This window comes from Pristis pectinata, chromosome 29 (genome assembly GCF_009764475.1).
Source record: "Pristis pectinata isolate sPriPec2 chromosome 29, sPriPec2.1.pri, whole genome shotgun sequence".
Classification (NCBI taxonomy): domain Eukaryota; kingdom Metazoa; phylum Chordata; class Chondrichthyes; order Rhinopristiformes; family Pristidae; genus Pristis; species Pristis pectinata.
The window spans coordinates 356,968-501,146 of NC_067433.1; the positions used below are offsets into that span (position 1 = coordinate 356,968).

The following is a 144,179-nucleotide window of genomic DNA, read 5'->3' on the forward strand; positions in this document are numbered from 1 at the left end:
GTGCTGTAATGTTCTATTTTTCCTGCATCTTGCAATTAGTATGCCTTGATTTCCACTAAGTGGTTCTTGTTCTGTCTACAGCTGTACTAATTGTTTAACAGACTATCTGTTCTCAATAAATGTTTACATAGTCAGTGTTATTGATTAGAATGCCCAATCCACTGGAACACCTGGCCTGTGTGTTTATTAAAAGGCTCCGCAGAACACACAGAAGTACCTTCTTGGTGACCAAATACCCAGTTAAATCTTTATTGACTGTCTGGCATCACTGGTCACCACTAACCTTTCTGTAATATCCTGCAAACTGATGCATCGCCATCATTTAATTATGGGAGCACATTGTAATAGCTGCTTGTCAGATCCTGATCTAGGGATGGTTCCCTGAATGGCCATTTTGAAGTTCTTGGAAATGTGAGTTGCTCCAAGCTGTCAACCAATACTCTACTTCAGCCAAGCTGCTTGAAATTCTACTTGTGGTATAAGCAGGGTTTGTGATATAGAAGATGACACTATTCTAGGGGTGAGGTGTTACCATTTGTGAACCGTACATTAAATAGTAAGCCCATTTTGAAGTGAGGTTAATTGTCAAGCTGTCTGTACAGGTCAGACTTTCCCTAGTTTCCTCAGAAGGATGAAACAGAATTTTTCTTAAACCCTTTCATAATTAAACATTTCCACATTTGATGGGGGCTGGTGGACAATACCAGATCAATGTAAATGATGGAATCGAGGAATTAAGGGATTTAGTCAAGAGTGGTTAGAATGTAGAAGTTCCTCAGTGAAGAAGAATAATAATAGAGGAAATAAGAGCAGGAGTAGGCCACCATTCCCTCCTTTCAGTGGTGATCACTGCTTATATATGCTGGCCTCAGCTCTTCTATGCCAGTTCTCCACAACTCAATTCCTTAATCTTTCAAATATTTATCCATTTTCACTCTACAACTCAGCTAATTACAAGAAAAAGAGTTCTGTGGTATAAGTGATAGTATGATGAATGTAGGTAGTATGTCATGGAACACAATCCTTGATATAACCCTGGAGGTGGAAGTGATGGTAATGTGCTCTTTTGGCACTCATTGCATGATTTAGTCTGCATACAAATCTAGTAAACTCTAGAACAGCTGTTTGCTGCTCCCACCCCACAAAAACAAAAGGAGTTGTAACACCTTGCAGGACCAAAACTAGACACTCAGGCTGGCATAAGAATTTTCTTCAAGTGTTTATATTGGAATAGGATTGTAATGTATCAGTACAATTAAAATGGAATGTACTATTTGAATAGAACAGCCTTGAATTACAACAGGTAGATTACTGCAATGGCTCACTGCTTCCAGTTTTCAAAGTGGTACTCATGCAAAATTTAACTATTTACAGGTGGCATCTGACAAATTACACAGCCAGAGATGTTCATCCAAGACAATACAATTGATTTGTGTACAATCTATTTGAATTTGTAAAATGTTGTTACAGGCATCCTGTACACTTTCATTACTCAATTGTAGATTCTCAGTAATTTACACCCCCTGCTCCCAGCTAAGATTTATATAGCTGAGGGGATTCCTCACTGCACCATAGTTAAGGAGAAAACACAACCCAGAGAACAACTCTGTTTGACCTATGAAACTATTTTGAGAGATTTCAGACTGGGGTCCAAAACACGGCAGGGCCGTCTTTGCATCCCCTTCAGTATTTTCTAACATTAAGTTTAAGATGCAAGATGTTACTTCATTGGACCAGGAGCCAGGATTCAATAGCGCTGAATATTAGCTTTAAATTTAGTGTTTCAAATCACATCCTCTAAGCTATTGCTCTTTATTTCACACTGTAGTAGATTGTATGCATTGCTTGATCCATCCCTTTTCATCCAAGAGTGGAAGGCCATTTAAAAGCTAGAAATGGCATGCCCCAGCTATCAAAGTTCAGATCAGCACTGGAGCTTTGAAGAATAGCAATTTACTAATGACTTGAGTGTATGTCCAGTTTTGCAATAAGGTCTCGGAGTTGATTTGTACATAGTGCAGCTGCTTAGCATTTCATATTAGCTTTCCATATTTAAATGCATTGATTAGAATAGCATATTTCAAGATCATAATTAAGGCAAAAGAGTTAAGGCCCAATAAGCATATAATTAAAGCAAGTCACTAAATGAGGGGCATAGCCACTCTGTTTTGCAGGGTCTTCAATCCATTCCACCTTGAAATGACACAGGAAGCTGCTTAAATTATTCACCGCCACACAGTTGGAGGAGGATCTTCTTGTAATCTCCAGAACAATCACCCTTGAAGCAAAAAAGTTTCATTACAACTTGAATTATACAAGGTTTAAAAGAGAATGTCACACCATGTATAACTATAATTTAAGCATCTATGACCCTATTACTACAATTTCTTTCGAAAACCAACTTGTTTAGCAGTCTACCCATAAGCAGATAATGAAACATTAACTTGGAAGATCCTGAATTTCTTTTAGTATCCTTTACCCTTAAAACACTCAAGCATGTTGAGATATCTTTGGTTAAGTACAACCATTGCTGTAAAATAAAATGTAGCTTCTGTGAACAGATACATGATTAAGAACACCTGCTTCAGTACTGTTGATTTTGGGTTGAATATTAGCCAGAAAACTGCGATATTGTCCTATCTTCTTCAAAATAGACCTTAAAATTGAATTAACTGCTCTTTGATTAAATAACAAATTTTATATAGCATGTGAATTAAAGGTCTTAAAAAGGGACTGTGACAACAGTTAATATCACTAAGGCCAAAGTTATAGGAAAATTCAGTGATAACTTACTGAAAATCTCATCTTGAACTTGGCCCTGGACTGTGCGGTCCAGTTTCTGGCACTTGGTGGCACAAGCATACTGCAGACCAGCCATGCTGTACCAGGCCATATTACAATTGTACTCGACCAACTGTGGTGAGTGTGGGGTTTGGTGGGGATATAATAGTTTAAAAAATAAATCTGCAGTTGAAGACATAATTTTGCCATTTTCTCAAACAGGCCAGACAGAGCACTGCAAAGTTATTGTTAGTCTGATTTCAACACCTTGGTTTGGCATAACATGGAATTACTGGTGAATGATCAGGCAAAAAATGTGAAAGCTAATAGTTTCTCCTCCGCCTTCTTGGGCAAAGCTTGCCAGATGAGATTTTATACCAGAGCTTCATTAGAATTACCCAGATTGGATTCTTGGCCTGTGCTGAATTTTAATTAGAACAAAAAAGGGGAAAAAAAAGAATAGTTGCTAGGATTGGTAGAGTTCCTCAAATACCCATGCTCCTAGTTGCAATCTTCTGAAGCCCTATTGCAGGGATCAATAATAAACAGATCAGTACTTGGAAGAAAATATACAGTGACCACAGAGATGAGCAGCATGGAGTGGCTTTGCTGATCAGGGACAGTAATAACAGCTAAGGAAAGGGATGATGTCCTGGAGAGATCGTCTACTGACTCTGTGGGTGAAAGTCAGAAATGGGAAGGGAGCGATCACTCTATTGGGAGCATTCTACAGACCTCCCAATAGCAGCAGAGATAGAGGAACAGATCAGGAGGCAGATTTTGGAGAAGTGCAAAAACAACATGGGTTGTCATGGGTGATTTCAATTTCCCTAATATTGATAGGCACATCCTCAGTGTAAAGGGGATGAGGGGGCAGAGTTTGTTTGGTATGTCCAGGAAGGATTCCTGACAGTATGTGGACAGGCTGATTAGAGGAGAGGCCATACTGGACCTGGTACAAGGCAATGAGCTTGAACAGGCTTCAGATCTCTCAATGGGAGAGCATTTTGGAGACAGTGGCCATAACTCCTTGACCTTTACCATAACATCTGCTCCTATTCCTCTCCAAGGCTATGGTAAAGTATTTAATTGGGGAAGGGGACTATGATGCTATTAGGCAGGAACTTGGGAGTGTAATTTGGGAACAGACGTTCTTGGGGAAGTGCACAACAGAAATGTGGAGGTTGTTTGGGGAGTACTTGCATGGGGTTCTGGATAGGTTTGTCCCATTGAGGCAGGGTAAGGATAGTAGAGTGAAGGAACCATGGTTGACAAGAGATGTAGAACATCTCGTCAAAAGGAAGAAACAAGTTTACCTAAGGTTTAGAAAGCAAGGATCAGATAGGGTCCTGGAGAGTTACAAGGTAGCCAGGAAGGAGCTTAAGAATGGACTCAGGAGAGCTAGAAGGGGGCATGAGAAGGCCTTGGTGAGTAGGATTAAGGAAAACCCCAAGGCATTCTACACCTATGTGAAGAATAGGAGGACGACTAGAGTGAGGGTAGGACTGATCAGGGATAAAAGAGGGAACAAGTGCCTGGAGTTTGAAGAGGTAGGAGAGGCCCTTAATGAATACTTTGCTTCAGTATTCACCAGAGAGAGAGAGACCTTGACATTTGTGAAGATGGCATACAACAGGCTGATATACTAGGGCATGTCAACATGAGGAAAGAGGATGTGTTTGAACTTTTGAAAAACATTGGGATAAATAAGTCACTGGGGCCAGACAGGATATATCCAAGGTTATTACGGGAAGTGAGGGAAGAGAGGGAAGAGATTGCTGCGCCTTTGGCAATGATCTTTGCATCCTCACAGCCACAGGAGTAGTGCCAGATGATTGGAGGGTGACAAATGTTCCTTTGTTCGAGAAAGGGAATAGGGATAACCCTCAGAAGTACAGGCCAGTGAGTCTTACTTCAGTGGTGGAAAATTACTGGAGAAGATTCTTAGAGACAGGACTTATGGGCATTTGGAAAGCATAGGCAGATTAGGGACAGTCAGCATGGCTTTATGAGGGGCAGGTCGTGCCTCATGAACCTGATTGAATTCTTTGAGGATGTGACAAAGCACATTGATGAAGGTAGAGCAGTAGATGTGGTGCACGTGGATTTTAGTAAGGCATATGATAAAGTTCCTCATGGAAGGCTCATTCAGAAAATCAGGAGGTTTGGGATCCAGGAAAACTTGGCTGTGTGGATTCAGAATTGCCTCACCCATAGAAGACAGAGGGTGTTGGTAGATGGAGCGTATTCTGCCTGGAGGTCAGTGACCAGTGGTGTTCTGCAGAGATCTGTTCTGGGACCCCTGCTCTTGGTGATTTTTATAAATGACTTGGATGAGGTTGTCGAAGGGTGAGTTAGTAAGTTTGCAGATGACACGAAGGTTGGTGGTGTTGTGGAGAGTGTAGAATGTGGCTGTAGGTTACAACAGAACATTGATTGGATGCAGAGCGGGGTTGAAAAGTGGCAGATGGAGTACAACCTGGAAAAATGTGAAGTGATACACTTTGGAAGATCTAATTTGAAGGCAGAATACCAAGGATAATGGCAGAACAGGGGAATCTTGGGGTCCATGTCCATAGATCCCTCAAGGTTGCCGCTCAGGTTGAGAGGGTTGTTAAGAAGGCGTATGGTATGTTGGTCTTCATTAGTCTGGGCATTGAGTTCAAGAGCCACCAGGTAATGTTGCAGCTCTATAAAACTCTGGTTTGACCACATGGAGTATTATGTTCCGTTCTGGTCACCTCATTATAGGAAGGATGTGGAAGCTTTAGAGAGGGTGCAGAGGAGATTTGCCAGGATGTTGCCTGGATTGGAGAGCATGTCTTATGAGGATAGGTTGAGTGAGCTAGGGCTTTTCTCTCTGGAACGAGAGAGAATGAGAGATGATTTGATGCCTCTATCTATGCCTCTTATTATGTTGTACACCTTTAACATGATAAGAGGCATACAACACGATAAGAGGCATAGATAGAGTTCAGAGACTTTTTCCCCAGGGTGACAATGGCTAACATGAGGAGGCATAATTTTAATGTGATTGGAGGAAGATACAAGGGGGACATCAGGGGTAAGTTTTTTTTTTGTACGTAGAGAGTGGTGGGTGCATGGAATGCACTGCCAGCAGAGGTGGTGAAGGCAGATACATTAAGGACACTTAAGAGACTCTTAGCTAGTCACATGAATGATAGAAAAATGGAGGTCTATGTGGGAGGGAAGGGTCAGATAGATCTTAGAGCAGGATAAAATGTCGGCACAACATCTTCAGCCACAGGGCCTGTACTGTGCTGTAGTGTTCTATGTTCTACGAAACAGATCTTTCAGCCCATTGTGTCCCTTTTGGCCATTAGTCCAGCCCAGAGCCTTTATGCCATGGGTTTCAAGTGTTTACCTAAATACGTAATACGAGAAACCTTGGCTCAACACCCTTGGTATAAAAAAAGTCCCCCAATCTCCTTTAAATCTTCTATCCTGCACCTTAACCTTATGCCCTCTGGTTACAGACAGCTCAAGGGGAAAACTTCATCCATGCTGCTCAACTTTGTATACCTCAAGGCCACCTTAACTCCATGAGAAACAAATGTAGTCCATCTCGTCTCAGGCATCCTGACGAACCTTCTCTTCATCCTTTCCAGTGCAACACATTCTTCCTATATTGTGGCAGTCAGAACTACAAGGAAATCGATGCCCAGCACCTATCCCTATGGTATTGACCTGCCCATAGGCTTCAGATTGCAAAATTCTGCCAATTTAGATTCAATTTGCCATAATGCCCTCAATCCCATGGCCTATCTTCTGGACCAATCCCTCATGTGGAACCTTGAAAGCTCACCAAGTCACACCCTAGCACTGGGTGCCTTTGTACTCTATTAAAGCAGGTACATGGAATGAGCTGCCAGAGGAAATAGTAGAATTCTATGGAATGAGCTGCCAGAGGAAATGGTAGAATTACAATGTTTCAAAGACATTTGGACATGTTTAAAAGACATTTTCCTATCCTAAACCTTGGATAGGAAAGGCTTAGAGGGATTATAGGCCAAATGCAGACAAATGGGATTAGCTCAGGAGGGCAGCTTGATTGGCATGGACAAGATGGGCCGAAGGGCCTATTTTCCATTTTGTACAACTCTATAACTCTTAAGAGGAAACTGACAAAGGTAGCAAATGACACTTCATCCAAGTCATAGTAAAGGTACTCCAGCATTGATAGCACCATGATTTCAGATCATCATAAAGCAGTTATTTTATTACAATTTTGTCGATGGTCAAGGAATAAATATTGGCCAGGATATTAATGAGGATGTCTCTGTGCTTGATTGAAACATAATATCCTTCACATCCACCCAAAGATGATACGAGTTAGAGTTTAATATGGATAAGTGTCAGGTGTTGTACTTTGGAGGTCATATGCAAGAGGAAAGTATACAATAAACAGCAGGATCAATAAGAGCACTAATGTACAGACAGATCTTGGGGTGCAAATCCATAGCACCCTGAAATTGGCAACACTGCAGACAGCAAAGACACATACATCAGACTACTATTTATTAACTACAGCTCTGCCTTCAATACCATAGTTCCAAGCAAACTCATCCCCAAACTTCTAGACCTGGGACTCAACACCTCCCTTAGCAACTGGATCCTTGACTTCCTGACCAACAGAATGCAATTAGTAAAGATAGACAACAACACCTCTGCGATGATTATCCTCAACACTGGTGCCCCACAAACCTACATCCTCAGCCCTCTGTTTTACTCCCTATACACTCACGACTGTGTGGCCAGATTCTGCTCTAACTCCATCTACAAGCTCTAATTCCATGACTCTACCGTAGTGGGCTGAATCTCAAATAATGAGTCTGAGTACAGGAAGGAGATAGAGCTTAACGCTATAGTGGCATGACAACCTTTTCCTCAACGTCAGTAAAACAAAAGAGCTGGTCATTAACTTCACTTTAGGGAGCAGTGCACGTGCTCCTGTTTACATCAACAGTGCTGAGGTTGAGAGAGTTGAGAGCTTCAGTGTCCCAGGAGTGAACATCACAATAGCCATCCTGGTCCAACCATGTAGATGCCATGGCCAAGAAAGTGCACCAGCACCTTTTTCTCAGGAGGTCAAGGAAATTTGGTACATCCTCATTGATCCTCACCAATTTTTTTTTTACATATACATGCATCATAGAAGGCATTGTATCTGGATGTATCACAGCTTGGTATGGCAACTGCTCTGCCTGAGACCACAAGAAACTGCAGAGGGTTGTGGACACCACTCAGCACATCATGAAAACCAGCCTCCCCTCCATGGATATTGCCTACATGTCACTGCTTCAGTAAAGCAGCCAACATAATCAAAGACCTCACCCACCCCAGACATTCTTCTCTCCCCTCCTATCAGGCAGACGATACAAAAGCCTGAAAGCATGCACCACCATGCTCAAGGACAGCTTCTATCCCACTGTTATAAGACTGTTGAACAGTTCTCTTACACAATAAGATGGACTCTTGACCTCACAATCAACCTTGCATCTTACTGACTGCCTGTATTGCACTCTAACTGTAACACTTTATTCTGCATCTTGTTATTGCTTTTCCCTTGTACAACCTCAGTATACTGATGTGATCTGTATGGATGGCATGCAGAACAGTTTTCCACTGTACCTTGGTAATGTATAAATTGGTTTATTTTTGTTACAAGTAGATAAGATGGTAAAGAAGGCTTACAGCATACTTACCTTCATTGGTTGGAGCAATGAGTATAAGGTCAGTAAGCCATGTTACAACTGTTAAGCTACATTTGGAGTATTGTGTGCAGTTCTAGTCACTGCATTACAGGAAGGATGTGGAGGTTTTGGGGAGGGTGAAGAGGTTCACCAGAATGTTGCCTGGATTAGAGAGTATTAGCTACAAGGAGAGTCTGGACAAACTTAGATTGTTTTCTCTGGAGCATCAGAGGCTGAGGGTCAACTTGCTAGAAGTATATAAAATTATGGAGTCTTTCCCCCCCCCCCCCCCCCCCCAGGATACAAATGTCAAGTACTAAACGAGATAGCTTTAAGTTGAGGAGGATAGTTTAAAGCAGATTTTTGAGGGAAGTTTTTTGAAAAATATATAGAATGGTGTTCGACTGGTACATGTTGCTGGGGAGGTGGGAGCAGGTATGATTACAACACTTAAGATGCATTTAGACAGGCACATGAACAGGGAATGGAAGGATATAGATCACGTGCAGGCAAATGGGATTAGTTCAATTTGGCATCATGGTCAGCACAGATTGTTGGCTGATGGGCCTGTTCCTGTGCTGTACTGTGTTAAGTTTAGTTGAAAATCTCATTTGAATTAACACCTCCAACACAGTAGTACTTACTCAGTACTGCACCGGGAATATCGGCGTAGGTTTTGTGCTCTGGAATGGGACTTAAGGTACAGCCTCTTCTGACCGGAATATAATTGCAACAGCTTTTTTTGTTTTACATGTTATACTGTTAACATGGCAGAACATGTAATAATTAGAAAATGAAAGTCTATAAAAGCCAGCATGATTATAAAGGTTGTTGCTTACCTGGAACCTACTGCTTTATTTTCCTGACTGCACTTTGGCTGAAATGGCAATAGCTCCAAGTTTGTGTCATAAATGGAATAAACACCAGGCCAATTTAAATAGTACATCTCAGGAGCCCAGGCACGTGCAGTGGACTAAACCAGTATTATGTATTTACTTTAGACCAAGAAGACACTCAAACCCTTACAAGATCTTCACAACTTGCATTTGATATCGTGCCTCTTTAAAAGTGAACCATCCCTAGTCTTGTAAAATTTTACTTGACATGGTCAAGCAAAGATATTGGAAAAGGTGATTCAAGCTTGGTTGAAAGCTATCATGGGTTATCTTTAAAAGGTAAATGAAATTTGGGCCTTTGTTGCAAGATGGATGGGGTACATAGCTAATTCTCATCATAGCTGGACAGGGCCTTGGCTGAATTATACCTGGAGTACTCCAGCTTTGGTCACCTTATTAGAGCTTATATGCACCTTGTTAGACAGTCTGAAATCAAGAGTCATGGATTATACAGCATGGAAAAAAAAGGCCCTTTGGCCCAATTCATCCATACCTGAGCTAGTCCCATTTGCCTGCATTGACCCATATTCCACTAAACCTTTCCTTTCCACATACCTGTCCAAATGTCTTTTAAACTTTATAATTGTTCCTATCTCAACCACTTCCTCTGACAGCTCATTCCATATACCCACCACCATCTATGTGGAAAAACTTGACCCACAGGTACCATTTAAATCTTTCCCCTCTCACAAATCTACGCCCTTTAATTTTAGACTCCCCTATCCTGGGAAAAAGACTGATCATGCATCCACCTCCTTCGCTTCAGGAAAACAGTCCCAACTTATTTAGGATCTCCTTCCAGTTCTGGCAACATCCATGTGAATCTATGCTGCATCCTCTAACTTGATTGCATCCCTCCTATAGTATGGCAACCAGAACTATATGGAATATTCCAAGTGCTGTCTCACTAACGTCCTTTACAATCTTTCATATCCCTACTCTTGAGATATATGCATCATCATTAGTGATGGGTGACATGCCAGACAACTGGAGTGTGGCTAATGTTGTGCCTTTAATTAAGAAGGGCTGCAAAGAAAAACCTAGGAACGATAGGTCAATAAGCCCAACATCTGCGGTAGTTAAGTTATTAGAGGAGATTATGAGGGATAAGATATACAAGCATTTGAAAAGACAGGTTGATTAGGGATAGTCAGCATGGCTTTGTGCATGGGAGATCATATCTCAAATTTGATTTGAGGTTTTTTTTTGAGCAAGTAACCAAGAAGGTTGAGGAGGGCAGGGTGGTAGGTGTTGTCTATATGAACTTAAGTACAAGAGGGCATGGCTTTAAGGTAATGGGTGGTAAGTTCAAGGGAGATGTCAGAGGGAGGTTTTTCACCCCGAGTGGTTGGTGCATGGAATGCGCTGCCTGGGGTGGTGGTGGAGGCTGATACGTTGGTCAAGTTCAAGAGATTGCTAGATAGGCACATGGAGGAATTTAAAATAGAGGGAAATGTGGGAGGAAGGAGTTAGATAGTCTTGTGTGGTTGGCACAACATGGTGGGCCGAAGGGCCTGTATTGTGCTGTATTTTTTTTATGGTTCTATGGTCAAGGCCTTTGATAAGATTCCGCACGGTAGGCTGCAATGGATCCAGGGAGCTAGCTACTAATTAGATACAGAATTGGCTTGATGGTAGGAAGCAGATAATGATGGTAGGTTGTCTTTTGGTCTGGAGGCCTGCGACTAGTGATATTCCTCAGGGATCAGTTCTAGGCCCATTGCCATCTATATCAAAGATTTGGATGATAATGTACAAAGTATGGTTAGTAAGTTTGCAGATGATACCAAAATAGATGGTGTCATTGACACTGAAGATGGTTATAAAGATTTACAGAGGGATCTTGTTCAGCTGGGTAAGTGAACTAAGGAACGGCAAATAGAATTTAATTCGGATGAGAGGTGTTACATTTTGGGAAGACAAATCAGGGTAGGACTTTCATAGTGAACGGTAGGGCCCTGGGGATTGTCGTAGAACAAAGTGACCTAGGAGTACAAGTACATGGTTCCCTGAAAGTGGCGTTGCAAGTACACAGGGTGGTGAAGGTGGCTTTTGGCACTCTGGCCTTCATAAGTCAGGGCATTGAGTATAGAAGTTGGGATGTTATGTTGCAGTTGTACAAGATGTTGGGGAAGCCATATTTGGAGTATTGTGTTTAGCTTTGGTCACCCTGCTATAGGGAAGATGCCATTAAGCTGGAAAGAGTGCAGAGGAGATTTGAGGATCTGCCAGAACTCAAGGGACTGAGTTTTGGAGGGAGGTTGACATGGCTTTCTTTGGAGCATAGGAGAATGAGGGGTGATCTTACAGAAGTGTATAAAATTGTGAGGGACATAGACAGGGTGAATGCACAGGGTCTGTTTCCCAGGATAGGGGAATCAGGAAGTAGGGGGCACAGGTTTAAGGTGGAAGGGGAGAGATTTGACAGGAACCTTTTCATCCAGAGAATGGTCAATATATAGAATGGGCTGCCAGAGGAAGTGGTGGAGTTAGGCACATGGATAGGAAACATTGAGGGATGTGGGCCAAACAGTTGGACTGAAGGGCCTGTTTCCATGCTATACAACTCTTGTGCTCAGTGCCCCAAGCAATGAAGGCAAGCATGCCATACCCCTTCTTCACCACCTGGTGTCACTACTTTCAGGAAACTATGTACCTATAACCCTTAGGTGTCCATTCCAACACTCCAAGGCCCCACCATTTATTGTGCATGTCCTACCCTGGTTAAAGCTTCCCAAAATGCACAACTTCACAATAGTCTTCGTTAAATTCCATCTGCCATTCCTTTGCCCATTTCCCAGTTGATCTAGATCCTGTTGTAATCTCAGATGACCTTCTTCACCGTCCATTACACCTACATTCTCATCAAAATAATGTATGAGAAACAGGGGACTCAGCACTGAACCCTGTGGCACAGCACCAGTCACAGACCTCCAATCTGAAAAACAAACCTCTAATACAAATTGGAGACACTATTTTCCATGCACAAAGACATGCTGACTGGAGGCTTCATTAATAAAGAAAAAAATGGTGGCCCAAGGACATTTTTCTCTCAAAAGGTCTTAAATCTTAGAAATTCTCTTCCCTGGTAATGTGGCATCCATGGTTCTGAGATATTCAAGAATAGGAGAGATTTTTGGACTACAGGTGGTTAGAAGAATTGAACAGGGAAGTAGAACTGAGGTCACAATTTTGTTTTCACCATTTATTGCCCATTCTCAGCTGAAGCAGCAGTTAAGGATCAACTACGTTGGTGGGTTTACATCCCCATTTGGCCAGACTGAGCAAGGATATTAGATATCGTTCCCTGAAGAACATGAACCAGATGTTTTTTTGTTGATAATCTAGTAGTTTTGTGTTTTTTTTAAATTGAGTCTAGCTTTAAATTAAATTTCCCAATCTACTATAGTGAGATTAAAATTTACCTTGGGGTTAATAATCCTGAATTCTGCCTGATAGTGGTTAGCTACTCAACCATAAGTCAAGATCTCTGAATGGCTGAGCAGGCATGAAGCACTGCAAGTAGGAGTATGACTTGCATTCTTTTGTAGCAGAGGGGAGGTCGAGATAATAGGGTGGGAACTCCAGAACTTAGGACACAGACATTGATGGCATAGAAAAATGTAGATTAATATGCCCGGGATATCATATTGAACTACTTTAGAACTGAAGGTTCAGGAGATCAGGAAAAAAAGTGGTTTAATATTTGATTAAGAAAGAAAATCTTTAGGTCCGTTTAATGTGGTAAGCACATTGCTGATGGGTTATTGCATAGGACCAAATGGCCAACAAGTCCCATAAATCCACAAGATACAGATGGCAGTGAAAAATATTTTACAGGCTCCAGTGTCTTGTGCCTGTGTTAATACTTCAGCTTCTATTCAAATCACATTCAGCACTGATTCCTGGAGAGAGAGAGAGAGTCAAACTTACACAATGCATTTGAAGCCTTTCATTTGGACACACTGGTAGGAATTGAATTTTAAAATCAATAAGTCCCAATTTGCTAAACATTTCAAAATTGATTTACACACTGACAAATTTAATGTAAGCTGTGGTAAATACTGCATATCAATAGCACACATCTCAATAGAGACTTTATTATGAACTCTGCACCATAATGCAGAATTCTAACTTTGAATGTTTTCCTTAAGAAAGTGGCCTTAATATTCAGAATTCATCATTTTAGTAAGTTTTTAAGCAAATCCAGTTCATTTATTGTCGGTCAGTAATTATCAACCATTATGATTGCTTTATATTCTATTTCCAAATAAGTTTATTCCTCTTCAACCATCTGTCTTTGCATACTTAACCTCTGTGCAGAAGTAATGCAATCATGATTTCACTCCAAGGCCAAAATCAGATTGCCCTATTGAATCATTATTTCCTAGACCACAATGCCACTACATTGCCCTTTGAAATAGATGTAGCCAGGAATTCAAAGCCCACTGCTCTGTGTAACCTGGTCTTGAACTCCATACTTTTTAAAAAAAAAAATTCTTCTTTAAGCAGTGAAGCGTGTGGAAAATTACAAGTACAGTTCTCTGCAGTAATGGTTACACAAGTCCTGATGGGTGACTAGGCATTGGGATCTAAGAATGCCATCTATTTGGAAGACGAACTTGCTATCCATCTCTTCTGATCCAACCTGCTTCCTAAATATCCCCTGACAAAACATCACAAACAAATACAACTTATAATATAACTGCTGATCTGGGATTAGTATTGGAAGAATTAGGTGAAGCTGAGGTCTTGTTGACATTTGGAGGCAGAAGCCAAAGTTTTAATCTAATGAAGTCTGCTGCATTATGTTTTCTGAGCTACTTAATCTTTTTAATAAATTCAAGGTTCATTGTCTCTGTGGTCTTGATTAGTCACAGTGTTTGATTCATCCTCCATCTGAAGGGAAGAACACAAGAATTTATGTCCACTGGGTGAATGAATTACAGTCATATGTCTTTGTTCAGCCAATACTATATTTCAAGATGCAAAATATCAACCAGTTTATGGGGAAGGCTCATGAATGAAATATCTGGTTACGTCATCAAAAACAAGGTGCATTTCATTCAGAAATCCATTAAAAGTTAGCACCAATCTCTTATTATTGTTGGGCACTTACCTTGATAAAGGAATACAATGACTTTCCATACATCCTTTGAAACGCCTCTCTAATGTCCAGCATGTCAACTTCACACCGGGACACCATCACCCTGATCAAGGTGCTGTCTTCTGTACCAGCTCCCTATTATCGAGGGAACATGTGGTTAGCCAATCATTTTCACTCCATGGGAAAAAGGGCTAGTTTTAGACTAGTTAATCTTAGATACCACTTTGGATCTCAGCCCTCAACGTAGTTAGCCATGGTTCAGCGTGACACACCAGTCGATTAATGGTTCAAGTCCCACTCTGGGATTTTGGCAAAACACTATTGACTGGCATTCCAATGCAGTAATGAGGAATGCCATACTTGGAGGTGCAATCTTTCGTATGAGCCATTAAACTGAGGCACCTCACCCTCATATGTGGGTAGCCACGATAAGGAGAAAGCCATTTCTCTTTCATTTCCTGGTTAATATCTATCCCTCAGCTATCACCACTAAAATATTATTTGGTAATTATCTCGCCACTGTCTGAATCCAACAGCAGTCTTGGTGTGCAAATTTCTGATGATACAACAACGACTATACTTAATCCTGAGGGGATGCCCAAGTGGACTGAGCACGACTTGCTTCTACTCTAATTTTGTGGATTCTGAAGTGGCTGATGAGACCAATGTAGGAACTTCAGAATCTTCCGGAGATGGAGCAGGTGGTGTCCAATGGGGCTGGCGGATGGATAGTTTGTGAACTGGTGCATTCCTTCTACCATTTACACAGAGCTTCAATGCGCTGGTGATACCTGAACTTGGATTTCTCAATACCACCCCCAATGTATCTTTACCACTGAGTAGCCGTGGGTCAGGAGATTCTTAGACAGTACTTAGTTGGTTGTAAAGCACTTTGGGACATACTGAGATTATGAACTGCACTATTGAAATAGCAAGACTTACTCTCCTTATTTCACTTTGTTGATAATCAAATTGTTGCAAAGCACAGTATCCTCTACTTCACAGATCTCACCCAAAAGACAGCACTCTGACAATGCAGCAAATTCAGGACAGCACTTTGTACTAAAGTTTCAAGTGGAAGTTGAGCCCATCATCTTCTAAATCTCCCACTGTGCAGAAGGTTGCAAATGCAATACAGGAAATGGCCGTTAAAGCAAGATTTATACTATTTTGAGCTTTCCATGTCATCTTTACAGTTAATTGAATACCATCTGAAATGAAAACATTGTAATGTGGGAAGCCTGCCTGTAAAATTACACACAGCAAGATCCCACAAAAACAATACAACAGCGACCATTCTGTTTTGCTGATGTTGATAGAGGGATAAATATCAGACAGTATACGGCAAGAATTACCCTGCTCTTCAAAACTGTGCCATGAGGTTGTTTGCATCAACTTGAGAGAACGTAGTACATCAGTTTGACTTGTTCAATATGGTGCAGCAGTCTGGATCTGTGTGACACTTGTGCATGTACACATTTACTCTTGGAGGTATGCAAGATCTATACCATTGTTTGCATGCTCTGTGGTTTCTTGTCCCTCTACTGTGAGAACAATTTGGTCATTCACTAACTATTACTTGCAATGTGCAAATTTCTGATACGACAGTGACAAAAAGTCAAATGAACCTAAATGGCTGTAAAGTACTTAGTGAAAATGCTAAATGTACCAATCATTGTCTGTTCAGATTTTATAAGGACACCGAGAAACCTTTGCAACAGGGGTATCATGATGCCTCAACACTTAGTGCCATTGATTTAAGATCAAATGGACAGTTCAGGTCAAGTCATGTGAAAATTATTTCTCAAGGAAGCAGCAGCTGCTAATTATCTTCGAACAGCACTGGCTCTTGATTATCTGGGTGGAGACAAAACATCAGTAGAATGTCTGCAAGTAGTGCTCTTTACTGTGAAAAAGCACTTCATGCTGTCAACTGTATCAGACAAAACTTTGGAACTGCCACGGAGTAGATTGCCTTTCCATTCATATCTCATTACACAGAATTCCTGATCTGGAGGCATACATGATCCTGACACCAGAAAATTTATTCAGCCTTTAAAGTTTTATTGCTCAGTTCACAGAATACACACAAGAAATACCGAGAAAAAAATGACAGTGCTGCACTGACAACTCAGGAAGAAGTGTTTACTTGATTTTATCTAAATTGCAACTGAATGCAGATCATTTATGTTCTGTAAATTGAACAAACCAAAGCAAAATTAATAGCTTGTGCATATACTTGAAGTTGATTACAAAAAGGGTAGAAAATCCTAAAGATGTTGGGAATCTAGGAAAAAAAAGATAGCTTCAAATATTCAACAGGTCCAGCAGCATCAGTGGAGGGAAATAAGACATTTGCCATTTCAGGTTGAGACCCTTCATCTGGACTGAAAGGTAGAAGGGAGAGATGGCCAGTATAAAAAGGTGGAAGGAAGGAGCGGGGTAGGTTAGTGTCAGGGAAGGTGGCACTGAGATAGAAGATCAGCCATAATCTGGTTGAATGACAGAGCTGCCAAATTACCTACCCTTGCTTTATTTCTACTATTATGTTCTTAAACACAAGGATTAGGAAAAGATGGGTGAGGTGGTGGGGGGGGGGTGGAGAGACGGGGGGTGGTGGTGGTGGGAGGAGGTGTGGAACTTTAAGAAAATAATTAGCTCTGGGTCTTACTGGGAATGGAACAAGAAAAATAGCAGCTGGAAATGAAAATGGGAAAATATGATCTGAAATTCTTGATGTCAACATTGAGCCATAATTTGATTCCAATTTGAGCTCATGTTGATTAACTACTTTTAGTCTCAAAACTGAACAGAGGTCAAGAGATGAAATCCAAAACCCACAATGAGTCTTCTCGCTCAACCAGCTGTACCCACCACTAAGACTGCATCACAAAACCTCCACAGGAGTGATTAGCACAGGCAGTGTAAAATGGACTTTGCATTTTCAGTTAATTTACCTTCATGGACTTGTACAGCCTCTCAGCAAAGTAAGCAGGTTGGTTCTTCATGTTCTTAACTGGAAGAGGATCAGAAGTTGGTTATTCAGGAGGAAAGTGCATGTTGGAAAGGGAATGCAAAAAGGACTGAACTCACCAATTGCCAATAAAGCATTTTCAAGGCTGCCAGACATCTCTCCCTTAATGCTGGCCTCAATGTCCTTGTTAGCAATCTTCTTATACTCTTCAAATACTGTTTGGGGGAATAGAAAGAGCATTCACACTTCGATGATAACTTGAGCAAAATTAATAGAAGTTCAATAAATCCCAAGCTTGTACGACACCAAAGACCATACTCTTATGCCATTGCTCTGGTAAAGTGCACAATTGGTTCTACCCTTACCTCTTATATCAAATTTCCCTTAATAGTCTACTGTTACCAGCTCCCTAATTCTATATTACTCGGTCGTCTGCCTTGACCTGGCCAATACTCATCCGTCAACCAATATTACCAGAACTGATGAGCTGGTAACTATCACGTTGCTTTTAGTGGAGGTGCTGTCTGTAAATTAACTTGATGGTTCTTACTTTACAACAGTGACAGCACTTCAAAATTATGTCACTAGCTACAAGTGCAGATGAAGATAAATGTTATACAAATACAGCCATCCTTCCACTCACCCACACCATCCCAGTGGCAAAATTTATAAAATCAGTTAAAAACTGACCGGGCAATCGCAATACAAATCCAACAGGCCAGAAACAGTTAGAGATTTTTCCAGATTTTATGGGAATTAAGATATTATTTGGGGTAGGGGTGAAGGTTAGTGTCAGGAAGGTGGCATAGAGGTAGAAGACCAGCCATAATCTGATTGAATGGCAGAGCAGTAGAAAGCTGCCAAATGACCTACCCTTGATTTATTTCAAATATGTTCATGTTCTTAAACACAGGGAGCCAATTTGAAGATGACATCTCCCAGGATCTTGACAAAATGCACCAGTTACACACACTAAAGCAGTCACATTTTACAGTAATACATCATAGATCATTTAATACTCTTCTCCCCATGACACAGACCCAGTTCAAGGGATCAACAAGTGCAAGGTTTGCACGGTAGATCACAGATGAGCAAGTAGGGTCATCTCAACAACCTGGGATTTGGAAAGGAAATGATGGGGTGGGGGAACTGAAGGAAAATAAATTAGTTCTGTGTCTTGCTCCTGACTGCTTGGAAAACAGCCACAAATTATGGATGAGAACAAATATATTAACTTAATCCCATTTTCTGTACACTGAATTTATAGTATGATGACTCATTGGTCAGTTCCACTTGCTCCAACGGATATCCTCTGCTGCATACCCTTTTAATTCTGGCAACATTTATTGAGAGTGCTTTTTCCCCCAAAAGCATGGAGATGACTGGATAAATTGCCTGGCATCTGCATTGCTATAAATGATTGAAATTTTGATGCACAGATATTTGTGTTCAGCTTCTGATCTCACACAGCATTCTGTGCCTCCCCACCACCTCCAAAGAGAAATTAGCCTGCTTTTACTGGGATAGTTTGCTATAGTTTGTTTCCTGTGTGATTTAAGTAGCTTCGATTGACTGTGTTTGTGGTATAATAATCTATTTGCTGTTAGCCCAGGTACATACCTCATCTGCTTTCAGATCATCAACTTGTACAGTTATAGACAATTTAACTTTTGTTACTCATTTATACACTTCCTTTTCAAAGATTCTTCTGCCATCATTTCATCTTGCAAAATCTCAAGTCTCCAAAACAAATTCTTCAAGATTTTCACTGAGGAAATTGAATGTATACAAATCTGATAGGATAAGATGAATTAGTGTGAGAGGATACTTGTGTGGATCACAAATGCAAGCATGGACCAGTTGGCCTGTGTTGCTGTGTTACTGCTTCAGCATTGAGTGAAAGTAATTTTAGTTTTAATCATTGTTTTGGAAGTGCTGAACAGCCACTTAAAAGATGTGCAAGTCAGTCTTTCAGCAGAAGGCAACAGAATGGATCAATTTCCTTCTGCCATCAAACATGTTCTCCAAACAAAAGATTTCAGTTGGTACTGCAGGAGCTGCTAACTACCAAAAGTTAACTCACAGCAAATGAGTGTTAATTTCACACCAGCTTAACTGATTGTTCCATTGGGTAATAAGGGCTATGCACTCCAAGGAACATCTATTCAATTAGTTATTTTAAAAAGTACTGTGGAGTAAACTCTTCCTTCCCCAAGCACCACCTGTGCATTTGATTTTGTACAAATCACCACAGCACTGCATGAAGAATGATTTACTGGCCAGACTGTAGCTGACGAATGCCAAAGTTCTGTCACAGAAGGAAATAATCTTAAGTAGGTAGAACGCCTTACCTTGTGATTTGTCTTGCAATTTCTCTGCTGGACCTTGCTCACCATTTCCTTGCGATTTAGGCCAGAGTTTGGCACTTCATCTTAAAATGGCAGATCTCAAATGCACAAGTGCTTTTCCACACCAAATGAATAATATGGGATGTAATATCTGATCATGTTTAGGGAGTCTTCAGTTCAATGTTTAATGAGTTAGGAGAGAAAATGATGTCTGAAGAGAAAGGGAAGTTGCAAAGTTGCAGGTGTATGATAATATGACAAAGGATAGCTCTGTGGGTCACACTTGTCCAAGTCTGAAAGGAAGGAATTTGAAAATACCTAGAGGGGACAAGAATGGGATGCAGCAGGCTGGATGTCCTCCCTCTATGTTCTATCAGATCTGTGATTATGATTTCTCAGGGATTTGGGAGTGGGAGGAATATCCCATGGTTACTACCCTCAAGGAGATCAGAAATCCTTCCCATTGTCCTGGTTAATAAATATATTCCTCAGACACTTCAATAAGACTATGATCATTGTTGGAGGCTGCTGTGCACAGATTGGTTGCCATGTTTACCATTTTATAACAATGACGACTTGAAAGTACTTCATTGGCTATAAAGCATTAGGAGCCATCTTTTGGCCAAAAAAGGCACTGCAAAAATGCAGGCCTTGAGACCGACAGAGCCAAACAGGCAGATATACAGTGTCTACACACACACACTGCATCTACCTGTGCTCATTGAGAATGCATAATTGTAATGTAGAATGTAGTATTCTCTAGTTTTTCTTTCCAATCACTCTGATTTACAATGAGAAAAATGCAGCTTAAGGAAATATACAAATATTTCAATCACAAAGTGTCACCTTCTCCAAATGAGCATTTTAGATTTGTTAATTGGGCTATGGAGGAGAGTAAATACTAATAATGTTAAATCTAGGGTTTGGCTGGAGCATAGTGGTGGGGTGGAATAGTATTTTGGGAAAGGGTACTCAAAACCAAAGGCATATTTCTAATACAGATGCTACTAACATCCTCAGAATATTCCAACTGCAAGCCATTATGTAGCAGTTATCTTCCCAAGGAATTGACTAGGTCAATATTTCCTCATTCCTAACACCTTTCCAATGTCTGCCTGAATCCAAAGGACCAGGGACCTAATGTTGGGTCAGAATCTAGATCCTGGTGCATATCAGCAAGAAATCTGAGACCTCTGCTTTTTGTGATTTTTATTAATGACTTGGATGAGGGGGTAGAAGGGTAGGTTGGCAAGTTTGCAGACGACACAAAGGTTGGTGTTGTGGATAGTGTAGAGAATTGTCGAAGATTGCAGAGGGACATTGGTAGGATGCAGAGCTGGGCTGAGAAGTGGCAGATGGGAGTTCAATCCAGAAGTGTGAGGTGGTACGTTATGGAAGGACAAACTCCAAGGTGGAGTACAAAGTTAATGGCAGGATTCTGGGTCGTGTGACGGAGCAGAGGGATCTGGGGGTCCGTATTCACAGATCCCTGAAAGTTGCCTCACAGGTGGATAGGGTAGTTAAGAAAGCTTATGAGGTGTTAGCTTTCATAAGTCAAGGAATTGAGTTTAAGAGCCGCGAGGTAACGTTCAGCTCTATAAAACTCTGGTTAGACCATACTTGGAGTACTGTCCAGTTCTGGCTGCCTCATTATAGGAAGGATGTGGAAGCATTGGAAACGGTACAGAGGAGATTTACCAGGATGCTGCCTGGTTTAGAAAGTATGCATTATGAGGAGAGACTAAGGGAGCTAGGGCTTCACTCTTTGGAGAGGAGGACGACGAGAGGAGACATGATAGAGGTGCACAAAATATTAAGAGGAATAGATAGAGTGGACAGCCAGCACCTCTTTCCCAGGGCACCAATGCTCAATACAAGAGGGCATGGCTTTAAAGTAACAGGTGGGAAGTTCAAGGGAGATATCAGAGGAAGGTTTTTTTTTTTACCCAGAGTGTGGTTGGGGCATGGAATGTGCTGCCTGGGGTGGTGGTGGAGGCAGGTACATTGGTCAAATTCAAGAGATTGCTAGATAAGCATATGGAGGAATTTAAAATAGAAGGATATGTGGAAGGGGTTAGATAGTCTTAGGCGAGGTTTAATGGTCGGCACAACATTGTGGGCTGAAGGGCCTGTATTGCGCTGTACTGTTCTATAAATGAGTCTGAGGACAAAAGAGATCGCAAGTGGTAGAATCTGGAACAAAAACAGAATGCTGGAAGTACTCAGTAGGTGAAGCAACGACTGTGGAGCAAAAAGCTATGTCAACATTTTGGGTTGAGACCTACATCAAGACTGAGGGCAGAAGAGGAATGATTGCCAACATGAGGGAGGAGTGGAACAGAGGGTGGTAGGTGATAGGTGGAACCAGATGGAGGAAGAGATGGTCAGATGGAATCAAGTGGTAGGGGAGGGAGGAAGGAAGGGGATGGGAAAGGTAAACAAAGGAAGAGGAGAACCAGTGGACAGGAGAGTGCCTGTGGGAGAAGGACATGGGGGACATGGGTTACATCAAATTGGAAAATTCAATGTTCATACCATGTTTTGTAAGCTACCCAAGTGGAATACAAGATGTTGTTCAGACTGTTCTTCCAGTTAAGACATGGTGCATCACTGCAAGAGAATGGAATATGGTGCTGGTGGGCACAGATTTTACATTCCCACCAACTGTAATTTCAATGACCTGGAACAGGCATAATTGATTGTAAAGATTTTTGAATTTTCAAACCTGGCATGGTACTCCCAGATTCTACATACGGACTCGGAGTTGAAAGACATTTGTAATTGAGGGTGAACAGGGAGTTAATGCATCCAGCTTCCTGACATCCAGAGCAACTTCTGGAGCAGGAAAGGTTTGACCTCGGAAAGTGCAAACAGCCAAGTCTTTTTTTTAAAAAGAAAGGCTTAGACAAAATTGCATTTCTCATGGGTGGTCATGATTGCAAATCTGATGCACCCTGCAAACAAAACAATGTGGGCCAATGCAACTGTACATGGAACTGTGATGTTGTGGCCGTTACATGGGTTGAGGGAAGGACAGGAATGGGTGATCGATGTACCAGGGTTTCAAAATTTTAGGAAGAATAGAGAGGGGGGTAAAAGAGGGGGAGAGTTGCAATACTAATTAGAGATAACATATCAGTTGCACTCCAGGGAGTCATAATGGAGGGCTCAGACACAGAGTTTGTATAGGTAGAACTCAGGAATAAGAAGGGTGCAATCATTCTTGGGGGTGTACTATAGACCTCCCAAAAGCCACCAGGACATTGAGGAACGGATATGCAAACAGATTAGGGAAGTTAGTAAAAATTACAGGGTTGTGGTCATGGGAGACTTCAACTTCCCTAATATAAATTGGGACCCTTTTAGTGCAAGGGGGTTGGATGGGGCAGAGTTTGTTAGGTGTATCCTGGAAGGGTTCTTAAATATGTTGACAGTTCAACAAGGGGAGAGGCTATTCTGGATCTGGTGCTGGGTAATGAGCCTGACCAGGTGACTCACCTATCAGTGGGTGAGCAATTGGGGAACAGTGACCACAGCTCATCAACTTTCAGGATAGCTATAGATAAGGATAGGTATGGGGCTAGCGGGAGGGTTTTAAATTGGAGCAGGGCTAATTATGAAGGCACAAGGCAGGAACTAGGTAGAGTAAATTGGAAACACCTTTTTGCTGGCAAGTTCACATCGAACACATGGGAAGTGTTTAAAGATCAAACACATAGGGTAAAAGATAGGTATGTCCAGATTAGAAGGACATGAATAACAAAATAAGGGAACCTGGAATGTCCAGAGAAGTGATGAACTTAAGTCAAGAAGAAAAGGGACAAGTATGTAGAGCTTCGGAAGTTAGGATCAGATGGAGCACGTGAGAACTATAGAGAAGCTTGAAATGAACACAAGAAAGTATTTAGGAAAGCCAGGAGGGGCCATGAAAAGTCCTTAGCAAGTAGAATTAAGAAGAATATGAAGGCATTCTATAACTATGCAAGGAATAAGGGGGTAAAAGGGAAAGGGTAGGACCACTTAAGAATAAAGAAGTGAATCTATGTTTGGACGCAAGGGATAGGTCGAGGTTCTGAATGAGTATTTCTTCTCAGTATTTACCCAGGAAAGGGACATGCAGGACATAAAATTTAGAACTGAGGGTGTAAACATGGTAGGGCATTTAGAGGTCAAGAAGGAGGTAGTGTTAGGTCTCCTAAGCAGTATTAAGGTGGATAAGTCCCTGGGGCCCAATGGGATATACCCCAGGTTACTGAGGGAGATGAGAGGAAATGGCTGGGGCCTTGACCAATATCTTTGTGTCCTCTTTGACCACGGGTGAGGTCCCGGAGGACTGACGAGTGGCTAATGTTGTTCCTCTCTTTAAGAGGAACAAGGGAAAATCTGGGAATCTATAGACCAGTGAGTCTCATGTCAGTTGTAGGGAAATTGTTGGAGAAAATTCTTAGAGGATATACGAGCATCTGGAATCCAATGGCTTCATTCGGGAAAGCCAGCATGGCTTTGTGCTGGGCAAGTCATGTCTTACTAACCTGGTTGAGTTTTTTGACAAGGTGATGAGAAAAATTGATGAAGGTAGAACTGTGGATGTCATCTATATGGACTTTACTAAGGCATTTGACAAGGTCCCACATAATAGGTTAATCAAGAAATTTTGGATACATGGGGTCAGTGGAGAATTGGCTCTGTGGATCCAGAACTGGCTTGCCCATAGAAGACAGAGGATGGTGGTTGAAGTGACTTATTCAGGCTGGAGGCCTGAGAGTAGTGGTGTTCTGCAGGGATCTGTGCTGGGACCTCTGTTGTATGTGATGTACATAAATGACCTGGATGAGCATGCTGATGGGTGGGTTAGTAAGTTTGCAGACGATACCAAGATTGGTGGAGTTGTGAATAGTGTAGAACACTGGCGACAGATACACCGTGATATAGATCAGCTGCAGATGTGGGCAGCGAAATGGTAGATGGAGTTTAACCTGGATAAATGTGAGGTGCTGCACCTTTGTAGGACTAATGTCAAGTGGCAGTATATCCTTAAGGCAAGACCCTTAACAGTGTTGAAGAGCAGAGAGACCTTGGGGTGCAAGTTCATGGCTCATTGAAAGTGGCTACACAGGTAGATAGGGTGGTTAAGGCAGCTTACGAAATGCTTGCTTTCATTAATCAAGGTATTGAGTATAGGAGTCAAGAAGTTAGGAGGCATCTCTATAGAACTCTGGTTAGGCTGCATCTAGAGTATTGTGTGCAATTCTGGTCACCTCACTATAGGAAGGATGTCAAGGCTTTAGAGAGAGTGCAGAGGAGGTTTACCAGGATGATGCCTGGATTAGAGGGCACATGCTATCAGGAGAGGCTGGAATGAGGGGTACATTTTTCCAGAGAGTGATGGATGCCTGGAATGCATTGCCTGATAGGGTGGTGGAGGCAAATTCATTGGGGGCTTTTAAGAGGGGCTTGGATAGGCACATGAATGAGGGGAAAATGAAGGGATATGGGCATTCTGTAGGTAGGAGGGAATAGCTATGTCAGCACACCATTGTGGGCCAAAGGGCCTGTTCTGTGCTGTACTGTTCTATGTTCGATGGCTGATATCAAGGCAGTATGACAAGGACATAGTGGCTAAACAGAAACAATTGGAACCTACTTCCGTTGAAAGAAAGGTGTCAAGTCTTCCCTTCTGAAAGTCTCTCAAGTCTTTCCAATTGAAAAAACTGACAACAGAATGGCAATTGGGAAAGATAGAAAACTCAATTTAATAATGTATTTCGTGTCTCAGGATACGCAAAGCACATTATGGCTAATTAAGTACTTTTGAAGTATAGTTACTGGTGTTGAAATGTTCCAGTCAGCTTTTGCAAACGCCAGCTGCCACAAACAGCATTGTAGGAAGTGATCAAATCATATATTTGTTGGGGGTAAACATTGGCCAGGACACAATGCTTTTTGAACAGAAAATGTGATTGGATTCTTTAAATACCACCTGAAAGGGCAGAAGGATCCATGTTTAACATTTAATTTGAAAGGCATAAGTTCCAACCTCATTGTACTTCCTCAGCGTTGCCATGTCATATAATCATTTGTCTGGAGTGGGATTGGAACCCATGACTTTCTGAAGCACAGGGCAAGTATCTGGCTTTCAGTGTTGCAGAATTGACTGCACAATTTTAAAAAAAGAAAATTAGTGAAATCCTCTTGTTGAAATAGCTAAACATGTCTCGACCCAGAATGTTAAACTTGCAGTGTTCAGTGGTTGAACCAGATGGACCTTACCTCTTTTCAAATGAAATGGGTTCCTAATACAGAGAATGCTCAAGAATGCAACTTCATCCGTTCCCCATTGTTTCTCACCAGCATCATACAGTATCTAGAATACAAGGGGAAGACACAACTAGTTCTAGTTAGATATATTTGGAAACAGATTTCAGCAGATACACCACTCTGATTACAAACATGAGAAGACAGGAAGCAACAGAATTAGATACTTGTGAATCAGAGTTCAGAACCCACACATGAAAATCACATTGTAGACCCTGAATTCAGATGTCTGAATCGATTACGATATGGCCCATGACCTCAGCCTGTAGCTGGCAAGGTATTTTGCAAATTTGAATTTTTGGGAATTAAATTTAGAATTCCTTGGTGAAACCTCCACAATGCAAGGAACATGGCTGAATGAGAGTGTTAATTGCCAGGGTTGGAAAAATGTATCCTAGGCTCTAAAGGAGCAAGAGGAAATAATGAAGGCCCTGACCAGGATTTTCCCAATCCCCTTTGGCAAGGTATCACAATTGAAAGACTGCTGATACATTATTGTTGTTTAAAAAGAGAAAAAGTGATAGTTCAGATAATTATAGGACAGTCAGCCCAACATCGGTGGTAGGAAAATATTAAAAACATTCAAAGTGTATAAAATTCAAACTGTATAAAATGATTCAAAAGGCACAGTTTAATCAAGGACAGTCAACATTCATTTGCTATGAGATGGTTAGATGCAACAACTTGATTGAATTCAAGATATAATATTGAGGGTTAATGAGGGTAATATATTTGATGCATTCTGCATGAATTTTGCCAAAGTATTTAACAAAATGTTCAATGTGGCAAGAAGAGATATAGAGCAAAGCAAGATAGGGGGAGAAGTTGCACTACTTCTGACAAGGTCCCACATAATAGGTTAATTAAGAAAGTTCAGATCCATGGGGTCAGTGGAGAATTAGCTATGTGGATCCAGAAGTGGCTTGCCTACAGCAGACAAAGGGTGGTAGTTGAAGGGACTTATTTGGGCTGGAGGCCTGTGAGTAGTGGTATCCCTCAGGGATCTGTGCTAGGACCTCTGCCATGTGATGTACATAAATGACTTGGATGACTATGTTGATGGGTGGGTTAGTAAGTTTGCAGATAATACCAAGATTGGTAGAGTTGTGAATAGTGTAGAAGAGTGGAGACAGATACAGCGTGATATAGATCAGCTGCAGACGTGGGCAGAGAAATGGTAGATGGAGTTTAACCCGGGTAAAATGTGAGGTGTTGCACCTTGGTGGGACTAATGTCAAGAGGCAGTACACTTTTAAGGGCAAGACCCTTAACAGTGTTGAAGAGCAGCGACACCTTGGGGTGCAAGTCCATGGCTCATTGAAAGAGGCTACACAGGTAGATAGGGTGGTTAAGGCGGCTTATGAAATGCTTTCTTTCATTAATCGAGATACTGACTATAGGAGTCATGATGCATCTCTATAGAACTCTGGTTAGGCCGCATTTGGAGTATTGCGTGCAATTCTGGTCACCTCACTATAGGAAGGATGACAAGTTTTTAAGAGAGAGTCCATAGGAGATTTAATAGGATGCTGCAGGATTAGAGGGCATGTGCTATCAGGAGAGGCTGGACAAACTTGGGCTCTTATCTCTGGAGTGGCAGAGACTGAGGGGTGATCAGTTGGAAGTGTATAAAATTATGAGGGGCAGAGATAGGATGGACAAGCAATATCTTTTTTCCATTATTGAGTGATACAATACCAGAGAGCATGCATTTAAGGCGAGGGGGGTAGGTTCTGAACAGACGTGAGGGGTACGTTTTTCACTGAGAGAGTGGTGGATGCCTGGAATGTGTTGCCTGATAGGGTGGTGGAGGCAACTTCATTGGGGGCTTTTAAGAGGGGCTTGGATGGGCACATGAATGAGAGGAAAATGGAGGGATACGGGCATTCGGTAGGTAGGAGGGATTAGCTATGTTAGCACAATATTGTGGGCCAAAGGGCCTGTTGTGTGCTGTACTGTTCTACGTTTGAAGAATCAGGGAGAATATCACAGCGGCATACTAACCCTAACACAGAAAGGACAGAATGGAGGGCTCATCCACTGAGTCTATATGGGTAGAACTCAAAAATAAGAAAAGGTGCAATCACTCTGATGGGATTAATATTAATCGACCCCCCCCCAGTAGTCTCTGGAACATTGAGGAACAGATATGCAGACAGATTATGGAAATGTGCAACAACAACAGGGCAGGGATGTTGTAGTGGATGAACTCAACTTCCCCAACAGACTGGGACCTCCTTAGTGCAAGAGGGTTTGACAGGGTGCAATTTGTAAGGTGCATCCAAGAGAGTTTCTTAAAACAGTATATGAATAATTTGACTAGAGGAGGGGCCATACTGGACTTTGTATTGGGAAATGAGCCTGGCCAGGTGACTGACCTTTCAATGGGGGTACATTTCGGAAACAGTGATCATAACTCCTTAATTTTTAAGATAGTCATGAATAAGAAGTATGGACCTTGCAGGAAAATATTCAACAGGGGGAGGGCAAATTACAAGAGTCTTAGGCTGCAGTGAGGGAGAGTTAATTGGGAACAACTGCTTTTGGGCAAGTCCACATCTGACATGTGGAGGGTGTTTGAAGACCAACTGCACATAGTACAGGACAGGGATGTTCTTGTAAGGAGGAAGGATAAGGATGGCAATGGAAGGGAATATTAGATGATGAGAGAGGTAGTGAACTTAGTCAAGAAAAAGGAAGCCTATGTAAGGTTTAGGAAGCTAAAATTGAACAGGGCCCTTGAGGATTATAAAGAATCCAGAAAACAACAATGAGGGGGATCAGGAGAGCCAGGAGGGTCCTTGGCAAGTAGGATTAAAGAGAATGTCAAGGCATTCTACACATACATCAAGCACAAGAGGATAACTAGGAAGAGGATAGGACCATTCAAGGATAAAGGAGGGAACATGTGCTTGGAGGCCGAGGATGTGGGGCAAGTCCAAAATGAGTACTTTGCATCGGTATTCACAGAGGACAAGGACATGGAGGATAATGAGATCAGTGTGCCGCATTCTAATATGCTAGGGCATTTTAAGATAAAGTGATGGTGTTGGGCCTCTTGAAGAACATTAATCTGGACAAGTCCCCAGGGCCTGATGGAATATACCCAGGTTATTGAGAAAGGCAAGAGATGATATTGCTGGGGTCTTGACCAAGATCTGTGTCCTCTCTAGCTACAGGTGAAGTCCCAGAGGATTGGCGAGTAGCTAATATTGTTCTATTGTTCTAAGCGAGTAGCTAATAGTCAAGGAAGGAAATAGGGATAATCCTGGAAATTATAGACCAGGAAGTCTTAAGTCAGTGGTAGGGAAGCTATTGGAGAGGACTCTTAGGGAAAGGATTTATGAACATTTGGAAAATCATGGTCTAATTAGGGACACTCAGCATGGCTCTGTGCAGGGGCAGTCATGTCTTACTCATCTGATTGAGTTTAAGAGGTAACAAAGTGATAGATGAGGGTAGAGCTGTGAATGTTGTCTACATGGATTTTAGTAAAGCATTGGACAAGATCCCTCATGGTGTGCTCATCCAGAATACTAAGATGCATGGGTATAAATAAGTATATGAGACTTGGATGAAAATGTGGATGAGTGGGTTAGTAAGTTTGCAGATGATACAAAGATTGGTGGTGTGTGGATAGTGTAGATGATTGCCAAAGGATATAGATCAGTTGCAGATATGGGTGGAGAAATGGCAGATGGCATTTCATCCAGCCAAGATGTGAGGTATTGCACTTTGGTAGATTAAATGTAAAGACAAAGTACACAGTTAATAGCAGAGTTGATATACAGAGGGATCGTGGGGTCCAAGTCCATTGTTCCCCGAAAGTGGCCATGCAAGTAGATAGGGTGGTGAGGGTCGTGTATGGCACACTTGCCTTTATTAGTCAAGGCATTGAGTTCAGGAGTCAGGAAGTTATGTTGCAGCTTTATAAATACTCTGGTTAGGTTACATCTTCAATATTGCATTCAGTTCTGGTCACCCCATTACAGGAAGGATGTGGAAGCTTTGGAGAGGGTGCAGAAGAGGTTTACTAGGATGCTGCCTGGATTAGAGGGCAGGTGCCATAAGGAGAGGTTAAACTAGGGTTGTTTCCTCTGGAGTGGCAGAGGCCAAGGGGAGATATGATAGAAATGTATAAGATTATGAGAGGCATAGATAGAGTAGACAGCCAATATCTTTCTCCCCCCCACCCCCAGATCGAAATGTCTAATACAAGAGGGCATGCACTTGAAAATTCAAAATGGCAAAGTTCAAAGGAGATGTGCGGGGCAAGTTTTTTTTTATTATTATCCACCCAGAATGGTTGGTGCCTGGAATGAACTGCCAGGGCTGGTGGTGGAGACAGATACAATAGAGGCATTTAAGAGGCTCTTAGACACATGAATATGCAGAGAATGGAGGGATATGGACCATGTGCAGGCAGAAGGAATTAGTGTAATTAGCCATCATTAGTTTAGTTAGTTCAGCACAACATTATATGTTCTATGGCAAACTTCTCAGTGAAATGAAAGTCCATGGGGTCCAAAGGAAAGTGGCAAGTAGGAAATAAGCAAAACTAAGAGTTGACAGTAGTTTTATTGATTGGAAGGCTAAGTTAATCAGTGTTCCTCGAGGCTTGATACTAGGTTCCTTACTTTTTTTTGTGGCATTTGTCAAATGATTTAGACTTGCATTTAGGGGTCCATGACTTTGTAGATTATAGTAAAGTTGTGTGTGGTTTTAAGGTGAAGGAGAGAATTCAGGAGTACAATATCAAAGGACCAGTCAGGCGAGCATAAAAGCACCTTCACCCAGACTCCCAGGTTTGATGTACCATCACCTTTGAATTATGAAATCCAGAGTTACAGATAAAGTGCTGTATAATAGGAATAGACCTAATTGCTCTTTTTTGGATTTAGACTGTTACACCATTGACAGCCTTGCCTTCAACTGACAAGACCCCAAGTTCTAGAATTTACTCTAAGCTTCTCAGCCTCTTTACTCAATTTTAAATGTCTTCAGTTATCTGTGCTAATATCTTGTGTGGCTCAGAATCTAATTTTGTTTACTAACTCTGAAGTACTTTGTGATGTTCTGGATTAAAGTACAAATTATAGTTTTGCTTGCTAAAACCAGCATGACATGAAGGGATCTTCATATCCTGCAGTTATAGCTATCCTCCCATGCCCAGTTTTACTCAGTCTCCATTTATCTGCCTAATCTTGCACTGTAGCCAATACCACAGTGAATAGTTGTTCCTCACAACCCAAGGAATACGGAATAGGAATTGAAACTTCTCATTTCAAATGTAGTGATTAAATATGGTGCAGGAAGGGATCATACTAAGTGGAAAGGAGAAGTTGGAGATCTGTGTGGGATATGAATCTTCGAGAGAGTCCAGACATGACTCCAGTAACAGAAATGAGGGTCAGATGAAGTGGACAATCATGAAGAAATAACAATGCTCGGTCAACTTTTGCTAAAATTAGTGAAACAGGGGTAGAGTCACATCTGTTGGGCTCAAAAATAACAGGGTTTAAAACAGTGAGTGATATCAATCTGGTACAAGCAGAGTTGAAATCTTTTACTTTTAGAGCCCTAGGCTGTTCACAAGAGTCATACAAAATGGAAACCTCAACCATTCAGCTCAACCAGTGGGGCCACATACATCTTCCAGCATGTGGCACGTAGCCTTCCATGCCGAGGTGAAAAAGTTCCTCCTCAGCCTTAGACTGTTGACCAAATACATGGCCAGGAACTGCATTGGGATGAATACTCCATGCCTTCTTTGAAGCCATGGTTGTAGCTAACTCTTGTAGGAGTTCTGGCTCTGTACAAAGTGTTACAATGACTAAATGCTTCTCCATTTCTCTAATGCCACTACTGACCTGTGCATCCTTCTTGGCTTGCTGCTCATCTACATGATCTCCTTCATCTCTGTTTCCCTGTTTAAAAAAAGCAAACATAGTAAATTTTAAGCACCGATTTTATTAAAATGAAGAAGACATTTGAGGAAATGGAAACTTTTGGGTAACACACAGCTCAGTTAAAGGTGGCAGTTGCTCCCAGTTGTATCAATGTGCTAAGCACAAACTGGGCACAGCAAAGCCTGAATACAACTCAACACCAGTTCATTATTCTGCTGTGGTAACAAAGGTCTTGACAAGTGAGCTGCCACCACAGCGTGCTGTGGCCAATCTGAAGAAACTACCTAACACAACAAACAAATCAGCAGATCGAGCAGCGTCTGTGGGGGAAGAAGAATTGCTGATGTTTCGGGTTGAGACGTCAATTCCTCTTCCCTCCAGATGCTCAACAATTCTCCAACAGATTGTTTGTTGCTCCAGGTTCCAGTCTTTTCTCTCTCTTTGAATAAATTACCTAGTTCCAATCAGGTCAGCAATGTACAAAGGGGAGATGTTTGAATGTTAAAGGCAGTGCAAGAATCACCAAACTGACCCTCAAACCATTGCAGCTAGAATTAATAAGCAGAGGCTAATAAAGCTGTAGCTCAACTTGCCCTGATATGGAAGGGAAGCATATTTAACTAAGGAAATTTGGAAGATCTGGCATTACGGCCAATGGATAGGTTGTAACTCTGGCCCTCATGCACCCTCACAATTTCCATCTATAATTGAAAAATATATAAAAAGATACTGGAACTTTGAAATTTGAACCAAAAAATACCAGAAATGTGCAGGTCAAGCAGGTTTTGTGGAAAGGGAAAAAGAGTTAATATTGTCCTGAAATGTTAACTCTTTCCACAGATGCTGCCCAACTTGCCAAGTGTTTCCAGCATCTTCTGTTTTTAATCCCATCTTTAGTCACCAGGTAGATTTTTAAAGTAGTCCAAGGAGATTATCAGATAGGTAGAATCATAAAAAAAGACACAAATCGTGAATTTGGAAAAATAAGTAAATTCTTTGAGAAACAAAGGACTACAGATGCTGGAATCTGTAGATGAAAAAAACAAGGTGCTGAAGGAACTGAGAAGGTCAGGCAGCATCAGTGGAGAAAAGCAGATGGTCAACGTTCTGGGTCAGGACCCTTCTTCAGAACTGAAGATGGGAAAAGGGGAAACCCAATATATTTGGGGGGGGGGGGGGGGTGGGGAACAGAGTAGTGACAGGTGGACAAAAGAGGGGAGGTGGGGTGGGCACAAGGTTGTGATAGGCAGATGCAGGTAAGAGATAGTGACAGGCAGATGCAGGGGAGGAGGGGAGAGCAGATCCACTAGGGGGTGGGTTCTTTGATTGGGACAAAACAGCAAATTCCAAAAGTGAAAAAGGGCAATTTTCAATCCAGATCAGAGACAGCAAATGTAGATAAGGAAAAATACAACAGCAATCTCTCGTATTTGGAATCGAACCTTCATTCATGCCTTCTAACATGTCAAAGTTAGAAGTCAATCACAAGGTGACAGATATAAACTTTTACTGGATACAGAAGACATTCTTTATCACCTTATCAACATTTTAGTAAGTGTTTTAAAAGTTTTTTTCTAACTAGTCGAGTGGGGGCTGGACTACGCAGGCGCGGTGCGGGCAGCTTGAGAAAAGATGGGAAGAAACTTTGGAGGACTCGAGGGCTTCGGTTCGGAGAACTTCGGAGCAGCTAAGTTTTTTCTGTTTATCACTTTTATTAGGGTTTTAAGTGTAAGGGTTAGTTTTTGTTAGGGTTTTTAAATGTAAGGGTTAGATTTTTATAACTCTCTTTAGTAAGTGTTTTAAAAGTTTTTTTCTAACTAGTCGAGTGGGGGCTGGACTGCGCAGGTGCGGCGTGGGCAGCTTAAAGCAAGCAGCCTATAGAGCAGGCAGTGTCGTAGCGGGCAGCAGAGTGAGTGGGAGCAGAGTGGTCGGGCTTTGGCTCAAGGGGCTTCGGTGTAAAGGGGCAAGGAGGGTAAATAGCTGGTAAGTAAGTAAAGGTGAGGTTTACCTGTTGTCTATTATAGATTTGTAGGTGGGATTAACTAGGGAAAAAAGAAAGGCAGTCAGATGGAGAACATGGTCATATACTGCAGCTGTTTGATGTGGGAACTTGTGGACCTTGCTGCGGTCCATGATGGCCACATCTGCAGTAAGTGCTTGAGGCTGGACGAACTTCGGCTCAGAGTTGATGAGCTGGAGTCGCAGCTACAAACACTGCAGCATAAGGGAGGGAAAGAGTTATGTAGACACGGTCCATCAGGTGACAGTCACCCCCCTAGAGCAGGTACATCTGAGGTGCAGGATGCAGATAGAATGGTGACTGTCAGGGGAGGGAAGAGGAAGAAGTCAGACAAGCAGGCAGAGCAGGGAACCCCCAGAGGCTGCTCCCCTCAGTAACAGGTTTTCCATCTTGGAGGCTGTTAAGGGGGATGACCTGCAGGGGTCTAGCTGCAGTTATCAGGTCTCTGGTACTGGAACTGGGACTGCTGCTCAGAAGGGAAGGGTGGGAAAGAGACATGTGGTAGTGATAGGGGACTCGATAGTCAGGGAAACAGATAGGAGGTTCTGTGGCAGTGAGCATGAATCCCAGATGGTATGTTGCCTCCCAGGTGCCAGGGTCTGGGATGTCACTGATCGGGTACACAGGATTCTTGAGTGGGAGGCAGAGCAGCCAGAAGTTGTGGTCCATGTTGGCACCAATGACATAGGTATGAAGGGGGATGAGGTCCCGAAGAGTGAGTTCAGGGAGCTAGGCAGAAGATTGAGGAACAGGACCTCAAGGGTAGCAATCTCGGGATTGCTGCCGGTGCCATGCGACAGTGAAGGCAGGACCAGGAGGAGGTGGCAGATAAGTGCGTGGCTGAGAAGTTGGTGCAGGAGGGAGGGTTTTAGATTTCTGGATCATTGGGATCTCTTCTCGGGAAGGTGGGACCTGTACAGAGAGGACGGATTACACCCAAACCAGAAGGGGACCAATATCCTTGCGGCTAGGTTTGCTAGGGTGGTTCGGGAGGGTTTAAACTAGTTTGTGAGGGGGAAGGGAACCGGAGTAGGTCAGAGGAAGAAAGGGATGGGGAAAAGTTAGATCAAACAGGTAGAGAGGCTTTGGGGAAGGAGAAGCAGAATACAGGCTATAAAAGTAGTAAGGTAGATGGACTGAAGTATGTTTACTTAAATGCAAGAAGCGTCAGGAATAAGGGAGATGAACTGAGGGCTTGGATAAGTATGGGGGACTATGATATTGTGGCTATTACTGAGACGTGGCTGACGTTAGGGCAGGAGGAGTGGATATTGAATATTCCTGGTTTTCGGTGTTTTAAGAGGGATAGGGAAGAGGGGAGAAGAGGAGGAGGGATGGCGATACTGGTCAGGGACACTGTTACGGCTGTGGAAAAGATGGATGTTGTAGAAGGATCATCTCTAGAGTCCGTATGGGTGGAATTAAGGAACAAGAAAGGAGCAGTTACTCTACTAGGAGTATTCTATAGGCCCCCCGGTAGCAGTAGAGATATAGAGGAGCAGATTGGCAGACAGTGTTTGGAGAGAAGCGAAAATAACAGGGTTGTTATAATGGGAGACTTCAACTTCCCAAATATAGACTGGAACCTGCTTAGTGCCAAAGGTTTAGATGGGACGGAATTTGTTAAAATTTGTCCAGGAGGGATTCCTGACGCAGTATGTCGACAGGCCGACTAGAAGGAATGCCGTGCTAGATCTAGTTTTAGGAAATGAACCGGGACAGGTGAAGGATCTATTGGTGGGTGAGCATTTGGGGGACAGTGACCATTGCTCCATAACCTTTAAACATGTCATGGACAGGGACAGGTGCAGAGAGGACAAGAGGATTTTTAACTGGGGAAGGGCGAACTATGAGGCTATAAGGAGAGAACTTGGGAGTGTAAAGTGGGATGTCCTTTTTGAAGGGAAATGTACCACGGAGATGCGGTCGGTGTTCAGGGATCTTATGCAGGATGTTAGGGATAAATATGTCCAGGTGAGGCAGAGAAGGGATGGCAAGGTGAAGGAACCGTGGGTGACAAGAGAGGTGGGACGACTTGTTAGGGAGAAGGTAGCATACATGAGGTATAAGCAGCAAGGTTCAGACAGGGCCTGTGAGGAATATAGAATAGCAAGGAAGGAACTTAAGAAAGGGCTGAGGAGAGCTAGAAGGGGACATGAAAAGGCTTTGGCTAGTAGGGTTAAGGAAAATCAAGGCCTTTTTCATGTACGTGAAGGGTAGGAGGATGGCTAGGGTAAAGGTAGGTCCGATTAAAGACAAAGATGGGAGAATGTGCCTGGAGGTGGCAGAAGTTCTCAATGAATACTTCTCTTCGGTATTCACCAAGGAGAGGGGACTTGATGACGCGGAAGGGAGTGCTGCTAAGGGTAATGTTCTCGAGGTTGTAGATATCAAGAGAGGATGTGTTGAAGTTGTTAAATAATATCAAGACAGATAAATCTCCGGGGCCTGATGGGATTTTCCCCAGGCTGCTTCAAGCGGCGAGGGAGGAGATTGTTGAGCCGCTAGTAAGGATCTTTGAGTCCTCGTTGTCCATGGGGATGGTGCTGGAGGATTGGAGGGTGGCAAATGTTGTCCCCTTGTTCAAAAAAAGGTAGTAGGGATAGTCCAGGGAATTACAGACCAGTGAGTCTCACGCCTGTGGTGGGTAAGCTGTTAGAAAGGATTCTAAGGGATAGGATCTATGATCATTTAGAGAATCATGGACTGATTAGGGACAGCCAGCATGGCTTTGTGAAGGGAAGATCTTGCCTCACAAGCCTGATAGAGTTCTTTGAGGAGGTGACGAGGAAGATTGATGAGGGTAGTGCGGTCGATGTGGTCTATATGGATTTTAGTAAGGTGTTTGATAAGGTTCCTCATGGTAGGCTTCTTCAGAAGGTCAGAGGCCAAGGGATCCAAGGAAGCTTGGCTGTGTGGATTAGGAATTGGCTTGTCTGTACAAAGCAGAGGGTTGTGGTGGAAGGAGTGCCCTCGGATTGGAGGGCAGTGACTAGTGGTGTCCCGCAGGGATCGGTTCTGGGACCTCTACTATTTGTGATATTTATAGATGACTTAGATGAGGGGGTGGAAGGCTGGGTTAGTAGGTTTGCGGACGACACTAAGATCGGCGGTGTTGTGGATAGTGTGGAGGGCTGTCGGAGCTTACAGAGAGATATTGATAGGATGCAGAGCTGGGCTGACAAGTGGCAGATGGAGTTCAATCCGGAGAAGTGTGAGGTGGTACACTTTGGAAGGACAAACTCCAGGGCAGAGTACAGGGTAAATGGCAAGGTACTTGGCAGTGTAGAGGAGCAGAGGGATCTGGGGGTTCATATTCACAGTTCACTGAAAGTTGCCTCACAGGTGGATAGAGCAGTTAAGAAGGCCAGTGGGATGTTAGCTTTCATAAATCGTGGGATTGAGTTTAAGAGCTGCGAAGTGATGATGCAGCTTTACAAAACTCTGGTTCGACCACACTTGGAGTACTGTGTTCAGTTCTGGTTGCCGCATTATAGGAAGGATGTGGAGGCATTGGAGAGGGTGCAGAGGAGATTTACCAGGATGCTGCCTGGATTGGAGAGTATTGAATATGAGGAGAGGCTTAAGGTGCTAGGGCTTTATTCACTGGAAAGGAGAAGGATGAGAGGAGACATGATAGAGGTATATAAAATATTGAGAGGAATAGAGTAGACAGTCAGCGCCTCCTTCCCAGGGCACCAATGCTCAAGACGAGAGGGCATGGCTTTAAGGTTATGGGTGGGAGGTTCAGGGAAGATGGCAGGGGGAGGTTTTTCCACCCAGAGAGTGGTCGGTGCATGGAATACACTGCCTGGGGTGGTGGTGGAGGCAGATACGTTGGACGAGTTCAAGAGTTTGTTGGATAGGCATATGGAGAAATGTGAGATAGAGGGATATGCGGGAGGAAAGAGTTAGATAGTGTGAGGGTGGTTTGATGGACGGCACAACATGGTGGGCTGAAGGGCCTGTTTTGTGCTGTACGGTCCTATGGTTAACATTTTAATTTCTGAATGTTGTTTCCAACCCAACAACAAGAACAGGATCTATCCTGTTCTAACAGGGCAGCTGTGCTGGTAGTGGTCACAGCTAAGCCCTGGGGTCTCTTCCTTACCGTTGCTAGGGACACGAGCACTCTTTGGAACATGTGAGAAGTGTCCCCACAGATATCGTCCTCCAGACTGTTGCCAAATTCTGAAAACAAGGTTTCAATCATTAGCTCACGACAAGTAATATAGAAGCCAAAAGCAAAGGAAACAAAACAGAAACTGCAGTTCTCTAGTGACAGAAACCATTGTTCAGGCCAACCAAACTGAATCAAGCCTTTAAAACATTTCATTCATATATTCAAGTCTTTCTATGGCCCCTTCAACTCAACTAGCTCTTATAGGTAACCAAGGTAAAGTAGTTAAAGGTACCAGGCTAGTAATCCAGAAACCTGGATCAACAATCCAGGGATACAAGTTCGAATCCCACCATGTGTGACATGGGATGCAAATTCAGTGAATTAAAATAATCTGGAAGGCAAGAAAACTAGCCTCAATCACAGAACTATTACGTTTTCATAATCACCCTTCCAATTCAGGAAAGGAAATCAACTGCTCTTACCCAGTCTGGCCAATGTGCAACTCCAATCCCATACTGATGTGGTTGACTCTGGACTGACCTTTGAAATGGCCTAACAAGCCATTCTACTGTAACTCAACTGATGGGTTACTGCAGTGGAGTGAAGGTGGTGGTTCACTATCAGGGAATGCTGCCGAATGGCACATGTAGGAGTAGGTGCTGAGGGACGCAATGAAGCTGGGTTCAGTGAACACAAGGGCTCAGTGGGGAAGGACTAGTTTAGGGTTCTTCTGCCACTGGAGAGGGAGGGACAGGGTCAGGCAAGGAAGTCCCATGAGTGGCATCGGTGCTGTGATTTCTAAAAAAGGTAACACTAATGATTGATCCATACTCGAATGTAAAGGTTTGCACTGTTTCATTGTTGTATATGGTTTGTGTTTTTTTTTATGATGAATAAAGTCTATTTTGGAATAAATAAAAAAGGTGGCAGTTCAGCAAGGGCAATAAATGTTGGCTTTCAAGATTTTTGGATTCCTGCAATCCTGGTCTCTTCTCCCCAGAATTGCATATTCATCATGTCCCAAGAGATAACTACCTTTCTTATCATGGCTTCAGGGAGTTCCACTAGAGTAGAATGCAGACTCACTGCTGCCCAGACACCACCACCTGCCTCTTTCCTCCTAAAGTGGATGCTGCTTAGGAACCTTTCCATAAGATTAAATTCTTTCCGCTGACCACCCCATCCCCACTGCTACATCCTGTGTTAGGGAACAGAGACCAGAGCCTGACATTCAGGCATCCAAAACTGCAAGTAATTGGCCTCAGCTCTAACTTGTGCTGCAGGGAAGGAGAAGCACTCGAGAGAGAGAAAACAGGTAAGTGTTGGAACGGGCAGTGGAAAGGAGACACCGAGGGCCAGGCTTTTTCCAAGCACAGACGGGAAATTTAACTGATATGCTGTCTACTTTCCCATCTGTCAGCTTGGGCAAGCACTCCCACTGAGTGCACTGGCTCATTCTCTCCACTCCCCACACCTCTCTTCAAAGTCTATTTTCTGTTTGCGTAATTAAAAGTACTGATATTATTTGTCTTCTAATGCACTTAAAAGCACAACTCCTATTTCTAAGATGATCAATTAATTTAAGATAGTTTTTGAGACACTACGGAGATAGGTCTGCCAGAGAAGGGGCTGTACTTGAAGAAATACACGATGATGCTGGAGGAACTCAGCACACCAGGCAGCATCCGTGGAGAAGAGCAGGCAGTCAACATTTCGGGACTGAAGATAGGAAAATGGGAAGCCCAATATATAGGAGGGAAAAGCAGAGCAGTGATAGGTGGACAAAAGAGGGGAGGTGGGATGGGCACAGGGTGGTGATAGGTAGATGCAGGTAAGAGATAGTGATAGACAGGTGCAGGAGAGGTGAGGAGAGCAGATCCACTGGGGGAGGGGTCAAATGTAAGGGGGGGGGGGAAGGTAGAAGAGGCTAAGAAAGGGAAGAGAAGAAGTATAGTGGGGGGGGGGGGGGGGGGAGATGGGCATTCCTTATCAACTGACATCATCTACAAACCCACTGACGCCCACAGCTACTTCGATTACAGTTCCTCCCACCCTGTCTCTTACAAGGGTACTATCCTTTTTTCTCAATTTCTCTGTCTCCACCACATCTGCTCCCATGATGAGGCTTTCCACTCCAGGACATCTGAGATGTCCAACTTCTTTTCTAACCGGGGCTTCCCCCTGACTGTGATTGGGGGACCTCGCACCTGTATCTCTGCCATTTCCCACACCTCCACTCTCACCCCTCCCCCCCACCCGACCAAACAAGGATAGGGTCCCCCTTGTCCTCCAATTTCATCCCACCAGCCTACGTATCCAACACGTCATTCTCCTCCACTTCCATCATATCCAACGGGACCCTACCACCAAGCATATATTACCCCCCCACCCCTTTCTGCCTTTTGCAGGGACCGCTCTTTCCGTGACTCCCTAGTTCACTCCTCCATCCCACCCCAGGAACTTTCCACTGCCCCCGCCATAGGTGCAACACCTGCCCCTACACCACCTCCATTCAGGGACCTAAAGAGTCCTTTCAGGTGAGACAGATTCACCTGCACCTCCCTTAATATCATCTACTGCATTCAGTGCTCCAAGTGTGGCTTTCTCTATATTGGTGAGACCAAACGCAGACTAGATGACTGTATCACAGAACACCTGCGCTCTGTCCATAACCACAATCTGCATCTCCGTCGCCAGTCACTTCAACTGCCCCTCCCACACTATCACTGATATGTCAGTCCTCGGCCTCCTCCACTGCCAGGAGAATTCCAAGCACGAACTGGAGGAACAGCACCTCATTTTCCATAGAACAATTACAGCACCATTCAGGCCCTTCGGCCCACAAAGCTGTGCTGAACATGTCCCTACCCTAGAAATTACTAGACTTACCCATAGCCCTCTATTTTTCTCATCTCCATGTACCTGTCTAACAGTCTCTTGAAAGACCCTATCTTATCAGCCTCCACCACCGTTTCCGGCAGCCCATTCCACGCACTCACCACTGAGTAAAAAACTTACCCCTGACATCTCCTCTATACCTACTCCCCAGCACCTTAAACCTATGTCCTCTTGTGGCCACCACAATTCAGCCCTGCAGAAAAGCCTCTGTCTATCTACCCGATCAATACCTTTCATCTTATACACCTCTATCAGGTCCCCCCTCATCCTCTGTCTCTCCAAGAAGAAAAGGCCAAGTTCCCTCAACCTGCTTTCATAAGGCATGCTCCGCATTCCAGGCAGCATCTTTGTAAATCTCCTCTGCACCCTTTCTATGGCTTCCACATCCTTCCTGTAGTGAGGCGACCAGAAATGAGCACAATACTCCAAGTGGGGTCTGACCAGGGACCTATATAGCTGCAACAATACCTCTCGGCTCCTAAATTCAATTCCCCGGTTGATGAAGGACAATACACGCTATGCCTTCTTAACCACAGAGTCAACCTGCACAGCCGCTTTGAGCGTCCTATGGACTTGGACCCCAAGATCCCTCTGATCCTCCACAATGCCAAGAGTCCTACCATTAATACTATATTCCGCCAACATATTTGACCTACCAAAATGAACCACTTCACACTTATCTGGGTTGAACTGCATCTGCCACTTCTCAGCCCAACTCTGCATCCTATCTATGTCCCTCTGTAACCTCTGACAGTCCTCCAAACTATCAACACCCCCAACCTTCATGTCATCCACAAACTTACTAACCCACCCCTCCACTTCCTCATCCAGGTAATTTATAAAAATCACAAAGAGTAAGGGTCCCACTACAGATCCCTGAGGTACACCACTGGTCACCGACCTCCACTCAGAATAAGACCCTTCAACAACCACTCTTTGCCTTCTGTGGGCCAGCCAGTTCTGGATCCACACTGCAATGTCCCCTTGGATCCCATGTCTCCTCACCTTCTCCATAAGCCTCGCATGGGGTACCTTATCAAACACCTTGCTGAAATCCATATACACTACACTACATCTTGGAACCTTGCAGCCTAACAGCATGAATATTGAATTCTCCCATTTTAGGTACTCCCCACCCATGCCTCCTCACACCCTCCCCACCATGCTTCTTCCCTTTCCTAGTCTCTTCTACCTTTTCTTCCCCCTGCTCTTCTTACTTTTGACCCAGCCCCAGTGGATCTGCTCACCCTTCCTCCCCTGCACCTACCTATCACTATCTCTTACCTGCATCTACCTATCACAACCCTGTGCCTACCCCTGCCTCCCCTCTTTTGTCCACCTATCACTGTTCTGCTTTTCCCTCCTATATATTGGGCTTCCCCTTTTCCTATCTTCAGTCCTGAAGAAGGGTCCTGACCAGAAACACTGACCGCCTGCTTTTCTCCACAGATGCTGCCTGGCCTGCTGAGTTCCTGCAGCATCAGTGTTTTCCATCGAGATTCCAGCATCTGCAGTCCTTTGTTTCTCAGGCTGTACTTGAACTTGCCTTAGGAAATGAAACTGGGCAGGTGGTGAAAGTGTCATTTGGGGAACACATTGGTAACAGTGCTCATAATTTTCTGTTTCAAGGTAGTTACGGAAAGGGATAAGATGAGATATCTTCAGTCACATGTACATCGAAAAACACAGTGAAATGCATCTTTTGCATAGAGTGTTCTGGGGGGCAGCCCGCAAGTGTGGCCATGCTTCTGGCGCCAACATAGCATGCCCACAACTTCCTAACCTGTACGTCTTTGGAATCTGGGAGGAAACCGGAGCACCCAGAGGAAACCCACGCAGTCACGGGGAGAACATTGGTCCTCAAATTGGGAAGAGGCAGATTTCGATAGTGCAAAAAAGGATCTGGTGAATGCAGATTGGGAGTAGATATTTGTGGTAAAATGACATCCAAAAATTGCGAGTTTAGGGTCAACATGTTCTGACAAAAGAGTAAAGATGGCAAGATTCGGGAACTTTGGAAGAAAAGTTTATTGAAGGTTTGATCAGGAAAAATAAGGAAACATATGACAGGTATAGGCAACTTTAATCAAGCAAGTCTCTCAAGGACTATAGAGGGTGTAGAAGGAAAAATAGTAAAAAAAAAAATTGAAAGAAATTAGTAGGGCAAAGAGAGGCTGTGAAATATCCTTGGTTGGCAAAGTTAAGAAGATTCCCAAGACATTATCAAGAGGTGACTTATCATCTTTAAGAAATGACTTGATAGAGGTGTGCAAGATAAGAGGCAATAGATTGAGTGGACAGCCAGAGACTTTTTCCTGAGGGAGACAATGGCTAACATGAGGGGGCATAACTAAGGTGATTGGAGGAACATACAAGGGAGGTGTCAGGGGCAAGTTTTTTGTTTTTGTTTTTTTTTTAAAAACAGTGGTGGGTGCTTGGAACGCACTGCCAGCAGAGGTTGCGGGGGCAGATACATTAGGGACATTTAAGAGACTCTTAGATAAACACATGAATGATAGGGAAATGGAGGGCTATGTGGGAGGGAAGGGTTAGGTAGATCTTAGAGCAGGATAAAATGTTGGCACAACATTGTTGGCCGAAGGGCTTGTACTGTGCTGTAATGTTCCATATTCTACGAGTATATTAGGAGCAAGAAGGTAATCCATGTTTGAAGCTAGGGAATGCTGATGAGGTCCTAAATGAAGACTTCTCACCTGTATTTACCAAGGAGAAGGACATGGAGGATATTAGGTTCAGGGTGGGATGTGTTGATAGTCTAGAGCACGTCAATATTAAAGGTGGAAGCGTTAGATGTCTTGGAATACACGAGGGTGGACAAATAGAGGGCCAGATGAAATCTATCCCAGAATGCCAAGGGAAACAAGGGAGGAGATTGCTGGGGCTCTGATGAAGACTATTGCATCTTTGTTAGCTACAAGTGAAGTACCAGAAGACTAGAAATAGTAGGATAAGCCAGTCAACTACAGGCTGGTGAGCCTTACATCCATGGCAGAAAAGTTATTGAAGAAAATTCTAAGGGACAGGATTTATGTACATTTGGAAAGGCAGGGACTGATCAGGGCTTTGTTCAGAGGTAATCCTGTCTCACTAATTTGATTGAGATTTAAGGAGGTAAAAGGAGATCAATGAAGGCAGTGTAATTGATATTGTCTATCTGGATTTTGGTCAGCCACTTGACAAGGTCCTGCATAGTACGTTTGTCTGGAAGGTTAAGGCACATAGGATCCAAGTCAAACTGGCTAATTGTATCTAACTGGCTTGGTGATAGAAGGCAGAGAGTAGTGGTGCAAGCATGTTCTTTTCTGATTGGAAGTCTGTGACAAGTGTAACACTGCAGGGATTGGTACTACAACCTTTGCTGTTTGTGATACATATTAATGACTTGGATGAGAACGTAAGAGGTAGATTTGTTGATGATCTGAAAAATATCAATGGTGTTTTGGATAGTGAGGAAGTTATCTAAATCTACAGAAGGATATAGATCAGATGGAAAGTTGGGTGGAGCATTGGCAGATACACATTTAGGATTAAATTCTAGGTATACAAAATTACAAGAGGCATAGATAGGGTAGATAAAATCTTTTCCAAGTGATAGGAGTATCAAAAACAAGCTTTGACTTTGATACCAGGGATAATTATTTTTTGAAAAAACGGTGGTTAATATCTGGCATACACTGCTAGGGAGATGGTAAAATCGGATACAATTAATACTTTAAAGAGATATTTAGACAGACATTTAAATAGACAAGGCATAGAAGGACACTATATTTCCTTGGTGTCTTTTCTTAAAAAGACATGAAAGAGCAGTTGCCCATCATTTAAAGTCAGTGCAGATAAGCCTTCAATTACAGTTCAACATCCAACCCTATGACTTTTAGCAAGAAGCAGTTTTAAACTACATTTCGGGATATTTTTTTAAACATAGAAAGTAATACCTTTCTTGTAAGTGGCAACAATCTGCTGGATTTCGCGATTATTCCGCGAAGCCAAAATTTCAATCAAACAACCTTCATCCGTACCAGCGCCCTATGGATAAAGACAGTTGGTTACATCTTTTTGGACTTCATAGAAATTGAACACATTTACAATTGATTAACACCTGCCATGTAGATTGTATAAAAATATTGATACCATGGCAAATACATCAATTGTGATGTATTTAAAACAAACCAAGAAACATTTCCACAGTTGTAAAAACAATTAAGTAAGCATCTGTAAAACTGAACAGTCCATTAGGCATCCTGAATTATTGCATTGAGTTTTAAAATCCCTTGCGTGATGAGTCATTCCTGGTAACTGTTGCTTAAGTGATCGAGGCAGACATTCAGTACCAGTAAAATCTAAATGACAATGAACTACAGTGTGAAGGGTCAGTTCATTGACTTATCCTTAAATGCTATTGGTTAATGGAGGAACATTTTCTAAAAGTCACAGCCAGCCTGGACACCATTAAGACAAAAAGGGGAGTTGAGAGATTGTGGGGTTCATTTCCAAGATTTGTAGTCCTTCAGGATGAAAGATTTCATTTATACAAGGTTGTTTGTGTTTAAAAGAACTTTATAAAGAAGGGAGTACTTTAGAAGTATAGTCACTACCTGTTATGTGGGGGATGCAACAGCCAGTTTGTGCAGTGTAAGTTCCCACAGACCAGCAAAATATAATTAGATAAAAAGCAATTCTATTCTGGAGATAAATACAAATTAGAAGACTGAAAAACAATTCTTTGTTCTTCAAAGTAGCATCATGATACCTTTTACTTCTGTCAGAGGATTCAGGGCTTGATTTAGTCTAGCATGAAAGGCAGCACCTCCAGCATTGCAGCACTCCCTCAGCACTACATCCGAGGGTCAGTTTAAATTTGTGTTGAAAGTAAGACAAAGCCACAATTCAGATGAAAGTGCTGCCAATTAATTCACAACTAACATTTTAGATTAGTTTAAATAGGTGCATGAAAGACAACACAATGAAGGAACTTGGTATATAATTGAACCTATTGACAACTAAGTTTAGTTTTTTGTAAATACACCTTTCAAGATACAATCAAGAATTTTTACAAGAAGCTTTTTATCTTTGCAGCTTGATGACAAGATGAAAACATCACTGACTACAATGTGATAAAGGGCATTTCATTCACATATCAGTAATATTTAACCAGAGACACTTGTACCTGGTGCCAAGCTAAAGGGAACGATCAAAGTTGAAATTCTGGTCACCGAGTAAACAGTGAATAGGAGGAAGAATGATAAAATAAAATCATCTCTAGTTTTAAATAAGAACAAGGAGCTAAGTGTTTTCACAGAATAGAATGACTCAAGGACAAAATCCAAATATCAATTTCACAAGCCTTGAATAAGATTAGTCAGGCAAGGGTAATATTCATATCATTCCCCTGTTTACCCTACTTCTGAAGGGTCACCAACCCAAAATGTTAACTCGTTTCCCTTTGTTTGCTTCTGTTTCAGATTCCATCATCTTCAGTTTTATTTATTTTCCTATAATCAGTTGTGATTGGTAGAAGGGGAGCATGAGATAGTCCATTATGAAAAAAATCCCACCAGATTCTCGATAAGAGTTGGTTTCATTGAGTTAGCAGTTCAACTCCAACACAGTCACCTTCTCACTTGCTCTATTAATACAGGAGGGAAAAGCATCCAAATGAGACCAAACTGCTTAAAAGACAATTTTAATTTCAAAAACAAGTACAAATTAAAAAGGCAGATAAGATGTCATTTCCTCGCAGCGAGTTGTGAATCACTGTAATTCCCAACCCCACAGACTTGTGCCACCACCTCTTCTGGCAACTCATTCCAGATATCAACTACTATCCCTCAGATCTCCTTTCAATGTCCTCCCTCACACTCCAGCCTATGCCTAGTTTTAAACACCCTTAGTATCTAGCTAGCTACCTAATCTGTGCCTCTATCTCTCTCAGCCTCCTTAGCTCCAGAAAAACAGACTCAGCCTATCAATCTCCCTGTGAATTTTTTCTGCACCCTCTCTAGCTTAATCACACCTTTCCTGTAGTGTGGCAACTAGAACTGCACATAATACTCCAAGTGTGGCCCAACCAATGTTTATATAATTAACATCCCTTGAGGAATACAAGGGATGGAGGATTACCTTTACAGTCAGAGTAATATAGCATTGAAACAGTTCCTTTGGTTCAACACATCCATACCAACCACTGTGCCCACCAAGCTAGTCCCATTTGTCAGTGTTTGGCCCATATCCCTCCAAACCCCTCCTATCTATGCACTTATCCATATGTCTTTTAAATGCTGTTATTGTACACTTAAGATGGAAATCAGGAGGGCAAAGAGGGCACAAGATAGGCTTCTCCTTTTCCTTATCTGCCAAAGCCAAAGATTCTACAGATGTATTAAGAGCAAAAGGGCAGGGAGGTGTTGGAGGTCTTGAAATGCATAAAGTAAATAAATCCCTGGGACCTGACCAGATATATGGCAGATACATTAGGGACATTTAAGAGACTCTTAGATAGGCACATGAATGATAGAAAAATGGAGGGCTATGTGGGAGGGAAGGGTTAGATAGATCTTAGAGCAGGATAAAATGTCGGCACAACATTGTGGGCTGAAGGGCCTTACTTTGCTGTAATGTTCTATATCCTAGCACATTATGGGAAGAGATTGCTGGGGCCCTAGAGATTTTTGTATTGATATTGGTTTTTATTATTATGTCACTTGTACTGAGGTACAGTGAAAAACTTGGTCATGCATACCAATCGTACAGGTCAATTCATTACACAGTGCAGTTACATTGAGATAGTACAGAGTGCATTGACAGAGCCCAACAGTACAGAGTGAAGTGTCACAGCTACAGAGAAAAGTACAGTGCAATAAGGTGCAAGGTCACAACAAGGTAGATCATGAGATCACAGTCCATCTCATTATATAAGGGAACCGTTCAATAGTCTTATCACAGTGGGGTAGAAGCTGTCCTTAAGTCTGGTGCTACGTGCCCTCAGGCTCCTGTATCTTCTACCCGATGGAAGAGGAGAGAAGAGAGAATGTCCTGGGTGGGTGGGGTCTTTGATTATACTGGCTGCTTCACCAAGACAACGAGAGGTAAAGACAGAGTCCAAGGAGGAGAGGCTGATGTCTGTGATGTCCTGGGCTGTGTCCACAACTCTCTGCAGTTTCTTGCGGTCCTGGGCAGAGCAGTTGCCATACCATGTCGTGATACATCCAGGTAGGATGCTTTCTATGGTGCATTGGTAAAAGTTGGTGAGAGTCACACTGAATCTCTTTAGGCTCCTGAGGAAGTAGCAGCGCTGGTGAGCTTTCTTGGCTGTGGCATCTACGTGATTTGACCAGGACAGACTGTTGGTGATGTTCACTCCCAGGAACTTGAAGCTCTCAACCCTCTCGACCTCAGCACCATTGATGTAGACAAGTGCATATACTCTGCCCCCTTTCCTGAAGTCATTGCCCAGCTCTTTTGTTGACATTGAGGGCAAGGTTGTTGTTATGACACCATTCCACTAAGCTCTCTCTCTCTCCTTCCTGTACTCCAACTCACTGTTCGAGATACAGCCTACAACAGTGGTATCATCTGCAAACTTGTAGATGGAGTTAGAGCAGAATCTTGCCACACAGTCATGAGTATGTAGGGAGTAGAGTAGAGGGCTGAGGATGCAGCCTTGTAGGGCACCAGTGTTGAGAATAATTGTGCCTGAGGTATTGCTGCCTATCCTCACTGATTGCAGTCTGTTTGTTAGAAAGTCAAGGATCCAGTCACAGAGGGAGGTGTTAAGTCCTAGGTCTAGAGCTGAGTGTAGGGCCACAGAGACAGCATCCGCTGTAGACCTGTTTCGGCAAGAGGTGAATTGCAGTGGGTCAAGATTGTCTGGGAGGCTGGAGTTGATGCATGCCATGACCAACCTCTCAAAGCACTTCATGATGGTGGATGTCAGAGCCACTGATTGGTGGTCATTGAGGCACGTTACCTTGTTTTTCTTCAGTACTGGAATGATAGTGGTCATCTTAAAACAGGTGGGAACCTGAGATTGAAACAGGGAGAGGTTAAATATGTCCACAAATACTTCTGCCAGCTGATCAGCACCAGATCTGAGCACACTGCCAGGGACACCACCTGGGCCAGGTGCTTATGTTCACTCTCTGGAAGACTGATCTTACGTCCTCAACTGTGATCACAGGTTCAGTTGCATTGGAACATAGAATGCGTTAAGTTCATCAGGAAGGGATGCGCTGTTGTTAACTATGCAGCCCAACTTCATCTTGTAGCCTGTTATGGCATGTAAGCCCTGCCATAACTGACGGCTGGTCTGGGACTACTTTGAGTCAGTATTGCCTCTTGGCATCCCTGATAGCTTTCCGAAGATCATATCTGGATTTCTTGTACAGATCAGGATCACCAGATTTGTGTGCAGCGGTCCTCGCCTTCAGTAGGGAGTGGATCTCCCAGTTCATCCATGGTTTCCTGTTTGGGAACACCTGTATTGTCCTCTTTGGTACACATATTAATGATTTGGATGAGAATGTAGGTGGTATGATTAGCAAGTTTGCAGATGATACCAAAATAGATAGGATCATAAACAGTGAAGGTGGTCCAAGGTTACAATAGGACCTAGCTCAATTGGGAAATTTGGCAAAGGAATGGAAGATGAAATTTAATTCAGGCAATTGTAAAGTGATGCATTTTGGGAAATTAAATTAGGGAAGGACATACAAAGTGACAGCATCCTGGGAAGCATTGAACAAATGGACCCGGGGCTACAAGTATATACTTCTGAGAGGTAAAACAGATAGACGAAGTGAAGGCATACAGCATGCACAATCTTCTCCACAGTAAATACTGACAAATAGTATTCAGTTAAGATCTCATCCATTTCCTGTGGCTTCACACATAGTAATCTACGTTGATCCTTAATTATCCTTGCTCTCTCCCGAGCTACTTCTGTTTTCACTTTCAATAGGAATCTCCTTTATCTTATCTGCCATTAATAAATATAGAAGGCTGAGAGGGCTTTTAGATTAGAAAGGAATTGAGGAGGATGGAGTTAGGATCGACAACCAAATCAGCCGTGATCTTATTGATAATAGAGTGGGCATGTGGGCCACATGTCTGTTCCCTGCTCCCAGCATGTCCTAATCAGATTGCAGAGATTTGGCCAGTGCAGGAAATTTACCTACTTGTATAAACCTGATATTACCCAAAATGCTGCACCACATCATGACCAAGCTTCCAATTACAGAGGGAGAAAATTGAAGATCAAGGGAAAAGCTGTAAAGAGCTATCCTCAACTTCAATCCATGTTTCACCAGCAAACTGGTTTTTAAACAAAAAGGTCAATTAAACAATAGAAAATTATGCTCTCATCCTTGTTTAACAAATTCATGGTCTTTGAGATTCAACTCAAGTACAATTAATCCCATTGAAACAAATGTGCTACAGTTTTCAGGGACCAACTACTCTTAACAGTTAAGCAATGTAATTGAAATTATGCTAATCACCAACTGATTAGCGTTCTACAGGATTAAACATGGAAACGATAAAAATCAAAAAGAATGTAACCAATGGAACCAGATACAAGCAACCTCTAAAGTTTGTTTCATCATTCAATGGGCTGTTTCCTATCTTGTGTCCACTTTCACAGATCCCCATATCACTCTTATTGAAGCTCCTGGCCAAAAAAGTCTCTTAGCACTCAAACTTGTCAGCTCCAGAGAGGAGAAAAACATCTTTCACTGATTTATTGTAAAGCATTACAATTGACGTGCATTGGCAATGGTGTGTTATTGCTGATCAATGGATAAATGTGTCTGGTTTCTACAAGATAAAGATATTTAAGATATTTATTTGTCACACGTATATCAAAACACAGTGAAACAAGTCTTTTTGCTTGTACCGTGCCGTTAGTTGGCAGTAGCAGCAGTGGTTTCTGATGGATGTCATTGATTTTAAAAAAAACTGCATCAAGTGCAACACTGCATCTGATTATTCACATAAGCAAAGTGCACAGAAGCAATTGGGGGCTTCTAAATCAGAAGGGGACACCTTCTAAACATGGCTACTGTGGCTTCATTTCATAGTTCATGAGTGCACTTATCTTAGTTCCCCTTTCCACACAAAGTGGTCTTCATTTCAGGACAAGTGTTTATAGGCCTGCCGAGTTCCTCCAGCAGGACTTTTTTTAAAATATAAATGACAATGTTCATTTTTTTGTGAAGTTAGGTGATAACAAACCCATTGTAGAACTAAGGTACTTCCCCAAAACAAAGATTTCTTTTGTAGCAAGAGGAATACCTGGCACAAAATAAATCCAGGAAATGGTAGACTGACAACACCCTGAACAGTCAAGGACATCTGAAGTCAAGGACTCCAGTTTGAAAACATTGATTATCAGTATACATGTAATGATGATTACTATTTAAGACCCAGATGGCTGCCTAATGACTTAGTATAAATTGTGTACAAACAGCAGGGAGAAGCAGAGTCAGCCAGCCAGGGAAAGCAGCCAACACTGTCAATATTTGAATTTTCTATTGTGCAAGTACATTCTCTAAACAAGACAAATAGTGGGGCCAAATCAGCATCGGATTATCAGCTTCAGTTCAAGAAAAGTTGACAACTCTGCTCAATGTGCAGGGATGCAATGAAATAGTCAGAAGAATTGTGTCATTATGTAGGATGACCTTTAGCAAGTGTGGACTGTACAATTTTACACCTTCATATTAATGTTTTTCATATTTTACAACAATAAATCAACATGTGCCATTATGTATCCTTTATGATGATATCACGGAATTTGTAATTACTGGAACAATTGTGTCCTTTGAAAATTCATTGACAACAATAGACATGTTAGGACAAACTCACAAGTTTTCAGCTCTCCAGAGGCTAAAGCAATACCACCCAAAGATCAAAAAAGTTTTCATTACAGCTCAGACCTTTGTGTTCCAACACTTCCAGGTGAAGCAATGGTCCCAACGTAGAAAACTATGGTAACCATCTTGCACACAGCAAAATTTCAAACTGATCCACTGCCTTCAGTGGAATTTATTCATTTATGCAACAAGGGTGTTGGGGGCCAGGATTTACTTGACATCCCTCAATATCCTCAAGAAAGTGGGCAAACTACATTCCTGAACCAGTGCAGTCAGTATGATGAAAATGTTTCTTCAATGCTGTTGGTAGGGATTCCACTATTTATATCCAGTGACAATGACTGGACATTGATATATTTCCATGCCAGGATGGTGTGCATCTTCAGAAAAACCTGCAAATACCTGTTGACCTCATTTCTTGCTGGAGGATGTCATTTGGGAAGTGTGGCTGAAGGCGACGGCACAAATAACTTCAATGCTTTCTGCAGACTGTGTCCTGGAGCCACTTGCCAGTGGCAGAGGAAGTTAATACTCAGGGAGATGGCTATATTGCGTATCATATACACTGCTCTAATTTGGATGGTGACTTGTTGAATTATTTATTACTTTGAATAGTTCCAAAGGATCTTTGGTTACTCATCTAATGCAGCAGGTCAGGAAGATGAAGCCTCAAGTTAAAGTTCTATCTTCTCATTAGTGTGCTGAAGTGGTAAATTAGTTTATCATGGTCACATGTACTGAGGTACAGTGAAAAACTTTGTATGCCATCCACAGATTATTTCATCACATCAGTACATCGAGATATACAAGTGAAAAGCAATAACAGAATGCAGAACATAGCATTACAGAGAAAGTGTAGTGCAGGCAGACAATAAGGTGCAAGGCCATGACGAGGTAGATTGTGAGGTTAAGAGTCCATCCTAAGTGGTCCATTCAATAGAGAAGCAAAGAACTGCAGATGCTGGAATCTAGACGATAAACACAATGATGCTGGATGAACTCAGCAGGCCAAGCAGCATCCGTAGAGAAAAAACAGGCGGTCAATGTTCCAGGTCAGGACCCTTCAAGACTGAAGTTAGGAAAAGGGGAAAGCAGAGCAGTGATAGATGGACAAAAGAGGGGGAGGCAGGGTGGCGATAGGTAGATGCAGGCAAGAGATAGTGATAGGCAGGTGCAGGGGAGGATGGGAGAGCAGATCCACCAGGGGATGGGTCAAAGGGGAAAAAAAAGGCTAAGAAAGGGAAGCAAAGCAGCATGGTGGGGGGGTTTGTGGTGAAGGGGGGTGGGGATTACCCAAAGTGGGAGAATTCAATGTTCATGCCATTAGGCTGCAAGGTTCCAAGATGGAAAATGAGGTGCTGTTCTTCCAGTTTGTGCTTGGAATTCTCCTGGCAGTGGAGGCTGAGGACTGTGATATTGTGGGAGTGGGAGTTGAAGTGACTGGCAACAGGGAGATGCAGATCACAGTTACAAACAGAGCACAGGTGTTCTGCAGAAATGTCACCTCGTCTGCGTTTGGTCTCACCAACATAGAGAAAGCCACACTTGGAACGCCGAATGCAGTAGATAATATTAAGGGAGGTGCAGGTGAATCTCTCTCACCTGAAAGGACTGTTTAGGTCCCTGGATGGAGGTGGTGTAGGGAGAGGTGTTGCACCTAAGGCAGGGGCAGTAGAAAGTTCTCGGGGTGGTAGTGGGATGGGGGAGTGAACTAGGGAGTCATGGAGAGAGTGGTCCCTGTGGAAGGCAGGAAGGGGTGGGAAGGGGAAGATCTGCTTTGTGGTGGGGTCCCATTGGAGATGGCAGAAGTGGCAGAGAATGATATGTTGGATACATAGGCTGATGGGATGAAATGCAAGGACAAGGGAGACCCTATCCCTTTTGGGTCTGGGAGGGGTGGGGGTGAAAGGAGGTGCAAGAAATGGCAGAGATACTGGTGTAAGCTCTCTCGACCACAGTCAGGGGAAGCCCTGGTTAGAAAAGAAGTTGGACATCTCAGATGTCCTGGAATGGAAAGCTTCATCATGGGAGCAGATGCGGCAGAGGCAGAGAAAATCGAGAGGGAGGGATAGTGTCCTTGCAAAAGACAGAGTGGGAGAAGCTGTAATTGAGATAGCTGTGGGCATCAGTGGGTTTGTAGAAGATATCAGTGGATAAGGAATCTCCTGAGATGGAACAATCGAGGAAGGAAAGAGGTGTCAGACAGTCCAAGTTAATTGGAGAGCTAGCTGAAAATTAGCGGTGAAATTTGAAAATGTTGAGTTCTGCACAGGTACAGTTGGCAGCAATGCAGTCATCAATATAGTGGAGAAAGAGTTGAGGAATGGGTTGGAGTATGCTTGGAACAGACTGTTCAATGTAGCCAACAAAGAGGCCAGCATAGCTGGGGCCCATCGAGTGCCCATGATCTGTAGAAAGTGAGAGGAATCGAAAGTAAAGTTAAGGGAGGAGAGTGTTGACAGAAGGGGACTGGTTCTGTCTCTGGTCAAGAAAGAAGTGGAGGGTGGTGAGGCTGTCATGATGGGGAATGGAGATATATAGGGATTAGACATCCCTGGTGAAGACAAGTTCATGTGTGCCAGAGAACTTAAAGCTATGGAAGAGTTGGAGAGTGTGTGATGTGTCATGGATGTAGGTGGGAAGGGATTGAACTGGAGGGGTGGGGGTATAAGATAGTGTCCAGGTATGAGGATACAAGCTCCATGGGGCAAGAGCATGCAGAGACAATAGGTCTGCTGGGACGGTACTCCTTGTGGATTTTGGGGAGGAGATAGAAGTGGGCAGTCCTAGGTTGCAGGGTTAACATCATGTTGGTAGCTGTGGGCAGGAGATCTCCTGAGGTGATGAGATCAGGGATGGTATGGGAGATAATGTCCTGGTGGTCCTCAGTGGGGTCATGGTTCAGGTGTAGGTAGGAGGAAGTGTTCTTTACCCTCCTGAGGAAGTAGAGGCACTGGTGCGCTTTCTTGGCCATGGCATCTACATGGTTGGACCAAGACAGGCTATTGGTGATGTTTACTCTGAGGAACTAAGGACACTCCTAAGTGTCAATTTAGATTGTGTAGCAAATGAACCAGACATTAATATACCCTGTGTAATCCCCTTGTTCAATTAATTTCAACTATTCATGAAACAATGAGAATAGATTGCCAGGACCCACAAGGCAGGGATTTATAATCTTCATTACACAATAATCAACAAGTCAGCTTCTGATAGGTTACCCAATTTAACTGCTATCAATACATCCTTTATCTGCAATCACCCACCCACCTTTCCCAAGCTATTCAATTACTTATATGAAGCAAATATCCACAATTGTTCACAAACCTTTATTGCATTCTTCAGTTCATGTGCATCATACAAGACGGGAGTCATCATCAGTCCAAGAACCACCTTCTCAAAGTTCCCAGATATTTCAGACTTAAGATCACTAATCAAGTCCTGGATTAATATGAGAGGGGGAGTGGGAAAGAGGGAACCAAACAGATAGTTATCAGTTAAATTACTTCAGTCCCAACCTTGAACAAAAGAAATTTGTTGAATTTATTAGGTACACCTGTCTCCTCATTTCAAAGGATAACATTAAGGAAACAAAAGTTTAACTGGAACAGTCAAGTAAGAGCAATTGGTGACTGGGTAATTTTTGAGACATTGTCTGACTGCAGAGTACAAAGAAAACTACGTCCCAATGCAACAGCACCAGCATTAAATTATCTAGGGATTAGAGAAGGCCTGCCCTCAAATTCATTGTGCAACTTTCCATGCAATGAAGGTAATGAGAACACAAATCATCTCTACAGAGGTCTTAGTTTGAACTTTCCCACATCAATGCCTCTCCTAAAAATATCCTCAAATGTCTGAGGTGCAGTTCCCAAGCACACAACTTAAAAAAAATCCTTATCAGCAAATAAGTTTTTTTTGCAAAATAGTTGAGTCATTAACAATTACATTAATCCAGCAACATCCATCGACCACCCCAGATGACTTTGCAGATTCCCCCATACCTTTGGCAGCTAGGATTCACCATTTGAGAATGTTTCAAAGTGGTATCCTTTACCTCACTAAGTGATGCTGCCACTTGAGATACCATGTTTTGACCTCTCCAAGCCGTGAGCATTTTACTAACAGTCCAGAGACAGTGACTGTTGGTATGGAAGCATGTTTAAAAATAAACTGCTGCAGTTGAAGAATTTAAGTTTAATAATTGAATCTGAAATGTCTGATAGGAATAGTCAGATTCACTAATAGCCAATGCCCACAGTTTGTGAATAAATGGGTTATCCAATCAGTTTACCATACTCTCAAAACTCATTCTCTTGGGACTGTGTTTTGCATCTCAAGGGTCTAGTCACTTGCAGAAATGTGCACAGTTCAGGTCAACATTTTTGTTTTAAAATAGGTGTAGAGTACTGCTAACATGCAAAATCTATTTACAGGGCTGAAATATTGGAGGGATTATAAACATTAGGAAAGATTGGACAACTGGGCTTTCTTCAAAAACAACACATTGGGGTGATCTGAGAAGTCTTCAAATCCTGATGTGTTTAATGGGAAGACTGAGAAGGAGCAGAGAAGGAAGTTAGAAATGCAAGATGGTCACTAATAAAGCCTTCCACATTCTGGATGGAGAACTCTATGGGAGTGCACAAGTGCAGTTCAAGCAAATTTTACATGAAGGGATAGTTTGGAGAAGCTGTATTGTTCTGGAAACAGGGAAAGTTAATAGCAGATGTGATGATATGCAAGACCATGACAGTCATGAATGTAAATAGGAGTCTTTATAGTAGCTATGGGGACATACGTGAAGAAAAATACTTAAAGGAAAAATGCAGTATGTATGATCTGTTAAAAGTGGAGTGGATGCAGATTCAATTGTGGCTTTCAAAAGGGGAACTGGATAATGTTTACAAATGAAGATTTTTGCAGGGCAGTGGGAAGAAAAGCAGGTGAATGGGATTGGATGCCATTCAAAGACCTACTTTATGGGCCACATGGCTTCCTTTTATGCTGAAATGATTCCAGATAGCATATTCAAGGAGTAGCATGTAACTATAAATGAAGAAATAGGTGATACACTGATGAGGCAAGAGGAGGGTAATGTTGAACATAAATAACATAGATGTTTTGGGATGAATGGCTTTTTGTTTTATATACTTCTCTTCAAAATAGTGCAGTGGGATCTTTTATATGCACCCAAGAGAGCAGATGGGCCACAGTTTAACAACTTGCTTGAAGGTGGCCTTTTAATCCATGCAGCACTTCCCTCAGTACTTCAAATGTCAGTCTCAGCATCAGCCCTCAGAAAAAAAATGCTTCCCACTGAGTCACAACAGTTAAAGCTAAAATGGCACAACACTTTAATCAGCTATTTCTCAAGAGAGGAAAACATTTGTTCACCACATTTGGTGAAAGGGTCAGAAAAAAATTCTCTTCTGAAAAAGCCTATTCATGGATAATCTATCGTGAACCAACAGGAACAAAATTAATATTTACTTTATTCCATCTCCAATCGCTCTTTTGGAGTGTGCCAGCAAAGATCTCAATTAACACTGCACAGTTGAAATAAATGCAGAGATCAAAATATTCTCCACACTGACTGTATGCCAGTCATGCAAGATTCAAATTCATTAAATCCATCAAACCAGTTTCCTGGCAACTATTTCTCTAAGGTTTGCAGTGGATTAAAGTGTTCAAAATTAACATTGGTTGTTAGTGCATTTCATGGTACTTTGAAACCTGTACATCCTAGTCATGTATGGAGATACTGAAGCAAAAACTTACCCTGCCAAAGGCAGTCTTGAAGTCCAGTTTGATCTGCTGCCTCTGGGCGATAGTTCTTTTGGCCAATACTTCAATAATAGCATCTTCATCAGTACCTACACAATGTTAAAAGAATTTAAACTCGACTTCAATGTTATGGGCTAAAAAGCATAAAATTAAATCCTGTGTTTGGAACCAGAAAATTCAAGAAAGAATGTAAGAATCCTGAAGAGTCAGCTGAAAGCAGAATATAGCAGAGCAGGAAGCCCCAGGTCCATATATCTTTGTGTGTTGTTGTTCTGAGATCTCAGCTCCAGGAAGACATGAACCTTTAAGAATATAGAAAGGTGAAGCACAGGAAAAGGCCTTTCAGCCCACCATGTCTGTGCCAGCCTAACTCATCTCAATTGCTGCACACAGGCTGTATCCCTCTATTCCCACCTGTTCATGCCTCAAATGTTTCTATTATAAGGGCACTAGCAACCCCCAACAGTGCATTCAATGCATAAATTCCCTCCTCTGTCCTTAGTTACAGGTTCTACCCTGTCCCTAGTTACCTTTCTCTCCCCCCCCCCCCCCCACACGCATGTATAAAGCACCTTGGGGATTCTCCTTAATCATACTCGAGGATATTTTATGGTCCCTCTGAGCCCTCCTGATTCTGTTTAAATTATCTCTTGCTTCTTTTATATTCCTCAAAAGCTCTAATTTCAGTTTCCTAAACTTTACACTGGCTTCTTTCACCTTGATCTTTGTTTTCCACCTCCAAATATGCTACTATCTGCTGATCTCCAACAGTGGCAACTCTAGTGCAGTCCTGCCAGATATGCTGAGATGGTGACCAAAACCAAGAGATAAAGTAGCCTAGCAGTTAAATTATTAGATTAGTATCCAGAAGCCTGGATAAATGAACTGAAGATGAGTTTTAATCCTCCTAAAGTAGCTGAGGAATTTGAATGCAAGGAAATAAATTTGGAATTAAAAGCTTACATCAGTAGTAGTGCCAATGAAATAGACCATCTAGGAATGCCTTTTCAACTGGCCTAGCAAAGAACATTTGGGGGTGGATAATCCATTTTATGTCCACATTCTTTAAAGAATAAGAAAAAGTTCAGCAGTGCTCTTTTACATTTGCACACAGTGCACCCCAAGTTACTCAAGAGGTCTTATGATCCCAAATAAAGTTAGCAGGAAACTACACAGCCCATTCGGAAACCTAGTTTGCCATCAGAAGTACAAGATATTTCCACATTGTGACAGAGTTCAACAGAAAGTGGAAGTCTGTGTGGTTTATATTTGGGAAGTTTCATGCATAAGCAGGAAGGCTTGCTAGTAAAACGTGAGTGAATAACAACTGCAGAGAGTCCTAATTGGATCTATTTCAACAAATTTTGGACATACAACATTTGGTAGAAAAATCTCTCAAATCAATATTTATAGCACCTTTATACGTCTCTCACTGCAGGCCTCCATCTAATCTCAGCATGCAGCTATTGCTGTCAAGGTAGTAGTTTCTTTAATAGCATTGTCCCAGTTTGAATTTGTGACATTTCACACTTCAGCGGCTCACCAGAATGATACCAGTGCCAAACTGAAAACTGCTTTCAGGGTCTAGGTTTGTATTCCCACCAGCAATGAAGATTAAGTGCTGATATAACTGAGATGTTCAAGATAATTAAAAGTCTTGAATAGGTACATAGGGAGAAACTTTCCTCTAATGTTGAAAGTCAAGAACAATGGGCCATGATATTAGAACCAGGCTAGTTAGAAGTGCTAATAGGAAACATTTCTTCACTTAAAGGGCAGTGGAAATCAAGAACACCCAAAAAGTAAATGTCAGCCTTAGACAGTCAGAATTTCAGAGCAAAGACTGGCAAATTTTTATTGGGCATTGGATCAAGGTAAGGAGACAGTAAGACAAAAATGTTGTAGAAGCATACATTTTCACTGTTCAGTGGTTATCAAGAGATTACCATTGCAGTTTTTAAAAAAAACAAACCTTGCTGACCTACATACCTAAACCTTTCATTGCTTTTCTTAATTTGGCAGCATCTTCCTGGGAATTGAACCCAGGAAATTCCTTGACTGTGCCTCGTTGTCCAACCTGTTGAGAAAACAAAGTCTTTTGAACATAATAGCAAATTTACTTCTGTTAAATTATGCTCTGATGTGGTCCTCTGGCCTATTCTCAATCATCAGCTTGTGTTCTTATACAAAAAAACCACAGTTCATTTCTCAAATTATCAAGCATGTTCTCCAATCTCTCCAACAAAGTTACCCTAAAGTGTATTGAAACATTCCATTGTGCAACACAAAACCATATCAAAAACTGTCAGCATAGATAACTGAAAGCTTGGTCAAGAGATAGATAATCCTCCTCAAAACCTTACAAGGAGAGAGGTGGACAGAGGACACTTAACAGCTAGAAAGCAATTAAAACTGAAGTTTGTACACAGGCCAGAATTAGAGCACAGATCAGGAAGTTTTAGAGGGTTGAAAGCAGTTGAAGAGATGGTCCAGCCAAAACCCAGCTTCAATACCATTCTAGAGCAGGATTTTGAGTACTGGCTCTGTTGGCAACACGGGGACAAGGGTGACAGGTTCCTCCCAAACCAGGTCCAGGAGAACATTCAATATGATTGTGGCCAGTACAGTGCTGAGGGGCTGCAATATACCTCCATGCTTGTTCCTTTTAGTGAGATGTTACATAGAGGTAAGGTCTTTAGAATGTTCCCACAACAGGCAGGACATGTTTTTAAGAACACATGCCAGGTATTCCCTTGGTATTCTAACCAACATCATCTCCTTCAACAAGTCATTCAACTCATTCCTGAGTATGCTTGAATGGTGCCAAGTGACTTGAAATGTATTAGCCATATAATAAGTACTTCTATCACTTAAAAAAATACTGGCCAAGTTCCAAGGTACAGAGCCCCTAATTGCAACCCTGTCATCTCTTTGTAAATGTCAGGCCAGTAGCAAACATATGCCCTACCCCAGGAATTTTTGTAATGCATTTGACCTTCATTTATGTAAGGGAACAAACTAAAGAAGAAAAACATCATTACTCTGCTGACTGACAAGTGCGTCCTTCCTCATTTGGAACTATAATAAAATGATTCCCAAGACATTTCAGCATAATAAAGCTGCTTAAACCACTGAGATCATCTCAATTTACAGTGCAGAATGCTGTGTAATCCTTCCATCCCCCTCTGCTTTTGTGTAACATGCCATGTTCATTCTGAACAAGTTTAAGAGTGAGGAACAAAAGAGAACAAATCAGCAATTGCAGCTGGCTGGCTGCCAAGAGTGATTCTCTAACGATAGAAGGATGTGCAAGTGTTGACTGCTCGTTACTCATTCTACAGAGCAGTGCAGTTTAATGAGAAACAACAATTAACTGAAAGATGCAACTCAGGGGAAAACTAATGCCACCAATTCCATCTTCCACTCTTCACATTATCACTTAAAAGCTATTCTCAGACAAAAACAAACCCAGTTCCCATCTCCCAGAGACTGCCAAAAATATACCAGCATGGAGAGACTTTCAGGTAAAAACCATGACTGACCACTCTTTCTAAATTAAATTTTTTAATTAAATTTTATTTACAGCGTGGTAACAGGTCCTTTCAGCCCAACGAGTCCGCACCACCTATGTTAAACCCCCAAATTAACCTACCCGTACGTCTTTCGAATGTGGGAGGAAACCAGAGCACCTGGAGGAAACCCACACAGATACGGGGAGAACGTACAAACTCCTTACAGACAGTGGCCGGATTTGAACCCGGGTCGCTGGCGCCGTAAAGCATTATGCTAACCACTATACTACCGTGCCTGCCTTTTATATATGTAAATGCCACAGAGAACCAGCTATCAAGACACCTACATACCAGTATGCTGATGGACCTTCTCCAGTATGTAGATAGTCCCACTAGGGATGGGGCAATGCAAACCCTAATCCTGGGGAATGAAGCCAGGCAAACACAAGTGTCATTGGGTGAGCATTTTGAGGATAGTGACCATAACTCTGTTTCAAAGTAATTATGGAAAGGTATAATGATAATCCAGAAATTAAGTGTGAATGGGGGAAATCCAATTTCAGTAGCATTAGCCTGGGAGCAGCTACTTGCACATAGCAAGTGTAGAGCACTGAAAACAGAGCCTCTTAAGGAGTATAGAGAGTGAATGAGGTGTTTAGAAAGAAATTAGAAGAATAAAGAGGAGGCATATCTATCAGGATAGATGGTAAGATTTTTTTCCCCCCCATGGCAGAGGCATCCAAGACCAGAGGGTATAGGTTTAAGGCAAGGATTTAGAGGGGATCAGAGCAAAAATGTTTTTACCCGGAGGGTTGAAGTCTGGAACACACTTCCTGGAAAAGGTAGTGGAGACAGGTATTCTCACAAAATTTAAGCAGTATCTGGACAAGCATTTGAATCACCAAGGCACACTAGGCGATGGACCAAATGCTGGCAAATGGGATTAGTATAGAATAGGTATTCAATGGATGGCATAGACATGGTGGGCCAAAGGGCCCATTTCTGCACTGTATGACTTTATGACCCTATGGCTCTGTAATGTACACATGACTACTTGCATTTGCAAACCAAACCTTTATCTAGTTTCTGAGGAGGAAAGATTTGTACAGCCAACCTGAAAAGGAAGTTAGAATGTTGATACTGATAGTGCTTCAAAATTTCTCACAAAACCCTTTTGCAACTGAAGTGATGACAGTACGGTCACAGACCGTTGGAGTGCACAACACATACTGATGAACCTCCTACTCAGGAAAGTAGGTACAAGGATTTGGAAGCATTGGAATGGTCAAGGTAATGCAAGGCATGGATTATGGTTTCAGCTCCAGATGAACTGGAGGCAGGATGGAATCAGGTGTAATTACAGAGATGGAAATTAGTGGCCTTTGGTTATGCCAGTACTGTTCAAACTCATTTTGGGGTTAAATCTGTCTCCTTCTGACTGAACTCGTGTTTATTACTCAAATAGCCAAAACAAAAAAGAATTTCTCAGCCATTCCTCAGCAATCTATTCCTTCCAAATTACTCAAAGTTAATTTGATGCATCTTGTGCGACATAACTCAGAATATAACCCCAAAACCATGTTTTCAAATAGGATTGCAACTACCTGCTTACTAAGCAGCTGGAGAAAACAATAGTGTTTCTGTTCTGCAGCTTTTAAAGTCCCAAGGCAGAGTTTTGCTCTCAGAAGCTATAATTATTAAACTGACTGGTCTGGAGTTCAGACCAGACTTTTCTCCTGGTGAGGCTGATACAAGTCACACATTAATCATTATCAGCCTTCATGAATAGATACACATCAAACTGCTGCCCACACACTGCAGTACAACAAGCATGGATATAAAATACAAAATAGTCGATTCAGCACAGCACCTCTCATTCCTATATAACCTTATCTTGGATACACAAGGGGAAAAAAAATCAAAGTCTCAGATTGACCATCAGAAGCTGGGAGGACTCCTTCACAACTTCCTCAACCCATTGACAATTCAACAGCTCCATCTGATCATATCAAAGCAGCAACTACTGCTTGCTACACAAAATCCACAGCTCTGGGTCTTGTCTTCTTTCAATCTTAATATAGTGGCCAAGAAGAGGCCTCAGAGCTGGCAAAATTATCTGTTCCTGGTCACCATCGGTTCTCATGGAAATTACTGTGGGAACAGGTAATTCTGATCATTCTTAGGATTGTAGGCGATTATTGCCCAAGCACAATTACTCAAGCTGTAATTTCAGAGAGGTTTAAAAAAAACCACACACTTGCTACAGTGTCTGGAGACATGAGGGCTAGTGGACCTCCTTCCATGAAGGCCACAAATGTTAACCAAATTTAAATTCCCCATCTGCCAATAGTAAGTTTGAACATTTGTTTAATCTGTATTTCTAGCACCCAGTAGTTTAAATTATTATGCTACTGTACCCACTGATGCCCTGAAATTTGAAATATCTAGACCAGCCACATGACTAGCATTCTTGGAAACCACTGCAAGTGATTCTCCAGCTAAGACTGGATTGACAGGAATGGAACCAAGCAAATGCAGACTCAACTAACAGAAGGACAGTACAACCAACTGTGTCAAAGTGTCCAGGCAGTCAGATAGAAAGGAGGATGGACTACATCAGCCATGAATCTGAAAGAGGTAGCTGAAGAGATTGTGGAGGAATTAGTAGTGATCTTTCAAGAATCATTACATTCAGGAATGGTTCCTGAGGACTGGAAAATTGCAAATGTCACTCCACTCTAAGGGAGGGAGGGAGTCAAAAGACAGGAAATTATAGGCCAGTTAGCCCAACTTCAGAGGTTGGTAAGAGGTTTCGGGGTACTTGGAAACACATGATAAAATAGGTTAAAGTCAGCATGGTTTCCTTAAGGGGAAATCTTCCTGACAAATCTGTTGGAATTCTTTGAGGAAGTAACAGGCAGGATAGACAAAAGGAGTCAGTGGATGTTGTTTAATTGGATTTTCAGAAGGCCTTTCACAAGGTACCACATATGAGCCTGCTAAACAAGATAGGAGCCCATGGTATTACAGGAAAAGTACTAGCATGGAGAGAAGATTGGCTGACTGGCAGAAGGCAAAGACTGGGAATAAAGAGGGCCTTTTCTGGTTGGCTGCCAGTGACTAGTGGTGATCCACAGGGGTTGGTGTTGGGTCCGCTACTTTTCAAGTTACATGTTAATGATCTGGATGACAGAATTGAGGGCTTTGTTGCCAAGTTTGCGGATGATACAAAGATAGGTGGAGGGGCAGGTATTGTTGAGGAGGCAGGGACCCTGCAGAAGGACTTGGACAGGTAGGGAGAGTGGGCAAAGAAGTGGCAGATGGAATACAGTGTAGGGAACTGTGTGGTCATGCACTTTGGTAAAAGGAATAAAGGTGCAGACTATTTTCTAAATGGAGAGCAAATTCAGAAGTTGGAGATGCAAATGGACTTGGGAGTCCTGTGGAGGATTCCCTCAAGGTTAACTTGCAGGTTGAGTCGGTAGTAAGGAAGGCAAATGCAATGTTAGCATTCATTTCGAGGGGCTAGATTATAAAAGCAAGTATGGAACGCTGAGGCTTTAAGGCATTGGTCAGACCACATTTGGAGTATTGTGAGCAGTTTTGGGCCCCATATCAAAGGAAGGATGTGCTAGCATTAGAGAAGGTCCAGAGTTGGTTTACCAGAATGATCCTGGGAATAAAAGGGTTAATGTACGAGGACTATTGGATGGTTCTGGGCCTGTACTCACTGGAGTTTAGAAGGATGTGGGGGGGAATCTCATTGAAATCTACCAAATATTGAAAGGGCTGGATAGAATGGATGTGGAGAGGACGTTTCCAGTAGTAGGAGAGTCTAGGACCAGAGAACGCAGCCTCAGAATAGAAGGACGTTCCTTTAGAACAAAGATGAGGAAGAATTTCTTTAACTAGAGGGTGGCTAATGTGTGAAATACATTGCCACAGACAGCTGTGGAGGCCAAGTCATTGGGTGTATTTAAAGCGGAGGTTGATAGGTTCTTGATTAGTAAGGGCATCAAAGGTTATGGGGAAAAGGAAGGAGAATGGGGTTGAGAGGGAAAAATAAATCAGCCATGATCGAAAGGGGGAGCAGACTCAAATGGGCCAAATGGCCTAATTCTGCTCCTATGTTTTATGGATTACATTGCAGGATGTCAGTGTCACTGATCAGATTTATTTCAGCATTGTAGCAAGAAATGAAACAAAGTGCTCCAGGTAAGCTTGCAGGTAGAAATGGATTTCAACCATGAGCCTGCAGTGTTCCCAAACAGCAAAGCAATTTGAAGAACACACTTCATATCATGAAGATTAATACAAGCATTCAAAGATAGATTCTTTTTATAAACTTTAATCTTCACATTTCTATTGATGCAATAATCCACTCCAAAAGCAATGATATATTGCATTCCTCGAATGATAAACCTTTAACAGGCCAATTATTAATGCTCAGTTGTGGGTCATTGATCTACTTTCTCGAGCATTTGAAAGTTTACTTCATCAATAAGAGTCAACAGCAGAACCGATTTTGGAGCTCAACACCAACCAGCACAGTGTTTGAACAATGGATTTTCTTGCTGATAACATTTTGCAACATGTCAAACAGGTAATTAGACTCTAACCAGTAAGAAATCAACTCAATGAGACCCTTCACATTCTTAGCGATCTCAATCAATACAGTTAAGTCTGATCTTTTTTAGTTTACAAGGAGACAATGAACTGGAATAGATATAGGTTGGGGGAGCAAGGGTGGTCAAGCATCAGAATACTTACAGCTGCCATGGTAACAGAATACAAGAATTCTTGAAGTGGAGAAAATGATCTACCTGCAGGGGAAGACAAAAAACAGCAAATGTGAAGTTTACCGTAGAATGAAGAGCAATTATTGAAACAAAACCTATGCTCACGTTATTTAGTAATGCCTGTAGACTGGTGATTGGGAAAGGGAAGGTCCAGGTATCCTTGCATACCAGTCTTTGCCAGCTTTTGCTCACTGGACATTCCTTTCAGCTGAGGGTAGAATGTTACAAGTTTCAAGTTTCAATCTGGAGACTTGGGTGCAAACATACAGGATGATGTTCCCAGGTGCTTCTTTCAGACAAGACAAGGACTTGCCTGTCTTCTTGGAGGCAATGTAAAGATATTAAAGGACTATTCAAAGCAGTGCAGTGGATTTATCCCTGCTCTCCTGGCCAATATTAAATCACAACTGATATCACCAAAAATTCTGATCCATTGCAAGTGCATAGTTTGCTGAAAGCAGCATCACAGCTAGATAGGGTGATGAAGGTGGTGTTTGGCACACTGGCCTTCATCAGTCAGGCTACTGAGTATAGGAGCTGGGAAGTTGTGTTGCAGCTATACAAGATGTTGGTGAGGCCACATTTGGAGTATTGCATTCAATTTTGGTTACCCTGTAAAAGGAAAGATGTTATTAAACTAGGAAGAGTGCGGAAAAGATTTACCAGTATGTTGCCTGGACTTGGGGGCCTGAGTTGCAAGGAGAGGCTGCGTAGCCTAGGACTTTATTCCCTGGAACATAGGAATGGAGGTGGTGACCTGATAGAGGCATGGTAGCATAGCAGTTAGTCTAACACTATTACAGCACCAGCGATTGGGGTTCAATTCCTGCCACTGTCTGCAAGGAGTTTGTATGTTCTCCCTGTGACTGCGTGGGTCTCCTCTGGGTGCTCCACTTTCCTCCCACATTTCAAAGATGTGGAGGTTAGTAGATTAACATGGGTGTAATTGGGTGGCGTGGGCTCATTGGGCCAGAAGGGCTTATTACCGTGCTGTATAAATAAAAAAATCATGAGGGCCATAGACAGGGTGAAAGAGCTTTCTCCCCCAGGGAGGGGGTGGTAAAAACAAGCAGGTGTAGATTTAAGATCAGAGGTAAGAGATTTAAATATCAGGGGCAGCTCCTTCATGCAAAGGGTGGTGCACATTTGGAATGAGCTGCCAGAAACAGTGGTTGAAGCGGGCACATCAGCAACATTTAAAAGCCATCTAGATAAGTCCATGGATAGGAGAGGCTTAGAGGCTATGGGCCAAATGTGGGTAGATGGGACTAACATGCTGGGCAACACAGTCAGCATGGATGAGTTGGGCTGAAGTTACTAGTTTTCATGCTGTATGACTATGACACATCACACTGATGTTTTGGAGAGTTTGCTGAAGGCAATTTATACAATTTCTGTATTAGAATAGTGACAACATTTCAAATGTATTTAACTGGGTGAGATTATTGATGTACAGAGAAATCATGGGGTCCAAGTCCATAGCATTGATGAACAAAGGAACCTTGGGGTCGATATCTATAGCTTTGATGTGCAGAGGGATCTTGGGTCCATAGTTCTCTGACTGTGGCCACACAAGTCAATAGGGTGGTAGAGTAAGTGTATGGCATGCTTGCCTTTATTAGTTGAGGCGTTGAGTTCAGGAATTTATGTTGCAGCTTTATAAAGCTCTGGTTAAGCTGCATCTGGAGTACTGCATTTAATTCTGGTCGCCTCATTATAGGAAGGATGTGGAGGCTTTGGAGAGGGTGCAGAAGAGTTTTACCAGGATGCTGCCTGGATTAGAGGGCATGAGCTATAAGGAGAGGTTGGACAGACTTGGGTTGTTTTCTCTGGAGTAGCAGAAGCTGAAGGGAGACCCGTTTGAAGTTTATAAAATTATGAGAGGCATTGATTGGGTAGACAGCTGATATCTTTTTCCCCAGGGTTGAAATGTCTAATACTACAGGGCATGCATTTAAGGTGAGAGGGGGCAAGTTGAAAGGAGATGTGTGGCGCAAGTCTTTTCTTAAAAAAAAAGGTGGTGGGTGCCCAAAATATGCTGCCGGGGGTGGGGGCAGGTACAAGAGGCATTTAAGAGGCTCCTATATGGGCATATGAATATGCAAAGAATGGAGGGATATGGACCATGTAAAGGCAGAAGGGATTAGGTGTCATTAGCTTAATTAGTTCAGCACAGCATGGCTGAAGGGCCTATTGAATGTTTTATTATAATTTCAGAATGGCTCAAGGGCATGAAAAGGTTCTCTTTCACTTTTTGCTTTTCATGTTGAGTGACTTCAAAATAAAAATCCTGAGTACATTACTCTACTCTTTTCCCTTACCAATCTAGCCACAATGACTCAAATAATTCAGGTATCAATGTCTGAAAAATATTTTCAGAGCAGCATCTCAATGTGTGCTTAACACTTTGAAACACTACAAGGTGCAGTCAAAGTACTGGAAAGCAACTGTAAGTCCTACTGAGGCAAAGTTTGAGATTGAATGTTGCGAATCTGTATCTTTTGTACAAGGATTGTGCATTATTTTAGCACTGCATATATGGTAATGCTACGGCAGCTGAAGTGAAAGTGTTTGGATGTGGCCCCAGATAATCTAATTTAGGGACCCACACTGCTCCATGTGACTGACATTGATTTCATGCCAAGAATTAATAATTAATATCCCCTTCTCTGCATTCTTCTATAGAAATTACTGTTTACTGACCTGCAATTTCAGTTTCCATACTGAGCAAACTCAGACAGAACAGTACTTTTGCACAACAGGCTGTTTGCTGCAAGCCACAATCACCCTGCCACGTATTGTTCAATGTTGTCAATAATGTCACTTTTACCCACCCAGCTGATACAACAGAGGGGCATTTGGCACATCATGTTAGAGAATGAAGTTACACAGCACAGAAACAGACCCTTTGGCCCAATTGGTCCATGCTAATCAAATGCCCATCCAAACCAGTGCTATTTGCCCACCTTTAGCCCATATCCTTCAAAACCTTCCCTATCCATGCAACAGTCCAACTGCCTTGTAAAAGTTATTGTACCTGCGTCAAACCACTTCTGCTGGCAGCTCATTCCATATACTGATCACGCTCAGTTTTAAAAAAAAAGTTGCCCCTCAATACTCTGAAGTCTTTCCCCTCTCACCTTCAACCTCTACTCCCTAGTTCTTCATTCCCCTAACCCTGGGTAAAACTGTGCATTCACCCTCATGATTTTATACCTCTGTGAGATCACCTCTCAGTCTTCCACACTCCAAGGAAAAAAGTCCTAGCCTGTCCACCTCTCGCAATAACTCAGTCCTTCAAGTCCTGGCAACATCCTTGTAAACCTTTTCTGCACTCTTTCCACTTTAATTAATGCAGGGTCACCAAAACTGAACACAATACTCCAAGTGCAGCCTCACCAGCATCTCATACAACTGCAACATAACCTCCCAACTTCTATACTCGGTGCCCTGACTAATGAAGGCCAGCATGCCAAATGCCTTGTTCACCACCCTGTCTAACTGTGATGCCACTTTCAGGGAACCATGTACCTGAACTCAGTCCCCTCATTCAACAAAACTCCATCAGGCCCAACTTTTTACTCTGGGGAAAAAGTCCTGCCTTGATTTGACTTTCCAAAACGCTACAACTTGCACTTATCTGAATTAATCTCCATTTGCCATTCCTCAGCCCACTTACCCAACTGATTAAAATCCCATTGTAATTCTTGCCACACCCAAGCATTTTCCTTTGAGCTGCCATAGCATTACCATATATGCCGTGCTAAAATAATGCACAATTCTTGTACAAGAGATCCCACTGTAATTCTTGTAATTCCCACTAATGCAATATACTGTCTACAATACCACCTATTTTAGTGTCATATGCAAACACCAACCATACCTTGCACATTTTCATCCAAATCGTCGATATAGATGACAAACTACAATGGGCCCAGCACCACCCCAGGGAACACCACTAGTCACGAGCCTCCAGTCCAAGAAACAACCTTCCAGTGTCACCCTCTGCTTCCTACCATCAAGCCAATTCTGTATCCAATTAGTGGATCCAACTTATGGAAGAACTTCCCACACAGTTTCACTCTCCTTTATTCTTTCACCAGTGCTGCAAATTATACTTTAACCAATTCCTTTTCTTTGAAAATTTGCTCTGGGATCCATTTCCATACTTTCAGACAGCACATTTCAAACCAGATGTTAATACAAGGAAACAAGAACTATTTCCCATACCTTTGCTCTCCTTGTAAGAAGTTTACAAAACCAATTGCAAGTTTCTCAACTTCAAAATCCTACAATTCTGAACACTTCCAAAAAAATCTCTCCTTGCTTTATGGAGCAGCTTGGATTCCCTGTCCTCCACCACCATTGTTCTCAATGGAAAGGTTAATGCTATACGAACAAAATTAAAACAAAGCAGGATGAGGCCATAAGAGCACTGAAACATTCTCTGCACTTGATGAGATCATGGTTTATTTCCCTGTTCCATTCCCTACCCACCCTTAGTGTCAAACTAATTGTCAATGTCAGCCTTCAATACACTCAGCACCAGGTACACAAGCACAGCCTTCTAACCTCCAAAAATTCACAATCCTTTGAAGTGAAGAATATTCTTGTCTCTCCCTCTCACGCACAAAGCAAATGTTGTGATACAAATCCCACAAACAGTGATGAACTAAATGATCAAACCAGTTAATGTATTTTATGATGAAGTTATACCGTTCAAATAAAGCAGGGCAGACAGTCTTAGTTTCACTCCAGCCTGATAAATGGTACTTCTAGCAATGCGGCACTGCCTCCGTGCTGTACTGCCAACGTCAGCTTATATTGTATCATTATATCATTTTAATCTTGTTGTGGGACTTGAATCCACAGCCTTCTAATGCAGAGAACATGCTACCCACCAAGTCACACACAACAGATGATCAGTTGGATTTACAGCATTGCCTAAATCTGCAGTGCTGTGGCCACCTACTCTACAATTTATAAAACACGTGGTGGACAAAGTCAACATGTGGCAGTGGCACTACCTGTCTAGGTCCTGTTAGCTCATGTTTTTAGTAGTAACAATGGGAAAGGGGGGAGGGGGGGGGGGAGGGAGGGAGGGAGGAAAAGAGAAAAACACCCATTTTCCCTTTCTTTAGAAAATAAGGTTGGTTGTGTTTAACAGATTCTTAATTTGCTGTCAGTGATCCAATGAAACTCTGTAGTGTGAAATATTTGCTCCATTACTATTAAGAGAAATTTCAAACAGACTTGAATTTATGCTACATATTTACTAACTAATCTCTATCACAGACCCATAAAATCTGGTGCCTGGCTGAATGAAGTGTATTAAGCAGTTACTTCTTAATATCTTTAGCCATAAAAAAAATTTGAATTTTTGGGATATTGTTTGCAATTCCCAACAAGAATATTTCATTTAAAAAAAGTTGGCTTTTACTTTAATTTCAATCTATTTTGTTTCTTTTATGATGGCAAAACAAAATGTTTTTTTTCTTGGTTGGTAGTCTGACAATTCTTTAATAGAATTAGCTGGCTTGATGACATCCCAGCTGTTGGACTGGGAATCAGTACTTAAAACACAAGAGAAAGGGAAGATTTCACACCTTCTATGACAGTGGCAAACCATGTCACTGCACTGCTATCTTCGGTTTATGGATCCTCACCGGCAGCCAAACAAACCTGACAAGTTTTACTTTTACTTTCTCCAAGCCCAAAACGATTTTAAAAAGTCCTTAAACAACAACACCCTGTTAATGCAGAATACTAATTCACTTGCTGACCTTTGATGATCTACCCACAGCCATAGAGAAAGGTACAAAGACCAAACAACACCAGGGGTTCGACTTGTTTTATCCTATAGCTATTGTAGAATCCATACCACAGAATGAAAATCATCGTAGAACATGCATGTTCATAACACTGAATCAAAAATGTAGACCTAAGCAGTCAAGCACATGGCTGAAGTGACCAATTCTGCCACCAGCAATTGTAAGCTCTTGTATGCCTATAGAACTTAATTGTACAAGAGGCATTTGGCCAATCCCCACTGCGTCAATTCCTTCCGAATGCTGTTCAAGTAGTTGTACTCTTCTACTCTTTCTTAAAGTAGTTCTGAAAATTCTGGGCAACAGTTGTTTATCCGCAGAACATTAATAATCCACAAGTCAGATTAAGGTAAAATGACCATCTCATTGCATCCATTCATCTTATGGAACCAGATGGGTCAACATCAGAGCCATCTTGGGAGCAGAATTCCTAATTCTAATTCTTGCCAGAAAACAGATCTGTGTTTGGCAAGTTTAGGCTCTGTAACATCATGCTACATTCCCAAGACAACCTTAAACTGGTAAACTAACCATCAAAGTACATAGAACAAAGCATGGTACAGCACATGAACAGACACCACCCACAATGCCTGTGCCAACCATGATGCCAATTTAAACTGCTTGCACATGGTCTTCATCCCTTAATTCCCTGCCTGTTCACGTGTCTGCCTAAATAGCTCAAACATTGCTATTTTATCTGCTTCCACCACATCCCCTGGTAGTGCATTCCAGGCACCTACCCTCAAAAGATTTGCCATGCAGATCTCCTTTAAAATTTTCCCCTCTCACCTTAGAGTTATGCCCTCTAGTATTTGACATTTCCACCCAGGGAAAAAGACTCACTATCGACCCTGTCAATGCCTCTCAGTTTTATATACTTCTATCAGGTCACCCCTCAGCCTCCACCGCTCCAGAGAAAACAATCCAGGTTTGTCCAACTTCTCCTCATAGCTAATACTCTAATCTAGGCAACATCTTGGTGAATCTCTTCTGCATCCTCTCCAAAGCCTCTCATCATTCTTGTAATGAGGTGACCAGAACTGCACAACCAAGTGTGAGAGTTTTATACAGCTGCAACATGACTTTTATACTCAGTGTGACTGACGAAGGCAAGCCAGCCACCTTATCCACTGTGTTGCCACTTTTAAGGAGCTGACTTCCCGAAGTACAACACCTCACACTATCCAGATTAAACTCCATCTCTCTACCCACATTTCCAACTGGTCTGTCATGCTTCCTTTATATTCCTTAAAAGCCCTGACTGATTTCATTGTCGTGCTGATGCATTCTTAGCATTTTTCAGGTTGGTGTGAGACCACCTTATTGGTTACATAGCTCTTTGGGACATTCAACTGCAAAACGCACTATATAAATGCAAGTTCCCAATTCACTGTGGTGAGAAATCAAAAAAAAAATCACATGGCTAATCATTTGTGGTGCTGAACACTTGTGGCGTTTACACTGAAAAACCCATGAGACAAATAGCCAATAGTTTATCCAAAAATCAGTTCTGCAATTTCGACTTAAATTGTAACCCATTTGTGGGATTTCAAAATGGGGAGTTTGGTAAATTGCAAGTAGTGATAATGACCACCGACAGCCATTACCTAACCATCAATTCAAAATACACCTCAAGTGCTACAGAGTGATCACCAAAACCATCTAGAAAAGGACAAAGGAAACATGCATTCATTTATTATGGGAAATCGTTGCAAAAGCACCCACTACAAACCTGCATGAGAGCAAGTTTTGCAATGTTAAAACCATTACATTTGCCTCACCACAATAGGTCCCCTGTAAAAACAAGGCCAACTCTTTCTTACCCACTTGTATGGTTAGACTAGATTATGCACTCAGAGTTATGTCACACACTTCCAAGATCAAGGGTCTTTTACTATAAGGTGTTGAATTAGATATCTGCCAGCAGAGCTACAATTGGTCACCATGCCCATGTTAAGGACAAATTCTCCAGTATCCTTGTTCTGTCAAGTATATACTCAAAAATGAAAAAACCTTGATTCCAAGCCTGCTCCACTATTCAAAAGATTGTAGCTGATTGTCAGTTTCATTTTCCACTCTATCTCCATACTCTTGATTCCCTTAGGATGAAAAACCTACTCACCTGAGCCTCACGTACAGTATACTCAACAACCAATGAGCTAGTCATCTGGGTTAAAGAATGTCAAAGACTAACAACTAAAAAAATTCCTCCGTCTCAGGTCTCAGTGGATAATCTCTAATTCTGAGACTTGGCTTTAAAGGTTTTAAAGTCTCAAGGCAGAGGATATTTCCACTCAACTCAGAATTATAGAGTTATACAGCACAGAACCAGGCCCTTTGGACAATCAGGATCAAATTTGTTATCACTGACTTGTATGTTGTGAGATTTGTTGTTTTGCAGCAGCAGTACAGTGCAAAAACATTAAATTACAAGTTACAGAATAAATAAATAGTGCAAAAAAGGAATAACAAGGTGATGTCCATGAACCATTCAGAAATCTGATGGCAGAGGGGAAGCAGCTATTCTTAAATCACTGAGTGTGGGTCTTCAGGCTCCTGTACCTCCATCACCTTGTCTACCTGTGCCTCTGTTCTACAACACTCCAGGGGCCCTGTCATTTTCTGTGCCTTCCTGATCTAGTCCCATCTGCCCGCATTTGGCCCATATCCCTTTAAACCTTTCCTATCCATGAACCTGTTGAAATGTCTTTTAAACATTGTAATTGTACCCACCTCTACCACTTCCTCTGGCAGCTTGTTCCATATACCCATCACCCACAGTTTGGAAGTCTTGCCCCTCAGATCCCCTTTAAATCTTTCCCCTCTCACCTTAAACCTATGCCCTCTAGTTTTAGGCTCCCCTACCCGGGGAAAGAGACTGATCATCCACCTTATCTACACCCCTCATGATTTTATAAACTTCTATAAGGTCCCCTCAGTCTCCTTCACTCCATGAAAAACAGTCACAGCCTATCCACTCTCTTTTCATAACTCAAGCACTCCAGTTCCAGCAAGATCCTTGTAAATCTTTTCTGCACCCTCCCTAGCTTAATCACATTCTTCCTATAGTGTGGAAATCAGAACTGCACACAATATTCCAGCTGTTGTCTCACCATAGTCTTGTACAGCTGTAACATGATGTCCCAACTCTTGGACTTAATGCCCCATCAATGAAGGCAAGTGTGCCATTTGCCTTCTTCACTACCTTCTCTACCCATGTCTCTGTTCTACAACACTCCTCAGGGCAATGTCATTTTCTGTGCAAGTCCTACTCTGGTTTATCTACCCACAGTGCATCACTTCAAACTTGTCCAAGTTAAATTCCGTCTGCCATTCTTTTGCCCACTTTCCCAATTGATCTAGATCCTTTGGTAACCAAAGACAACCTTCTTCACTGTCCACCACACCACAAATTTTGGTGTCATCTGCAAACTTACCAATCATGCCACCTACATGTTTACCTAAATCATTAATGTATGTGACAAACAGCAGGGGATCCAGCACCGATTCCCACAGCACATGACTGGTCACAGGCCTCCAATCTGAAGAACATTTCTCCACTACCTCAACTGCCCAAGAAATTTATTTCAGTGAGATAATCTCCATGCTCTAATATTTTTGTTTTGAGGAGAAGCCTACCTATCCAAATTTTCCCTCATAGGATAATCTCCATATCCCAGGCAAAATTTCCACATCCCAAGAATCTATATAAAGAACTTGGATTACATTCCTTGAGAACAAGTACATTAGTTCTTGGGGGAGACCAAAAGCGAACGCCAGCTGTGGCCATATACAAACTCAGTAGATCTTTGTTTTACACTCCTATTGCTTTGCAACAAGGCTGATGTACATTTGACCTTCCTGCCCACTTTCTAGATCAGCACATTAAGACTCTTATCCAGAAATCAAATTAAAGAATGTTCTCCAACCAAAGTGAATAATCTCACATGTTCCATCTTTTACCATCTTCCTCCTTCACTTAACCTAGGATAAAGCACAGTGGGCAGGGGCTATGGTTGGGTCCTAGCTCCTCCCAGTGGAGACCAGGCTGCTGTGGTGATGTTGGCCAGCAAGTGAAGAGAAGCTGTCAGCTTGGCCTGGCTCTGAGCCAGTACATTTTGTTTGAAAGTGACATGAAACTTGGTGGAGTTGTGAATACCAATGAAGGCTGTCAAGGGATAAAGCAGGATATTGATCAGTTGGAAATTTGGGTGGAGAAATGGCAGATGGAGTTTAATGCAGACAAGCATGAGGTGTTGCACTTCTGGAGGTCAAATATGAGAGGAAAGTCTACAGTAAATGGCAGGACCCTTAGGAACATTAATGTACAGAGGGATCTTGGGGTGCAAGTTTATGGCTCCCTGAAAGTGGCGACACAAGTGGATAGCGTGGTAATAGAAAGCATATAACATGCTTGTCTTCAACAGTTAGGGTATTAAGTATAAAAGTCAGGAAGTTATGTTGCAGGTATATAAAACTTTGGTTAGGACACATCTGGAGTATTTTATGCAGTTCTGGTTGCCACACTATGGGAAGGATGTGGAGGCTTTAGAGAGACTACAGAAGTGGTTCACCAGGATGTTGCCTGGATTGGATTGTATTAGCTACAAGGAGAAGTTGGACAACTTGTTGGTATTAAACTCTATCTCCCATTTCCTTGCTCACATTTCTAACTGGTCTACATCCTCCTGAATTCTTCAACAATCTTCCTCACTGTCCACAACCCCACCAATCTTTGTGTCATCTGCAAACTTACTAATAATCCCAACTATATTTTCACACAAATCATTTATTTATATAGGTCCCAGCACTAATCCCTGCAGAACACCACTGGTCATAGACCTCCAGTCAGAAATAACACCCCACCTCCACTACCCTTCATCTTCTCTGGCCAAACCAATTTTAAATCCAATCTAACAAGTCTCCATGGATCTTATGTGCCTTAGTCAATGAACCCTCCAGTATGTCCTCCAAGTACAGCTGTAATATTCTCTCCGATCAGTAGTGCAACTCCCCCCACCTCTTTTACAAACCCATCATGTTCAAAACATCTGAATTCTGGGATGTTGAGCTGCCAGTCCTGCTCTTCTCTCAACCAAGTCTCCATAATGGCTTCAACGTAATTGTTCCATGTACTAATCCTGGCCTGAAGTTTATCTGCCTTACCTGTAATAGTTTGTGCACCGAAATAAATATACTTCAGCCCATCACGTTCACTAACCAGTTCTGCCTGTCCTTTCAGAAAAATGGCGACACTTGTGGGCTGCCCTCAGCACATTCTCAGTAACACAAAAAGATGCATTTCACTGTGTGTTTTGATGTACATGTGACTAATCAAGAAATCTTATCTAATACTTCCACTTGCTGACCTGCTATCTACCCCTCAGTCAGCATCTTTTCCTCCAGGGTGTAAGTGTCAAGTACTTGGTTTAAGGCAAGAGGTTAGATTAGTCTATTGTCATATAAACAAGAGTGCAATGAAATTCCTTGTTTGCACAAAGTTCAGAGTAAACAATATAAATGGTAATAAAAATACAACTAGTGCAAAACAGCAGAATGGTGTAAAGATTGTAGTACAATCTGAAGTAGTGCAAAAAGAAATGCTAAAGTGGCAAAAGCTTACTAGTTTAGTGGAAAGTTTAAAGGAAATTTGCAAGGTAAGCTTTTTAAAAAAAAGTGGTGGATGCCTGGAACGCACTGCTAGGGGAGGTGGTGGGAACAGATACGATAGTGACATTTAAGTGGCATCTAGAGACACACGAACAGGCAGGGAATACAGGAATATGGATCATGTAGGCAGATGGGATTAGTTTAGATTGGCATCATGTTTGGTGCAGATATAGTGGGTTGAATGTCCCCTTCTGGTGCTGTATGTTCAATGTTCTAATATGCCCTTCAACCCTAGTTCATTTTGCAACTACCTTTACATCATAAGCAAACTTGGAAAAGTTGCAGAACCTTTTCCCATCTAAGTCATTACCACAGATGGCAAATAACTGAAGATACAGGACTGAAGCTCATTAGAAATAATCTGCTAACCTGAAAGTGACCTTGGTGTTTTCTGCATGTTAACCAATCCTCATGCTAATTTATTGCATTACTCACAGACCCCAATTTTGTGCATCTACCTTGTGTGGCATTTTTAAATGTTTTATTTTGAAAATCCTGTTGCTCTTCATCCTTGAGCTCCCCCTTCTCCACTTTGCCGGTTAAACCCATTTACGTAACTTCATTTCCTTTTCATATTGATGCCGATTCTACTGAAACAATCACAATATTTTGTGCCCTCCCACCACATCCCCCAAAATATATGCTAGTACTTTTCTCCCACCAACTGATGTCAGACCAACTAGCCCATAATTCTGCACTTTTCCCCTTCCTTGAATGGTACAGTAACATTGCTACTTTTTAATCCGAGTAGGCCATTCCAAAACAATGCAAATTCTGAAAGATCAGGACTAACTCATTTCTGTAGTAACAATCTGCTGGAGGAACTCAGGCCGAGCAGCATCTGTGGAAGGAAAGGAATTGTCGATGTTTCTGATGCAGGGTTTTGACCCAAAACATTGACAATTCCTTGGAAGAAATTGTCCAAGAAATTAAGGTTTCTTTGCTCTACCCATTTTAAATTTCAATCCTGATCTCCAGTGCCATCAGTTAAAGTCTGCACATTCTCCCTGTGACTACATGGGTCTTCCCTGGGTACTACTGTTTCCTCCCACATCCGAAGATAGATGGTCAAAATTCTGTTCACACAGGAGTTTCATAAAGGAGAAAGCAGAACAGAGAAAGGGTGTTGAAAGATTATGCACAATTGACCATTTCCCAGGCTTTTCTTTTAATTTAGCTTGTTTCAACACAAAAAAAAACTCATTTCTAAACAGTCACATTACAAAATTCTGAGAGATGGGTGCACATGCACTTTAGATCCATGCAACACTCCAGAAGGTATGGTACATAAAAATGTTGCAGCTATCCAAGAGTCAAAGAATGTCAACAGGAGACTGCCATTGTCCCCCTACAATCTTGTACAAAGGCACTAACACCCCAAACCCAAGACTGCAATCATCAGGTTTTTGTTGATGAATAGTAGACCTTATGAATTGTTCAGATGGTGGTAGCCTCAGTGCAATTCATTCAAGATGCTACTGAGACTCACACAAAGAGCTTTGTGTACTTCTCATATCCCACGATTTGCACCAATTGGACGTTCACATCCTAGAACAGTCAGCTGACAATAAAGGAGATTTTAGATTAGAATAATTGAGTGTTGTCTCAGATTAACAACAGCAAATCAACCATCATGATTTTAAGACATTTTGGATGACACAAGTTATCATCCCAACTGGCTGAATAAGTGTACTTCAAGTAATTTTTGTTTAAGCTCATTTTTAGATCTGGGCATTGCTGGCAAGGCCAGAATTTATTGCCCATTCCTCGCTACTTTCAGGAAGATGGCAGTGAGGCAGTTTTTAGTTTTTAAATTGCTGTTGTTTTTTTGGCAAAGGAATCCTGACGGTACTGGTTTGCAAGGAGTTCCACGATTTACACCCAGTGACAATCAGGATCAGCAACACACTTCCAATTCGGGATGGTGTGCGAGTTGAAGAGGAACTGACAGGTTGTAGCATTCCCATCCACATGCTTTCCTTTCGTCCACCATTAAGGGTCCTGCCATTAACAGCGTCCTGTCCCTTTATATTTGTTCTCCTAAAGTGCAACACCTCACACCTGACCAGATTAAACTCCATCTGCCATTTCTCCATCCAGATCTGCAACTGATCTATCTCCTGCTGTATCCTTTGGCAATCGTCTACACTATCCCACAATGCCACCGATCTCCGTATAGTCTGCAAACTTACTAACCCACCCATCTACGTTTTCATCCAAGTCACTTGTATACATCACAAACAGCAGAGGTCACAATTACAAACTTCCAGCCAGAATAAGTCCCATCAACCACTACCCTCTACCTTCTATGGGCAAACCAATTCCAAATCCAAACAGCCAAGTCATTGTGGATTCCATGCATCTCAATCTTCTGGATGAGCCTACCATAAGGGACCTTGTCAAACACCTTACTAAAATCCATGTAGACAACCTCAATCACCTTGCCACCTCCTCAAAAAGCTCAATCGAGTTAGTAAGACATGACTTACCCTAAACAAAGACATGCTGACTGTTCCTAATTAAGCCAAGGCTCTCCAAACACTCATAAATCCTATCCCCAAGAATCCTCTCAATAGCTTCCCTACCATTGATGTGAGATTCACTGGTCCGTAGTTACCAGGATCATCCCATTTCCCTTCTTAAACAACAGAACAACATTAGCTGCTCGTCAGTCCTCCAGGACTTCACTTGTGGCTGGAGGGGACACAAAGATTTTGGTCAAGACCCCAGCAATCTCATCTCTTGCCTCTCTCAATAACCTGGGGTATATCCCATCAGGCCTTGGGGACTTATCCACCTTAGTGTTCTTTGAGACGCAACATTACCTCTTCCTTAATCTCAAAATTCCCCAGCATATTAACATGCTCCATGCTGATCTCACTATCCTTCACTTCCTTCTCCTTGGTAAATACCATGCAAAGTACTCATTTAGGACCTCACCCATATCTTTCACCTCCAAACACGTTTCCTCCTTTATTCCTGAGTGATAATAATCACTCAAGTAATAATAATCCTTTATTATTAGTTGAGGCACTGAGTTCAGAAGTTAGGAAGTTATGTTGCAGTTTTATTAAACTCTGGAGTATTGCATTCAATTCTGGTCACCCCATTATAGGAAGGATGCGTAGGCTTTGGAGAGGTGCAGAGGAGGTTTATCAGGACGCCGCCTGGATTAGAGGACATGAGCTATAAGGAGAGGTTGGACAAACTTGGTTGTTTTCTCTGGAGCAGTGGAGGCTGAGGGAAGACCTCAGAGGTTTACAAAATTAAGAGAGACATAGATGGAGTAGGTAGCCAGTATCTTTTTCCCAGGATTTAAATGTCTAATACCAGAGAGCAGGCATTTAAGGTGATGGGGGTAAGTTCAAAGGAGATGTGTGGTGCAACTTTTTTTTAAACAAAAAGCAGAGTGGTGGGTGCCTGGAATGTGCTGCCTGGGGTGAGGGTGGAGGCAGATATGATAAAGGCATTTAAGAGGCTCTTAGATAAGCACATGAATGTGCAGAGACATGGTCAGCATGTAGGCAGAAAGGATTAGTTTAGTTAGTTAGGTGTTAAATTACTAGTTTAATTAGTTCAGCCCAACATCATTGGCCAAGGGGCCTGTTCCTGTGCTGTACTGTTCTATGTAAAGCACTATAAAAAGGTACAGCACCATCTTTTCCCAACTTCCAACCGAAGTCACTAAAATAAAACCCACAATATTAACAAATCTCAGAATTTCACTGGTCAATTTTCATTCATCGTTCCTCTACCTGTTGATTATTTAAATAAAGAAACAGTCTGAAATTACTCGGAAATCGAGAGAACACGTGGCTCTCTACCTGGGGACTCACGCCCATCACCTAAGCGACAGGTAATGCTATTTCCTTGAATACAGCTGCACTGAACTGGGAAACAAACAGGAAGCCAACCAGCAAGAAATAACCGTTTATTCCAAATTTCAAAATAATAAACAAAGCTTTTCAGAAGAATTAACGTCTACCCACATTTCAGACTCCACCCGTGAAACCAGCTGAAAGAAATGCACACAGCTGCCCAGCCCGAACCGACAGGACAAACTTGCCGCTCAACTTTTAAATCCAAGTTGGCAGAACAATAAGCACGATGCCACCTCTTTACTGTTTAATAACTTTTATACGTATAAAAAGTGAAATCTTAATACAAAGTCATTGAGAAAGCAGGAATTGCTCTTACCTTCTTGGATTTAGAATCTTTGTAAACATTCCAGAATGAAAATGGCTGCTCACTTTTTATATATGCAAAACCTGGGCGGGGACATCTCTGTCGAGCCAACGAGCAAGCTCTGCGTCTTCGGAAGCAATGAACCATTAGAGTGACAGAAAAAGATAGACATGCTGTCTTCGTCAAAGCACACGTTGGTCCCTTAAACCAACAAATTATAATAACAATTATAACAAAACAATATTCCACATGAAACAATCTGTGTAAAAGTCGAAGGAATAAAAAGTGGAGAATAGTCGGAAGGTGCCTTTTACTGTCGGAGGAAAACATTTTCGCTCAGAAGTGCTGGGAGGCAGCAGTGATCTCTGCGGTAGGAGCGCCAACTGCCCACGATTATGAAGGAGAATCCAGGAACTGCGGATTATGCTCCTGGATTCCACTGGAAGCAAAACCTAACTGAAAAGAAATATAAAGTAAATTGTGTATTTCTTTTGCTCATTTTAGTGATAAAAAATAGTGGAAATGGAGGTAAAACAAAATCGGCAGTTTGACTGGCGATTTTCAGTGAAATTCCCCCGCACGCGTTCCTTAGTAATTATAATTTACATCATGAAGGTTTTGGGCTGTATCATTTCCCAGAGCCATGAGGGTGGTAGAACATCATTACACAACATTAGTTCACTAACCCTACACAGGATTTGGACAGCTGGAGGATACTTTGTTGTCCAATTGGCCCCATTCCTTCTGTTCAATGAAGGAATCTCCAACAGCCTTAGCCAGAATGATCACCTGAAGGGAGGGAAGAGGATATAGCAGGTCTGAACTCATTCTAGAACCACATCATTCAATATTTTTGCTCTAGATTTTCAAGGATGATAGCAGAAACAGAAAGGTACAGTAAATCTGAGCAGGTTGGACACAGCCAGTGCCAAAATGTTAAAGCTTGGATTACATAACAGAACAAAACTTTAAAAGTCAGAGATCTTGGAGGGTTGCAGCAATTTACACAGACAGGGAGTACTGTGACCATGAAGGGATTTGAAAAAGCATTCAGAATTTTAAAATTGAGGTGTTGCTGGATGGGGAGGTAGGGTGAGTCAATGAGCTGGATGCAGGCATCGGTTTCAGATGAATTCAAGGAAGAATGGACTAATCAGGAGTGCATTGGAATAGATAAATCTAGAGGGAAAAAAGGCATAATGGACGATTTCAACAGATGAGCCGAGGCAGGGGAGATACACAGAATGGAATAGTTAGCGATGTAGTTGACATGTGACATGATGCTCATTTCCAAATTAGAAACACGCAAGAACCATAGAACACTACGGCACAGAAAACAGGCCATTTGGCCCTTCTAGCCTGTGCTGAAACTTTATTCCGCTAGTCCCATTGACCTGCACCCAGTCTATAACCCTCCAGATCTCTCCCATCCATGTATCTATCCAATTTATTCTTAAAACTTAAGAGTGAGCCTGCATTTACCACGTCAGATGGCAGCTCGTCCCACACTTCCACCACTCTGAGTGCAGAAGTTCCCCCTAAATCTTTCCCCTTTCACCCTAAAGCCATGTCCTCTCGTACTTAACTCTCCTAATCTAGGTGGAAAGAGCCTATTTGCATTTACTCTGTCTATACCCCTCGTAAATTTGTAAACTTCTATCAAATGTCCCCTCATTCTTCTGCACTCCAAGGAATAAAGTCCTAACCTGTTCAATCTTTCCCTGTAACTCAACTCCTGAAGACCTGGCAACATTCTAGTAAATCTTCTCTGCTCTCTTTCAATCTTACTGATATCCTTCCTATAGTTAGGTGACCAGAACTGCACACGATACTCTAAATTTGGCCTCACCGATGTCTTATACAACCTCACCATAACATCCCAACTCCTATACTCAATACTTTGATTTATCAATGCCAGGATGCCAAAAGCCTTCTTTACAACCCTGTCTACCTGTGACACCACTTTCAGGGAATTATGTATCTGAACTCCCAGATCCCTTTGTTCCTCCGCACTCCTCAGTGCCCTACCATTTACTGTGTATGTCCTACCTTGATTTGTCCTTCCAAAATGCAACACCTCACACTTGTCTGCATTAAATTCCATCTGCCATTTTCTGGACCATTTTTCCAGTTGGTGCAGATCCCTCTGCAAGCTTTGAAAGCCTTCCTCGCTGTCCACAATGCCTCCAATCTTAGTGTCATCAGCAAACTTACTGATCCAATTTACCACATTATCATCTAGATCATTGATATAGACAACAAACAACAATGGACCCAGCACAGATCCCTGAGGTACACTACTAGTCACAGGCCTCCAGTCTGAGGAACAATCATCCACTACCACTCTCTGTCTTCTCCCACACAGCCAATTTCGAATCCAGTTTACAACCTCTCCATGGATACCTAGTGCCTTAACCTTCTGAACTAACCTCCCATGTGGGACCTTGTGAAAGGCCTTACTAAAATTCATGTAGACAACATCCACAGCCTTTCCTTCATCTACTTTCTTCGGAACCTCCTCGAAAAACTCTACAAGATTCGTTAAACACGACCTACTACACACAAAGCCATACTGACTATCCTTAATCAGCCCTTGGCTGTCCAAATACTTGTATATCCGATCTCTCAGAACACCTTCCAATAATTTACCTGCTACTGATGTCAGGCTCACTGCCCTGTAATTACCTGGTTTACTTTTAGAGCCTTTTTTAAACAATGGAACAACATGAGCTACCCTCTAGTCCTCTGGCACCACACCCATGGCTAAGGACATTTTAAATATATCTGCCAGAGCCCCTGCAATTTCTCCACTAGTCTCTCTCAAGGTCCGAGGAAATATCATGTCAGGCCCAGGGGATTTATCTACCTTTATTCACTGTAAGGCAGCAAGCACCTCCTCCTCCATTTAATCTCTATATGTTGCATGACGCTATTGCTTGTTTCCCTTCCTTCCATATCCCCTATGCCAGTTTCCTGAGTAAATACTGACGCAAAAAAACTGTTTAAGATCTCCCCCATCTCCTGAGGCTCCACACATAACTGACCACTCTGATCTCCTAGGGGACCGATTTTGTCCCTTACTGTCCTTTTACTCTTAATATACTTGTAGAAACCCTTTGGGTTTACCTTCACATTATCTGCCAGAGCAGCCTCATATCTTCTTTTTGTTTTCCTGATTTCCTTCTTTAGTATTTTCTTACATTTTCTTTCTTTTTCAATCTTTTTATTGAATTTCAAGTTAATTCAAATTAATATACATAACATTAATGGTGCGAGGAGATCGGAATAACAACAATAAGTTAATATATATACTCACAAGGAATAAAAAATATAAGCTGGACCTCCCGCTCTCTTGCTAAGTGAGCATGATACAAGAAAAAATTGAAAAGAGATTTAATTATATGAAAAGAGAACGCCCAAATCAAAAACACATAATAAACAAAAGCAAACCAAAAAACTTCAAAAGGAAAACTGGACTGATATTTCTTCAGTTAAAAGAACATTATTATGTCATTAGCTCCACTTCTCTGTATTCAAAGGTTATTGAAAGGGATTCAAAAAAGGTCAGCTTATATCATATGGAAATACATTTTCTATACTCTTCAAGTACATTACAGCACAGTACAGGACCTTTGGCCCACAATGTTGTGCTGACATTTTAACCTACTCTAAGATCTATCTAACCCTTCCCTCCCACAGAGCCCTCCATTTTTCTATCATTCATGTGCCTAAGAGATTCTTAAATGTCCCTAATTTATCTGCCTCCATCACCTCTGCTGGCAGTGCATTCCACACAGACTACTCTGTAAAAAAAAAACTTGCCTCTTACATCCCCCTATACCTTCCTCCAATCACTTTAACACTATGCTGCCTTGTGTGAACCATTTTCGCCTTGGGAAAAAGTCTCTTACTGTCCACTCGATCTATACCTCCTATCATCTGGTACACCTCTATCAGGTCACCTCTCCTCCACCTTTGCTCCAAATAGAAAAGCCATAGCCCAATCTACAACCACTCTGTCTTCTATGGGCGAGCCAATTCTGAATCCACACAGCCAAGTTTCCCTATCCTCATAAGACATGCCCTCCAATCCAGGCAGCATCCTGGTAAATCTTCTCTGCACCCTTTCTAAAGTTTCTACATCCTTCCTAAACTGAGGAAACCAGAACTGAACACAATATTCCGTGTGGTCTAACCAGAGTTTTATAGAGCTGCAACAATACCTCACGGCTCTTTAACTCAGTACCCTGACTAATGAAGGGCAACACACCATACGCCTTCTTAACAAACCTGTCGACCTGTGCAGCAACCTTGAGGGATCTATGGACGTGGACACCAAGATCCCTCTGTTCCTCCACACTGATAAGAGTCCTGCCATTAACCTTGTATTTTGCCTTCGAATTCGATCTTCCAAAGTGTATCACTTTGTACTTTTCCAGGTTGATCTCCATCTGCCATTTCTCACACCAGCTCTCAATCCTATCAATGTCCTGTTGCAACCTACAGCAACTTACTACACTCTCCACAACACCACCAACCTTTGTCATCTGCAAACTTACTAACCCACCCTTCCACATCCTCATGCAAGTCACTTATAAAAGTCACAAAGAGCAGGGGTCCCAGAACAGATCCCTGTGGAACACCACTGGTCACTGACCTCCAGGCAGAACGTGCCCAATCTACAACCACTCTGTCTTCTATGGGCTAGCCAAATCTGAATCCACACAGCCAAGTTTCCCTGAATCCCATGCCTCTTGACTTTCTGAATGACCCTTCCATGAGGAACTTTATCATATGCCTTACTAGAATCCATGTACACCACATCCACTGCTCTACCTTCAATGTGCTTTGTCACATCCTCCAAGGATCCAATCAGACTCATGAGGCATGACCTGCCCCTCACAAAGCCATGCTGACTGTCCCTAATCAGCCTATGCTTCTCCAAATGCCCATAAATCCTGTCTCTAAGAATCTTCTCCAGTAATTTTCCCACCACTGAAGTAAGACTCACCAGCCTGTAATTGCTAGGATTACCCCTATTTCCTTTCTTGCCACCGTCCAATCATCTGGCACTACGCCTGTGGCAAGTGAGAATGCAAAAATCGTCACTAAAGGTACAGCAATCTCTTCCCTCGCTTCCTGTAATAACCTTGGATATATCCCGTCTGGCTCCGGTGACTTATCTATCCTAATATTTTTCAATAGTTCCAGCACATCTTCTTTCCTCACGTCGACATGCCCCAGCGTATCAGCCTGTTGTTCGCCGTCCTCACAAACATCAAGGTCTCTCTCACCGGTGAATACTGAAGCAAAGTATTCATTAAGGACCTCCCCTACCTCTTCAAACTCCAGGCACATGTTTCCTCTTTCATCCCTGATCAATCCTACCCTCACTCTAGTATCCCCTTATTCTTCACATATGTGTAGAATGCCTTGGGGTTTTACTTAATCCTACTCACCAAGGCCTTCTCATGCCCCCTTCTAGCTCTCCTAAGTCCATTCTTAAGCTCCCTCCTGGCTACCTTGTAACTCTCCAGGGCCCTATCTGATCCTTGCTTTCTAAACCTCAGGTAAGTTTCTTTCTTCCTCTTATTCTACATCTCGTCAACCACAGTTCCTTCATTCTACCATCCTTACCCTGCCTCAATGGGACAAACCTATCCAGAACCCCATGCAAGTACTCCCTAAACAACCTCCACATTTCCGTTGTGCACTTCCCCAAGAACATCTGTTACCAAATTTACGCTCCCATGTTCCTGCCTAATAACATCATAATTCCCCCTCCCCCAGTTAAATACTTCCCCATATTTTCTACTCGTATCCCTCTCCAGGGCTATGGTAAAGGTCGAGGAGTTATGATCACTGTCTCCAAAATGCTCTCCCACTGAGAGATCTGAAACCTGATCAGGCTCATTGCCTAGTACCGGGTCCAGTGTGGTCTCTCCTCTAGTCAGCCTGTCCACATACTGTGTCGGGAATCCTTCCCAGACACACCTAACAAACTCAGCCCCATCTATCTCTTTTACACCAAGGAGGTGCCAATCAATATTAGGGAAGCTGAAATCACCCATGATAACAACCCTGTTATTTTTGCACCTTTCCAAAATCTGCTCCTCAGTGTCTCTGCTGCTATTGAGGGGTCTGTAGAATTTGCCCAATAGAGTGATCGCTCCCTTCATGTTTCTGACTTCCACCCACGCTGACTTAATAGATGATCCCTCCAGGAGATCCTCCATTTCTACAGCTGTGATACTGTCCCTGATCAGCAAAGCCACCCCCCTACCTCCTTTACATCTATCCATGTCCCTTTTGAAACTTTCTAAACCCTGGAATATCCAGCAGCCATTCCTGCCCTTGTGACAGCCAAGTCTCTGTAATGGCCACCACGTAGTAGTTTCAAGTACTTAACCACGCTCTAAGTTCATCACCCTTGTTCCTGACACTTCTCGCATTAAAGTAGAAACTCTTCAGCCCATCCAACTGACTACAATTTTGCCCTTTCAACTGCCTATCCTTCCTCACAGTCTTTCTACACTCTGCATCTACTTGTGCACTAAATGCACCCACATCTGACCTATCACCCGGGTTTCTATCCCCCTGCCAAACTAGTTTAAACCCTCCCGAACAGCTCTAGAAACCTGCCCCCAAGAATATTGGTCCCCTCCAGTTCAGATGTAACCTGTCCCTCTTGTACAGGTCGTAACTTCCCCGGGAGAGATCCCAATGATCAACAAATCTGAAACCCTGCCCCCTGCATCAACTCCTCAGCCATGCATTCATCTGCAAAATCAACCTATTATTACCCTCACTGGCACATGGCGTAGGCAGCAATCCAAAGGTTACTACCCTTGAGGTCCTGCTTTTCAGCTTCCTACCTAGCTACCTATACTGAAAAACAATGATGCTGGAGCCCAGGCAGCATCCATGGAGAAAGCAGGTGGTCAACATTTCAGGTCAGGACCCTTCTTTAGTGCTGAAGATAAGACAAGGGGAAGCCCAATATATGACAGAAAAGCAGAGCGGTGATAGGTGGACAAAAGAGCAGAGGCAGGGTGGGCACAGGGTGGTGATAGATAGACACAGGTTAGAAATAGTGATAGGCAGGTGCAGGGGAGGAGGGGAGAGAAGATCCACTGGAGGAGCGGTCAAAGGTAAGGAAAGAAACAAAAGAAAAGTGTAGAAAAAAGAGAGATAGGCTAGGAAAGGGAGAAAGAGAAGAAGTGTGGTGGTGGTGGGGGGGGGGGGGTGTTGTGGGGAAGAGAGGTGAGGATTACTTAGTGGGAGAATTCAATGTTCATGCCATCAGGCTGCAAGGTTCCAAGAAGGAAAATGAGGTGCTGTTCCTCCAGTTTGTGCTTGGAATTCTCCTGGCAGTGAAGGAGGCCAAGGACTGACATGTCGGTGATAGTGTGGGAGGGGGAGTTGAAGTGACTAACAACGGGGAGATGCAGATCAGGAGGGTCCTGACCTGAAACATTGACTGTCTGCTTTTCTCCACAGATGCTGCCTGGCCTGCTGAGTTTATCCAGCATCATTGTGTTTGTCATCTGGATTCCAGCATATGCAGTAGTTTTTTTCTTTATCTCACTATATTCCCTCTTCAGGACCTCATCTCTTTTCCTACCTATGTCATTGGTACCCATATGTACCACGACCCCTGGCTGTTCGCCCTCGCCCTCCCCCTTCAGAATGCTGTGGACCCGATCTGAGACGTCCCTGACTCTGGCACCCGGGAGGCAACATACCATCCAGGAGTCTCTTTCATGTCCACAGTATCTCCTGTCTGCCCCTGTTACTATGGAATCCCCTTTCATTACCACCCTCCTCTTCTCTCCCCCTTCCTTTCTGCGCCACACAACCAGGCTCAGTGCCAGAGACCTAGTCGCTGCAGCTTTCCCCTAGTAGGTCGTCCCCCCCAACAGTAGCCAAAGCAGTATACCTGTTATTCAGGGGAGCAGCCACAGGGGTACTCTGCACTATCTGCCTATTCTCCTTTCTTCTCCTGACAGTCACCCAGTTACCTGCCTCCAGCAGCTTAGGAGTGACTGCCTCCCTGTAGCTCTTATCTATGAACTTCTCATTCTCCCATAGAAGCTGAAGGTCATCCAGCTGCAGCTCCAGTTCCCTAACACAGTCTGTAAGGAGCTGCAGCAGGATGCACCTCGTGCAGATGTAGTTATCAGGGAGATTGGAGGTCTCCCAGAACTTCCACATCTCACAAGATGAACATACCACTGACCCTGGAGCCATTCTAACTGTTCTGGCCTGGTACTAAAGGAAAAATAAAAGAAAGAAAGAAACTTACCAGAGATTTACATTAGCCTCCACCTTCTCTTGTCAAAGCCTCTTGAACCAAAGCCTCAAGTGCACCACTCTAACCCTGGCCCACTCCAACAATGGCCGCTCTGTTTATACCTAACTTCCCTTTATTCGCTGCTGTTAATTAGCCAATCAACTAGTAACAATTTGCAAATGTGCCACTTGTAGACTCTTGCAAGGTGAAACTCACAAACACATGCACAGAGACTCAGCTCTTTTCAAAAATTATCCCAGCACATATATTTTACTCTCATGTTTCTGGCAATCAAAGTCCATGGGTATATATCAGAATCATGTTCAGCTTCTTTTGTGAAATGTTTCAATATAAGGCCAAATATTATCGCTGAAGCTAAGGTTGTCAGAGATAATTTGATATGTTTGCATTGTCAGAGGCATGGGTTAACTGTGTTGCCACACCAAGGACATGACATGTTAAAAGAGCAATGACATGTGCTGCAGTGCACTGACATTACTTGAACAAAGAGATTAAAAGGGCTTGGGAGTATTTGTGAGAGCTGTAATGTCAAATGGGGAAATGATTGGGTAACACTGGGTATGAAGTGGGTGGTTGGTGGGAACATTGAATCTGAAGGGCTTTTTATTGATTGTAATGTACAGTAACCACCAAGTCTGTAGTAGTCAAATTTGCTGAAAATATTAAAATAAAAAAACTGCAAAAGTAAAATGTTTATGCAATTTCATTTTTTTACATGGGATGTTGTCATTACGGGCAATGCTGGCATTTGCTGCTTCTCTCGAATTCCTGTTGAACTGAGTGCCTTGGTAGGCCAAGGCTAGCCAAAACTCACAGATAGGTCAGACATGGTAAATGCAGCATATTTCCTTCCCTGAATACATTTGTTCTTTTTGTTAATCTACCATTTTTTTTTTAAATTCCAGATTTATATATTATGAACTGAGTTTAAATTCTCCAGATGCTGTGAAGAGATTTGAAATCCTGTGTTGAAATCATTAGTCCTGCTCCCAGTTCAGTAATGTAACCACCATGACCCAATTCCCAAGAACTAAGCAGAAAAATGGTAAAGACAGCCTTGAGAAAACTATAAAGTGCACATCAGCAGAAATACTCAGAGATTTTGAAACAAATATTAGAAAAAATTACAGCAATAAATCTTTGGAACAATCTGTCATTTAGGAGGCCAGAGGCAAAAGTTTCAGGGATTCTCATTATGAGAGAGAGAGTGCTATACCAGGAGAGAGAGGGTGCCTGAGAGATGAGTTCAAGAGGTTGTACCTACAGAATCTGTGCTTTCTGCTATAAATAGGGATGACATTGCATTGGCTTTGTGAAGTTGCTCCCTAGCATACAATGCCCAGCATTAAGATATGGATAGCATGCTGAGTGTACATTCTCGTAAGTTTCCTGTATGACATAATTTGGCCACGTGCTATTTATGACATTTGTCCACCAAAATCCAGCTCCATAACACTCCCCTCCCAATCACACCGGACCATTTAAAATCTCCAGGTAAATGCAGTAAGCTTGCTTTAGCCACCTCACTTTTTATCTCTTCCCACCCCTTTAGCCTCATATCTGTGTGAAATTTCTGCCTTTACAGTATACTTTCAAGCACATTAGGCTTGCGATGGAATACTCTCCATTTGCCAGAATGCCTGCAGCTCCAATCATACTAAAGAAGCTCAATGTGATCTCATGGACTGGTAGAGTTATGGAGTCATACAGCATAGAAGAAGGATCTTCAGCCCACTGTGTCCATGCTGGTCATCTATACCAATCACATTTATCAGTAGTTGGTCTGTAGATTTCTATGCCTTGGTGATTCAAGTACTTGTCCAGATACTTGCCTCCATCTCCTCCTCTGACAGTGTATTCCAGATGGCAACAAACTATATTGATTAGGGAAGTGTGGTTTTTGCTGTCTGCATGGACATCAGTAAGGCCTTCGACAAGATCTCACATGGAAGGCTGTGTTACTTTTTTTTCCCTTAGATCTTATCTGACCCTCTTACTCTTCACATTTACCTATGTCCTCTGGTTTTAGACACCTCTGTTATGAGATAAGTTTCTTACTATCCATCCTATCTAAGCCTCTCATAATTTTGTATACCTCTATTGGGTCACCACTCAGCCTCTTCTGCTCCAAGGAAAACAAACCCAACTTATTTAGTCCCGCATCATAACTGAAATGTTCTATACCAGGAAACATCCTGAAAAATCTTTTCTGCATCCTCTCCAGTGCAATCATATCATTCCCATAGTGTGGTGACCAGAACTGCTCACAATACTCGAGTCGTGGTCTAACCATAGTTTCATAAAGTTGCACCATGAGCTCCATATTCTTTTATTCCCTGCCCAGGCTAATGAAGGCCAGCATGCCGTATGCCTTCTTCACCACCTTATCTACCTCTGCTGCCACCTCTCAGAATCTACGGACTTGTACACCATCTGTGCCTCCGTATTATCTAGCGTCCTACCATTCCCAGTATATATCATACCCCTAACTGACCTCCCAAACGCATGAGCTGATATTTATTAGGATTAAATACCATCTGCTTTGCCCAACGCTGGTAAGTATTGTTCTGTAATTTAAGACTATCTTCCTCACACCCAAATTTTTCTGTCATGCAAACATACTAATCATACTTCCTACATTCGTATCCAAATGATTAATGTAATAGCAAAAAGCAAGGTCCCGACACTGATCCCTTTGGTGCACCGCTGGTCACAGACTTTCAAACACAAAAACAAACCTCCACCTTCCCTCTCTGACTCTTTTCCCACCAATCCAACTTTGGATCCAATTTGCCAACTTGTCATGCTTTAGGGTTCTAACCTTTTAGTCCAGACTTCGACGTGAGATCTTGTCAAAGGTCTTACTTAAGTCCACGTGGACTACATCAACCACACTGCCCTCTTCAATATAGTTTGTTACTTCAAAAATCTAAATTGGTATTGGTTTATTATTGTCACTTGTACCGAGGTACAGTGAAAAACTTGTCTTACAAACCGATTTTACAGATCAATTCATTACACAGTGCAGCTACATCAAGTTAGTACAGAGTGCATTGATGTAGTACAGGTAAAAAAAAATAACAGTACAGAGTAAAGTGTCACAGCTGCAGAGAAAGTGCATTGCAATAAGGCGCAAGGTCACAACAAGGTAGATCGTGAGGTCATAGTCCACCTCAGTGTATGAGGGAACCATTCAATAGTCTTATCACAGTGGGGTAGAAGCTGTCCTTAAGTCTGGAGGTATGTGCCCTCAGGCACCTGTATCTTCTACCCGATGGAAGAGTAGTGAAAAGAGAATGTCCTGGTTGGGTGGGGTCTTTGATTATGCTAGCTGCTTCACCAAAACAACGAGAGGTAAAGACAGATCAAATGAGTCGTACAGGATATCCCATCAACAAATCTATACCGACTATCCTTGATTAATCCCTGCTTTTCCAAATGTAGATTAATCCTCTCAGAGGTTTTTGTCCAATAATTTCTCTACCATTGAGATTAGATTCACAGGCCTTTAATTACCTGACATCCTGGTCCTTCTTGAAAAAAGGTACCACCTTTGATTTCAGGGCAAGATTAGCTATGTGGGACTGGGATATTATACCCATTACAGAAGCATGGCTCATGGAGAGACAAGTCTGGCAGGTTAATGTTCCAGGTGTTATTGTTGGGATAGAGATGGAGGAAAGGGAAGAGGGGAAGATGTATTTCTGATTAAGGAGAATGTCATGGCAGTAGCCTGAGATAAAGTTACTGACAGATCGACCAGTGAGGCTTTATGGGTGGAGCTGAGGAATAAAAAGGGGATGATCACCCTCTTGGAATTGTACTGTAGGCCCCCTAATAGTCAACAGGAATTAGGGGAACAAATATGCAGTGAGATTTCAGAAAGTTGCAAAAATAATAGGGTTGTCATTGTAGGGGATTTTAACTTTCCTAATATAGAGTGGGGCTGCCATAGTGCTAAGGGCTTAGATGGGGTGGACTTTGTTAAATGTGTTCAGGAAAATTTCCTCAGCCAGTATACAGAGGGCCCTACTAAGGAGATGGCAAAGCTTGACCTACTCTTGGGAAATAGGGCAGGACAAGTGACTGAGGTGTTAATGGGGGAGCACTTTGGCACCAGTGACCATAGTTCTACTACTTTTAAGTTAGTTACAGTAAGGGACAGATTTGTTCCACAAGTTAAAACTCTAAATTAGGGCAAGGCAAATTTTGATGGTATTAGACAGGAACTTGCAAAAGTTGATTGGAGTAGGTTGTTTGCAGGCAAAGTGGCGTCTGGCAAGTGGGAGGCTTTTAAAGGTGAGATATTGAGAGTTCAAGGTCTGCATGTTCCTGGTACAGTGAAGTGCAAGGTTGGCAGGAGTAGGGAGCCCTGGATGACTAGGGATATTGAGGCTCTGGTCAGGAAAAAGGAGACACGGGTCAGGTACAGGCAGTTGGGATCAAGTGAAATCCCAGAGGGAGTGTAGAGAATGCAGGAGTGTACTTAAGAAAGAAATTAGAAGGGCAACAAGGGGGCCATGAGATCGCTTTGGCAGAGAAGATTAAGGAGAATCCAAAGAAATTTTATATAAGTATACCAAGGGAAAAAGAGTAACTAGGGAGAGAATAGGGCCCATCAGAGACCCAAGTGGACATCTACGTGTCAAGGTTCTCAATGAATATTTCTCCTCAGTTTTTATTGTGGAGAAAAACATGAAGACTTCAGAACTTGAGATAGTTGATGGGGATGTCGTAGGAATAGTCTACATTACAGCAGAGGAGGTGCTGGATATCATAAAATATATTAAGGCAGATAAATCTCCAGGGCTTGACTAGGTATATCCAAGAACACTGTGGGAAGCTAGAGAAGAAAGTACGGGAGCCCTGGCTGAGATATATGCATCATCATTAGCCAGGGGTGAGGACTGGAGGATGGCTAATTTTGTGCCTTTAGTTAAGAAGGGCTGCAAAGAAAATCCTGGGAACTATAGACCAGTAAGCCTGACATCTGTCGTAAGTAAGTTACCAAAGGGGATTCTGAGGGATAATATATGCATGCATTTGGAAAGACAGGTGTTGATTAGGGATAGCCAATATGGCATTGTGCATGGGAGAACATGTCTCATGAATTTGATTGAGGTTTTTTGGAGAAGTAATCAAGAAGGTCAATGAGGGCAGAGTGGTAGATGTGGTCTACCTGGACTTCAGTAAGGCATTTGATATGGTTCCGCATGGAGTCTGTTATGGAAAATTAGGTCGCATAGGATGCAGGGAGAGCTGGATATTTGGATGCACAATTGGCTTGATGGTAGGAAGCAGAGGGTGATGGCAGAAGGTTGCTTTTTGGACTGGAGCCCCGTGACTAATGGTGTTTCCAAGGGGTTGGTGCTGGGCCCATTGTTGTTTGTCATCAATTTTGATTATTTGGGTAAGAATGTACAAGGCATGGTTAGTAAGTTTGCAGATGACTCTAAAATAGGTGGTGTCGTAGACGGTGAAGATGGTTATTAGTCGCGGTTAGCGTAACACTATTACAGAACCAGAGACCTGGGTTCAATTCTGGCCACTGTCTGTAAGGAAGTTGTACATTCTCCCCGTGTCCGTGTGGGTTTCCTCCGGGTGCTCTGGTTTCCTCCCACATTCCAAAGGCTGACGGGTTAGGAAGTTGTGGGCATGCTATGTTGGTGCCAGAAATGTGGCGACACTTGCAGGCTGCCCCCAGAACACTCTATGCAAAAGATGTATTTCACTGTGTGTTTGGATGTACATGTAACTAATAAAGATATCTTATCTTATCTTATTAAGAATTACAGCAGGATCTTGGTCAGCTAGAGAAGTGGGCCGAGGAATGGCCAATGGAGTTTAATTTAGAAAAGTGCAAAGTGTTGCATTTTGGGAAGATAAATGAGGACAGGACTTCCACAGTGAGTGGTAGGGCCCTCTGGAGAACTGTAGAACAGAGGGACCTCAGAGTGTACGTACATGGTTCCCTCAGAGTGGCATCGCAGGCAGACAAGGTGGTGAAGAAGGCTTTTGGCACGCTAGCATTCATCTTTCGGAGCATTGAGAATAGAAGTTGGGATGTTATGTTGCAGTTGTACAGAACATTGGTGATCAAAACTATTGTGTTCTATTTTGATCACCCTGCTATAGGGAGGATGCCATTAAGCTGGAAAGAGTGCAGAAAAGATTTACGAGGATGTTGCCAGGACTCAAGGGACTGAGTTATAGAGAGAGGTTAAGCAGGCTAGTACTTTATTCATTGGACTGTAAGAGAATGAGGGGTGATCTTATGGAATCGTATAAAATCATGAGGGGCATAGATAGGGTGAATGCACACAGACCTTTTTCCAGGGTTGGGGAATCTAGAACTCGAGGGCACAGGTGTAAAGTGAGAGGGGAGAGATATAATGGAACAAGTTGCCAGAGGTACTGGTTGAGGCAGGTACATTAACAACATTTAAAAGATATTTAGACAGGTACATGGATAGGAAAGGTTTAGAAGGAAATGGGCCAAATGTGGGTAAATGGGACTACCTTAGATGTACATCTTGGTCAGCATTGATCAGTTGGGCTGAAGTGCATGTTTCCATGCCGTGTGACTCTATGACTCTGTTTGCTGTCCTCCTGTCATCTGGCACCTCACCTGTGGCCAGCAAAATATTAAAAATCTCTATCAGGGTCCCTTGCCTCCCATAGCAGCCTGGGATACATCTCACAGCCTTGGAAAGGCACCTTTTAAAGCACTTTTATGCCTGCTAAGACAGCTAATACATCCTTCCTTTCAATCTTAATGTTTCTGTGATATCTCTGTTCCCCACCCTGATATCTGCAACTACAATGTGTTTCTCCTCAGTGAATATTAGATGAGAAGTATTCATTTAGGACATTACCCATGTCCTCTGGCTCCACACAAAGTTTGCCCCATTAGTTCCCAATGTGCCATTCACTTTCCTTGGTTTCCCTCGTGCTCTTAATATTCTTATAAAATGCCTTGGGATTTACCTTAATCTTGTCTGCCAGATATATTTAATAACCTCCTCTTTGCCCTCCTACTTTCTTTGTAAGTACTTTCCTACATTCTCTCTACTTCTCAAGGCTCTCTTCTCAGTACTCTATACCTGCCATGTGTTTCTTTTCTTGTCTTGATCAAACCCTCAATGACCCTTGACATCCAGGATTCCCTTCCTTCTCTATCCACTATGGTTTGGTGTCATCTGTAAATTTACTAATCCTGCCACCTACGTTCTCATCCAAATCATTAATGTTTCTGACGAACAATAAAAGACCCATCACCAATTGGTGCAGCACACCACTGGTCACAGGTCTCCAATTTGAAAGGCAACTCTCCACGACCACCCTCTGACTCCTTCCACAAAGCTAATTTTGTATCCATTTTGTTATCTCACCCTGGATCCCATGTATTCTAAACCTGTGGATCGGTCTACCATGCAGGCCTTGTGATAGTCCATGTAGACCTGGACCAGCCAACCATGCAGGCCTTGCTCAAGTCCATGCAGACAATGTGCACTGCCCTGTCCTCATCAATCCTCTTGCTCACCTCCTCAAAAAGCAGTCAAATTTGCGAGACATGACCTCCCATGAACAAAGCATGCTGACTATTCCTAGTCAGTCCTTGGCAATAAAACGGTTGTGCATAACTAAATGATCACCAAAGGACATTTTGTGGCTTCTGTGCAGTCACAGTAATGTTTATTTATGCTATTGTTTAATTTAGATTAAGGACAGAAAAACCACCCACAGATTTGTAGGAGGCCAATCAATCCCTTGTATTCATGTCAGATGAAAAAGAGCCATCCAACCTGAACCTACTTTGGAACATAGTCTTACAGATTACAGTATTTAAGCTTCTCACTATGTACTTTTGAAACCGATTATAGTTTCCCACTGTTCCAAGAAGTGAATGCTATTACTTTTGACAGATGTTGGACAAAGGGTTTTGATGGGAATCCTGCAAATGATTAACTTGAACAAAATAACCCCTCTAGGACTGTGATGATGCACCTCTCAGTGAGTGCTTCTGCTGGGAAGACATCCATTGCCAGAGAAACTTATCAATGAACCATTGATAACCTGAAGCCCAGGTTATCAGGCTACTTGCCCTGCCCTGCATACATAAAGGAATTGGAAAGATGAAACACATTAGGGAAACCTAACAACCAAAAGGCAGACCTTTCTAAAAGTGATCAAAAATTTGTTAACATTTGCTTTATACTGTGCTTATTTATCCAGGACTGCAGATGCTGGAATCTAGATGAAAAACACTATGACACCGGAGGAACTCAGCAGGCCAGGCAGCATCTGGGGAGAAAATCAGGTGGTCAATGTTTCAGGTCAGGACCCTTCTTCAGGACTGAAGATAGGAAAAGGGGAAGACCAATTTGGTGCTCCAAGTGTGGCATCCTCTACATTGGCAAGACCAAACGCAGACTAGGTGACTGTTTCGCAGAACATCTGCGCTCTGTCCATAACCACGACCTGCATCTCCCCGTTGCCTGTCCCACTTCATCACAGATATTTCAGTCCAGGAGAATTCCAAGCACATAAACATTGAATTGTCCCACTTAGTAATCCCCACCCCCCTTCCCCACAGCACCCACCCTCCACCATGTTTCTTCTCTTCCTCCCTTTCCTAGATGATCTTTCTTTCTTCTACCCCCCTTTTGTTTCCTTTCTCTCCTTACCTTTGATCCATCCCCCGGTGGATCTGCTCCCTCCTCCTCCCCCGCACCTGTCTATCACTATCTCTTACCTGCGTCTATCTATCACCACATTGTGCCCAACCTGCCTCCCCTCTTTTGTCCACCTATCACTGCCCTTCTTTTCCCTCTTGTATATTGGGCTTCCCCTTTTCCTATCTTCAGTCCTGAAGAAGGGTCCTTACCCAAAATGTTGTCCGCCTGCTTTTCTCCATGGATGCTGCCTGGCCTGCTGAGTTCCTCCAGCATCATATTTCTGTTAATTGCCTGTGTGATTGGTATAAATTTTTCTCTCATTGCAAGGAAACACAACTCACAGAGAACCTAAGGGACCATTTCTATGATGTGCCTTGGGAAGTATTACTACATCAAAGGTACTATACAAAGGCAGGTCAAGATATTGGTGTCCCCGCCTGGATTTTTATGTTCAAGAATGGATCTTGAACACAGACTCAGAAACAAGTGGGTGACCCATTGAGTTATTTTACATGTCACCTCAAATTGCTCCCAAATTCTTGCTTTCAAAAAAATGTCCTGTAAGAAGAAAATTAATCATCTCATTTACATTTCTCCATTGGATTCAATCATGTATAATACAAGATGGGATGTTTGACAACAGACATTAACATAACCAGTCCATTCTATGTTTGGAAACAGAGGGAGCTTGTTCAATTGTATAAGGACACACAAAGCCAATTAAACATGGAGTCACACAGCGACCTGATTATCACACTGGACCATCAAATCTCATCACATTTTTCAGTCTCAGTGCTATCAGAGTGGCTTTCAAGAGATTAGCAAGAGTAACACTTAGAGCATTTCTGCAGTCTCAGTAGGAAATCTTTTGGCAGATAGAAAATAGACCAGCACACACGAGAGAGAGATTATGCCAGGATTTGTCAGCAATATTGATCTTCGGCATGTTCATCACAGTGATTTCTCTCGCAGATTACCAACTCTGTCCTGACCCTAGCTTCCCATCTACCAAGCATCTGAAATCTGTTCTCCAATATGCCAATTATCATGATATCCCTTCCCTTGTCATAGAGTCAGAGTTATATAGCACAGAAACAGTCCCTTCAGCCCAACTTGTCCATGCTTGCCAAGGTGTCTTCCTGAGCCTGTTCCATTTCCTTGCATTTGGTCCATATCCCTCCAAACCTTTCCTATCCATGTATTTGTGCAAATATCTTTTAAACGTTGTAATTTTACCTGCTTCTATCACTTCCTCTAGCAGCTCATCGGATATATGCATCACCTTCGTTGTGAAAATCTTACCTCTCAGGTCACCTTTAAATCTTTCCCCTCTAAGCTAAACACATGTCCTCCTGTTTTAGATGCCCGAACCTGGGAAAAAGACTGTGACAATCCATTTTATCTCTGCTCCTTATGATTTTATTAACCTCCATAAGGTCATCCCTCAGCCTCCTACGCTCCGGGGAAAACAGCCCAAGCCTATCTAATCTCTCCTTAAGATCAGACCCTCCAGTCCCAGTAATTTCCTCATCAGTCTTTTCTGCACCCTTTCCAGCTTAATGACATCCTTCTTATACCCAGTCAACCAGAAGTGTACACAATATTCCAAGCGCAGTCTCACCAATGTCTTGTACAACAGTAACATGACATCCCAACTGCTCCTCCAATGAAGGCAAGTGTGCCAAACACCTACACAACTCTGTCTACCTGTGTCACCACTTTCAGGGAACAACATACTTGAACCCCAAGATTGCTCTGTTCTACAACACTCCCCAGGGCCCTGTGTATATCCTGCCCTGGTTTAGCTTCCCAAAATGCACTACTTTGCACTTGTCTAAGTTAAATTCCTTCTGCCATTCCTTGGCCAACTTTGCCAGTTGACCTAGATCCTGTTGTAACTTGACTGAATATTTTGAGGAGGTGACAAAGATGACTGATGAGGGTAGGGCAGTGGATGCTGTACAGATAGACTTTAGTAAAGTTTGTGACAAGGTCTCTTATGATAGGCTGATCCAGAAGATTAAGGCACATGTAAACTCAGTAGATTGGATTCAAAATTAGCTTGTCTAGAGAAGATAGAGGGTAGTGGCGGAGGGGTTATTCTGACTGGAGGTCTGTGACTGCAGGGATCTGTGCGTGCGTGCGTGCGTGCGCGCGTGCGTGTGTGTGTGTGTGCGTGTGTATCACACCCTGGTCAAAATTTCTGTTACTTGAATGAGCAGGGCATAGAGGGATATGGAGTTATTGCAGGTGTGGGATTAGTATGGATGAGCATGGTGGTCAGCATAGACGCATTGGACCAGAGGGCCTGTTTCTATGCTGTACAGCTATGTGACTGTATAGCTAGTTTTCAGAACTGAGGAAATCAAGGAATATGGGTATTGGGCAGAAATGTGGATGATCAGGCATGAGGGAGACACAAGAGATTCTGCAGATGCTGGAAGTCTGGAGCAACTCAAAAAATGCTGGAGGAACTCAGCAGGTCAGGCAGCATCGGGTCAAGACCATCAGGACTGGTGCTGATGAGAGTGTTGATGATAGAGTCCTGATGAAAGGTCTCAACCCGAAATGTCGACTGTTTATTTCCCTCCATAGATGCTGTCTGACTTGCTGAGTTCCTCCAGCATTTTGTGTATGATGATCAGGCATGATATTGAATTGGAGGACCATGCTCAAGGGACTGTACACCCTTCTTGTTATGCCTATTCATGTTCTATAGTCTTTCCAGTGCAACATTATACATCGGTAAATGACCTCAGGATCAGCTTTCCTCTGACTGACAATTCCTTTGATCCCTTCTCACAAGTTACATCTCATCCCTTTCCTTATTAGATCCTTTCCATATTGACCATTTATGCAGATCTGCAGACAGAAACTTGGGTGAATTTATGTGGGCAAGTCAGTTTGGGAATTCTACTCAACTGTTTTAGTGCTTGCTCAGCCAGACTGCATGCTGGGAACACATCCAAAACTCTGCTGCTCGTTGTCTGGCTCATGCTGGCCCTCTCATCCATCTTGGTGATCTGTTCACGTGCTGAGGATGGGTTTTCATTAAGTTTGACTTCCACATAGAATGAAATCCAACAGCTAGTGACATCAGTAGGCTTTGAAACACCATGTACAAGTCAAAACATGTGAGAAATATAATTTATTTCATTGCATAATTCACTGCCAAGAATAGGAAGTAAAAGCTCATTGACTTGAATCACTGACACAATTTCTCTCACCTCAGAGGCTACCTGACATGCCGAGTCTTTTGAGCTTTGTGTGAGACCACTCACTTACCACCACCAACAATATCCTGTCATACACAAGGTCCAGAGTGACTTATGATAGAATGTATTTTGCTCACTTTCCAGACTTAAAGGACTTTTGTCCATGAGCTCTAGTTTTGTGGAGCTTGTGGAAGAAGTTGGTTCAGCAGTGAATTGGGGTGGGGAGGGAAGTGGAGTTATGAACGCAGCATGGGAAAGATAAGGAAAAGCAGCACTGATTTAGGAGCCAACAATATGTTCAAGGACCTTAGAGTGAGAAGGGAAGTTAGAGATTGGTTGTTAGCTTGCAAGGGTGGGTTGTTTGACGGGTTTGTGATAGGGTGCGGTGTGGGTATAATACTGGTAAGAGCGAACTATTCACAATATTTACTGTTTAATCAACGTAAATGGGAGACAGGAAGGGATGATATTTAGTGCAATAGATGTTGATAAATGGAGGATAAGAGGCAGTGATCTGAAGAAAACAATTGTACACTTGACTGTGGGGATTATGTTTACACATGGTGAGTTAATGGTCTGTAGAATATATTGGATTGCTACTAACTCAAGCCATAATTCAAGAGGTGATAAATAATTGATTTCAAATCCCTTCATGTCTTCCTTATCTCTGAAACATCCTCTAGCCCAACCTCTTGCCTTCAACCTATGTCTTCTTATCTTAGACATCCCCACCATGGGAAAATTTCTTACTATGTACCTTATCTATGCCCTCATGTTTTTGTATACCTCAATCAGTTAACCACTCAGCCTCCTCTGTTCCAGGAAAAACAAACCCAGCCTATCCAATTGGAGACACAACAGGCAGCAGATGCTGGAATTTGAAGCAAAAACCAAACTGCTGGAGGAGCTCAGCAGGTCAGGCAACATCTGTGGAGGCAGAGGGATGGAGGACATTTTGGCTGAGACCCTGCATCAGGACTGAGAGTATAGAGAGGACAAAGGTGAGGGCAAGGGGAGGCAGGAACTGGCAGGAGATAGGTAGAACCAGGAGGGGAGGGGAGCGTAGCAGTAGAATTAGAGGCTGGAAGGTGATGTGGAGACAACAGAGGTCTGCAGATTCTGGAATCTAATAAGGAAGGAAAGTAATACGTGAAATCAGATAAGGGACAATGGGCAGATGGAACCAGTGGGGAAGGGGAAAGAAACTGGGTTACAGGATGCTGGGGGGGGGGGGGGGGGGGGGGGGGGGGGGTTTGGAAAGAAGTGGGAGTTGAGAGAACCTGAGTAGATCTAAAGGAGAGAGAAATGAACACATATAGTGTGGGTTATCTGAAACTGGAAGATTCAATGTTTATACTATTGGGTTGTAGACTACCCAGGCGCAATGAGGTACAATTCTGGAACATAGGGCCATTCAGTTCCCCTCTCTCATCCGCCTTCATAACTTGTTCTTATGGTGAACAACTTCCCTTTTGACGCCTTTCATTTTCTACAAATCAAAGGTGTAGCCATGCGCACTCACATCGGCCTGGGGTACTCCTGCCTTTTCAGTGGCATGTGGAACAGTCCTTGTTCCAAACCTACTCTGGCACCACTCACCAACTCTTTCTCTACTACATCAACAATCACATTGAGTCATGGAGTCTACCTAGACTACACCTCCTCCCACCCTGTCTCTTATAAGGATGCCATTCCTTTCTCTGAGTTTCTTTGTCATTTCTGCTGGCTGCTATGTTATCCCACCACCAGTCATATATTCCCCTCCCCCCCTCTTACGGATTTCTGCTGGGACCACCCTCTCCATGACTCCCTAGCTCCCTAGTGGACCACAAGAAATGGAATTTATGGAACGTCTACGAGATGGCTTTTTAGAGCAGCTTGTGGCAGAGCACACAAGAGAACAGGAAATTCTGGATTTGATGTTACGAAATGAGGGAGACTTGATCAGGGAGTTTAAGGTGAAGGAACCCTCAGGAGGCAGTGACCATCATATGATAAAACATTTCAGTATCTCCACTGTCAAGCCTTCTCAGGATCTTATAAGGTCACCCCTCAAACTTATGGTGAGACCACTGCTGTTATGTAGGAAGGGTGTCAGGTAATTTATGCACAGCATTGTGACTGTAGCTGGATTATCTGTTTTTGTGGTGTTGATTGAGAATTTAATATTGGCCAGAAAACTGGAGAGGACTCCTCTCTATATTTCTTCAAGATACTAACTCCACCTGAGAGAGCAAATAGGGTCTCTGTTTAATGTTTCAACCATAGAACATAGAACAGTACAGCACACAATAGGCCTTTCGGCTCACAATGTGGTGCCGACATAGCTATTCCCTCCTACCTACAGAATGCACATATCCCTCCATTTTCCTCTCATTCATGTGGCCATCCAAGCCCCTCTTAAAAGCCCCCAATGAATTTGCCTCCACCGCCCTATCAGGCAACGCATTCCAGGCATCCACTGCTCTCTGAGTAAAAAACGTACCCCTCACGTCTGTTCTGAACCTACCCCCTCTCACCTTAAATGCATGCCCTCTGGTATTGCATCGTTTAATAATGGGAAAAAGATTGCTTGTCCACCTTATCTATGCCCCTCATAATTTTATACACTTCCAACAGATCACCCCCCAGCCTCTGCCACTCCAGAGAGAAGAGCCCAAGTTTGTCCAGCATCTCCTGATAGCACATGCCCTCTAATCCAGGCAGCATCCTAGTAAACCTCCTCTGCACCCTCTCTAAAGCCTCGACATCCTTCCTATAGTGAGGTCACCAGAATTGCATGCAATACTCTAAATGTGGCCTAACCAGAGTTCTATAGAGATGCATCATGACTTGGATACTCAATAACTTGATTAATGAAAGCAAGCATTCCATAAGCCTTCTTAACCCCCCTATCTACCTGTGTAGCCACTTTCAATGACCCATGGACTTGCACCCCAAGGTCTCTCTGCTCTTCCACACTGTTAAGGGTCCTGCCCTTAAGAATGTGCTGCTTCCTGACATTAGTCCTACCAAGGTACAACACCTCACATTTACGTGCTACACTATTCACAGCTCCACCAATCTTGGTATCGTCTGCACTTACTAACCCACCCATCAACATACTCATCCAGGCCATTTATGTACGCCACAAACAGCAGAGATCCCAATAGATCCCTGTGGAACACCACTACTCACAGGCCTCCAGTATGAATAAGTCCCTTCAACCACAACCCTCTGTCTTCTATGGGCTTCATAGGTATAGACCTAATCAAAGGACAGAACAGGCTTCAGAGACCAAACAACCCTGTCCCATTCCTCTGAAATTTTAATACAGTTTTTTTCTCTGAGCAAACTCTGTGACACCATCAGGTTAAAAGCAGTCCTCCAGGGGAACTTCCAGCCCAGGATAACCAAGGCACTGCTGTGTGAGGAACTGCCTAACTGCACGTATACATGGGGCTGCTTCCACTTTGCTTTCCACACTTCCTCTATCTGCCTGGAAGTATATTATCAGTGCACCATGTCATCACCAGTAGTTCCTGTTAAAATTTCTTTCCAGCAATCTGTTGATCTCTATTCCTCTGTCCTTCTCCCTTTACAAAGAACGTAGATCATAAAACAGAGAACATAGAACAGCGCAGAAACAGGGCCCTTCAGCCCACCACGTTTGGGCCAAACCTAATGCCAATTTAAACTAATCCTACTGCCTGCGCATGGTCCATATCCTTCCAGTCCCTACATATTGGTCTGGCTATCTGAAAGTCTCTTAAATGCCACCCCTGGCAGTGCATTCCAGGCACCTACCAGTCTCTGCACATCTCCTTGAAACTTTCTTCCTCTCACCTTAAAGCTATGCCCTCTGGTGTTCTACACTGGGAAAAAGATTCTGAATGTCTACCCTATAATAATGCCTTTCAGAATTTTATAAACTTCTATCTGGTCTCCCCTCACCGTCCGATGTTCCAGAGAAAAAAATCCAAGCTTTTCCAATCTCTCCCTGTAGCTAATACCCTCTAATCAAGACAGCATCCTGGTAAAGCTCTTCTGCACCCTTTCCAAAGCCTCCACATCCTTCCTGTAATGAGGCAACCAGAACTGCATGCAATACTCCAAGGGCAGCCTTACGAAGTTTTATACAACTGCAACATGACGTCCTGACTCTTATACTCAATGCTGTAACTGAAGAAAGCAATTATACCATATGCCTCCTTTACCACCCTGTCTACTTGTGTTACCACTTTCAGGAAGGTATGGACTTTGTTCCTATGATACCCCTGTACATCAGTGCTGTGAAGGGTCCTGTCATTAATTGTATACTTTCCCCTTACATTTGACCTCCCAAATTGTAACACCTCACATTTGCCTAGATAAACTCCATCTGCCATTTCTCTGCCCATATTTGCAACTGATCTGTATCCTTCTGTATCCTTTAACAGCCTTCTTCACTGTTCACCACTCCACCAATTTCTGTGTCATCTGCAGACTTACTGATCAACCCATCTACATTTTCATCCAAGTCTATTTATATTTATGTAAAACAAAAAATACCAGTACTGATCCCTGTGGAACATCCCTGCTTCAGGACTATCATATTGTTGTTTGTGAGATCTTGCTGTGCAGAAATTATCTGGGTCAGTTCATACCACTCCAGAAATTTATCTGTGCTGTTCTTGTTGTGAAGTGCGCTTGTACGCTTGATGCCTTATTGGGTAAGTTTTATTGACTACAGCTCCGCCTTCAATACCATAAGTCCAATCAAACTCATCTCCAAGCTCCTAGACCTGGGACTTAGCACCTCACTTTGCAATTGGATCCTTGACTTCCAGATCAACAGACCCCAATCAGGATAGGCAACAACACCTCCACCATGATCATCCTCAACACTGGTGCCCCACATGGCTGTGTACTCAGCCCCCTACTCTACTCCCTATATACTCATGACTGTGTGGCCAGATTTGCAGATGACACCACCATAGTGGGCCAGATCTCAAATAACAATGAGATGGAGTACACGAAGGGGATAGCCTATTAGTATGGTGTCAGGACAACAACCTTTCCCTCAATGTCAGCAAATCAAAAGAGCTGGTCATTGACTTCAGCAAGAAGGGTGGAGCACACGCTCCTGTCTGTATCAATTGTGCTGAGGTGGAGATGGTTGAAAGCTTCAGGTTCCTAGGTGTAAACATCATCACTAGCTTGTCCTGGTTCATCCATGTAGACAATATGGCCAAGAAAGTGCACCAGTATCTTTACTTCCTCAGAAGGCTAGGGAAATTTGGTATGTCCCCATTGATGCCCACCAATTTTTATAGATGCACCACTGAAAGCCTCTTATCTGGATGCATCACAGCTTAGTATGGCATCTGCTTTGCCCAAGACCACAAGAAATCACAGAGAGTTGTGGACATAGCTCAGTTCTTCAGGAAAACCAGCCTCACCTCCATGGACTCTATCAACACTTCTTGCTGTCTCGGTAAAGCAGCCAACATAATCAAAGACCCCACCCACCCCGGATATTCTCTCTTCTCCCCTCTCCCATCAGGCAGAAGACACAAAAGCTTGAAAACATGCACCACCGGGCCCAAGGACAGTTTCTAACCCACTGTTATAAGTCTACTGAGTGAACCTCTTGTACATTAATATATGTTAAGGATGAACTCTTGACCTCAGAATCTACTTCGTCATGTCCTTGTGCCTTATTGTCCGCCTGCACTACAGTTTCTCTGTAGCTGTGACACTTTATTCTGCATTCTGTTATTGTTTTTCCCTTGTATTACCTCAAAATACATATGTTTTGAAATAATCTGTATGGATGGCTTGAAAAACTAAGTTTTTCACTGTAACTCAGTATATGTGACAATAGTAAACCAATACCAAGTACATAATGATGTCATCTTTGTGCATTGCTTGTTTAAAGCTCTGCTGAGAGGAACTTGTCCATGTGGTTCTGAAACACACTTGCCTTTGGGCATCCTTGGCCCTTGGTTTCCATACGATTACTTTCTCTCCACCAGTGTTGTTTAAAGATGTTCTCCTAGAAAGAGTCCTAGCATGAAACTGGGAACCTGACTAATGTAGGTTCTCTTCAATTTATTTGACTATCTTCTTTCCTTCAGGCATTGCCCCCATCTCTTCTCCCACCACCAGCCACCATACAGATCCCCCCTTGCCCTAAGCAATGGCTGATACCCACCTACCCCTCCTACCCAATGATCTTATGATTCCCAGAGTGCCATCTTATGACTGATGGTAGGCCATGGCTCATTAAACTCTCTCCCTAGACTCACTATCCGATTCAGCGATTCCCCAGATTTGGTCATCACCAACACCCCCTCCACCCCTCCAATTCACTGATCATCCAAGTCAGCTCCCCTCCTACCAATTCATTAAACTCCCTCCAACTCAGGAACCGTTCCAGCACAATTTTGATCAGGAACAGAGAAATCCTTCCATGTATCCTGGCTATTAGCTTTCTCACACACAATACCTACAGTCTTCTTACGATGACTATCTTGCTGATTATGGAGGCTTATTTTTTCATTGATCAACTGCTGAATTTCCTCCACTGTGGCAGTGACTACACTTCAAAGTACATAACTGACTGTAATCCTTTCGGGTATTTTGCAAATCACTTTCTATCAGAAAAAGCATCTTAGAAATAAAAGTCTTTCTCTTTTTCACATTCTCTTTCTCCCTCTCTCTTTCTTTCTTGTTCTTGTCTTTAACCCCTCTCTCTATATTCTGCCCATTTTGTCTTTCTGTTAATCTTTCTCTCTTTGCCTCTTGCTCTTTACCTACCTTCTTCCTCTCCTTCTCTCTCATTCATTCTTTTTCTTTTAAGCTCCAGTAGTTGATGTCCCCAATCTGGAAATTTATTTGGCAAATGCAGCAACCCTGAGGACATTGGATGCAGGTCTAGCACCCTCACAAGCCACATGGGATGGTGCTCACAGGGAAGCACTTGCAGCATCCTGACCTGATTAGGTTGCAAAAACGATGGCTTTGAACTGTCATCTTTCTGCTCCACGCACTCTTTGTGCTGAGGGCCATTGGAAGGAGCTGTAAGAGTTTCAACAGTGCAGTCTGTCACCAGCACAGACCACAGACCCAGAGTGCACACAGAAGAGGGAGTAGACTCAGAAGCAGGGAAGTTGATCTACAGCTGGGTGCTGGAGAGATAAAGTTAATTCGTGGAAAGAAAACCACACGGTGTGACTGGTCCCCGTAGCTGATGATTCACAAGCTCAATGACAGTGTGTGCTTTGGCGTGGAATGTTTACACTGTGGATGCCTCCAGAAGGGACAGCAAGCAGGAGTAATTAGACACAACAGGCAGTGCCGTGCATTCACACAGGGCAAAAGCCAGAGTACAGAACACTGTGTGCTTTACAAGGCTAATTAAAAAAAAATTCAATTAAAGGTTAAAAAAATAGTTTTCTCTTTGTTGATATATGCCCTGTCAACTCCCAATTTGCCCTGTGGAAACTGCCTCATAAAAAAAGGCAGAGACAGATACAGTATTTCTTCAGCATTTCATTGTGTCCTCATGCAGATAGTTACAGTGAAACTAACACCCACCCCTCTTCTAGCAGCACACAACCTGAGTGAGATTTTTTGTGTTTCAGCCAAAGGAGAGACATCCTCTGCCATTGCAGCACCCCCTCCGTGGTGTACTTGGAGTATCAGCCTGCACTGTGGGGCTTAGATTGAATGTTGCAGGGGTAAATGTTCACAGTTAACTCAACCAATGTTCAGGAAACCAAAGTTCTTGATCTCCATTGCCTTCAAACGTGAATCCAGTGAAATATTTCATTTAATTAGAAAATAACAGATGATGTGATTATAGAAATAAAGTCACTTCAGTGATTCGTTTAAAGATTTTTAATGTGGCCCTTAAAGTCAAGGAGACCTCTTAACTAACCACTAGCAAAATGTAATGGTCTCCCTAAGATATGGTGTTCACCTTTCCCAGATATCCCACAAGCTGCTGATGCAACACACTTGATGTTCCAGTTTTGGGGTGGGGCAGCGCTCTACAAAACCTCAAGACAAAGGAGATGAATGCAACCATAAGAAGGTATTCCTACAGTAATATTGATGTGACTGAGTGCCTTGCTGGCCAGTTTGGCCTGTAGTCAAGAGTCACCTGCATTGTGCAGGTCTGGAGTCACGAATGAACTCAGCTGGAACTGCAGACTTCCCTCCCTCAAGGAGACTAGAGACCAGAGGGGTCTTTGCAATAATCGAATAATTACATGATCACAATGGCAAACACAAACTTAAAAAAATTTTGGATTCATATAATTAATTGAATTCCCCGGTTTCCCTGGTGGAATTTGAATTCATGTAGGACATAGAACATTAAACAGTACAGCACTGGACAGGCCCTTTGGCCCATGATGTTGTGCTGATCTTGATGCTGATTTATACTAAATGTCCTGCTGTTTATCATCCATATGCTTCCACTCCTTTCATATTCATGTGACAATTTGAAAGCCTCTTAAACTCCACCAAACTGTCTGCTTCCACTTCTCCCCCTGGTGACCCATTTCAGGCACCTCCCACTCTGCGTAAAAAACTTGCCCCTTGCGTTGCCTTTAAACATCCCCCCTCTAACCTTAAACGTATGTCCTGGGGAACAGTTTCTGACTGCCTGCCGTATCTATGCCTCTCATAATTTTATAAACCTCTGTCAGGTCTCCCCTCAGCCTCTGCTGGTCTAAGGAGAACAACCCAAGTTTGTTCAACCTGTCTCTAGATAAGGTTGCATTACTATAGTAATTCAACAATTTTGCCAAGATACTAAACTTGAAAGGAAGTCAAAAAAAACTGTTGCTTTTTTTCTGAACATTAAAAATATGGAACCCATTTTTTTCCATAGACTATAATTACCAACTGCAACTTTAAAAAAAAATCAATGCAGCAAAACACCAACAGTTCAAGGTTACCTGATCTTTGTGAGTGGGTTTCGGGGGTCAAAGGATGCAGAGTGGACTTGGTGTGACAACATTTCATTACCTCTCTAAAAAATGCAACAGTCCCTAAGTATTGCCCCTCTGACTGTACAGAACTTCCTTAGTACTGCCCCTTAAAAGATGCAGCACTCCCTTATTATTTGTTTCTGACAGTGCAGCACTCAGTTGTGGAGGAGATATTAAAATGAAGCCCCATTTGCCTATGGCGATATTAGAACAGAGTTGTTCTCTTCGGTGCACTAGGACCAATGTTTATCCCATAATCGATATCACTAAAACACATTATCTGATCATTATCACTTTGTTCTTTATGGGATCCTACAAACTGGCTGCAGAATTCCCTGTATTAAAACAATGATTATGGTTCATTGGCTATAAAATGCTTTGGGATGTCCTGAGGTCATCAAATGCACCATGTAAGTTCTAAGTCTTTCTATCTGGAGCCTGGAAATTACTAGAAGTCTCCATGACCATTGATATGCTGACAGAATCAAACATTAAAATGTACGGCATACAGAGAGGCCATTTGGTCCATTGTTGTTGTGCTAACTCTTCGAGAGAGCACTCATTCTTAGTCCTGTAGTGTCATGTTTTGTCCTTGATCATATGAACTCTTGATCCACCAAACCTATGTAACTGTCATTTTTTCCTCATTTCTCAGGATCTAGGCATTGCTAGCAAAGGCAGTATTCATTGGCCATCCCTAATTGCCCTTGAGAAGGTGATAGTTTCAGGAGCTGCTTCTTTCAACTGCTGCAGTCCTTTTGGTGAATGAGCTCCCACAATGCTGTTAAACAGAGAGTTCCATGACCTAGATCAAGCAGCGGTAAAGGATGGGTGATATATTTAGAATCAGGATGGTGTGCAACTTGGAAAGGAACCAGCAGGTCATGGAGTTGTACAGTATACAACCAGCATGTCTCTCCGTACTAATCCACTTGTCGGCATTAATTTTATATCTCTCTATGTTCTTCTCATTCAAGTACACATCAAGATACCTCTTTAATGTTGTTACTGTTCCTGCCTCACCACCTCCTCTGGCAGCTCATTCCAGATACCAACTACTCTTATTGGAGATGGTTGTTGCCTGGTACTTTTATGGTGCACATTTATGTCACTTATCAGCCTGTACCTGAATGTTATCTAAGCATGGACTGTTTCATTTGCTGAGGAGTTCCATCAAACATTATGTTTCTTTTCAGGATCTGGTCATCGGCAGAATTTATTGCCCATCCCACAGACCCCATGAAATGAGTGACTGCTAAACTATTTCAGAGGCCAATATTATTGTGATCAGGCAGAGATGGCAGCTTTTCACCCTTCCACTGGTATTAGTGATACCAGATATGTTTGACAGCAATCCAGTAGTTTTGTACGTATCATGACAACTGACTTTTGTTTTTAAATTTCAGATGATTAAACTGAATTTAAATTCCACAGCTGTCATGGTAGGATTTGAATTTAGGACTGAATTGTTAGCCCAGGCTTCTGAGCTACTAGTCTGGTATCTTAACCACTGTGCTGCGCCACACCCTGTGGAATTAGATGGAGAGGTTCATATCTTGGGATTCATGAGCAAATGTCATTGTTAATTTCCTTTGAACGTGACTGATGAACCTGTCTCATCAGCAAGGGAATAGACACTTGTGGGAAGCACAATATTATGCTTCACACTGCTAATTAGGAGCCAGCAGGGGCAGAACATCTGTCTGTATCCCTACTCTGATTCACTGTGCACGGATATTTCTGCGTTGGAAGCTAAATACAACTCTGTCAAGATCTGAAGCTGAGAAGCAGAATGGAGGATTTGCAATGTTACCACTGAACCTGAAGCTATGTTCCTCCTGCAGCAGACACCCTTGCCACTTTGTTCTTTTTTTTGAGACAAAATTTGTCTGATAATGCTTCTGTGGAGTATTTTGGGAAATTTTACTATGTTAAGGAAGTATTTCAATCAATATGTTTTGATGACCCGAAGCATCTTCAGGGAACTCTTGCGAATTAATGAAATGCAAAGGCACTGGCAATGAGTGTACTTGTCAGGATGTTATGAGGAGACAGAGAAGGGGCATTGGCATCATGGATAATGTTAGAGGGAGCATAGGATTCCCTGAATGATCTCCTCCTTGCTGACAATCAACATAGGCACACCTCAAGGGTGCGTGCTGAGCTCACTCTCTCTACATTCATGACTATGTGGCTAGGCACAGCTCAAATACCATCTATAAATTCGCCAATGACACCACTGTTGTTGGCAGAATCTCAGATGGCAATGTGGAGCCATACAGGAGTGTGATAGATCATCTGGTTGAGTGGTGTTGCAACAACAACCTCACACTCAAAGTCAGCAAGACCAAGGAACTGATTGTGGACTTCAGGAAGTGGAAGTCAGGAGAACACACACCAGTCCTCATTGAGAGGTCAGCGGTGGAAAGGGTGAGCAGCTTCAAGTTCTTGGGTGTCAACATCTCGGAGGATCTGTCCTGGGCCTTCATGAAGAAGACATGGCAGCGGCTCTACTTCATTAGGAGTTTGAGGAGATTTGGTACGTCACTAAAGACTTGCAAATTTCTATAGAACATAGAACATAGAACAGTACAGCACAATACAGGCCTTTCAGCCCACAATGTTGTGCCGACCTTTAAACCTCACCTAAGACTATCAAACTCCTTCCTCCCACATATCCCTCTATTTTAAATTCCTCCATATGCTTATCTAGTAATCTCTTGAATTTGACCAATGTACCTGCCTCCACCACCGTCCCAGGCAGTGCATTCCATGCCTCAATCACTCTCTGGATAAAAAACTTTCCTCTGATATCTCCTTTGAACATCCCACCCATTACTTTAAAGCCATGCCCTCTTGTATTAAAGCCATGCTCTCTTGTATTGAGCATTGGTGCCCTGGGAAAGAGGCGTTGGCTGTCTACTCTCTCCATCCCTCTTAATATCTTGAACACCTCTATCATGTTGTTATGAGAAAGGTTCTTCTGGATCTCAAAGATAGAGGTACCTGGACACACAGTCTTTGTACTTTAAAAAGGAGAATTTTATTTACAGACACAGGAACAGAATGGAAAGGAACAAATGCACACTTGCACTCGGGTGATCGCGAAACATGAGGGGAGTAGCAACAGGGGTGAAGTGCACACACGCACACACACACACACACACAGACACACACACACACACACACACACACACACACACACACACACACACACACACACACACACACACACACACAAAACGAAGACACACAATGAACTGGTACAAATGATCAGGGAATGAACAAATACATTGTCTGAACCCCCTGAATCTGGACAAACAATGGCTCTATGCTACTGGGAATCTACTTAGGACGCTCCTAGACCCCTGTGGAAGTGCACCCTCTCACCTGTGGTCTCGACCCCGGCAGCAATCAGCAAAGAGCAAGAGTTACACATGTGCAGCATCTTTTATAGGGCTGGAGAGCTGGGTGGACCTAACTCAGGTAGTTCAAACAGGCCAATGGTTTGGGGGTCAAAGACAAAGGCGTTTACCAAGGCCAATGGTCACAAGATCAGAAGATCACAAGACAAGGGAGCAGAAGCAGGCCATTCGGCCCATTGAGTCTGCTCCAAGGAAAAGGGAAAAAAATGAGAAATGGGGAATTGGGGGGGGGGGGAACCTATTCTAATCCCAATTTCCGGCCTTATCCCCATATCCCTTGATACCCTGACTATTTAGATATCTATCTATCTCCCCCTTGAACGCCCCCACTGATCTGGCCTCCACTGCTGTATGTGGCAAGGAGTTCCACAAATTCACCACCCTCTGGCTAAAGAAATTTCTCCTCATCTCTGTTTTGAAACTGTACCCTCTAATTCTAAGATTGTGCCCTCTGGTCCTGGACTCACCCACCAAGGGAAACAGCCTAGCCACATCTACTCTGTCCTTTCCTATCAACGTTTTAAATGTCGCTATGAGGTCCCCTCTCATTCTTCTGTACTCCAGTGAGTACAGTCCAAGAGCTGACAAACGCTCATCATACGTAAGCCCTGTCATTCCTGGAATCATCCTCGTAAATCTCCTCTGAACCCTCTCCAACGTCAGCACATCCTTCCTAAGATGTCAGGCAGACCCAGGAACAAAGGTGCTCTCCAAGGCCAATCCCTATGCTTGCACCTGATGGGTGGGGTGGAGCCAAACCTTTGATTGACAGTGGTGTCACTTCCGACCTGATGAGCAATGCTATCATCTGACCAGAGGGGTCAGTGTTGTCACTGTCACCTGACAGCCATGGCCTTTCATACCACACATGTCTCTTCTCATCCTCCTTCTCTTCAAAGAGTAAAGCCCTCGCTCCCTTTGTCTCCCTTAGTCTGGAAGGTATTCTGAGAGATAAGATATATTTGGAAAGGCAGGGGTTGATTAGGGGTAGCCAGCATGGATTTATGTGTGGGAGATTGATGAGGGGAAGACGGTAGACGTAGTACATATCGACTTCAGGATAGCTTTTGATAAGGTTCCACATGGTAGGCTGCTCTGGAAGGTTAGATCACATGGCATCCAAGGAGAGCTAGCAAACTGGATACAAAATTGGCTGGATGGTGGGAAGCAGAGGGTGATGGTGGAAGGATGTTTCTGAGACTGGAGGTCTGGGACTAGTGGTGTGTCCCAGGGGTCGGCGTTAGGCCCGTTGTTATTTGTCATCTACAGATGCATGGTGGAGAGCATTCTGACTGGTTGTATCACTGCCTGGTATGGAGGCTACAAAGCACAGGATTGTAAGAGGCTGCAGAGAGTTGTAGACTCAGCCAGCTGAGGACAGCTTTAGGAGGCAGTGCCCCAAGAAGGTGGCATCCATCAATAAGGACCCTCATCATCCAGGACGTGCCCTCTTCTCATTACTACCATCAGGGAGGAGGTACAGGAGCCTGAAGACCCACACTCAACATTTCATAAGTAGCTTCTTCTCCTCCATATTCATATTTCTGAATGGTCCATAAACCCATAAACACGACCTCATTATTCTTTCTTTTGCACTTTATTTATTTTGTAATTTGTAGTAATTTTATGTCTGCACTGTACTGCTGCCACAAAAGGATGAATTTCATGTAGACACAGGAGACTCTGCAGGTGCTGGGATCTGGAGAGCTCCAGATTCCAACAAATTTCATGTCATAAGACAGAGATAATATATCTGATTCTGAATCTGATTCTGAAGTTCTTCACCCTGTGCGATAGACAAGAAACACACCAATCCATTTCCAACATGAATGCCCATAAATTGCCCCTTGTTTGATTTCTGATGAAATGCCATTGATCAGAACCATTAACCCTGTTTCTCTCCATGCGAATTTTGCCTGACCTGCTCAGTGTTTCCACTGTTTTCTATTTCTATTTCTGAACTTAACAGATTCCCTTTGTGTGCTCAGCAATGGCGGATATGGACCTTTGAGAAAATGCTTTAAAATCACAGAATCAGGGAATCATTGCAGCATGGAATAAGGCCACATGGAGCTCAAACCGGTTCTGCAAGTCAGTCAGTCAGTCAGTCCCATTGCCACTTTAACCCATTGTTCCAGAAAAAGTATGAGGTTACTTCCATTACCATCTTCTTGGTCTATTACCCTGAAGGTTAGCTCTTCAGATGCTCCTCCAGGTTTTTTTTAATGTGCACCGATGGTTTCTGCATCTTTTACCCTTTCAAGCAGTGAGTTTCAGACCTCCTGTATTCCTTATTTGATTCTTGTTCTCTCGACACCTCTGTACATCTGTCTGGGAATTATTTAAAATCAATGTTCCCTGGTATTGACTTCCCTGCTGAGTGAAAAAGATTCTTCCTGTTTATTGTACCTCAATCATTCATAATTTTATACACCTCTATTAAATTTCCACTCAATTTTTTTTGTTCCAGAGGAAACACAGCCTCTCCAGTCTCTCCTTATAACTTATAACCGTGGGCAGGCACGGTAGTGTAGCGGTTAGCATAACGCTTTACAGCGCCAGCGACCCGGGTTCAATTCCGGCCACTGTCTGTAAGGAGTTTGTACATTCTCCCCGTGTCTGTGTGGGTTTCCTCTGGTGCTCCGGTTTCCTCCCACATTCCAGAGACGTACAGGTTAGGAAGTTGTGGGCATGCTATGTTGGCGCTGGAAACATGGCAACACTCGTGGGCTGCCCCCGAACACCCTACGCAAAAGGTGCATTTCACTTTGTTTTTCAATGTACATGTGACTAACAAAGATATCTTATCTTATTATTCTCCAGCTCTGGCATCATCTCAAATCTTCTCTCCACTCTGTCTGGCATTATCACATCTTTCCTACATTATGGTACCCCGGGTAATCTAGCTGTAGCCTAACTGGTGGTTTATATTTTCCTAACGTGACCTCCTTGCTCCTATATTCTGTGCCTCAACCATTAAAGGCAAACATAGGGCATGCCTTCTCAACTACCTTATCATCTTATCTTGCTGCCTTAAATGATCCGTGGATATATATTCCAAGATCCTTGTGTTGCTCTGTATTTCTCTGTACCCTCTCATTTATTGTGTATTCCCTCACCTCGTTTGCTCTCTGCAAATGCATTATTTCATATTCCTCGAGACTGAATTCTTTTTGCCACCTGACTGGCAAGTCTACTGATATTTTCTGCATTCTTTAACTCTCTTCCTCACTATCAACCTGACTGCCAATTCCAGTATTTAATGACAACTCATACATTTAAGAAGCTATTGATGTCTACCATAAGAAGAAGGACCTGAGGAACACCACCACAAATGGCTCTCCAGTCACGAAAACACTTTACTTCCCCTCACAGTTCTAATTTTGGATCCAATTTGACACTTTCCCCTCTTGAGCAGACTGCCTGTGGTTCTTTGCCACAGTTTCTACTTTAACAGGGGCTTAGATTCCTGTCTCGTAAGTCACAGTGAACGAGTCTGTGACTGGAGCTGTAAATTCAACAACGGGGGACATTTTACTCCCTTCTACTGCCACCAGAGGACACTGATGTCCTTCAGTGCGTGCTTTGCAATTCACTGTTTGATTTCTGAAGTTCTTAAGTAAAAAGATAGAAGAGAGTGTCAGAATATTTCCATTGCTGAGAATTCCCCTCCCCATTTTCTTCAACTGAATTCACTGAACCCTGACAATCTTGCACTCTGGCAGGTCTTTAAGAAAATATATTAGAAAACAAACAGAACCCCCCTTCCCCAGCATACTACTAGCTAATGTCCAGGCCATTGAGAACAAGGTTGGTGAACGAAGGGCAAGACTGACCTACCAAAGAGGGACTGCTGTGTGCTATGTCTCAGCGAAATGTGGCTTACACCTACTTCACCTGACTGTGCCATACAACCTGAGGGCTTCTCAATCTACCGAATGGACTGTACAGCATCCTCAGGCAAAGTTAGAGGCCGAGGGGTCTGCTTCTTAATCAACAACTTATGGTGCTTAGACATGACGGTCCTGGCGAGCTCCTGCTCACCCAGCCTGGAATATCTGACGGTGAAGTGTCGACCATTGTACCTGCCACGGGAGTTCACTTCAGCTGATGGCAGTCTACATCCCACCCCAGAAGGACATGAAGACTGCACTCAATGAACTATACTCTGTGGTCAACTACCATGAAACAGAATACCCTGAGGCCCTCTTCGTTATTGCATGTAACTTCAATCAGGCCAACCTCAAGAGTGTGTTACCAAAGTACTACCAGCATGCTTCCTGTCCCATCTGGGGCCATAACACCCTTGACCATTGCTGTACAACCATCAAAGGTGCCTTCCGAGCCACCCCTTGCCCTCACTTTGGTAAATCAGACCATCAGGCTGTGCCCCTCCTCCCTGCATACAAACAGAAACTAAACGGGAGGATCCAGTACAGAGAGTTGTGCAGTGCTGGTCTGAGGAAATAGATGAGCTTCTCTGCGACTGCTTTGAGTCAGTGGACTGGTCCATGTTCAAAGACTCAGCTGCCAGCCTTGATGAGTATGTCATCACCATCAAGGACTTTATCAACAAGTGTGTTGAGGACTGTGTACCAAAGAGGACAATATGGGTGTTCCCAAACCGGAAACCAGGGATGAACCGGGAGATCCACTACCTACTGAAGTAGAGGACTGCTGCATTCCAATCAGGTGACCCTGACCTTTACAAAAAAATCAAGATACGACCTCCATAAAGCTATCAGAGATACCAAGAGACAATAGCAGTTCAAAATAGAGTCCCAGACCAGCTGTCAGTTGTGGCAGGGCTTACATGCTATAACGGGCTACAAAATGAAGCTGGGCAGCATAGTCAATAACAGCACATCCCTTCCTGATGAGCTTAATACACTCAATGCACATTTTGAACAGAAGGGGATTGGTTTGTCACCACCCACCCTGACAGCCTCCAATGCACCTGAACCCGAAGTCACCATCGAGGATGTAAGATCAGTCTTCTGGAGAGCGAACCCAAGAAAGCATCTTGCTCTGATGGTGTCCCTGGTTGTGTCCTCAGATATTGCGCTGATCAGCTGGCGGGGGCATTTGCAGACATATTGAACCTCTCCCTGCTTCAATCTGAGGTTCTCACCTGTTTTAAGTAGACTACTATCATCCCGGTACCTAAGAAAAACAAGGTAACTTGCCTTAATATACTGACCGGTGGCTCTGACACCCACCATCATTAAGTGCTTTGAGAGGCTGGTCATGGCACGTATTAATTCCAGCCTCCTGGAAAACCTCGACCCACTGCAATTCGCCTACTGCTGAAACAGGTCTACAGTGGACGCCATCTCCCTGGCCCTACACTCATCTCTGGAGCATCTGGACAGTAAAGGCACCTACGTTAGACTATTGTTTATTGACTACAGCTCTGCCTTCAATGCTGTAATTCCAAGCAAACTCATCACCAAGCTCCAAGACCTGGGACTCAACACCTTCCTCTGCAACTGGGTCCTTGACTTTCTGACTAACAGACCGCAATCAGTGAGGATAGGCAGCAATACCTCCGGCACGATTATTCTCAACACTGATGCCCCACAAGGCTGCGTCGTCAACCCTCTGCTCTACTCCCTGTACATTCATGACTGTGTGGCCAGATTCTGCTCTAGCTCCATCTACAAATGCAGGAGGAAAGTATACAGTAAATGGCAGGAGCATTGATGCAAAAAGAGATCTGGGGTATAAGTCCATAGCTCTCTGAAAGTGGCAACATAAATGGATGGGGTGATATGGCATTCTTGCCTTCAGAGGTCGGGAGATTTAGAAAAGCTGACAAGTTATCTTACAGCTGTATAAAACTGGTTAGGCCACATTTGGAGTATTGTGTGCAGTTCTGGTTGCTGCATTATAGGAGGATGTTAATGCTTTGGAGAGGGGGCAGAAGATCTTCACCAGGATGTTGCTTGGATCGAAGTGTATTAGCTGTAAGGTGAAGTAAGACAAACTTGGATTATTTTCTCTGGAGCATTGGAGGCTGATGCGTGACCTGCTGGAAGTTTACAAAATTATGAGAGGCAATAGATAGGGTAGATAGTCAGAATCTCTTTCCCCAGGGGAGAAACGTGAAATACTAGAGGGAATAGGTTTAAGGTGAGAGGGGAAATGTGAAATATTAGAGGGCAGGGGTTTATGGTAAGAGGGGAAAAGTTTAAAGGAGATGTGCAAGGCAAGTTTTTCACACAGAGTGTTAGGTTCCTGTAGTGCACTGCCAGAGGATGTAGTAGAAGCAGATACAATAGCAAAGTTTAAGAGGCATTTAGACAGATACATGAACAGGTAGAGAATAGAGGGATATGAATCGTGTGTAGGCAGGTGGGATTAGTTAGATTGGCATCATTGTTAGCACGGACATGGTGGGCCGAAGGGCCTGTTCCTACATTGCACCGTTCTATGTTCTACATTGTACATTCTATTTCATGGCATCATTTTGAACAACTGGGCATTTCAAAACAACTATTTTGCCTGTGCCTTTTATTTTCACCTCCATTTTTCTATTCACCATCAGTGAACACAAAACACACACTGAAGAGCATCACTGTCCTCTGGTGGAAGTAAAAGGAAGTGAAATGACTCCTGGAGATAAATCTCAGAGAGCTCTGCAGAGAAACTCGCTCTCTGTGGCTTGAGGGTCAGAAACCTTTTCAACTTGGTCCAGTCCCTTCCCACTTATATCTGCAATACTTCAGATGCCCCCTTCCATTTTAACACTCCAATTCCCTGGTCGTAACTGGTTCACTGGTTCCCTTATATGATGAGATGGACTCTGACCTCACGATCTACCTTGTGACCTTGCACTTTATTGTCTACCTGCACTGCACTTTCTCTGTAGCTGTGACACTTTACTCTGTACTGTTATTGTTTTTACCTGTACTATCTCGATGCACTCTGTACTAATTCAATGGAACTGCACTGTGTAATGAATTGACCTGTATGATCGGTATGCAAGGAAAGTTTTTCACTGTACCTTGGTACAAGTGGCAATAATAAACTAATACCAATACCTTTGCCATAGATATATAAGTCCGCCACACCTCCAATCCACTTCAGGAGAGTCTGAGGGCCTTCTGCTTCTTTCTTGAACAGAGACCTAACCAGTTCCCCTCTATCAACATACTCATTCACCTGGATGAACATGACTTTACATTAAATAACTTCTTCTTCAATTCCAGTCACATTCTCCAGATCAAAGGTGTAGCTATGGCCACTCGCATGGGCCCCAGCTTGCCTGTCTTTTTGTTGGAAAGCTAGAACAGTGTTTGTTTCAGTCTTTCCCATGCTCACTTCCCCAATACACTTTCCAGGACAATGGTGACTGCATTGATGCTACTTCCTGCACTCAAATGAACTTGAAAATTTCATCATTTTTGTTGCTAATTTCCACCCTGCTCTCACCTGGACATGGTCCCTCTGACTTTTCCTTCTGGAACTCCTCATCTCCATCTCAGGCTAACCACCAGTAGTCACTACAAACCCACAGACTCCCACGGCTACCTGATGATACTTCCACCTGTAAGGATTCTCTTCCATTCTCTCATTTCCTACATCTCCATTGCTTTTGCTCTGATGATAAAAGATTAGGCATGGGTGCCTCTGATATGTTTTCCTTCTTCCTGAACTGTGGCTTCCCCTCCGTGGTAGTGGACAGAGCCCTTGACCACATCTCATCTGCTTCCCACACTTCTGCTTTCACCCCTTGTCCTCTTGGACAGGGCAAGAATAGAGTTCCCTAATCCTTACCTTCCATCCCACCAGCCTCCACATTCAATGGATTATCCTTCACAATTTTTGCTAGCTTCAACAAAATTCCATCATCAGACATATATTCCCCTCCCCACCCCTTCCAGCATTTTGAAGGAATTGCTGGTCCACTCTTCCATCTCTGCAGCTCCCCTTTCTTAATGAGGACACTATGTGCATCATTGTACAGAAAGTTGCTCTTATTTTTTGTGGGTTTCCTTCCCCTTATGTTAACGAACATCTTAAATTCCTTCTCTGTATCTCTATTTTCTCCCCTGCCATCCTCCTCACTTTACTCTTCCCTATGATCTCATTTCCTCTTTTGTTTTACTTATATTTAGACTCCTTGCATTTCTAGTAGATGGTGCCCTACTTCTTATTCATGTATATCACTGCTGTCCATCAAACCAGTACTTGGGATTTTTAATTTCACTTGAGAGAATAGATGGGCCTCAGTTAACAGCTCAGCCAAAACTTGACACTTTTGCTAGTGGAATAATCTCTCAGTGAGCCTGGAATTTTAGGCCACAATCTAATTGGGACACTAACACTGACAAACCTTGACAACACAAGTGAACTCTATAGACAATACCAGCTCTATAGAACTCTGGTCAGACCACACTTGGAGTATTATGTTCAGTTCTGGTTGCCTCATTATAGGAAGGATGTAGAAGCTTTAGAGAGGGTGCAGAGGAGATTTACCAGGATGCTGCCTGGAATGGAGAGCATGTCTGATGAGGGTAGGTTGAATGAACTTGGGCTTTTCTCTTTGGAGAGAAGGAGGATGAGAGGTGACTTGATAGAGGTTGTGGTGCAGATGCATTAGGGACATTTAAGAGACTCTTAGATAGACACATGAATGATAGAGAAATGGAGGGCTATGTGGGAGGGAAGGGTTAGATAGATCTTAGAGCAGGATAAAATGTCGGCACAACATTGTGGGCCGAAGTGCCTGTACCGTGCTGTAATATTCTATATTCCAACTGGCTATCACCTGACTTCAGACTCACAGGAATGTGGTTATCTTTAGATTTGTTCTCTGAGGTACCTCAGTGTGCTATTTAGTTCAGGGCCAGTTGGAAAGGGTAATAAACATTGGCCTTTCCTTAAGTGATTAAGTGGGAAGACAAAGAATAGGCAGAGAACTATGTGGACCCCAAGGCTAACCTCTTAACCAGCTGACCTCCCAATAAGGCATCAGGTTTCAGTATTGAAAGCTTGTAATATCTCAATATTGAAGCCCACACCAACACAATTAACTTGGATTTAGACCCCATGCACAACAGCCTGTGGTCTAGAATCTAATCCTTTAATCCTTTCACACCTGGTTGGCTAGAGCTGTAGACCTGCCACTTCTTTATCTGAATCACTCATGGTACATCCTCTTATCTTCTTTTGCTTTTTTCAAAAATTAAATTTTCAGTTCATTGTCAACACCGAGTGCCAGCACAACAACACGTCATCAGAACGGTGGAGGAGGATACACCAAGAATAAGAAAATGCTACTTTGATTAGAGTTGGCAACAACTTGCATTTCTATCTTAATCTGCATGGAGGAAAATTAGAACCATAGAACACCACAGCACAGAAAGCAGGGCATTTGGCCCTTCTAGTCTGTGCCGAAACTTTATTCCACTAGTCCCATTGACCTGCACCCAGTCCATAACCCTCCAGACCTCTCCCATCCATGTATCTATCCAATTTATTCTTAAAACTTAAGAGTGAGCCTGCATTTACCATGTCAGATGGCAGCTCATTCCACTCTCCCACCACTCTCTGAGTGAAAAAGTTCCCCCTTATGTTCCCCCTAAACCTTTCCCCTTTCACCTTAAAGCCATGTGCTCTCATACTTATCTCTCCTAACCTAGGTGGAAAGAGCCTACTTACACTTACTCTGTCTATACTCCTCATAAATTTGTAAACCCCTATCAAATCTCCCCTCATTCTTCTACACTCCAAGGAATAAAGTCCCAACCTGTTCAATCTTTCCCTGTAACTCAACTCCTGAAGACCTGGCAGCATTCTAGTAAATCTTCTCTGCTCTCTTTCAATCTTACTGATATCCTTCCTATAGTTAGGTGACCAGAACTGCACACAATACTCTAAATTTGGCCTCACCAATGTCTTATACAACCTCACCATAACATCCCAACTCCTATACTCAATACTTTGATTTATGAATGGCAGGATGCCAAAAGCTTTCTTTACAACCCTGTCTACCTGTGACGTCACTTGTAGGGAATTATGTATCTGAACTCCCAGATCCCTTTGTTCCCTTGCACTCCTCAGTGCCCTACCATTTACTGTGTATGTCCTACCTTGATTTGTCCTTCCAAAATGCAACACCTCACACTTGTCTGCATTAAATCCCATCTGCCATTTTCTGGACCATTTTTCCAGTTGGTCCAGATCCCTCTGCAAGCTTTGAAAGCCTTCCTCACTGTCCACAATGCCTCCAATCTTAGTGTCATCAGCAAACTTACTGATCCAATTTACCACATTATCATCTAGATCATTGATATAGACAACAAACAACAATGGACCCAGCACAGATCCCTGAGGTACACCACCAGTCACAGGCCTCCAGTCTGAGGAACAATCATCCACCACCACTCTCTGTCTTCTCCCACACAGCCAATTTCAAATCCAGTTTACAACCTCTCCGTGCGTACCTAGTGTCTGAACCTTCTGAACTAATCTCCCATGTGGGACCATGTCAAAGGCCTTACTAAAGTCCATGTAGGCAACATCCACAGCCTTTCCTTCATCTACTTTCTTGGAAACCTCCTCAAAAAACTCTACAAGATTCGTTAAACACGATCTACCACGCACAAAGCCATACTGACTATCCTTAATCAGCCCTTGGCTGTCCAAATACTTGTACATCCGATCTCTCAGAACACATTCCAATAAGTTACCTACTACTGATGTCAGGCTCACCACCATATAATTACCTGATTTACTTTTAGAGCCTTTTTTAAACAATGGAACAACATGTCCTCCGGCACCGCACCCATGGCTAAGGACTTTTTAAATACATCTGCCAGGGCCCCTGCAATTTCTACACTAGTCTCTCTCAAGGTCCGAGGAAATATCATGTCAGGCCCAGGGGATTTATTTACCTTTATTCACTGTAAGGCAGCAAGCACCTCCTCCTCCATTTAATCTCTATATGTTGCATGACGCTATTGCTTGTTTCCCTTCCTTCCATATCCCCTATGCCAGTTTCCTGAGTAAATACTGACGCAAAAAAACTGTTTAAGATCTCCCCCATCTCCTGAGGCTCCACACATAACTGACCACTCTGATCTCCTAGGGGACCGATTTTGTCCCTTACTGTCCTTTTACTCTTAATATACTTGTAGAAACCCTTTGGGTTTACCTTCACATTATCTGCCAGAGCAACCTCATATCTTCTTTTTGTTTTCCTGATTTCCTTATTTAGTATTTTCTTACTTTTTCTGTACTCTTCAAGTACCTCATTTGTGCCTAGTTGCCTATACCTGCTACACACCTCTCTCTTTTTCTTAACCAGATCGGCAATAGCCCTTGAAAACCAAGGTTCCCTGTGCCTGTTAACTTTGCCTTTAATCCTGGCAGGAACATGCAAACTCTGCACTCTCAGAATTTCACCTTTGAAGGCCTTCCACTTACTGAACACATCCTTGCCAGAAAACAACTTATCCCAATCCACTCTTCCTAGATCCTTTCTCATTTCCACAAAATTGGCCTTTCTCCAATTTAGAACCACTATTCGAGGACCAGACCTATCCTTATCCATAATTAACTTGAAACTAATGACATTATGGTCACTAGACCCAAAATGTTCACCTACACATACTTCTGTCACCTGACCTGTCTGGTTCCCTAATAGGAGATCAAGTATCGCATTCTCTGTCATTGGTACCTCTATATATTGATTTAGAAAACTTTCCTGAACACATTTGACAAACTCGAAGCCATCCAGCCTTTTCACAGTGTGGGAGTCCCAGTCAATATGTGGAAAGTTAAAATCCCCAACTATTACAACTTTCTCAAAGAGTCTCGCAGGAATATTTTAAAATAAAAATAGTTACCTAAACGTGTAAGGAGATGTTAGGATAGGTGATCAAAGATGTTTTAAGGAGGAAAGAAAGATGGAGAGGCAAATATATTGATGGATATAGAGTCATAGAGTTATACATCATGGCAACAGACTCTTCGGCCCAACTCATCCATGCCGACCAAGATGCCTACCTGAGCTAGTCCCACTTGCCTGTGTTTGGCCCACATCCCTCTAAACCTTTCCTGTCCATGAACCTGTCCAAATGCCTTTTTAATGTTGTAACTGTAACCACCTGTAGTGTAAAAAGTCATGGCTGTCATGTGACCGTGACAACACTGACCCCTCTGGCTGAGATGACACCATTGAGCACATGACCGAAAGCGACACCACTGTCAATCAAGGTTTGGTTGCACCCCACTAGGTAAACACCTTTGTCCTTGCTGGACACTCGGATTGGTCTGTGTTCCCATTCATTCTGTCCCCGCGTTTGTCTTTTTTAATAAACCATTTTTAAATTACAAAGACTGTGTGTCCAGACCTTTATCTTTAAGATAACAAAAGAACCTTTCTCACAACACCACGTCTACCACTTCTCCTGGCAGCTTGTTCCATACAACCACCACCCTCTGTGTGAAAAAGTTGGCCTTCAGGTCCTCTTTAAATTTATCCCCCCTCACCTTAAATCTAGTTTTAGAGTTACCTACACTGGGAAAAAGACTATGACCATCCACCTTATCTATGTCGCTCATGGTTTTATAAACCTCTATAAGGTCACCCTTCAGCCTCCTACACTCTAGGGTAAAAAAAAACCCAGTCTATCCAGTCTCTCCTAATGACTCAAGACCTCCAGTTTCAGTAACATCCATGTGAAACTTTTCTGCACCTTTTCCAGCTTAATGGCATCCTTCCTACAGCTTGGCGATCAGAACAGTGCACCCATCAGAACTCCAGATGTGATCTCACCAAAGTCCTGTACAATTATAACATGACGTTCCAACTCTTGTACACAATGACCTGACCGATGAAGTCAAGTGTGCCAAACACCTTCTTTACCACCCTGTCTACCTGTATTGCCACTTTCAGGGAACCATGTACTTGTATCCGTAGGTCTATCTGGTCTACAACACTCTACAGAGCCCTGCCATTTACTGTGTAAGTCCTTCCTTGGTGTAACTTACCAAAATGCAACACTTTGCACTTATTTGAGTTAAATTCCATCTGCTGTTCCTTGGCCCACTTTCCCAGTTGTTCTAGATCCTTCTGTAATTTTAAATATCTTTCTTCACTGACAACTTTATCAACAATCTTGGTGTAATCCTCAAACTTACTAATCATGCCAACTGCATTCTCATCCGAATTGTTAATGTAGATGATAAACAACAGTGGACCCAACGTCCCTGCAGCACACCACTGGTCACAGTCCCTAATCTGATAAACAACGCTCCACCACCACCCTCTGACTCCTGCATCCGATGCGATCTAACCTTCTGGACCAACCTACCATGTGGGACCTGGTCAAAAGCCTTGCTAAAGTCCATGTAGAGAATGTCTACTCCTCTGCACTTGTTAATCCTCTTGGTCACCTCTTCAAAATGCTCAATCAAATTCATTTGACACGATTTCCCATGCACAAAGCCATGTTCACTATGCCTAGTCAGTCCTTGCCTTTCCAAATATAGAGGGATTCTGCCTCTCAGAATCCCCTCCAGTAACTTTCCTACCACTGATGTTAGGCTGACTGGCCTGTAGTTCCCTGACTTGTCCTTGCAGCCCTTCATAAATAAAGGCACAACATTAGCCATCCTCCAGTTTTCTGGTACCTCACGCGTGGTTTAGGAGCAAGTAGATATCTGCCAGCGCTCAGCAATCTCTTATCTATCTTCCCATAATATTCGAGAATACACTTGGTCAGACCCTGGGACATCCACCTTTATGTGCTTTAAGATCGACAGCACCTCTTCTTTTGTAATGTGGATACGTTTCAAGACATTACTATTCTCTTCCCTAAATTCCCCAGCTTCCACGACCTTGTCCATGAGAAATATTCATTCAAGACCCCAATCCACCTCCTGTGCCTCCACACATAGATGACCACATTAATCCTTAAGGGTCTCCATTCTGTCCCTGGTTACCCTTTTGCTCTTAATATATTTATAGAATCTCTTAAGAATCTTCTTTACCTTATCTGCCAAAGCTATTGTAGGTTTTTTTGACTTCCTGATTTCCCTCTTCAGCATAATCCTACATCCCATATACTCAGGTGATTTACTTGATCCCAGCTACCTGTACCTTACGTATGCCTCCTTCTTTTTCCTGATGAGAGCATCAATATCCCTTGTGAACCGGGTTTTCCTAATCCTGCCATCCTTGTTCTTCACTCCGACAGGAATAAGCTGGCCCTGAACTCTCCCTGTCTCACTTTTAAATGTATGCTACTTGTCAGGTGTCCTTTTATCTGCAAGTAGTCTCTCAAAATCAACCTTTGCAAGTTCCTGTCCAATGCCATCAAAATTTGCCTTGCTCTAATTTAGAATTTTAACTTGTGGACCAGTCCTATCTTCTTCTATAACTATTTTAAAACTAATAGAATTATGGTCACTGGTCCCAAAGTGCTCCCCCACTGATACTTCAATCACTTGCCCTGCCTCATTTCCAATAGGAGGTTATGTGTTGTCCCCTCTCTTGTAGGGCCATCTACATTTCAGATGTTATAGGGCTGGTGGATGTTACAGTGTAAGGAACATAAAGAAGTATTAGTACAGATACCCAAAGCTTAGCCAAAGACTCTTTTAGGTGTATTTTATAGGATGTAGGGTAAGGAGGAGAGGTTCATTGAAAGAATTCTAGAGCCTGGGGCAAGCAGCAAAAGGTACTTCTGCCAATGGAAAATTGATTAACATTGTGGATGTGGAAGAGGCCAGAAATGGAGGAGCGCTGAGATGTGACAGGGTGGTAGGGCTGGAGAAGGTTACAGAGGTAGGGAGGGATAAGACCTTGGACAGATTTGGAAATAAGAATTTGAAGGCAGTGTTGGATACTGTTAGGGGGATGGCCTCCCAGCAGAGAATAGTAGCAACAGTCTGTGGCACCACAATGGGGGGAGCAGGACTGACAGCAGCGTAATGCTATTACAGCGCCAGTGACCCGGGTTCAATTCTGGCCACTGTCTGTGGCTGAGATGATTGACTTCCAACCGCTACAACTATCTTCCTTTTTGCTGGGTATGATTCCAACTAGTGGAAGATTTTCCCCTGATTCCCATTGACTCCAATTTAACCAGGGCTCCTTGGTGTTATACTTGATCAAATGCTGTCTTGATGTCAAGTGCAGTTACTCTCACTTCACCTCTGGAGTTCAGCTCCTTTGTCCACATTTAAAAGAGATGTTCCTGAAACACAGGAACTTGCCTTTGTGGCATCCCAGCTTGGAATAGCATTAATAAAACATAGATGTCTCAGGAGTGCTCAGTGACAAGGCTCCCAGGATAATAATTTCCTGGATAAAAGTCCAAAAGAACTTCATTTGATTTGTGACAGATGTGGACGTTGCAAGCAAGGTTTACACCAGGAAGTGCCAGTTTGAATTTCCAGATTGATGCAAAACAACTGTGGTCACTATCATATTTCACTATGGAAAATGTTTATTTTCAGTAACATAGCTCTGGAGTAAATAGTCTTACAGGATCTAACTTCTAGGCCATAGAAATGGGAATGGAATGGCAGAGACTAAATCAACATCGAGGCAAAAGCAAGGATGGAAATTGCAGAGAAGGTTTCCAGACCGAGGGTAATTGATTAACTGTTTCCAACATCAAACAATTCCTTGACAATAAACTTGAACTTGATTTTATTTATCTATGTTGCACCCTTGGTCCTGATCTTTGGCAGCTACTTGCTGACCAGATTAGCATTCACCAACCTCATGACCATAAAGTCAACTCCCACTGCAAGACTTGAGTTCATAATTGAAGGTGGTTGCTCAGTGCATCACTGAGACATCGCTGCATTGTGATCAGTGCTTTTTTTCGGATAAGGTGTTAAACAGCAGGCTAATTAAGTGGGCATAAGAGTTACCAGAAAAGATTCTAAGGAGACCTAGAGACCTAGAAATTGGTTTACTTGGTGTGCAGTTTCAATGAATGACAAAATGTTATCAAAAATTGAGAACTCTCCAGGAGTTGCATAAAGTCCTTGATCTTTGTTCTCAGTGCTCTGTTTACTTGATGCACAAAGATGTGCCTAAGTGTGTCCAACAATGTGCAATACACATTCAGGCTGCATTTCCTTAATTTCCTGTTGAGCAGTCTATAAACCATTACATGGAAGCAGTGTTATAAAGCCTTCTTCTGTGTCACCTAAAATTGGGAACCAGGTTAGGTTTCCTTAAAGGTGGTTCTCCCTCAGACCCATATTCTACCAGTCCCAGACTGACTGCCACCCCACACCATCGCGTCTATGACTTCCATCTGACCCACCACCCTCACCCACTGATATGACGACCTTAGATAAGCCCTTGAAAGTTACGGCCCTATTGAATTATTGATCCCCCCTCACTAACTCCATACGTCTTGTCCAAGGAAACATCCCCCTTTCTTCCCCTGCCCTCGATTAATAACCATTCCCACCACCCTGGTACCAGTCCTACTCCTCCTTGATCCTTTGCAGCTGACCTTTGCCCCGACTCCTCTATCCTACAATCAGTCCTGGTCCCTTACTCTTCCCTCTCACGTCTTTGCCACAAACACCTGGGCCTGGGCTTATTTGGCTATCTATGTGTGCTGTGCAGTGGTGGACTATGTGAAGGAAAGACCTTACGTTTGGTATCACACACCTCAGGCCAGGAGTGCTTTTGAATTTTACAGTAGCATCTGAATGGAACATTCATTTCTGCACAGTAAAGAACTGACTTTTTTTTAATAATAAATGTTTATTCACTAAAAGCACTACAAAAGACAACCAGTGTCAATACACTACATCTAATACAGAAAAGAAGAAACTACGCAACGACGTACTACGGTAGAGAATGCAAACTAATACTAATGAAACACACACGCGACGCTACACCCGTCAACGCGACACGCGACACTTCAAATAAGAATCGCGTTCATACCGTCCACGACACACGTGATCCCCTGAGGGGCCCACCGAGCGCAGAGCTCGGCTAGGGTGCCCGCGGAAACCGCGTGCTCCCTCTCTAAACGCACCCGCGCGCGCACGTAAGCGCTGAAGACGGGCAGGCAGGCTGACCTGCCGGTACCCTTGGCCGCCCGCTGCCACGTCCCGTGGATGGCCAGCTTGGCCAGGCCTAGCAGGAGACCCACGAGGAGATCCGTCGCGCGCCCCTCCCCGTGCCGCACCGGGTGCCCATAGACGAAAAGCGCCGGGCTGAAGTGCAACCAGAACTTCAGCAGCAGCCCCCGCAGATACTCGAAGAGGGGCTGCAACCTCTCGCACTCCGTGTACGCGTGGTACACCGTCTCCTCCTGGCCGCAGAAGTGACAGGCGGCTGGGGTGTCGGTGAACCGGCTCAAGAATCGGTTGCACGGCAAGGCCTGGTGCAACACCCTCCACCCCAGGTCCCCGATGTACAGTGGGAGGACTCCCGCGTAGAGTAAAGAACTGACTAATGCACCTTGGCAGACACTGACCAATTTCTAGGCAAGGAGTTCTCCTCCTGTCCTGAAATCCTGAGCTAAGTTACATTTTTTTATTTGTTAATTTAGCGATGGGAAATAAATGCTGGCCTAGCCACCAACTGCTGTGGCTATTAAAAGCAAGGCTGGTATTTATTATGCCTAAATGATATAATAATTATACCTGAAAAGGCAGTACAGTGATGTCACTGGTAGATCTGCTGCCTCATAGCTCTAGTGGCCTGGGTTGAAGCTTGACCACTGGTGTTGTTTGCATCAAGTTTGCAGGTTCTCCCTGTCACTGCATGATTTCTCCAGGTGCTTCAGTTTTCTCCTACATCGCAAAGGTATGCAGGTCATTGGATTAATTGGCCCCTGTAGTATGTGGAGACACAAAAGACACTGCAGATGCTGGAAATGTGGAGCAAATCACAAAATGCTGGAGGAACTCAGCAGGTCAGGCAGCAGCTGTGGAAGGAAATGAAGAGTCGACATTTCGGGCCGAGACCCTTCATCAGGACTGGAAAGATAGAGGGCAGAAGCCAGAATAAAAGGGTGGGGGGGGGGGAGGGAGAAGAGCACAAAGCTGGCAGGTGATAGGTAGATCCAGGTGAGAGGGGAAGGCAGGTAGGTGGGGGAGGGAGCAGGAGTGGGAATGATGTGAGAAGCTGAGAGAAGATGGGTGGAAGTGGCAAAGAGCTGAACAAGATGGAATCTGATAGGAGAGGACAGTGGACCATGGAACAAAGGGAAGGAGGTGGGGAACCAGAGGGAGGAAGGTGTGCGTGAGGGGCAGGTCATGAGGGTGGGGGAAAGGAAGGAGAAGGGGTGAAGGGGCCAGAAGGATAAGGGAAAACCAAAGGTGGGAAGAAAAAACAGGGGGCATGGTTACCAGAAGTTGGAGAAATCGATGTTGATGTCTTCTGGTTGAAGACTGCCAAGATGGAATACGAGGTGTTGTTCCTCTAATCTGCATTTAGCCTTAACTTGGCTATAGAGGAGGCTGTGGACAGACTTGTAAGTGTGGGAATGGGAAGTGGAATTAAAATGGCTGGCCACTGGGAGATCCTGGCTGTCCCAGCAGACAGACAAATGTATTCGATGAAGTGATCCCCCAATCTGCGTTGGGTCCCTCCCCTCCCCCTCTGTTTTCTGCAGGGATTACTCTCTCTGTGACTCCCTTGTCTGTTCGTCCCTCCCCACTGATCCCCTGACACTTACCCCTGCAACCATGCAAAGTGCTACATCTGCCCCTACATCTCCTCTCTCACCATCATTCAAGGCTCTAAACAGTCCTTCCAGGTGGGGCCGTGCTTCATATGTGAATCCATCGGTATTGTCTATTGAATCCACTGCACTTCGTTGAGCACCTTCGTTTCTTCTGCCAGAATAGCCAGGACCTCCCGATGGCCAGCCATTTTAATGCCACTTCCCATTCCCACACTGACATGTCTATCCACTGCCAAGTTGAGGTTAAATGCAGATTAGAGGAACAACACCCCATATTCTGTCTCGGTAGTCACCAACCTGTCGGCATCAAATCGATTTCTCCAAGTTCTGGTAACCATGCCTCCTGTCTTTTCTACCTCCCCCCCCCCTCCATTTGGTTTTCCCTTAACCCTCTGGCCTCTTCACTCCTCCTCTTTCCCCTGCCTGGCCCTCATGACCTGCCCCTCACCCACACCTTCCTCCCTCTGGTTCCTCACCTCCTTCCCTTTATTCCATGGTTCACTGTCCTCTCCTATCAGATTCCATCTTCTTCAGCCCTTTGCCTCTTCTACTTATCACTTTCCAGCTTCTCACATCATTCCCACTCCCCCCTCACCTGGATTCACTTATCACCCACCAGTTCCTGCTCCTCCCCCTCCTGCTTCCCTTTTATTCTGGCTTCTGCCCTCTTCCTTACCAGTCCTCATGAAGGACCTCGGCCTGAAACATTGACTGTTCCTTTCCCTCCGTAGATGCTGCCTGACCTGCTGAGTTCCTCCAGCATTTTGTGTGTGTTGCTGCTGTAGTGTGTGATAGAATTTGAGGTGTTGATGGGAAAGTGGGGAGGATAAAATGGGATTAGTGTAAATTGGTGCTTGATGGAGTGAACTCGGTAGATCAAAGGGCCTGTTTCTTTGCTGAATGATCCTATGACTCTGCACATTGATGATTTACTGGGCAATCTCAATTAAGGGTTAACTGCACTGCATAGATCTGTAGTCAGTTATTGGCCAGCCTAGGTAAGGACAGCAGATTTCTTTCCCTAAAGAAAATTAGTGTAACAGATGGGTTGAAAAGAAAATAATTAACTGAATTTAAATTTCCTGTCCTGTCTTCTCTGGTGGAATTTGAATTCATTCCAGATCCTTAACCCAGGCCTCTAAATTACTAGAGGATTAACATGACCTCTGTGATGCTGTCTCCTTGCTCACATATGTCCTCTGTCACTCCAGCCTGGGAATCTTTTCTACTCCACTTTACCCACTTATACCCCACCTTCTTATCTCCATCATTGTATTCTGCTGCATTACAAAACAAGATTAGCTCCCTGTTCAGCAGTGCACTGGCACAATCTGTTCCTCAGTTCTCCTCATGTAAATCTTTGCCTTTCCAATAGGACAGTGCCCACTCAATTGGACATAAAAGATGCCAGTGCCATTTTTTTAAAGGAGATCAGAGGACTTCTTCCCAGAGTTCTGGCACCAAACTTTATCCTTCAACCAACATTTCAGAACAGATCTGGTCATTATCTCATTGCTAGTTATGGAAGCGTGCTGTTTATGATCTGGCTGCTGCATTTCCTGGATTGTAACAACGACTACACTTGTACTTCATCGCCTGTGAGTACTTTGGGACATCCTAAATTCATGAGAGATGTTGTATAAACATACATGCCTTCAGCTTAAGGTCAGGTGTAAACTGCTCTGCCTCTCAATCCTGCGTTGCCATTTAATAAAACAATAGCTGTTACGATTATGACCTCAACTCTGCAGTTCTTTCTATCCACAGCCACCTTTCATCTCCTTGCTTATCAAAGACTCCACTTCTACTGCTTTTTGAGTAAGGGACTTCCAAAGAGTCATGATCCCCTGAGAGAAAACCTTGCCTCATATCTATCTTAAAACTGCAATGAGTGGTGTGTTGTGGTGATCACTGCTGGGGCCTCAGCGTTTTACACAGTTTGTGTAAATGATTTGTTAACTTCTCATTTTATAATAAGGGCCCCTGGTTCTAAATTTTCCGAGAAGAGGAAACATCTTCTCCAAGACCCCTCAGGATTCCACATGTTTCAATAGTCTCCTTGCTCTTCTAATTTCCAGTGGATACAAGCCTAACCTTCAATCCAACCATTCAAGGGGTTATTCTCGTAAACCTTCTCTAAACTGTTTCTGATGCAATATCATACTTCCTCACATAATAAGGCTAATGATGTATTGTGCACACTACTCCATACGTGGACTCACCAAAGCTCCAAATAATAGAAGCATAACCTCCCCTCCTAGATGCAGCATTGATTTTACCCTTGTTTGGAGTGTCCAGGACTCAAAGTCTTAAAGTAAAGGATTGGTCATTCAAAGAGATAAAAAGAAATGTCTTCACCCAAAGGATAGTGAGTCATTGGAATTCTCTACCCATCAAGGCTGTGGAGGTTCAGTCACTGAGTATAATCAAGGGATTTTTAGATATCAAAGGAATCAAGGAATATGGGTGCTGAGGTAAAATATCTTATTGAATGTTAGAACAGGGATGAGCTGCTGAATACCCTACTCCTGCTTTCCTTTTTTCTTTTTTCATGAAGTAACAGAGGCAACTGAACAGATGGTCTCATCAGAATTACAAAGGAGACCATATCGGTTTGACTGAGGCAGATTGAAACCTAATGGAAGGAAAGTAGAAAGGCAAGGTTGGAATTTGGTGTATCATAGCAGTCAAGTGGGGTGGTGGGAATTCAGACATGATTGGTTGGCAGGAAACAGAAAGGGGACAGGAAGGAAGTGTTCAACAGAAGCAGATGAAAATAAGCAGGAGATGGAAGGAACTATCTCACGTTCCTGGCGGCGAAAACAAATCACGGTCGTGGATATTTGTTATTTATACATTCGGGGATGTGTAAATAAATGTCACTGCCCCTTGAACTGATTGTGGCTGAGTAAGGATAGAACATTTCCTTCACTGAGGGATATTATTCCGTAGGTAAGTTCCACAAGGCTGGCACACCCGTGCAGCGGGTAGTGTTGCTGCCTCATAGCCCAGAGACCTGGATTATATCCTATTCTTGGGTGACATCTGTGCAGAGTTTGCAAGTTCTCCCTGTGATTCCCTGTGTTTCCAGTTGTTTCACTTAATTTCGTGAATTTTAATTCTTCAGCTGCTGTGGTGGAATTTGATTTTATATCTCCAGATCAATAATCCAGGCATCTAGCTACTAATCCTGTACCTTAACAACTTTGTACAATACCTTCCTGTACATCACGAACCAGTACCTCAGAAAGGTAACATGGATAGATGTACAGTCTTATTGAGTGCAGGCTGAAAGGGAGTCTTTGACAGAGAAGCCCTTCACTTCCCTAAGCATCACTTGGGAACTTCTGTCTGTGTCAGAGTTCTTAGTTGGTTCTGCATTAATTAGCCTGTTGTTGTACATTCATTATTAATGACACCAGTGGACCTGGGAGCTGTTTACCCAGATACCTCCATCACTATCTCTTTCTCTGCTTCTGTATCAATGTAGATGGATATTTCAGCAGATATTTCACCCAAAGACCACTTGTCCCTGAGCATAAAAAAATCCAAGACTTTGATCTATCTTTTTAAAAAAAGCAGTCTTTAAGCTGAGAGTTTGTGTGCACAGAGTCAATGGAAAAAGGAGACACAAGAGGCTGCGGATATTGGAATCTGGAGCAACACACAAAACACTGGAGGGATCCAACAGGTCAGCATCTATGGAGAGAAATGGACTGTTGAGCTTTGGGTCGAGACCCTTCATCTGGATGCAGTCTGCCTGACCCGCTGATCCTCCAGCGCTTTGTGTGTTGCTGACAATAGAGAATATATTTTTCATCAAAGTCCCTATCTTGTACACCAACCCAACTCAATGCAATTATGAATACATCAGTGCAGAGGCAGAAGGTTATGGGTTCAAGGTCCCACTTGAATTAAAAAATCTAGGTGGAGACTCCAGTACTGAGCAAGCAGCAGATGGAGAATCTTTCAGATGTGATAATATCCAGGGTCCAATTTACTCTCACTTTAAGATCTGTGACATTATATCAAGAAAGGGCAAGGGAGAGGGGAGTTATCAGGTTTCTGGCTCATTTATTCCTCAGTTGACAGATGTTCAGGGCATTATTTGTTTGTGGGAGCTTGCTGTGCACAGACTGGTTGCTGCCTTTTCTACATACAAATGATTGTGCCTTTGTGCATGTTCAGTTGCACCAAGGTTATTCAATCACCCAAGAAGTCTCGAGCCTTGTGTAAGTTTGAATATGGGGGCCAAAATCCTCACACAAAATGCACAGATCTCCCAAGCAGCATCACTTTGATGCTCATATCGTTGGCAAATTGCAATTTTGAATGAAAATGAACATTTTATTTGGCTTTATTTTTAAAAATTAACTCTGTATGGGAGATTAAAATTCAGTAAAGTGGGAACTGAAATGTCCTGGTGAAACATTTACCCGGACTATAAAATATTACGGCAATTCATTTCATTGCTTCATTTCCCAGTGTCTTCAAATATTATTGCACTGAGAGATTGAAATAAAATCCACAAGAAGATGCTGACTCTGTTAAAAAAAAGACATTAAGGGCTTTGAGGGATACAGCGATGGTGAAGGGAAGTGGTGCTGAGGTAAATGATCAGCACCAGGGACTGAATAGCCCACTATTGATTCTGTCTTCTGATGTTATGTTCTTATTACATTTTTCTCCAGTTTACGTTCCCATTCCCACTTGTGAGTCAGCAGCAATGGTTCCCTTCAGCACCAACAGCAATGGTTCCCCTCAGCACCAGCAGCAATGGTTCCCCTCAGCACCAGCAGCAATGGTTCCCCTCAGCACCAGCAGCAATGGTTCCCTTCAGCACCAGCAGCAATGGTTCCCTTCAGCACCAGCAGCAATGGTTCCCCTCAGCACCAGCAGCCATGGTTCCCCTGAGTAAGCACATACAACTGCTGTGAGTTGTCTTTAGTTTTCAACTGCCTATTTCTGTAACATCACCCACCTCTCCCCGGCTCACCTCCTCTTGCTAATACCCTCCCCCAATATCTTTGTTTTCTCTGGACTTGATTATTCCAATCCACACCTGTCTTGCCTCCCTTGTTCTGCTCTCTGTAAACCTGAAGACCCAATACTTTGCTATCTATGCCTTAATTTTCTCTGACTACCCACTCCTTACTCCCCATGCTCTCTGACCTGCAATGGCTCCTGGTTAAGCAATGCTTCAATTTTCAAATTCATATCCTTGCTTTAAGATCCATCCGTGGTCTGACCCCTCCATATTCCCTGTAACACTTTCTGGCAAAATTCATCAAATTCAAAGTCGAGTTTATTGTCCTCTGCACAAGTACGTGTGTGCACAGGTGCAATGAAAAACTTACCTGCAGCAGCATCACAGACACATGGCATCATACAAGCAGCAGTCACAAGTAAACATAAATTGAAAATAAATAAAACAGAATTTTTACAAGAAAACTTAATTCATTTAAATGGCTTCAAAGCACGTTGTTTACTGCAGTAGTTTCCACTGCATTTTTCAAGTTTAAAAAGTCAGATCTCGAGGATGAAACTCCATTGCTGCTAGCTGCCTGCAAACTGTCACCTCTCTCCAGCACCATCTCGTCAACTGATCAATCAGTGCTGACGTTTTCGATTACACCCCGCCCCACTGCCAACAGCAGTTCTTGTGGCGGTGGTGGGTGTGTTATTATGTAGTTATAATAAAGAACTACAGTTCCCAGTAGGCAATGCAAGGGGGTCACATGGAGGGGAACAGGAAGTGGCGGTAAAAGAGCGGGAAAGCAAGCCTGGCTGTCTGTTGCAGTCTGTTGTTGTTGTTTTAATAAATGTTCAGATGTTAAACCCACGCCAAGTTTGTCTCTTGATGAAGAACAAACATAACAGTGGGAGGAATGGGGGGGATGGTGGAGAAGTTCAACTGCTCTCTTCCTGACTTACCTTTGAATGGCCTGGCTCTAATGAGGGACCTAGGCAGGGAATGGAGGGATATGGGTCATGTGCAGGCAGATGGGATTAGTTTAAATTGGCATCATGGTCGGCACAACATTGTGGACTGAAGGGCCTTTTCCTGTGCTGTACTGTTCTATGTTCAACGTTCTGATTTTAAGGTTCTGTCTCCTTGTTCTGAAGGAAGTAATTTCATTCCATCTAATCTCTCAATTCATTTTAAGATTGATTAAATTCCCCCATAATCTTGGATATCCAGAGGGTTTTAAACCATGTATGTGTAAACAGTACTATTAATGTACAACACTAACCTGGTAAAGTCTGTATTGTCACTCTGGGACAGAAACCAGAGAATCCATCATGTTTCTTCAGGGAAGAAGTTAACAGAACAATTGCAGTGTTTTCTTCTTCCTTAAAGACAGCTAAAGCAACTTACTGAATGGCTGATTAAACCTTTAATCAGGGTCCTTGACATAAAGAGAACCCCAACTACTAATTTTGATCAGAATAGGTCCCGTGTTGTGCTCTGTGGTTCCCTGGGTGACCAAAGGGATCAATATAACCAAAGCTAAGTCCCCATTAATTCTGTGGGCTTTATCGAAGCAAGAGCAGGCACAAGACTAATCTGAAGCCCACACTCAGTGATTGTGAGTTCCCCTCTCCCACTCTATTTATCAACATAGCTGTTCATTGTCTTATTTCTTTTTATGTGGGCTCAAAAGCAAAATATTTCAGATGCTAAAAATCTGAAATGAAGACAGAAAATGCTGGAAACACTGAATCACTCCATCTACTCTCTCAATGCAGGGAAAGGAGAGAGGAGGAGAGAGAACCAAAGGGAAGCTGTGTGATTAGATGTAAAATACAGGAGAGACTGAATGGCAAGAGTCAGTGCCTCAAGGAGGAAACGGGTGCTGAAGGGACTTAGAGGAACTAAATGTTGGCTGTTTTCTTGTCCCCTTCCCTCTCTCTGCATCTTCAGACTTTGTTGAATCTCAAACTGTTTCCAGTTGTGAGGAGACGTCACCGACCTGAAGCATTAACTGCTTCCCTCACCACAGATGCTGCCTGACCCACTCAGTCCAATATCCTATGATTTTTTGACAGTCACACTTCCTTCCATTACTGCAGTGATTACCCTTCTGAAAGTGTGATAGGGAACATCCTGAGACAATGGGAAGCATGAAAGGAATGAAAGCCCTCCATTCTACGGCTGATGATAATTGTGTCCTGGTTTTCAGAGGAGAAATAAGAGACTGCTGATGCTGGAATCTGAAGCAAAAAAACAAACTGCAGGAGGAACACAAGAGATTCTGCAGATGCTGGAATCCTCCTGCACCTCCTCCCCCTGCCTGATATTCTGGCCTCTTCCTCCTCCCCCGACCTTCCTATTCTGGCTTCTGTCCTCTTCCTTTCCAGTCCTGATGAAGGGTTTCGACCCGAAACATTGACTGTTTATTTCTCTCCATAGATGCTGCCTGACCTGCTCAGTTCCTCCAGCATTTTGTGTGTGTTGCAGGAGAAACTCAGTGGATCGAGCAGCATCTGTGGAGGCAAAGGGATGGTTGACGTTTCAGATCATGACCCTGCATCAGAGGACCTACCTGCTTCCTGCAATGAACTTTGGCCACTGGGGAGGGTGCTGTAGGAGCTGGAGGTTGTGTGGTAGGGTCTATGTCCTGTTAGAGGGCTGGCCTTTTATGCACCGCCCCCTAGATTCCATCTTCTACCCCACATTTAATGCAAATACACAGGAACTGCTCAGCTGGTTTATTTCATACATCTTTCAGCCACACAGAAACAAACTGAAAACTCTCCTGTCTCTCAGCAATGCAACGCTGAGCTTGCTGGCTAACAACAATGGCTAATTGACTGAAGACTGGCTGCCTAAACTCTTCATAATTATAGAATCAAGTGCTGTTTTCTAGTAATGATCTCAGAGGTGTTCTCTGCAGAAAGGTCAAACATGGCTTGTTTGTGTAGGTTCAGGAATGATATGTTAATCAGAATTGACTGAATAGAAATGTTAATCTTGAACTAAATTTTCCAAATCCAATTTCATACCAAGCCTGGGCCATTATTTCCTGACTTGTTCAGTCCAGCATCTCATTCCATGTTGTCAGTAGTGCCTTTGTTGATGAGAGATCAAGAGATTAACAGTTCACCTCAAATCAGAACAAAATCAAAAAGAGAATTAATTTTTCAAATCATCCAGTGATCATAAAGTAGATTATGCCAATTGAATTGTTGGAAGAGAAGGATGACTGAAATGTATTCAGTGCTTTGTGTCAGCTTTCAACAATGGCTCTGAGGACTTAAGAAACAATGCACTGACTGATGTTAATAGGGTCAACAGAGTCAGTCATTTCACACTCACTGGAGATTGGTCAAAATTTGTATTTGGGACAGTGAACATGGAACACAGAACGTAGAATAGTACAACACAGTATTGGTCCTTTGGCCCACAATGTTGTGCCAACCTATATAAACACCTACTTCATGATCAATCAAACCCTTCCCTCCTACACAGCCCATAATCCCTCATTTTTCTTACATCCATGTGCCTATCTAAGAGTCTTTTAAATGTTCCTGTTGTGTCAGCCTCTACCACCACCCCCAGCAGTGCGTTTCAGGCACCCACCACTCTCTGTGTGAAAAACCTACCTCTGACATCTCCCCTAAACTTTCCTCCACTCACCTTAAATGGATGCCCTCTGGTGTTGGCCATCGCCACCCTGGGGAAAATGTGCTGGCTGTCGACTCTGTCTATGCCTCTTAATCTTATACACCCCTATCAAGTCACCTCTCATCCTGCGTCGCCCCAGAGGAAAATGCCCTAGCTCACTCAACCTTTCCTCATAAGACATGTTCTCTAATCCAGGCAGCATCCTAGTAAATCTCCTCTGCACCCTCTCTAAAGATTCCGCATCCTTCCTATAATGAGGCAACCAGGACTGAACACAATATTCTCAGCGTGGTATAACCAGGGTTTTATTACCTTGCAGCTTTTGAACTCAGTCCCCTGACTGATGAAGGCCAGCACACCATATGCCTTCTTAACCACCCTATCAACTTGATATTCCAATATTCCACCTTCAAGTTTGATCTTCCAAAGTGTATCACTTCACACTTTTCTGGATTGAACTCCATCTGCCACTTCTCCACCCAACTCTGCATCCTGTCCATCTCCTGTTGTAACCTACAACAACCCTCTACACTATCCACAACACCTCCAACCTTCATGTCATCTGCAAACTTACTAACCCACTCCTCCACTTTTAGTAAGTCATTTATAAAAAATCAAAAAGAGCAGAGATCCCAGAACAAATCCTGATGGGACACCACTAGTAACTGAATTCCACGCAGAATACTCTCCACCTACTACCACCCTCTCTGCCTTCTGTGGGCAAGCCAATTCTGAATCCATGTGGCCAAATTTCCATGGATCCCATGCCTCATGACTTTCTGGATGAGCCTACCATGGGGAACCTTGTCAAATGCCTTACTAAAGTCCATATACACCACATCCACCACTCTACCTTCATCAATTTGTTTTGTCACCTCCTCAAAAAACTCATTTAGGCTTGTGAGGCATAACCTGTCCCTCACAAAGCCACGTTGACAATCCCTACTAAGACTACGTTTCTCCAAATGCTTTTAAATCCTGTCCCTAAGAATCCCCTCCATTAGTTTGTCCACCACTGACATAAAACTAATTGGTCTATAATTCCCAGGATTATCCCTATCACATTTCTAGAACAACAGAGCAACATTTGCCATCCTCCAATCCTCTGGTACTACTCTTGTGGCCAGGGGGGATGCAAAGAGAACGCCCCAGCAATCTCTTCCCTTGCTTCCCGTAGTGACCTGGGGTATATCCCTTCTGGCCCAGAGGACTTATCTATCCTAATATCTTTTAGAAGCTCCAACACTACCTCTTTTTTAACCTCAACATGTTCTAGCTCATTAGTCTGTTTTACACTGACCTCATAATCGTCAAAGTCCCTCTCCCTGGTGAACACTGAAGTAAAGTATTCATTAAGGACCTCCCCTACCTCCTCTGCCTCCAGGTACATGTTTCCCACTTTATCCCTGAGCGGTCCTACCCTCACCCTCGTCATCCTCCTGTTCTTCACGTTCGTGTAGAATGCCTTGGGTTTTTCCTTAATCCTACTCACCAAGGCCTTCTCTTGTCCCCTTCTAGCTCTCCTAAGTCCCTTCTTAAACTCCTTCCTGGCTACCTAATAACTCTCAAGAGCCCTGTCTGATCTTTGCTTCCCAGACCTTAATTATGCTTTCTTTTTCTTCTTGACTAAATGTTCTCTTGCCAACCATGGTTCCTTAACCCTACCATCCTTTCCCTATCTCTGTGGAACAAACCTATCAGAAACCCCATGCAACTGTTCCCTAAACAGCCTCCATATTTCTGCTGTGCATTTCCCTGAAAGAAACTGTTCCCAATTAACGGTCTCAAGTTCCTGCCTAATATTGTTGTAATTAGCCCTCCCACAATTAAAAACTTTCCCATATGGTCTGCTTCTATCCCTGTCCATGGCTATACTAAAGGTCAGGGAGTTGTGGTCACTGTCTTTGAAATGCTCACCCACCGAGAGATCTCTCACCTGACCAAGTTTCATTGCCTAGAATGGCCTCTCCTCTAGTCGGCATGTCCACATACTGTGTCAGGAATCCTTCCTGGACACACCTAATAAATTCTGTCCCATCTAAATCTTTTGCATTAAGGAAGCACCAATCAATATTTGGGAAGTTGAAGTCACCCATGACACCAACCCTGTTATATTTGCACCTTTCCAAAACCTGCCTACTTATCTGCTCCTCAGTGGTCACTGGGGGCCTATAGAATACTTCCAATAGAGTGATTGCTCCCTTCCTGTTTCTGACTTCCAGTAGACGATCCTTCCTCAACGTCCTCCCTTTCTGCAGCTGTGACACTGTCTCTGATTAGCAATGCCATTCCCCCCCACCGCCTTTACCTCCCTCCCTATCCCTTTTAAATCATCTAAACCCCGGAATATCAAACAGCCAATCCTGCCCTTGCGACAGCCAAGTCACTGTAATGGCCACAACATCGTAATTCCATGTACTGACCCATGCTCTAGGTCCATCACCCTATTCTTAATACCTCTCGCATTAAAGTAAACACATTTCAAACCATCCAACTGACTGCATTTATGCCCAA

General features: G+C 43.0%; 1 protein-coding gene across 1 annotated transcript; it reads right to left on the reverse strand.

Moving 5' to 3' along the window:
* Positions 1-1,200: 1,200 nt before the first annotated feature.
* Positions 1,201-81,858, reverse strand: LOC127584214 (annexin A4-like). Its single transcript, XM_052040826.1, has 13 exons — positions 81,768-81,858; positions 66,044-66,096; positions 59,751-59,838; positions 57,756-57,850; positions 55,302-55,415; positions 45,042-45,132; positions 38,176-38,255; positions 32,006-32,062; positions 26,091-26,184; positions 17,592-17,687; positions 17,456-17,514; positions 14,511-14,633; positions 1,201-2,278 (listed from the first exon to the last, which is right to left on the reverse strand). Exons 2-13 carry the CDS (start codon positions 66,050-66,052, stop codon positions 2,222-2,224), a joined length of 963 nt encoding a protein of 320 aa, XP_051896786.1. The 5' UTR covers positions 66,053-66,096; positions 81,768-81,858; the 3' UTR covers positions 1,201-2,221.
* Between the last annotated feature and the right edge of the window lie 62,321 nt (positions 81,859-144,179).

Bases quoted from the DNA above. Each gene is read 5' to 3' on its own strand.
- LOC127584214 (XM_052040826.1), bottom strand. The intron at 45,133-55,301 runs GTTTGTGAACAA...CTTTATCCATAG, and splicing joins AACTGAAGAATGCAATAAAG to GGCGCTGGTACGGATGAAGG. The intron at 26,185-32,005 runs GTCAGTAGTGGC...CTTGTATTCTAG, and splicing joins AAGCCAAGAAGGATGCACAG to ATACTGTATGATGCTGGTGA.